At 46.4% G+C, this 144,179-nt stretch overlaps 1 protein-coding gene across 1 annotated transcript; it reads left to right on the top strand.

The window, feature by feature from the left end:
- Positions 1–43,739: 43,739 nt before the first annotated feature.
- Positions 43,740–44,445, top strand: LOC112877795 (dirigent protein 21-like). Its single transcript, XM_025942163.1, has one exon. It carries the CDS (start codon positions 43,740–43,742, stop codon positions 44,238–44,240), a length of 501 nt encoding a protein of 166 aa, XP_025797948.1. The 3' UTR covers positions 44,241–44,445.
- Positions 44,446–144,179: the final 99,734 nt, after the last annotated feature.

Genomic DNA, 144,179 nt, shown 5'->3' with positions numbered 1-144,179 from the left:
CTCTAACCAAATGGTTAAAAGTGTGCCAATTCGGTTAGGTAGCCAAGTGATTAAAACTGATTTGGTATTGCTAAACCTAGAGGGTATTGACGTTATATTTGGGACGAATTGGATGACTGAACATAGAGTACTGCTACACATTTCTTCCCGAGTTATTGAGACTGATTCACCATATCAAGGAGCCATTACCCTCTATCTACCTCAGCAGGAGTATCTATATCCTTGTACTTATGCCATCCCCAATATTAAAGTAAAAGATATTACTATAGTGTGTGAGTTTCCTGATGTCTTTCCAGACGTCTTGCCTGGAATGCCACCAGACAGAGATATCGAGTTCATTATTGAACTTCAACCTGGCACTGCTCCTATTTCAAAGAGGCCATATCGTATGCCTCCGAATGAATTGGCTGAACTAAAAATCCAACTTCAAGATCTTATTGATAAAGGTTTCATACGCCCAAGTGCTTCACCTTGGGGTTGTCCCGCTCTCTTCGTTAAGAAGAAGGACAGTAGCCTAAGGTTATGTGTTGATTATCGTCCACTCAATGCGGTTACTATCAAGAATAAGTATCCTCTTCCCCGCATTGATATCCTGTTCGATTAGTTAGCTGGAGCTAAAGTCTTTTCCAAGATTGACTTACGCTCTAGTTATCACCAGATCAAAATCAAGCCTTGCGATATTCCAAAAACAGCCTTCTCAACCAGATATGGACTATATGAATATCTGGTTATGTCATTTGGGCTTACTAACGCCCCGGCATATTTCATGTATCTCATGAACTCAGTCTTTATGCCGAAACTTGATAAATTCGTCGTGGTCTTCATCGACGATATCCTAATATATTCCAAGACTAATGAAGACTATGCCAATCACATACGTATCGTTCTTCAACGACTACGTGAACATCACCTCTACGCCAAATTCTCGAAATGTGAATTTTGGCTGGATAGTGTGAAATTTCTAGGACACACTATCTCTAGTGAAGGCATATCAGTTGACCCAACTAAATTGGAAGCCTCCAACTTCAGTCCATCAAATTTGAAGTTTTCTTGGATTGGCGGGATACTATCGCCGATTCATTCCAGACTTCTCCAAGATAGCTAAACCTATGACTGAGCTACTTAAGAAAGAAGTGAAATATCGTTGGGACGAAAGTGTGACGAAGCGTTCCATACTTTGAGAAAACTTCTAACAACCGCTCCGGTGCTAGCTCAGCCAGATAACACCCAACCTTTTGATGTTTACTGCGATGCTTCTGGAACTGGCCTTGGTTGCGTTTTAATGCAAAACAACCATGTCATTACTTATGCATCCAGAGCGCTCCGGAACCATGAGCAAAACTATCCAACTCATGATCTTGAATTGCAGCAGTTGTTCACGCTCTTAAAATCTGGAGACATCATCTTATGGGTGCTAAGTGTAATATTTACACTGACCATAAGAGCCTCAAATATATCTTTACCCAAGCTGACCTGAATATGAGGCAAAAGCGTTGGTTGGAATTAATCAAAGATTATGACCTTGAGGTATATTACCATCCTGGCAAAGCCAATGTAGTTGCAGATGCACTTAGCCGCAAAGCACATTGCCATTGCTTGTCCATAGCAGCTTTCAGTGACACTCTCTGTAATCAGATGAGAAAACTCAATCTAGAGATTATTCCTCAAGGTAGTCTAAATCTTTTATCTATCGAGTCTACTCTTCGAGATAAAATCATCATGTCACAACTACATGATGAGGGTATTAGAATTATCAAGCTAAGACTATCTCAAGGAGAAGCTAAATACTAGTGTTTTCGTACTGATCCTCAAGGAGTCTTGTGGTTCAACAATCGTATCATTATACCTAAAGACCATCAACTTCGTAAACAAATCCTTGATGAAGCACATTTGTCCAAATTCTCTATTCATCCTGGTAGCACCAAAATGTACCAAGATCTACGACAACATTTTTGGTGGACCAGAATGAAAAGAGAAATTGCTAAGTATGCATCTGAGTGTGATACGTGTCAGAGAGTCAAAGCCAGCCATCTAAAGGCCTCTGGTACACTCCAACCATTAACCATTCCATCATGGAAGTGGGAAGACATTAGTATGGATTTCATTGTTGGCCTTCCCAACACATCTCAAAAGCATGACTCCATATGGTTAATCATTGATAGACTTACTAAAATGGCTCATTTTCTTCCCGTGCATACCACTTACTCAGCTAAGAAGTATGCCGAAGTCTATCTTGATCAAATTATTCGATTACACGGTGTCCCCAAGACAATCATCTCTGATCGAGGGACCCAATTTATTGCGCGCTTCTAAGAACAATTGCAGTCTGCTCTTGGAACCAAACTGATTCGAAGCTCTGCATACCATCCCCAGACTAGTGGGCAGACTGAGTGAGTAAACCAAATTCTTGAAGACATGCTCCGGGCTTGTATTATTCACTATGGTACAAGCTGGGACAAATGTCTTGCCTTAGCTGAATTCTCTTACAACAACAGTTACCAATCCAGTCTTCAGATGTCACCTTTTGAAGCGTTATACGATCGCAGATGTCGAACTCCCTTGATTTGGTCTGAGACTGGTGAACGCAAAATCTTTGGACCAGATCTAGTTATTGAAGCCGAAGATAAGGTCAAGATTATTCAAGCCAACCTTAAGACAGCCCAGTCTAGACAAAAGAGTTATGCGGATCGAAGAAGGAAACCTTTGCAGTTCCAAATAGGAGATTTGGTCTATCTTCGGATATCTCCTATCAAAGGTGTTCAGCGTTTCGGCATAAAAGGAAAATTAGCACCCCGGTATGTCGGACCCTTTGAGATCCTTAAAGTTTGCGGCCCAGTGGCTTACAAACTTTGCCTTCCATCTTAAATGGCTGCCATCCAAGATGTGTTCCATGTTTCTCAACTTAAAAAGTGTATCAAAGTACCCACAGAAATCGTTGAGACCCGTACTATTGAGATCGAACCCGATCTATCTTACACCGAGCAACCTATCCGGATCTTGGACACTAAGGAAAGGGTCACCAGGAGGAAGAAGGTTAAAATGTGCAAGATGTTATCGGAAGAGGAAGCAACTTGGGAAACAGAATCCTATCTTCAACGGAATTTCCCAACTTTTCTTCCAACCAATTCCCAAATCTCATCATCCGATCCTATTCTGCTTTCGAATCTCGGGATGAGATTCTTTTCAGGGGGGAAGGCTTTGACATTCAGGTAATAAGAGATATAGACAGTAGGCTCTAGTGTGAAATAGGCATGCTTGTTATGGATAGTACAAAAGGCTAGGGGTATATCTGTAATTTCTATAAAATATAGGTCCTTGAATGTAAATAGGGTGAAGTGGAAGATAGCATTAAAACCTAGAGGAAATATAATGCTAGGTGTTAAAATTATGTTACCATAAGGAAGGAAATGTAAAAGGTAGATTAGATTCTCAGGAAAATAAGCCTTTGAGTAAAAACAGGGACCTAAGTGTAAATACAACATAAGTCATAGGGTCTTTTATGCAAAATAGTTGATGTGTGAAGTGACTTTCATGTTTACTTAAGCGCTAACATGTAAGAGTACTAGTCATCATGACATTCCATGAACATTTGCAAATATATCAAAAATTTGATCAAATCCCCTTTGGTGAGGACAAGGGTAATTCAAAATTCTACCTTGTTCAAAATTCAATATGTAATGCTGCAAACTTTGAGTTTTTGAATTTGAACCCTAAAGCTATATTGTAGAGCTTTAAAAACTCTACAACTTTCATTTTGGGCTTTCCTTCATTTGATCTCTATATCAGTGGGAATTTTTAGTTTACCGAGAGGCCCTTGAACTTTTTGAAAATTTTAAATCAGTCCTCCAGACCTTTTCCCTCTCTTCTTCTTCCTCTGAGCCCATTCTACACCTCTACTCCCCTGTCCTGCCACCGGCGCAGAGCTTCCCTCCCCCTGGCTGCCGCTCTGCCATCGTCACCGCCATTCATCTCCTGCTCCCCTCCTCCCCACGCGTCACCCTAACCTTGCCCGCCGCTGTAGCTCCTCCTCGCTGTCCTGCTCCGCGCGCGCCACGGCTTCCTCGAGCACCCGTCGGCCGCCACCTCACCGCCACCGTGGAGAGCTCACAAGCGAAGCCCCGGACTTCTATCTCTCGCGCGCACCAACACCACATGAGTCCCTACATCCCGTTCCTCCGATTTATTTGTCAATTCTCGAGCGCCCGACCCAAACCCCACAGCCGCCCCTCTCCTTCCACTCCGGCAACGCTCGGCATTGCCGTGGGCAGCCGCCACCAGGCACCCCTCGCCCCCATTGACCCCCGTGCGAGCTTCCCCGTTCCCTACTGGTGCTCACCGACCCCTTGGTGCTCTCCAATTTCAGTCGGAGCCCTGTTACCGATGAGCGCCGCCGCCGCCGCCTTGGGCCTCGCCGTGGGACCTCCCTTTCTGGTCTCCCCCAACTCCAATTGACCCTGCACCGAGCCTCCTCACACCGCCAGGACGCTTTTCGACCACTCCTTCGCCACCCAAGGGCACCGGAGTACGGTCCCCGACATTTCTTCCCTACCGCCGGCTGCCGGTCTCTGCAGCACTGCCACGACAGGCCGTCCTCTTCTGATCCAGTGCAGCTAAAGGCGTGCAAGCACCCCGTGGTACCTCTCCCTCCCCTCAGACCTCACCGCCGGCGACCTTCCTCGCCGGAGATGGCCGCCCAACCACTGCCCCCTTTCACCTCTGGCCAAGGACCTCGGGTTAGAAGGAGCAAAAGCCCAGGGGGCTGTTTGCAAACCATTGGACTCAGAGAAACAGTACTAATAGGGTCCCCTGTGTAAACATTTCTGTTAATTCATGTGAGCCATGCAGTTAACTTGTAAAATTGATAGAAAATTGTAGGAAATTCCAAAAATCATCAAACCAATTTTGTTAGAAACTAGATTTCAAACCCTACAACTTTTATTAAATAAGTCTGGTTTGAAACTAAGTATTTTTGAATCTATTTTAAATCTAAGGTAAAAGAGTTTAATATGCATAGCTTCTACATACTAACTTTGCTACTTATGATTTTTGGTATGTAATTTCTATAGATTATGTATGAACTGGTGTAAAATTTTCAAACCTAGTATTATTTTGTAGCTTGAGTTCTTTAAAATTTGGGCAATTCAAATTTGAATTGAAATGGAATTAGTTAAGCATGTCTATTAAAGCTTAATTAATTAGATCTTTTTGTCATAATCTAATAGGTGGATAATTAATCTATGATTAAATTTTCAAGACTTTATAATTTTATTTACCTAAGATTTGAATTTAAATTGGGATTTGAATCTAAACTTAAATATTTTAATTCCTATTTTCAGTAAATTCAATGTTATAGTCATAAGTTAAATATAAAGGAGGATTCAAGGCTAAAACCCCCTTTTGTTTCATGAGTTCTTGTGTGTTAGCTTTTTGGATTACAACTTTATCATCAAATAAAATAAAAGAATATGCATCCCTTAATTTAAATCTTTGCATATCATGTAGATCCGATTACTCTTGCCGACGATGATTACGAACTGATCTCAGATCAAACTATAGAAGTTTCTGAAGACCCCGGACATAACCCCTACTTTATCTACACTGCAACTTATATTATTTATATCTATCTATGCATTACGTTCATAGGAATTGTATGAAAAACCCTTGTTACATCTTCCTAGGAACCAATGTATTGAATACTAGCATTTGAGTCCGAATAGCCGCTCTGCTAATAGGACCGGTAGAAGTCAGGTGATTTCCTGTCACTCGCGCGATATACGAGTTGTAATGTTTACATTCCTGTAATCACTATAAGGATGACGGATGGGATTTATGTGAGGTATCATGATTGAGGTGATGCCCCGTCTGTGTTGTTGAACTTGATAAGTCGCAGTGTGTGGTAGCGGTGGTTAAGTGTTTGAAAGTACTAGCCACATGCCGCGAAATATGGTAAGCGGTAAGCCTAGTAACCAATCGGCCCGAGGAGTGGACATACCTCCCACCACTCGTATTTTGGTTCTTCCTGTTACTCGATTCGATGTGTGGGAATACGTGTTGCTGGGCAACCAGGAGTACGGACATGTAGTCGCGCTATACGTCCTGCACTTTGGAAGTGCGTATGGTCCTACAGTCGCTTGTGGTGGATCTGACCCACGAATCGGAATGAAAGGCAAACGGTTGCTTCGGAACTATCGTTGGATGTTCCAAGTGTGTGAGTTAGGTTTACCCTTGCAAGGCTGAAATTCGATTAAGGAATCGTCCGTTTCTCACGGAGATTGAGACTGCTTGATCCCTTTACCACATAGAGTAACAAGAGCAACTTTGTGCTTATCAAAGATGATGTTTGTTGAGAAAGTTCTACCATGTTTGAGTAATTATAGTTGCTTACTTAGAATGAGTAATCAACTAGAACCTGAAAGCTAAAATTTGAAATTAAGGATCTACTTTTTGTTGCTTTTCAGCTGAAAACACTACCCAAAATCTGAAAAGCCTTCATAAGTCTAGTTACATGGCTATGTATACTATGAACGGGTAAGCCTTGCTGAGTACTAGAATACTCAGTCTTGCCTTGTAACTTTTATTCAGGTAATCTCCCTGATGACCCAGCTCTGCCTGTACCATGGCCCGACCCTCTGCCTGATGGTTGGTCCGTGGAGTGGGACCCATCCCCGGCCAACGCAGACCCCTCCGAGTTATATTATGCCAGGGCTAGCATGATATCCGTACCGACGACGTGTACAGTTCCTGTGTTTTAAAACTCCGCTACCATGACTTGGAATTTAAGACAGTTTTGTAATAATTTCCATCAGTTGGGAAACTGATGTCACTTTTGAACACTCATGTAATATACCTGCCCGTGATGTAAAGTGTGATGGCATTTATATCTCTGGACTCGCTTTCGTGTGAGGTACCTTGTTTGATACTGTATTCGGTGGTTTATCGGGACGTTACCCGACAGGCCAAGGGATTATACCGTTTGAAGCATGTTGGAGCCCTCAAGAGTGGACTCACGTACTTGAGCCGGTGTAATTCAGGTTGGTACTGCCACATACACCTTCAAGCCGGATCCAAAAAGGACTCAGAGATGAGGGAGCCACTGCTCGTCGGGCAGCACCCAACCTTGAAAACCACTTGCAACCCAACGGCCACACTAAATCTTTTTCGGGAAGCTTTCTAGGTTTAACCATCACTTCAATGCCGCAAGGATGTTTCATGTACTGGAAGGGCTTTGAGCCCTCCGAACTACTTGATTACGAGTCTCGCCTTGTGGCCTTCACATAGGAACTATCCTTCCAAGAGGGTAGACCTCTCTCCTATCGCTGAGTACAGCCTCAGGGCTAACCACTCACCGGATTGACAAGTCTGCATGGCCTCCCTTTGCAATGTGGAAGAAGATGAGCTGGGCACCCAGTACGACAACGAACAACTCGCAGATGTCTCAGCCAATGAGCCCATAGCATATGCTCTCCAAGATGAAGACGAGAAGCACCGAAGGATCCGACGGGCAAAGAACGCCAAGCACGCTCAATGCAGGCACAACACGCAGAACCGCGCCCACGAACCAAGGGATCTCAACAATGCCTTTGCAGCAGTCGCGGATCGAGTACCATACGCCGATTGGCGCCATCGCAGAAGCAGCACTCTTAGCTCAACAACTCCCATCCAATCCTTAGATACAAAGTCTGCAGTACTTGACCCAGCGCGCGCTCATGCAACTCAATGGGCAACATCAAGTGTTTCCCCTCGGAATCAGCTCTCGAGTTCTGAGCAACATGGTGATACTACGCTGGTATGTCACACCCCTAGAGGAGGCCACGGGAGTCAAAGGAACGACAACCGCCAGCACAATGAGGGCCACCCATCCACGCGTGACAATAATGAACAAGAAGTACAACAACCCCCCGCAACAAGAAGGCACCACGGCCAAGATCCACTCTAGGCCAACCTCCATGATGCTCCCACGGTCGACCTCAGCAAAAAAATCAATGAGGGCCGCGACGCGCGGCTTGTTATTGAAGCAAGGAGAAGGAACCATCCCGGCAGGTGCACGACGACGACGACAGTGATTGTTTTCCCACCTTTTTCACCAGCATCACCGACAAGTCCTACCGCAAGGACTTCAAACCAGTCGGAATCCCCAAGTATGATGGTAAGCAGGACCCGCACTAGTGGCTTCGTTGCTACTCCATCGCCATTGAAGTTTCTAGGGGATCCAACTCTACAAAAGCTCTCTACTTCCTAGTGGCTCTAGAGCCCACACCCCTCATGTGGCTTGAAAGCCTCAAGCCAAACTCCATCGACTCGTGGGAGGACCTCAAGTGGGCCTTCATCGACAACTTCCAGGGATCCATGATTAGGGCGAGCACTCGCCACGACTTGTCCCAGGTGAAGCCGGAGATGAACGAGACCCTCAGGTCTTACACACGGCATTTCTTTGAGACGCCCGCCACCATCACTAACATCACCGATGAGGACGTCATCCGTTGTTCCCAACACAGCCTCTTCTCGAAGAACACGTACCACGACTTCGGGCACAACCGCCCGACTACTACCATGGAGCTGCGTGACATGATGGCCAGGTGGGCTGACCAGGAGGATGAGGAAAACGACCACTTTCCCAAGTGCAACCATGACAAACAAGGCAATGGCAATAGCCACTTCGACAAAAACCAGCGGAACCACTCGGGGAACCCTCAAAAGCGCAAGCCAGACTATGAAGTCGCGGCTGTTGAGCGAAACCCGCATGGCAAGAAGTCGAGGAACAACCACTCGGACTATGAGCAAGTCATGCATAAACAATGCCCAATACACCCGAAGTCGCGACATGTGGCAGTACCAACCTGAATTACACCGGCTCAAATACGCAAGTCCTCTCTCAAGGGCTCCAACGTACTTCAAACGGTGCAACCCCTTTGCCTGTCGGGTAGAGTCCTGATGAAACCACCTAACTTCCGGGATCGAATAAGGTTACCTCACACGAAGGTGAGTCCAGAGATACAGTCACCATCATATTTTACATCACAGGGAATTACATTACCAGAGTTTCCAAAAGTAGTACTAAGTTTCACATTTAGTAAAATTATTACAAACCGTTAAAATTAAGGTTCTTGGCAGCGGAAAACAAACGCGACGATTTACAACACGTCGTCAAGATGGATGTCATGCTAAGCCCAGGCACGACATCACTCGGTATCATCAGTGTTGGTCGGGGACGGATCCTATTCCACGGACCAACCATCTGGAAGAGCACAGGGCCAAGATAGGGGAAGAGTAGGGTCTTCAAAGTTGTTACCTGAAAAACATATAACTAGCAAGGCTGAGTATACTAATACTCAGCAAGGCTTACTCGTCTCATGGTATACTTAGCCATGTAACTAGACTTATGAAGGCTTGAAATGGTTCTGGGTTTAATTGCAGCGGAAAATGCAACAAGGAGTGTGAACTAGTTTTCACATTTTAGCTTTCAGATTCTAGTTTCATTAACCATTCTAAGTAAGCATCTATACTAGACAAACAAGGTAGAGATTGGCATCCATCAAGATTGTTCCAAGAATAGTTACAGTTCTTACTCTATGTGGCAGAAGGAATAAACAGTCTCAATTTCTGCGACAGACGGACGATTCTGAATCGAGTTTCAACCTTGCAAGGGTAAACCTAACTCACACGCTTGGAACATCCAAAGATCGTTCCGAAGCAACCGTTTGTCTTCATTCCAGGTCGTGGAACAGGGCCACCACAAGCGACTGTAGGACCGTCCGCACACCAATTGTGCAGGACATACGTCTGTAGCGCGACTACATGACCGTACTCCTGTCCGCTGTGCGGAACGTACTCCCGCATGTCGGTGCGTGAGAAAAACCAAATTACAAGTGGTGGGAGGTATGTCCACTTGCCGGGCCGATTGGTTACTAGGCTTACCGCTTTACCATATTTCGCGGCATGTGGCTAGTACTTTTAAACGCTTAGCCACCACTACCACACACTACGACCTTAACAACTTTTGCGAAAACAGACAGGGTAGACTTACAGGTCATGGTACTGCACATGACCCTGTCCATTATCCTTATAGTGATTCCAAAATAGCAAACATGCAACTTCTATATCGCGCGAGTGACAGGAAATCACCCGACTTCTATCGGTCCTATTAGTGGAGCATCTATCCGATAAGGACTCGGGTACAATACATTGGATTCCTAGTATCCATGCATCTAGGGTTTCATTTCGACTCCTAGACTTAATGCAAGATATAATATATAAGTATAGAATTGCATAATGTAGTAATTTTAAATACTGGGTTATGTACCGGGGCTTGCCTTTGCTGGTGGGGCTGGGGTCAGGGATGTTAGTATTATTATCGTCCGAACTTTGGTTCGGGGCTTCAGATAATCCCTTGGTGACGTTCATTTGGTCTTCAGAAATATCCTCCGCAGACTCCTGGGAGATCTTGTAGGTACCGTTTGTGGAAGTAGTCTTATCTACATGCAACATTACATTCAAGTGTGCACATAAAACTATCTTAATTCACGATAAAGTTGCAATCCAACACTCGTTTAACATATTACTCATATAACAACCAAAAAGATCTGAAACTAAACTTAGATAGAGCTTTAGGTGGACAACTAATTAAAATCGGCTATTTGTTGAAGATTACAATAGAGCCGATTGGAAACAGCAGGGGTTCAGCTAATAGAATTGGCAAAGGAGGGAGCTATCTACACTGTTTTAGGAAATCTGCTAATTTCGGTTTGGAAGAGAAATCGGCAGGAGCGGTCTCTGCATATGAGCAGAAAAGATTAGCCGATTTGGGTTCACCTGAGGTTAACTCGGTTGATATGGATAGGAACGCTAAAGGTACAGTACTCCAAGGATAGAACAAGGAAGGATCTTGCCGATTGGATTATCACCATGTTTCTGGTCTATCTACTTGGTTGGTGCATTGGTCTTGGCCTTAACCGATTCATGTGCATCAGGTCTAGTCGATTGAAGGTCTACTGGTGCTCGCCGATTGGCCAAAGCTGTATCGGCCGCGCATAACAGAGACTCTTACTGTGTTAACTTGCCGATCTGTGGTGGTGCGTTTCAGCAGGTGCAGCCGACATGCCATCTACATCGGATGTCTAGCTAATCACTGTGCGCATCGGCATAGCCGATTTGTATACGTGCACTAGTCGAGCGGTGAATCAGCATATTAGCCGATTTACACATCGGGTAGAACTAGTCGAGTGATGTATCGGCATAGCTAGTTGACTAGTGCGGGTAACTAGCCGATGGTATATGGGTAGACTAGTCGAACTATTTTATCCGTACGGTTTGTGTCTCAGCGTATTTAGCCGATTGGTGGGTCGGCTGTGTAGCTGGTTTTCACCTTTAATGTTCTCCTATATTTACTGGGTCATATCAGCCGTGTAGCTGATTGTCCTACTCTGTAATAACTGTACCTAACTAAGATGTGCTTAAGTGTTATTCTTGGTAACTAGGTGTGGATGTATTGACTTGATTATGTTAGTACAACAATCAATTGACGTACAGCCAATGGGGTCATCTAAACCGAACTTGCTACAAGAACTAGGTGGAACAGAACACTAAACTTGGTCTAGGCTGATGGAACCACAAGTGCGGAACTAGAGTGAAGAGGATGTGGTTGATAGGCTTGTGCCGATAGATGTGCAGCTAAAGAAGGCACGTGGTGGGTAGGCATATAGCCGATGGGTGCCTTACAGACGCGTAGCCAAAAGGCATATGGCCGATAGGGTCATGCTTAACAAAAATCGGCTGAGTTAGTAGCCGATTGCGGAAGCATAGCTACAAAGGTGTATCGACTAAGCAGTCGATACACAAGGTATAACTAGGATCTTTATATAGAAAGGGGCTCTAACAAGATTGCAATCAAGACAAGGGCAAAGGCATGAGTACTCGTGTGAAAGGGGTTACACATGCGAAAAGGAAGTTAGAGTATAAATTTCAGATATAAATATTAATAGAAACATCATTAATAAAATCTAAGCATTGCATCACATACAACAAAAGTTCTCAAATTTCTAAGTAATTGAACAGTAAAGAACTTGAGGTTTTTACACAGAGCTACACATGGGACATACAACCTAAGTTCCAAAAATTCAGCTATAACACATGTACATAACATGAGATACAAATAAAAACTCATTTCCTAGTATTTAACCTAGACCACAATTCAAAGACTTTTAGCTCAATATCACAACATAAAACCTGTAGATTTTGACCTAAGGCAAACAAAATTGGTTTTGTATTTTTATGAATTTCTTATGAATTTATATGGAATTTAGAAGTTCACTGATTTGAAATAAAGAAAGCTCTGGAAATTTTACAGAGAACGCCCCAGAACTTTCTAAATCGAAGCAATTAAGTCCCTGGTCGAGGAAAACAGAGGATAGGAAGAAGACGACGACGTTCCAGCGAAGGGGGTCGCCGATGCTAGGAAGATTTAGTGGGTCATGGCGAACCTTGGGGTGGCCTTGGTTGGGGAGGGAAACGGGCGGAGGGTGGTTTCCCACGGCGAACAAGAACGGAGGTGAAAGGAGCTCGACGGTGGCGAGGTTCCGTGGGTGACGAAGAAGCTTGCCAGGGGGTTGTAGTGCGTGGAGGATGGCTGGAGGAATACTCCCTGCGGTGACCCGTGGCGGCGGTGATCGGTTTTGCCATGGCGGCGATGTTCCGGCATACGGGGGGGTCGAAGAGGCTCGATGAGGGGGTCCAAGAGCTTCCTCGAGGTGTTGTGGTCTTGCTTGAGCGATCGGCAAGGGGTAGGAGATGATGGAGCCGGGTTTGTTCGCTATGCCGGCTCCTACGCGAACTGCAGGGTCCTCCTGCTCATGGGCTGAGCCTCCTCTGCTCACGCGCGCGTGCTCCAGAAGCACAGCTGGCATGCCGGAGCAGCCACCCGCAGGGCCGCCGCGCCAGGCCGCAGCCCCTGTGCGCCACTCCCACTCTGCTCCCGCACCACTGGCCCCCAGCCTGCTTGCGCGGGGCCTGTTACCTTGCCTACGCACGCGCCTACAGAAACAAACCGAGCCGGCCGCCGGCAGAACGTTCCCGCACGCACTTGCGGACGCGCCAGTCCAGTTCCGCCCTGACCTCCGGGTCCTGCAGCTCCGCCGTCCTCTCCACCTGCTCCGATGCCATCTGAGCCGAGGTCCGCCCACACCGGGGCCGCACCCTCCACGGCCGCCCGTCGGTCCTGCGCCGCGCGTCGGAACCGCGCCGCGCCACATCCGCCCCTCCGCCTCCGCGAGGGCCGAGGTCCGGCCGCACCGGGGCCGCGCCCTCCACGGTGTGACAGTTCATGTGTTTGTAAACTAGGCATATAAATTGTTAGTGTGAAATATATGTTTGTTTGTATAAAGCTTGTGTGTGTTTATGTGAGGCTTTTGAAAATTTAAAGTGCAAGTAAAAAGGGGTATTTTTATAATTATAGAAAAACCTAGGGTTGTTTTTGCAAAATGTATTTGGATTAGGGTAATTTCAAAAGAAGTGAAAGGTGGTTTTGTAAACATGATTTCCTTATTTTATCCCTTGTAAAAATATATATTTATTTATCCAAAAGTTTCATTGGAAATGTGTATGTTGAAGTGTGTAAAAATTTTGGGTAAGATGGTGAAAATAAGGGTATTTATGTAATTTTATAAAAGTATAAGTCCTTTTGTGCAAGTATTTGATTTACAAAAGTAACTTTCAAATTTTACTCAGGACTAAAGTGTAAAAGTGCAAGTCATCATGACATGTCTATCCAATCATAATGACGAGTCTATCCCGTCATCATGACGTGTCATAAATGTTTGCATTTAGATCCTGAATTTTATAAAGTTTCATTCTTTAGGACAAAAGCAATTCAAATCCGACTTTTGTTCAAAGATTCACGTGTAAAAATATAAGTTTTGAGTTTTTGAACTTGAGCCCTAAAGCAATGTTGTAGAGTTTGAAAAACTCTCCAACTTTCATTTTGGGCATTTCTTCATTTGGGTTTTAAATCAACGGGAAATTTTGTTTTACAGTCAGGCCCTTGTAGTTTTCTATATTTACGCAAAGGTCCTTAGGGAAATCTTTTCATCCTTCTCCTCTATTTCTTTTCTCCCCTGGCGTCTCTATCTTATCCGTTCCCACCAGCAGCAGCTCTATCAAAGTTCCTCTTTTCCTCCTTCTATCCCTGCTGTTTTTCCTCCCGAGCAAGCAGTACAGGCGCAGGGGGAGTGGCTCGGCTAGGTCCGAGCGGCGGCCAGGGTCCAAGCGCGCAGGCATCGCGGGCTGTGGCGGCTCGGCGCATGGGAGCTGGCGTGGCGCCAGCGCGAGCGAGAGCCGGAGCAGCGGCGTGCAGGGGCGAGCACAGGGCGGCTCAAGCGCGCGGCTGGAGGCAGGCCCAGGCGGAGCGCGTGCAGAGGGCAGGGGGGGCGAGCGGCGCGGACTGACGGTGGCCCAAGCGGGCTGGTGGCGCAGCAGGAGCAAGCGCAGCGCGCGGGGGTGGCCCGGCTGGTGTGGGCCGAGCGCAGGCGACAGCACGCAGGCGCCAGCAGAGCCAAGCAACGGCGCATGGTGGCATTGGAGCACGGAGACAGTACCAGTGGACGGCGCCGGGCTTGGACGGAGGAAAATGGCAAAGGACTGGCGGCACAGGGGCTCGCTGCGGTTGGCGTGAGCGCTGCGCGGGCGTGTGGGAGGCGTAGAGCAAATGCGTGGGCGGCACGCGAACCAAGCGGCGCTGGGGCGAAGCTCGCGGCGTGGCGGCACGCGAGCAGAAGAGAACCGGTGTGGCAGCGTGCGGTTGTGGCACGGATGCGCTGGATGCGAGCGGCCCCGAGCAAGCAATGGCGTGCAAGACGCGTGCGAGCGCAGCAGGTGCGAAACCCGGGCGGAGGCAAGCAGCCCGGAGTGAGCAGTGACGCGCGGAGTGGCCCAGGCGCGGGTGAGGCAGCAGGCGTGCGCGGCGGCGGCACAAGAGCGGTTCGTGGGCGGTGCCGAGCGAGTGGCGCAAGCATGCGCGTGGAGGCGTAGTAGCGCGCAGCGCTGGTAGCGCGGAGGTGTGCGGATGGAGCTGAAGCGTGGCGGCTCGGGACCGACTCGCACGAAGGACAACGAGGTCGCGCACGGCAGTACCTTGGCAAGGACGGTCGTGGAGGGACCGGCGACGCGGCAAGGCCGAGGCGAGTGCAGGCTCGGCAACAGGAGGAAGAAGAATAACCATGCAGGGCGACGACGTGCAGAGGGATGATGTGTGGAGGTGACGACCGGATGTGGTGAGCTCAGAGGAGCCACGCACGGTGAACTCCCTCGAACCTCATGGAAGCAGAGAGGCGTTTATGGCGCGGCGAGTCGAAAGGAGGAGTTACGGAGCGAAGGCAGTGGTCGGGCGTGACGAGCTCGGAGGAGATGCGGTGCAGCCAGGCACGACGAGCTCCCTTCATCTATATGGAAGTCGAGGCGGGAGCAACGCGACACGAGGTTGACGTGCTACGCATGACCGGCAAACTTCTTCGTCAACCACGGAATCTCGTCATCGTCGAGATCATCTTATCGCCGATCCTGTTCATCGCAGAAATTCACTTTCCGCGTGTTCTCCTTCATAACCACGGCTACCCCAAGGTTTGCCCTGATTCACTAAATCTTCCTAATGCCGGCGACTCCTTTGCCGGAATATCGTCGTTAACTCCCTGTTATCTGTTTTCCCGGACCTAGGACTTGATTGCTATGTTTTGGAAAAGTTCTAGGGTGTTCTTTGTAAAATTTCCAAAGCTTTCTGTATTTCAAATCGATGAACTTCTACATTTCATAGATTTTCGTAGGAAGTTCATAAAAATGTAAAATCAGTTTTGTTTGAAATCCTAAGTCAAACCCTACAAGTTTTAAGTTGTGCTCGTGAGTTGAAAATCTCTGATGTGTGGTTTAGGTCAAATATTAGGGAATGAATGTTTTATTGTGCTTATATTGTATGCATGTGTTATAGCTGGAAGATAAATTGTAGGGTGTATGTTTTAAGTGGAGAAGTGTGACAGTTAGTTAATCCTATCACCCTAGTGCTCATACCCCTATCATCAAGACATTGTCCTTGTCTTGATTGCTATTTCTTTAGGTTCCTTGTCGTATAAGGATCCCCGTTAGTTCTTGTGTGTCTGCTGCTTAGCTAATATGTCTCGACAGCTATACTTCAGTGGCAGGTTATCAACCCAGCCACTTAACATCTATTTTCTTTAAGTCTATGATGTTTCTGCGTAACCGCTGTCAGCCGATGCATTTCTTGTGAGATGTTTCTACCATCGGCTGGTTAGCTGAAACGGTTGTTATCTTTCTAGTATCGGCTACTGCCGGTAACATTCTGTTATTCCGTCCTACATCAGCTATCACATAGCCGATCAATTTGAGGTGCACACACGATCTTAGGGTTCTTGCCATCGGCCGACCCAAGCCAATTTTGGTTGCTTTTCCATATCGGTCAAACACGGCCGATCGATCCTTAGTTTCCGCTTCCTTATCCACATACTTCTGTTAGTCGATTTATCGACTGAAAGATCGGCTATCTACATCTATCGGTCATGTATCCTCAACCACACTCCATTCGGCTATACGTCACTCAATTGTTGTGCTGACGTAATCGAGTCGATATAACCACACTTAGTTACCTAGAATAACACTTAAGCACATCTCAGTTAAGACAACTGCTTTAGGAATCATCCTTCTGCCAAAGTAATCGATGCTTTCATCAATCAATTAGGGAACCGATGCACCTTTCTATCGGCTAAACCCCTGTTGTTTCCAATCGGCTCTGTTGTAATCTTCAACAAGTAGCCGATTCTAATTAGATGTCCTCTTAAAGCTCTATCTAAGTTTAGTCTCAGATCTTTTAGTTGTTATGTGAGTAGTATGTTAAATGAGTGTTGGATTGCAACTTTATTGTGAAGTAAGATAGTTTTATGTGCACACTTTGAATGTAATATTGCATTGCATGTAGATACGACTACTTCCGCAACGGTACCTACGAGATCTCCCAGAAGTCTGCGGAGGATGTTCCTGAAAACCAAGTGAACGTCACCAAAGGATTATTGGAAGCCCCGAACCAAAGTTCGGAAGACAACAATACTAACATCCCTGACTTCAGCCCCACCAGTAAAGGCAAGCCCCAGTGCATATCCCAGTATTTCAATCTATTACAATTTCATTATTATATTATATATCTTGCATTACGTCTAAGAGTTGAAATGAAACCCTAGTTGCATAAGATCATAGGAATCCAATGTATTGTACCTGAGTCCTTATCGCTTAGACGCTCTGCTAAATAGAGCCGGTAAAAGTCGGGTGATTTCCTGTCACTTGCGCGATATAGGAGTTGCATGTTTACTATTCTGCAACCACTATAAGGATGACGGACAGGGTCATGTGTTGTATCATGACCTGGAAGTTTATCCTGTCTGTTTCGTTAAAAGTTGATAAGGTCGATATGTGTGGTAGTGGTGGCTAAGCGTTTGAACAGTACTAGCCACATGCCGCGAAATATGGTAAAGCGGTAAACCTAGTAACCAATCGGCCCGGTAAGTGGACATACCTCCCACCACTCGATCTTTATGTTATGTTCACACGCACCGACCTGTGGGAGTACGTTCTGCATGGCAGACAGGAATACGGGTTTTGTAGTCGCGCTACAGACGTATGTCCTGCACGAGTGATGTGCGTACGGTCCTACAAGTTGCTTGTGGTGGCCTGTCCACGAGTCGGAATAAAAGGCAAACGGTTGCTTCAGAACGATCTTTGGATGTTCCAAGTGTGTGTGTTAGGTTTACCTTGCAAGGTTGAATTTCGATTCAGGAATCGTCCGCCTCTCACGATGAATGAGATTGCTTATCCCTTTTACCACATAGAGTAAGAAGTGTAACTAATGATGGAACAATCTTGATGGATGATAATCTCTACCTTGCTTGCTTAGTGTAGGTGCTAACCTAGAATGGATAATCAACTAGAATCTGAAAGCTAAAACCTGAAAGTAAGTTATACTCTTTGTTGCTTTTCAGCTGAAAATAAACCCAGAACCTTTACAATGCCTTCATGAGTCTAGTTACGGGCTAAAGTATACCCAATCCCGGGTAAGCCTTGCTGAGTATTAGTATACTCAGCCTTGCTAGTTATATGTTTTACAGGTAATGTCTTGAAGACCCTACTCTTCCCTTGCCTTGGCCCTGTGCTCTTCCAGAAGGTTGGTCCGTGGAATGGGATCCATTCCCGACCAACATTGGTGATACCGAGTGATGTCGTGCCCGGGCTTGGCATGACATCCGTCTTGACGACATGCTGTAAATCATCGCGTATGTTTTCCATTGCTAAAAACCATAACTCTAACAGTTTGTAATGTTTTCTCTAAATTTGAAACTTCGTACTGCTTTTTGAAACTTTTGTAATGTAATTCCCTGTGATGTAAAATATGATGGTAACTGTATCTCTGGACTCACCTTCGTGTGAGGTAACCTTATTGATCCTGTGTTCGGTGGTTTATCGGGACGTTACCCGACAGGCCAAGGGATTATACCGTTTGAAGCACGTTGGAGCCCTCGGGAATGGACTCGCGTACTTGAGCCGGTATAATTCAGGTTGGTTCTGCCACACACAGCCGCCCGCGCCAGGCCACCTCCGCGGCCCGCGCTGGGCCACCTCCTGTGCTTGACCTCACCGCCACCGCCACCCCTAGCCCGCAGGGGAGGAGACCCCTGGTGTCGTTGCCGCTTGCCCGCGAGGGAGAAGGCCCTAGGCGCCACCGCCGCTCGCCCACGGGCGAGGAGCGCCCCGGACGTTGCCGCCTCCGCCCAAGCTCAGCGCACCCGACCGCCTCGTGCCGCTTCGCGGCTTCTCCATCCGAGCTCGCCGCGCTCGGCTGCCCCGCTCCGCGCCGCCGGTCCTTGCGCAGGAGCTCGGCGCCGCCCGGATCCACGCCGGCTTGAAGCCGCGCAGAGGGAGGGAGGCAGGGAGGAAGCCCCCCCAGGAAGAGGCCCTGCCAGTGGAACGATAGGGACGCCGGAGAGAGGAAAAACAGAGAGGAAGGAGAAATAGGATTTCCCAAGGACTTGTGCGTAAATTTAGAAAATACAGGGACCTCTCGGTAAAGTATAATTTCTCATTAATCTAAAACCCTAATGAGGAAATGCCCAAAATGAAAGTTGCAGAGTTTTTCAAACTCTACAACATTGCTTTAGGGCTTAAGTTCAAAAACCCAAAGTTTATATCTTTACATGTTAAATTTTGAACAAAGGTTGGATTTGAATTACTTTTGTCCTTACTGAAGTGTATTTCTTGTAGTTTTGAACATGTTTGCAAGTTTTCATGGAAGGTCATGATGACTTACATTCTTACATTTTGGCCCTAAGTAAACTTTAGAAGTTACTTTTTTACTTCAATTATTTTGCATAAAAGAACCTATATCTTAATTTTAATCACATTTAGGTCCCTCTTTTTACATAAGGACCCATTTTTCCTATAATTTAACCTATATTTTGCAATATCTTTCCTATGGTGATACAAATTTAACACCTAGTGTCACACTTTTCCTAGGTTTTGATGCTACCTCCCAACCTTACCCAATTAACTCTAAAGGACCTATACTTTTCAGAATTTACATAAATGCCCTTTTTCCCTTATCCAAATACATTTTGCAAAAACAACCCTAGGTTTTTTCTGTAATTATAAAAATACCCTTTTTATGTGCATTTAAATTTTTTAAAAGCTTTACTTAAACACACACAAGCTTTACACTAACAAGCACATACTTCACACTAACAAATAATGTGCCTAGCTTACAAGTACATGAACTATCACAGCCTTCCCCACTAAAAAGAATCTCGTCCCGAGATTCAGGACGAAAGACTCTTAATGGAAGAGAAGCAAATTATCCATCAAAAGTTGCAAGAAGCAATCAGAGAAGATTGATGTTGATGGTAAAAGCCGTTGGAGTATGACGAGATAAGTATGACAAGGGCATGGATAGATTGTATATGGATGAGTATGATGAGAGAAGAGAGAGAAAGGTGATCAAGTTTTCATAGAGCTAAGATCACAACATGAGGACGATAAATGTCGGCGACATTCATCACAAAACTTATGGATAGCAAATAAGGATAGTACGAGAGATTGAGTTACGAGTGATGTTTGAAACACCCCTGCTTAGAGTTTATTACCTGAATGATTTGGATGATGTTGATTGCAAAACATGCCTATTTATACCGATGCAATCAAGGGATAATGTCAAAATGCTCCAACTCAGAGTGCAATGCTCAATATATAACCATAAACGTGATGCACTATTGAGATGTATGATTGCAATGATGGTGCAACACGAGGATGGAGGATTCCATGCACGATTGAAATGGTGCATATGACACAATGCAATTACTATGATGCTGGCCAAATGATGCATACACCATGATGCAAGGATGACGATGCTTGCAATGTATGCACGTAAGAAATACATAAAGTATGATATATACCGTCATGAGCTGATAACGCACATGACTCGCACCCTGCAACCGTTCTCTCGTGACTAACACCTGGGTAGTTCTATATCTTTGAGCGAGGATCAAAAGTTAGGACACTAGTAAGGTTGCATAAAAAGAGATTGCAGTGAGTTACGTCACATATACCTAGGCACCAGTGCGCTCCTAATGGCTCAATCATGTGGCTGCAGCGCACATGAGGCCTTAGGTTCCGACACGGCATCATGGTCATGTGATTATACACCACCACAAAAGAGGAATAACAACCCTGTAGTGCCAAAAGCAACAAGATAGATTTAGGAAACCGAAGACAATCCGAAGTTGTACCGGATGCACACCCGTTAGTCAGTCTACGGATTTTCAATGACGATGCAACACCATGCACTGACCAAAGATGGTATATGTTATGATGCATGACTTTTGCCGAGAGAATTGTATTCAAAAAGTAATTATTGTCATAAATCTTTTTAATTTATCCAAAATCATCTGAGCAAAAATCGAAGGCGCAACTTTCAGATGTTGTAACCAGAATAGCCAACAATATAAGGTACAACATCAAGAGAGGATAGATGAATCACTAAATGATGGATTGAAGGGTTCGCTGACAATTATCAAGGTTTAACCATCAAAGGAAAAGCTCAGTGCTTCTGTCGAAACAGATTCAAAGCAAGATCAAGGGTTTGATTTGGCTGTCAATCTAAGATCGGCGATAAGGTCCAAACATGACCCAACCCACTTGATTCACAAAAGACCTTCTCAACTCCAGGTTAGCCTAGCATATTACGTTGGCTCCTACAACACAAAGTCTAGGTGGGCATTCAGATACAAGCAACATATTTTAGTATAACAACGTAACAAGCAAGGCAATCAAATCAATCCAAGATGACATGATGCATGCACGTTCTATCGTCCTTACAATAAAAAATAACTGCCAAGTAATCTTGGTCTTACGTGGTTAGTTACGGTGGCACAATATAAATACATCTCTCCCTGTAATAGCTAGTCGATAAATCCTATTCGTCTTAACCTATTTTAACCGTGGTTAGCGTACCTACAGAAAACCACAAGATATATATACCGAACCTTTCATGCCAGCATATCATGAAAGTGTCCCCAAACATTACTGTTCACTATAGAAACAGCATCTGTACAATTACCGCTGTACAGACGACGTTAACATACGTTATTGAAACAACGTATTCACGGGGGTACCGCAAAATGCGGGGGTATTGCTGTTCATACCCTGTACCTAACTATATACTCCCAATATAGTCAACCGAAGTTGGTACATTGGCAGCATCTCAAGTAGGCCACTGCTTGAGAAACAGCGTTCGGTTCGCATCACCGACGGGAAGGCTAACTCCCCAGTTAGCTGAGGATCCTTACCTCCTTACCTCACCATCGAAGATGTCGTTACAGAAAGTAAAATTGGGTTGTGCATGAATTTAAGTTTTGACAGAAAAATAATGCTGGTAGTTAGGGTTATATATATACATACTATAGCCACCTCTAATTCCCTCATAAGCATTACCCTAGGGCTTTACATACTAAGCACAACCCTTAACGAAACCAACGTAGTTTTGCCAATACTTTGTTGGTCAAATTTTATACTAAAAGAATTTTTAAGGTAAAATATATCTCCAGAGTAACCTTATAGCTCTGATACCAGCTGTGGCAGTACCAATCTGAATTACACCGGCTCAAATATGCAAGTCCTCTCTCAAGGGCTCCAACATACTTCAAACGGTGTAACCCCTTGGCCTGTCGGGTAGAGTCCCGACGAAACCACCTAACTTCCGGGATCGAATAAGGTTACCTCACACGAAGGTGAGTCCAGAGATACAGTCACCATCATATTTTATATCACAGGGAATTACATTACCAGAGTTTTCAAAAGTAGTACTAAGTTTCACATTTAGTAAAATTATTACAAACCGTTAAAATTAAGGTTCTTGGCAGTGGAAAACAAACGCGATGATTTACAACAAGTCGTCAAGATGGATGTCATGCTAAGCCCAGGCACGACATCACTCGGTATCATCAGTGTTGGACGGGGACGGATCCCATTCGACGAACCAACCATCTGGAAGAGTGCAGGGCCAAGACAGGGGAAGAGTAGGGTCTTCAAAGACGTTATCTGAAAAACATATAACTAGCAAGGCTGAGTATACTAATACTCAGCAAGGCTTACCCATCTTATGGTATACTTAGCCCTGTAACTAGACTTATGAAGGCTTGAAATGGTTCTGGGTTTAATTGCGGCGGAAAATGCAACACGGAGTGTGAACTAGTTTTCACATTTTAGCTTTCAGATTCTAGTTTCATTAACCATTATAGGTAAGCATCTATACTAGACAAACAAGATAGAGATTGGCATCCATCAAGATTGTTCCAAGAATAGTTACAGTTCTTACTCTATGTGGCAGAAGGAATAAACAGTCTCAATTTCCGCGACAGACGGACGATTCTGAATCGAGTTTCAACCTTGCAAGGGTAAACATAACTCACACGCTTGGAACATCCAAAGATCGTTCCGAAGCAACCGTTTGCCTTTCATTCCGGGTCGTGGAACAGGGCCACCACAAGCAACTGTAGGACCGTACGCACACCAATTGCGCAGGACATACATCTGTAGCGCGACTACATGACCGTACTCCTATCCACAGTGCGGAACATACTTCCGCATGTTGGTGCGTGAGAAAAACTAAATTACGAGTTGTGGGAGGTATGTCCTCTTGCCGGGCCGATTGGTTACTAGGCTTACCGCTTTACCATATTTCGCGGCATGTGGCTAGTACTTTCAAACGCTTAGCCACCACTACCACACACTACGACCTTAACAACTTTTGCCAAAACAGACAGGGTAGACTTCCAGGTCATGATACCGCACATGACCCTATCCATTATCCTTATAGTGATTGCAAAATAGTAAACATGCAACTCCTATATCGCACGAGTGACAGGAAATCACCCGACTTCTACCAGTCCTATTAGCGGAGCATCTATCCGATAAGGACTCGGGTACAATACATTGGATTCCTAGTTTCCGTGCATCTAGGATTTCATTTCAACTCCTAGACTTAATGCAAGATATAATATATAAGTATAGAATTGCATAATGTAGTAATTTGAAATATTGGGTTATGCACCGGGGCTTGCCTTTGCTGGTGGGGCTGGGGTCAGGGATGTTAGTATTATTATCGTCCGAACTTTGGTTTGGGGCTTCAGATAATCCTTTGGTGACGTTCACTTGGTCTTCAGAAATATCCTCCGCAGACTCCTGGGAGATCTTGTAGGTACCGTTTGCGGAAATAGTCGTATCTACATGCAATGCTACATTACAATCAAGTGTGCACATAAAACTATCTTAACTCACGATAAAGTTGCAATCCAACACTCAATTAACATATTACTCATATAACAACCGAAAAGATCTGAAACTAAACTTAGATAGAGCTTTAGGTGGACAACTAATTAAAATCGGCTATTTGTTGAAGATTACAATAGAGCCGATTGGAAACAATAGGGTTTCAGCTAATAGAATTGGCAAAGGAGGGAGCTATCTACACAGTTTTAGGAAATCTGCTGATTTCGGTTTGGAAGAGAAATCGGCAGGTGCGGTCTCTGCATATGAGCAGAAAAGATTAGCCGATTTGGGTTCACCTGAGGTTAACTCGGTTGATATGGATAGGAACGCTAAAGGTACAGTACTCCAAGGATAGAACAAGGAAGGATCTTGCCGATTGGATTATCAGCATGTTTCTGGTCTATCTACTTGGTTGGTGCATTGGTCTTGGCCTTAACCGATTCATGTGCATCAGGTCTAGTCGATTGAAGGTCTACTGGTGCTCGCCGATTGGCCAAAGCTGTATCGGCTGTGCCTAACAGAGACTCTTACTGTGTTAACTTGCCGATCTGTGGTGGTGCGTTTCGGCAGGTGCAGCCGACATGCCATCTACATCGGATGTCTAGCTGATCACTGTGCGCATCGGCATAGCCAATTTGTGTACGTGCACTAGTCGAGCGGTGAATCGGCATATTAGACGATTTACACATCGAGTAGAACTAGTCGAGTGATGTATCGGCATAGCTAGTTGACTAGTGCGGGTAACAAGCCGATGGTATATGGGTAGACTAGTCGAACTATATATCCGTACGGTCTGTGTCTCAGCGTATTTAGCCGATTGGTGGGTCAGCTGTGTAGCTGGTTTTCACCTTTAATGTTCTTCTATATTTACTGGGTCATATCCGCCGTGTAGCTGATTGTCCTACTCTATAATAACTGTACCTAACTAAGATGTGCTTAAGTGTTATTCTAGGTAACTAGGTGTGGTTGTATCGACTTGATTACGTTAGTACAACAATCAATTGACGTACAACTGATAGGGTCATCTAAACCGAACTTGCTACAAGAACTTGGTGGAACAGAACACTAAACTTGGTCTAGGCTGATGGAACCACAAGTGCGGAACTAGACTGAAGAGGATGTGGTTGATAGGCTTGTGCCGATAGATGTGCAGCTAAAGAAGGCATGTGGTGGGTAGGCATATAGCCGATGGGTGCCTTACAGACGCGTAGCCAAAAGGCATATGGCCGATAGGGTCATGCTTAACAAAATCGGCTAAGTTAGTAGCTGATTGCTGAAGCATAGCTACAAAGGTGTATCGACTAAGCAGTCGATACACAAGGTATAACTAGGATGTTTATATAGAAAGGGGCTCTAACAAGATTGCAATCAAGACAAGGGCAAAGGCATGAGTACTCGTGTGAAAGGGGTTACACATGCGAAAAGGAAGTTAGAGTATAAATTTCAGATATAAATATTAATAGAAACATCCTTAATAAAATCTAAGCATTGCATCACATAAAACAAAAGTTCTCGAATTTCTAAGTAATTGAACAGTAAAGAACTCGAGGTTTTTACACAGAGCTACACATGGGACATACAACCTAAGTTCCAAAAATTCAGCTATAACACATGTACATAACATGAGATACAAATAAAACACTCATTTCCTAGTATTTAACCTAGACCACAATTCAAAGACTTTCAGCTCAATATCACAACATAAAACCTGTAGATTTTGACCTAAGGCAAACAAAATTGGTTTTGTATTTTTATGAATTTCTTATGAATTTTTATGGAATTTAGAAGTTCACTGATTTGAAATAAAGAAAGCTCTAGAAATTTTACAGAGAACACCCCAGAACTTTCTAAATCGAAGCAATTAAGTCCCTGGTCGGGGAAAACCGAGGATAGGAAGAAGATGACGACGTTCCAGCGAAGGGGGTCGCCGGCATTAGGAAGATTCAGTGGGTCATGGCGAACCTTGGGGTGGCCTTGGTTGGGGAGGGAAACGGGCGGAGGGTGGTTTCCCACGGCGAACAAGATCGGAGGTGAAAGGAGCTCGACGGTGGCGAGGTTCCGTGGGTGACGAAGAAGCTTGCCAGGGGTTGTAGTGGGTGGAGGATGGCCGGAGGAATACTCCCTGCGGTGACCCATGGCGGCGGTGGTCGGCTTTGCCACGGCGGCGATGTTCCGGCATACAGGGGGGGTCGAAGAGGCTCGATGAGGGGGTCCAAGAGCTTCCTCGAGGTGTTGTGGTCTTGCTTGAGCGATCGGCGAGGGGTAGGAGATGATGGAGCAGGGTTGGTTCGCTATGCCGACTCCAACCCAAACTGCACGATCCTCCTGCTCACGGGTTGTGCCTCCTCTGCTCACGCGCGCGTGCTGCAGAAGTACAGCCGGCATGCCTGCGCAGCCACCCGCAAGGCCGCCGCGCCAGGCCGCAGCCCCTATGCGCCGCTCCCGCTCTGCTCCCGCACCACTGGCCCCCAGCCTGCTCGCGCGTGGCCTGTTGCCTTGCATACGCACGCGCCTGCGGAAACGAACCGAGCCGGCAGAACGCTCCCGCATGCACTTGCGGACGCGCCAGTCCAGTTCCGCCTGAACCTCCGGGTCCTGCAGCTCCGCCGTCCTCTCCACCTGCTCCGATGCCATCTGGGCCGAGGTCTGCCCACAACAGGGCCGCACCCTCCGTGGCCGCCCGCCGGTCCTGCGCCGCGCGTCGGAACCGCGCCGCGCCACATCCGCCCCTCCGCCTCCGCGAGGGCCGAGGTCCGGCCGCACCGGGGCCGCGCCCTCCACGACTGCCCGCGCCAGGCCACCTTCGCGGCTTGCGCCAGGCCACCTCCACGGTCCGCGCCGGGCCACCTCCTGTGCTTGACCTCACCGCCACCGCCACCCCAAGCCCGCAGGGGAGGAGACCCCTGGTGCCGTTGCCGCTTGCCCGCGAGGGAGAAGGCCGTAGGCACCACCGCCACTCGCCCATGGGGGAGGAGCGCCCCGGATGTCGCCGCCTCCGCCCAAGCTCGGCGCACCCGACCGCCTCGTGCCGCTTCGCGGCTTCTCCATCCGAGCTCGCCGTGCCCGGCTGCCCCGCTCCGCGCCGCCGGTCCTTGCGCAGGAGCTCGGCGCCGCCCGGATCCACGCCGGCTTGAAGCCGCGCAGAGGGAGGGAGGCAGGGAGGAAGCCCCCCCCCCCCAGGAAGAGGCGCCGCCAGTGGAACGATAGGGACGCCGGAGGGAGGAAAAACAGAGAGGAAGGAGAAATAGGATTTCCCAAGGACTTGTGCGTAAATTTAGAAAATACAGGGACCTCTCGGTAAAGTATAATTTCTCATTAATCTAAAACCCTAATGAGGAAATGCCCAAAATGAAAGTTGGAGAGTTTTTCAAACTCTACAACATTACTTTAGGGCTCAAGTTCAAAAAACCAAAGCTTATAACTTTACATGTTAAATTTTGAACAAAGGTTGGATTTGAATTACTTTTGTCCTTACTGAAGTGTATTTCTTGTAGTTTTGAACATGTTTGCAAGTTTTCATGGAAGGTCATGATGACTTACATTCTTACATTTTGGCTCTAAGTAAACTTTAGAAGTTATTTTTGTACTTCAATTATTTTGCATAAAAGAACCTATATCTTAATTTGAATCACATTTAGGTCCCTCTTTTTACATAAGGACCCATTTTTCCTATAATTTAACCTATATTTTGCAATATCTTTCCTATGGTGATACAAATTTAACACCTAGTGTCACATTTTTCCTAGGTTTTAATGCTACCTCCCAACCTTACCCAATTAACTCTAAAGGACCTATACTTTTCAGAATTTACATAAATGCCCTTTTCCCCTTATCCAAATACATTTTGCAAAAACAACCCTAGTTTTTTCTGTAATTATAAAAATACCCTTTTTATGTGCATTTAAATTTTTTAAAAGCTTTACTTAAACACACACAAGCTTTACACTAACAAGCACATACTTCACACTAACAAATAATGTGCCTAGCTTACAAGTACATGAACTGTCACACGACATATGCTCTTCGAGTGCGTCACCATCTTAAAATCACTCAATGCTCCACCCCTTCCCCAACCAGGAAAGCGAAAGCAAAAGGAGGATGACAAAGATGGAGGTGACAAGTCGGGGGCTCAAGACTTCCAAGATCAAAAGAACGTCGACAACGTCATCTCAGCGGAGACGGCGGATTCCCCTCCAAGCACGCGCAGAAGCTAACCCTGCACGAAATACTCTCTGTGAAGCCAGCCACGACAAGGCACTTGAGATACAGCGAGGTCCTGATCTCTTTTTCTAGTGATGACCAATGGAACAGCTTCTCCGAGCTGGGTAATTCCCACTTGTCCTAGACCCTGTCGTGGTGGGCTCATAGCTTACCCGAGTACTCATTGACAGTGGAAGCAGACTCAATCTACTCTTCGCGAGTACTCTCAAGAAGATGGGACTGGACATCTCCAAGATGCTTACTCCCATTTGGCTCCTTGGTTCAGGGGCTCGATGGGACAAGTCACTCCGCGTGCTTCAAGGGACAGCTCTCATGCTTAAACACTGGATGCTGTGAAACTACTCCACAGTAACCGATCCAGAGGCCTTTTTAGATTTATCTTGGGTACATGTTTGTTAATGATTATTTCAGAGATTTTATTCCGAAATAAGGGGTTTGTTCAGATTATTACCTAGAGGTCTTATTTAGTCATTTATTCAGGGAACAAAGATTGATTTGAGGGGTAATTTCGGGTGTTTGTTGGAGATGTTATTTGTTTAACCATTTTTTGAGGTTATTCATCCCGAAAAAAGAGGTTTTCAAATTTACTAAACTGATTTGCCCATGTTCACTATCACATCTTTACCGTCATATATTGCATGTCACGATTCTTTGGATCCTTTATTCCAAACTTTAGGGATTTGGATTCAAGGCTCGGGGGCTGCGGTGTCACACCCGGGCACACGAGACTACCCACGTGGCACACTTCACCTAGGATACGGGATGGGACATGGCCCACGCCCTACATCTGTTATAACTACTCATAATGTAGTAGGATTACTCATGCAGTAGTTAGACTAGTCGGACACGGTAGGAGACGACCCAAGAAGTACTCGGGTAGGACTCCTTGGCTCGTATCCGACTAGGACTTCCATGTAAACCTGTCCCCCCCAGACTAGATAAGGGCGGACAAGGACCCCCTTGGGGACAATCATCGTCAAAGGCAATCCAAATCACACAAGACGTAGGGTATTACACTCTCAGCGGCCTGAACCTGTCTAAAACCTTGCATTCCTTTTCACCTTTGAGTTCCTGATCTCGGCGACACTCTACCTACAAACTCACCACCTCGGAGGTATCCCTCAGCGGGCGTGGCTATAAAACACCGACACAGGAGCAGTCTGCGCTAAAACTAGTCTCACGGATACATACAAGCTCGGATTTGGGTGTTCTTTATATGTATGGAAACTTAAGAAAATGACAGTTCCAATGGCTCTGGTCTCAAGCCCAAATTCATCCAGAATTGTCAGGAATCATCAAAGGAAATTGATGTCCAGAATCTGATTCGGTGCTGCCACGCCGTATTTTGGCCTTTGGGCCTTGTACCGTGTTAGAACCCATTAGGGTTGCATCCAGGGGGTTTTGCACCACCCTAGAGTCCATAAATCAGTAGCCACTGCCCAAGATTAGGTTTTGGGTGTTGCTTTAGATTAATCTATCTTCGAACAGTCATCGTTCTTTGGTTTGTGAAACCCCAACTTTGTGTGCTTAATCATTCATCTGCAGTTTGTCACTTTTAATTGAGAGCTGCATTCTTTCGAGTTCTTGCTTGTGTTCTTTGTTTTGTAGGCAGGGATAAGCCTTCTTGGTGAGGTCAACTCTGGATTGCGACATAGTTGATAACCACAGGAGTCGTGGTGCTAAGATTGCAGGGTTCAAGTCTGCTGACTTGAAGCCGGATCGGTGTGTCGTGCTCCACCAAAATAAGAGTTATCCTTCACCTCACGGAAGATCGGGTGCCCTAGTTCCCATCAAGTGGTAATCAGAGACTCAGGCATTACAGTCAGGCTTACCCTAGTTTATTTTATTTCGTTCCTCCCACAGTCCACGAAAAAGCCAAAAACAATACACGTAGTCATAGTTTTCCCTTGTCACACAACCTTGTGCTTAGCCATTGCACAATTTGGATTCGGAGTTCGTAGTTCTGAGTTCATGTCCTAGGTATGAGTCTAGTTGCTGGTTTCTAATGTTCATGTTTCCCTTTTGTTTCATCAATCCATCCGCTGCCATTCCCCATCCACAATTCCCTGCCACAAATCCACTCAAAACCCTAATCCGGACACTCTTCACAGAAACAGGCATAACTTTTCGCTCGAAACTCCATTTGAGCTGAATTTTTTTGTGCAAGTAAACGACTTAAAGTTCCATCTGAAACTCATCTGCTTTTCAAGATTGAACCAAAATTATTTTTCAAAATTCCAATAAGAAGGTGGTGTTTTCGAGCCGACAAAGTTGATAGAGTTTTCCTATGCACCTTGCTGATTTTCTCCTGTGGACATCTTGGTTCCGTTTGAGCTCAAACTTTTTGTGTTTCCTTCCTTTGTGCACCTGATTGAAAAAATATAGAAGAAAACAAAAACAGAAGAAAAAATAGAAAAAAATATATAGTGCACATTGAGCAGAGACCGTTGAAGTAGTGTTGTTTGGGCTATTTTGCTGGTGCTGAAGTTGTCTTTTCATACTTGGTGCTATCCTTGTGATCTCCCTTACTTCACATACCCCTTCTTGGGAATTTATATAGGCTAGCAAGTAGGACTAGTGCCTTTAGACTTTTATTCAGCATTGCTATCTGTCTCTACATTGTGTGCCACTTACATATATATTTTTGACCTCCCAAGCTCCACATATGTTTTCTTCATATCAGAATAACAAAGGACCTTGTAATCTTAGTACCACTTCCTCACAGATATCACGAACTAGCCACCGGTTGTACCATCCACTGCTTGCGTTGGTAAGAACTTGGTAAGACGTGTGTGAGGGTGTGATTCCACCAACCACTCCAATTAGCTCATAGGGCCTTTGTCGATAATTAACCATGCCAGATGACGTGCCTATTTTGTCTAGTTAGTTGCAGGAACTGAAGGACTTCATGATTGATGAGATGGGAAAGTTAACGAAGGAAATTAGGGACATCAATGTTACGATTGAGCGTGTGGACAAGTGAGTGTCCACCCTAACCGGATGGGTAGAAAAGCTTGAGTCTGGCCCCGCCAAGACCGAAGATGCGGAGACCGATGAGGAGGTTGCCCACGGGTCTGATGGCTTGCCCGATCACAAGCAGACCAGCGAGAAGAAGTTGCGTAGAAGACTTGAAAAAAATAAAATGTGACATTTTAGGTATTTGGGAGCAAGACACACTAGGTTTGGTGTAAAGTTGTGTTTGTTTTTGTGAATGTGTTTAAAACCTAAATGCAAGTTAAAGGGTGTTTTTGTAATTATGGAAAAATTAGGGTTCTCTTGCTAAATGTGTTTGAAGGTAGGGTAATTTCAAATTGTATGAAGGTTAGTTTTGTAAAGGCAAGTATTTACTTTTAAACCACTATAAGAAGTCGAATTACGTTAAGGTTTCAATTGGAATGTGAATTTGAAATAGGTTTTATGTGAAATTTGATAGTTTGTCGGATTTTGAAATAGTTTCAAAACCCTAACTTTTTGAAGCTGACCCTTAAAGCAAAGTTGTAGTTCTTCTTAAACTCTACACTTTTGCTTTTGGACATATTTTCATTTGGGATATGGTTCGAAAGAAAATCTTACTTTACAGTGAAACCCTTGCACTTTTGAAAAATTGCGAACAAGTCCCCGTCATCTTCCTCTCTCCCCTCCCTCTCTGTTGTTCTGTTGCGCCACCTGCCGCCCCTCGCCGGCAATCTCCCGGGCTGCCAGCTACCCCTCGCCGCTCTACCCGCTCCACCTGGCCCTCCAGCTCGTCCACCCTCCGCTCGCCCGACCCCGCTGGCTTTTCCCCGCCCTGCCACGTCGCGCCGTCGCCTGCAGCCGCCACGCGTGCCGCCGGCCGCCAGTAGCTACTCCAGCTCGCCCGTGCCTCTTCTTGGTTCCGCAGCACGTCCAGGAGCCCTCCTCAACTTCTTTTATCCTCTCACGTGCCCGCATTTCGCCCCTCTTCTTCTTCTCTGCTCAGCACCGCGGCCAAACCTCCGCCGCAGTTCTGCTCGCCGCCGTTAGCCACCTCTGCCGCCCCACGTCCGCAACCCAGTGCTCCCCTGGCACCGCCTCATCCCATCGAAACTTCCTAGCCAGCTCTTCTTCATCCTTTCGCGTTTACGCCGCACAGAACGCTGCGCCGGCGATCCTCTCCACCGCTGGCGCTCGGTCTTGCTGTCGTCCCGACGCTTCGCCCCCTCTTGGCCCTCACCGAGCTCACCATCAGCACCACATCTACGCGTAGAAGCTTCTTAGCCACTTTCCCGTCGCCCTTCTGCACTCCGATCGCCGGAACGCCGCTGCCGCCTCTGGACCTCGCCGCGCCGGCTCGGTCCTCCATCGCATCGTCGTCTTTGCACCTTCCTTCTTCGGTCCCTGCCACCCCGAGTCCGCCGTGAGCTCTTAAACCTTTTCCCCCACTTCCCCCTCGCCGCCGATGAGCCTCCTTGCCGAAATTTGATCGCCGTCGTGCTGTCCCTCTGTTCAAATCGACCAGGGACCCAATTGCAAGTATTCTTTTCTTTCTAGGGTCTTTTCTGCAAAAATATCAGTACCCCCTCAATTCAAATCAGCCAGCTTCAAAAATTGATAGAAATTTGTAGAAAAATTCAAAAATTGTCAAACCAGTTCTGTTATACTCTGGGAGTCTAGTTCTACAACTTTTGTTACTATCAAACCAGTTCTGTCAAACTAGTTCTATTTTAAATTCTATCAAAAGTGAATCTTTTAGGTATCTTTTACATGTTAGCTTTATTTCATGTAATTTTTGATATGCAACTTGTATGTGATATGAGTGAACTTGTGTGCAAATTTCACCATCAGTACTAGACTCTAACTTGAACTCATGTAAATTTGTGCAAAGAAGTAAGCTTGAAATGAAGTAAATTTATTCAAGCATGTTACTAATGCTTTCACACTTAGATCTTTTTACCATGTGTTGTTCTGACGTTGAGTAATTCATAGTAAATTTTGAATAATTTTATAGCACTGTTTTGCCTTAGGTTTTGACTTAAACTTGAATTTTGAATTTAATTCAAATAACTTAGTTTTTGTCTTCAAAAATTTATGAATAATTTCTTGCAAGCTTATCTGATAGAGGTAAACACACTTATCAAAATTCAAAGCCAGAGCCTCTGTAGATTTCAAACTAAAAATAAAACTTGTTATCTTAAGTTTGAATTTGTTCATTTTTATATCACTATTCTGTTAGGTTTAAAAATATGAAAAATTAACAAAGTCTTGTATGAATTTCAAGTGTGTAAATTCCTAACCTCAGTACTTCTATGCTTGAAGCTATAGAAATTAATTAGGATGCTAGTAAAGTTAATTGGTTTAAGTTATAATAAGTAAATTTGAATTCTTAGAATTCAAATCCATTGTTTTCTGTTGTATTGAATGTGAGTGTTTGGATTGCAACTTTATCGTGAAGGAAAATTATTGACTTAATAACCACTTAATTCAAATCATTGCATATCATGTAGAATCAACGACACTTGAAGGCGGAACCTACAAACTAGTCCCGGAACCCGAAGAGGGTATTTCTGAAAATCTAGTGAACGTCGCCGAGGATCTTACTGAAGCCCCGAACCCAGGTTCGGAAGATATTGACATTCCTGACCCCAGCCTCACCCAAGAAGGCAAGCCCTGGTGCATAACCCAGTTTTTCAAATTATGCACTCATTATGTTATATATCTATATTGTGCATTAAGTTTTAGGAGTTGTAATGAAACCCTAGATGCATGAAACTTAGGAACCTATGTAATTGTGTTTTCCAAGTCTTTACCGAATAGATGCTCTGCTAATAGGACTGGCAGAAGTCGAGTGATTTCCTGTCACTCGCGTGATATAGGAGTTGATTGTTTATCTTCAGCAATCACTATAAGGATAACGGACGGGGTTGTGTACGATATCATGACTTGAAAGAATACCCCATCTGTGTTGATTCAAGTTTGATAAGGTCGCAGTGTGTGGTAGTGGTGGTCAAGTGTTTGAAAGTACTAGCCACATACCGTAAATATGGTACGCGGTAAGCCTATTACCTGATTGGCCCGGCAAGTGGACTTATCCCACCACTAGAATTTTTGTTTTTGTCACACATGCACACCGATGTGTGGGAATACGTTCCGTGTAGTGGACAGGAGTACAGCCATACAGCCGTGTTGTAGATGTACATCCCGCACATTGTATGTGCGTATGGTCCTACAGTTGCTTGTGGTGGCCCTATTCCACGTCCCGAAATAAGATGGGAACGGTTGCCCGGAAAGTTAAGTTTCTGAGCGTGTGAGTTAGGATCCCTTGCAAGGTTATGAAATTCGATTCAGAATCGTTCGTTTCTCACGGAGATTGAGACTGCTTGATACTTCTACCACATAGAGTAATAACAGTAACAGTTAATGGAATAATTTTTATGGATGCTTAATATCTACCTTGCTTGACTAGTATAGGTGCTTACCTAGAATGGTTAAAAGAAACTAGAAACTAAAAGCTAAAATTTGAAAGTAAGGACATACTCTTTGTTGCTTTTCAGCAAAAGAAAACTAGAGCTGTTCAACCTATCATGGTCTAGTTATGGGCTAAGTATACCCAATGTCGGGTAAGCCTTGCTGAGTATTAGTATACTCAACCTTGCTAGTAATATGGTTTTCAGGTATGTCGTTCGTGACTCAAGAGGATAGCAATGACCCTTCGGAGTAATGCCATGCTTTGGGCTAATTATGGTGCCTACCTCTGCGACGTATGTAGTCGCGTTGTTATTTTCGCTGCTAACTCTGAACTCTACCTGATAAACTTGAATTTTTAAATAATGCTTGTATAAATTTGTATTAGCTAGGGTGAAACAAAACCCCTGTGTAATAATATTTAATTATCCTGTGGTGTAAAAGTTGTGAGCTGTTGTAAGGCTGGACTCGTCTTCGTATGAGGTAAACCTACATCGATCCTGTGTAACCGTAGTTGAATCAGGCGGTGACCGAGAGACCAATGAGTTGTTCCGTTTGAAGTGCGCTGAGCTTCTGTCGCCTGCCTAAGCGATGTCTAGCACGCTTGAGCCGAAATAATTCAAGCGGTTCTGCCACATAAAACAAGTATGGGCGGTAACATAAATCACCACCATCAAGGTAATGATGATCCTTATGCCAAAATTAAATTTACCATACCATCCTTTCATGGAAGATATGATGCGGAGCAATATCTAGATTGGGAGGTGACACTAGAACAAAAATTTGCTTCCCACCTTATCCCTGATCGCCATAAGGTTAGACAAACCACCAGTGAATTTAAAGATTTTGCTATTATCTAGTGGCAAGAATGTGCAACTTTAAACATGCAACCCAATTCATGGGATGGGCTTAAACAAGCAATGCATGATAGATTTGTTCCTGCCTCTTATATGTGTGATTTGTGTAAGAAATTACAACGTTTAGAGCAGGGAGATATGTCTGTTCAAGAATATTATGCCGAGCTTCAAAAGGGCATGGTTCATTGCAGGGTAGTAGAGGACGCAGAGGACAAAGTGTGTCGCTTTTATGGTGGTTTGCAGCATAAATCCAGGATATTGTTGACTATAAAGAATTTACTACTACTAATCAATTGTTCCAACTTGCTATGCTTGCAGAAAAAGAATTGCAGGGATGACAGCAGCAACAACAACGGAGCATGGGCACCGACAACAACTCTTCCACGCCCAAATCCTTCCTGCTGCCACCATCTAGGTTGCCGGGTGCCTCTCCTTCGACGCCACCAATGAGTACACGTTCAGCACCGCCAGTGACTTTGCCTTCGGCTGGTAAGACTCCTTTGCAGGAACCGACCAAGAGTACCACGTCGGAGGCTCCTACAGGGCGCTCTTCCACCATACAGTGCCATCGCAGTCAAGGACTTGGTCATGTGGCAAAAGAATGTCCAAGCAAACGGGCATACATTGTCACGGACGATGGAGATTACATTAGCACATCTGATATAGAGGAAGACAACATTGATAATACACCCGTTGACAAGGATGCCCTTTCTTTGAGCTCAGACGATGTTGGGAAACAGCACATTTGCATTGTACACCGAGTACTCAGTACACAGATGGAACAAGCAGAGAGGATGCAGCGCCATAATTTGTTCCAGACTTTATTTGTGATTAAAGATTGCCGTGCGCGAGTCATCATTGATGGAGGAAGCAGCAACAACTTGGTTAGTTCTGACTTGGTCAAGAAGCTTGGCTTGCCCACGCGGCCTCACAAACATTCGTACCATGTTTGGTGGCTTAAGGACTCAAGTAAGGTCAAGGTAACTCAGACATCCCGGGTGCATTTTTCCCTTGGTCCATATTTTGATTTTGTAGATTGTGATGTGGTACCCATGGAAGCTTGCTCTCTTTTGTTGGGTCGTCCATGGGAATTTAATAATGATGCTATCCACCATGGTAGAAGTAATACATATACTCTTAAGGCCAAAAAATTATTTTACAACCCATGACCCCTGCTCAAATTGTACAAGCTGATAAAGAGAGACTTGCTAAACAAGATGATGTTGCCAAACTTGAAAACCAACAGGAAATTCAATTGAAAAATTCTGCTTTGCTTGCATTCAATTGAAAATCAAATGATGCTATGCTTTGATATTTAAGGCTGTTTTATTTTCCATTCATGATATAGCTAGTACTTTGCCTCCTACTATCACTAACATTTTGTAGGAGTATGAGGATGTAACACACGAGCTGCCACCGGGGCTGCCACCTTTGAGGGGCATTGAACATCAAATTGACTTAATTCCGGGAGCGTCTTTTCCCAACCGAGCAGCATATAGGGCCAAACCCGAGGAGACTAAAGAAATTCAGTGCCAAGTCCAACAACTTCTTGACTGTGGTTATGTACGTGAAAGCCTTAGTCCTTGTTCTGTACCTGTGCTTTTGGTTCCTAAGAAAGATGGTACTTGGTGCATGTGTGTAGATTTTAGAGCCATTAACAACATAACTATAAGATACCGTCACCCTATACCTAGGTTGGATGATATGCTTGATGAGTTAAGTGGCGCTATAATTTTTACAAAGATTGACTTGCGTAGTGGCTACCACCAAATTAGAATAAAATTGGAAGATGAATGGAAAACTGCTTTTAAAATAAAATTTAGCTTATATGAGTGGTTAGTCATGCCTTTTGGCTTGACTAATGCGGCTAGCACTTTCATGCTCTTGATGAATGAGGTCTTACGTGCTTTCATTGGCAAATTAGTGGTGGTTTATTTTAATGATATCTTGATATATAGCAAGTCACATGAGGAACATCTTGATCATCTACGTGCTGTTTTTGATATTTTGAGAGCGGCACGTTTGTATGCTAATCTTGAGAAGCACATCTTTTGCACCGATCGAGTTGCTTTTCTTGGCTATATTGTGACTCCACAGGGCATTGAAGTGGATGGAGCGAAGATTGATGCCATTAGGAGCTGGCCTATCCCTGAGACTATTACACAGGTGAGAAGTTTTCTGGGTCTTGCAGGGTTCTATCTGCATTTTGTGAGAGATTTCAGCACCATTGCTGCCCCGTTACATGAGTTGACAAAGAAGGGTGTTCTATTCCATTAGGGTCCAGGACAAGGCCAGGCTTTTGATGCTTTGAAAGAAAGGCTTACTTCGGCACCTTTGCTGCAACTTCCTGATTTTGGTAAGACTTTTGAGCTGAAATGTGATGCTAGTGGAGTTGGCATTGGTGGCTTATTGATGCAAGAAGGTAAACCTATTGCTTATTTTAGCGAGAAATTGAATGGGTCTACTCAGAATTATTCCACGTATGATAGAGTTTTATGCTCTTGTTCGTTCACTGGAGACATGGCAACACTATTTATGGCCTAAGGAATTCATTATTCATTCTGATCATGAATCGCTTAAGTACCTTCGTATGCAAAATAAACTGAACCGTAGACATGCTAAGTGGGTTGAGTTTATTGCATCTTTTCCCTACATCATTAAACACAAGAAAGGGAAAGATAATGTTATTGTTGATCCTTTGTCTTGTTGGTATACCATATTGTCTCAACTTGATTGTCGTATCTTTGGACTTGAATCGATTAAGGGACAATATGAATTTGATGCTGATTTCAAAGATGTTCTTTTGAATTGCAAAGAGGGGCGTGCTTGGAATAAATATGTGCTGAATGAGGGATACTTGTTTAGAGCTAACCGTCTATGCATTCCAGTTGGTTCCGTTCACCTTTTATTGTTGCAGGAAGCACATGGTGGAGGTTTGATGGGGCACTTTGGTGCCAAAAAGACGGAGGATATGTTAGCCACCCATTTCTTTTGGACAAAGATTAGGCGAGATGTTGAGAGATTTGTGAGTCATTGCACTACATGTCAAAAAGCTAATCACGCTTGAATCCACATGGTTTGTATATGCCTCTTCCTGTTCCTTCTATTCCTTGGGCAGATATTTCTATGGATTTTGTGTTAGGATTACCTGGAACTAAGAAGGGGAGGGATAGCATTTTTGTTGTGGTGGATCAATTTTCTAAGATGGCGCACTTTATACCATATCATAAATATGATGATGCTGTTCATATTGCTGACCTCTTTTTCAAAGAGATTGTTCGCTTGCATGGTATACCTTCTACTATTATTTTAGATCGTGATGCAAAATTTTTGAGTCACTTTTGGCAAACTCTATGGAATAAATTGGGTACAGAATTATTGTTCTCTACAACATGTCATCCACAAATAGATAGGCAAATGGAGGTGGTCAACCACACTTTGGGCACCATGTTGCGTGCAATTTTGAAGAAAAATTTGAAGATGTGGGAAAAATATTTGCCTCATGTGGAATTTGTATACAATCGGGCAACACATTCTACCACCAAGGTGAGTCCTTTTTAGGTAGTGTATGGTTTCAATCCCCGTGCTCCTATTGATATCTTGCCTTTACACTCTAGTGCGAGAATTCATAATGATGCTAAAGAACGTGCTAATTTTATTTTGCAAATGCATGAGACCACTAAGCACAACATTGAAAAGATGAATGAAAAGTATAGGGTTGCTGGTAGTAAAGGTAGATAAGAACCAGGTGACTTAGTATGGTTGCACCTAAGAAAGGATAGATTTCCAGATTTACGAAAGTCGAAGTTGATGCCTAGAGCTGCTGGTCCTTTTAAAATTATTGAGAAGATTAATGATAATGCATATAAGCTTGCATTGCCTCCAGAGTTTGGGGTTAGTCCCACCTTTAACGTTGCAGATTTGAAGCCCTACTTGGGTGAAGATGATGAGCTTGAGTCAAGGACGACTCCAATTCAAGAAGGGAGGATGATGAGGACATCACTCCTTTAGATGTACACAACAATCCTCCAATGAGCATTCAAGGTACAATTACAAGAGCTCGCGCGCGACAATTGAATTTAGAGATGAGCTAGTTATTAAGCACTTCTTTGTTTTGTTTTGGGAAATAGATTGCTATCTTATTATTATGTTATGATTAGGAACCAAGGGGAGAATCAGTAAATACTTAAGCAAGGGCTTGGAGGCGTGGTGGACCAGCAAAGGAGCCCAAGCCGAGCTGGAGGCCCAAACCAAATCGACTTCGAGGCCGTTTCGGAGTCTAGGAGCGGTCTGCGCTAAAACTGGTCTCACGGTTGCATACGGGCTCGGATTTGAGCGTTCTTTATATGTACAGAAACTTAAGAAGACAACGGTTCCAATGGCTCTGGTCTCAGGCCCAAATTTGTCTAGATTCGTCAGGAATTGTCAAAGGAAATTGACATCCAGAATCTGATTTCGGTGCTGCGATGCCGTATTTTGGCCTTTGGGCCTTGTACCGTGTTGTAATCCATTAGGGTTGTGTCCAGGAGGTTTTGCATGACCCTAGACTCCATAAATCACTAGCCGCTGCCCAAGATTAGGTTTTGGGTTTTGCTTTAGATTAATCTGTCTTCGAACAGTCACTATTCATTGGTTTGTGAAACCCCAACTTCGTGTGCTTAATCATTCATCTGCAGTTTGTCACTTTCAATTGAGAGCTGCATTCTTTCGAGTTCTTGCTTGTGTTCTTCGTTTCGCACGCAGCGATTAGTCTTCTTGGTGAGGTCAACTGGATTGTGACACGGTTGATAACCAGAGGTGGTGCTAAGATTGTAAGGTTGAAGTCTGCTGACTTGAAGCCGGATCGGTGTATCGCGCTCCACCAAAACGAGAGCTATCCTTCACCTGACGGAAGATCGGGCCCCTAGTTCACATCATTGACTTTTCAGCTGTGAGAGAATGTCACGCTTTCAAAAATTATTTTTTATCCTTAAGTCGAAAATATAGTTGTATTCCATTCGAGGTGGGAGAATGTTCACAAAAGGTCCTATTCTAGATAATAGCAAAAATAATGAACAATAACAGATTAATATTTCATTTCAGAAACACCATTCCTATATTCTTCAAGGCGGAAGATGACTAAAAGAAAAGCAGGCTTAAAAGGTTGCCAAATCTGTTGTTGGTTTAGAAACCAAACAGGAAAGACTCCTTATTTTTTCTTGGATTAGGACAGAAGAAATTGCATTGTTTTAATCATTTTGTGGATAGAATATTGCTTCCCTTATCCCCTCTCCAAAATTTCAATAGTGTGCATAGGAATCCATATTGTGTTATCTTAGCATTCCATCAAATAATTTTGGGCATGGAAACAAATGGATTAAGAAGTCGCTTTTATGTTTGATGAAAAGAACCTGCATTTAGTATGCCTTATTATCGCCAATGGAGTTCAGCAGATTACAATATGGAAAATATTAGGAACAAGATTCCAAGTTTAAGGTTCACAAAAATCAACCAAGGCAAAATTACATAGTCTGAACATGGTCTGAGCTGATGGAAAGTCTGCCTACCATCCTCCTCCAAGATATGACAGTATTATCTTTCCTGCCCTATATGGCGTAGAGGCGGAGGGCTGGAGGCGGAGTCAATCACACCGAGAGCTCAATGTTGCACCAGATAGCGGAGGTCTGCATGGATGCTGCCAGCAACTGCGATTGCAGTCGGATTTTCCTATAGATGTTCCTGCTAAGCCGGGAGATGCTGGTGAAGCGAAGTGACGATATCAAGGTGTCGCTGCAGTGTGGGGAGAGTGAACAGCGTGCTATCATAGATTGTCCCCAAAAATTCTCAATAAAAATGCATGGATGTAGAATTGGTAAGCTTCTACGTTGGTGGTATACAACATGGTCGTAGAGCTTACCGTTTTAGAGGCCGAACATTTAGCTGAACACCTTGGAGGCAGCTGAGGCAACGTCGGCTACATCAGCTTCATCCTGGGGGAAGGGGGCGGCGCTGCACAGGGCCAGCAAGCTAGAAGGTGACAGAGCTGTCGTCACAATGATTTCCACCCGCTGTCGTCTGGTGGAGGGAATAGACCACGGGGAGTCGGGGAGGAGAGCAGGGAGGAAAGGGAAGGGGAGAGGGAGGAGTGGAAGAGCCACAAGAGATTGAGGCTACGGCAGGGAGAGCTGGCAGCGGCAACCCGTCGGGCGAGCGCGGATCGGTGGCATGGAGAGCGATGTGAGTGCTGTGCACATCAAAAGGCGCAGGAGAAGCACGAGCTCTCCTCCTGCTTCAGCTTCGAGCAAATGCGACTACTGCGGGAGGCCTGGGTGGCTGCGGGAGTTGACATCAGGCCAACGAAATCGCTGGGCGGCGTGGCAGGCAGGCGGCGATGGGGCGGCGGCCCGTGCTGCAGGCGGAGGGAGGAGCGGGTGGCGCGGCAGCATAAGAGCAGAGGCGGCGGCAGAGAGGCGGAGGGGACAGCGGCTTCGCGCGCGAGGATTGCGAGCGCTCTGGGTTGGTGTATCGGGCGAGAGACCCGCGCGCCGTCGTGCATAGATCGGTCGATATCGCGAGCTCGCTGGATCCAACAGTTAGCGGGCTAACAGGCGACGTGGCGCGATAGGTTAGATCGGGCGAGAGACCCGCGCCGTCGTGTATCCAACGGTCGATATCGCGAGCTCGCTGGATCCAACGGTTAGCGGGCTAACGGACGACGTGACGCGATAGGTTTGCCCGGTTTGGACCCAGGATTCAGGATCATGTTTAGAAAGATAGTTTCATTATATCGTTGCATACCATATGGCTGCTTCCACCTATCAACCACAATCACCAATTTCATTATTGTGTCCATGCGTTACCATCACATCACTGGAACATAAACATTTGTGCTGACACCTTAATATTTTTTTGGCCGGCCGTCGCCATTACCGACCGTAGGCACAAATGTCCCGTATCTTTATAGACGTTCTACACAAGCAACCACCAGCTCAAATCGATTTATACCGGTGGTTGCTTAAACGTCTACCAGCATAAATACGAGATATTTGTTCTGGCGATGGCTTATATCAACCCCAGCACAAAATATCTTTTTCTTAAATAAAACTAAATAATTATTCTTTTATGAAGTCGGATGAAGATATATTTTATATGAAAGCTATAGAGCTCGATGAGATCTAAAACTCTATACTTAACAACATTTTCGTTCAAGACTGTTTACTGGGCCAAATATTCATTACCATTTCTAAAAATAAATTTTAATTCTTATATCCAAGTTATAGACAATCTAAGATGAAAACAAACCTTATATTCAAGTTATATACTTTGCCAAGATCAAAAACTTTGTAGTTAACAAATGTTTCATCAAGGTCATTTATTAGGCTAAATATTCGTTACCATTTCTGAAATATAATTTGAAAAATAAATATTTGAATTTTTTAAACAAACTTGGATGAAGATGAACTTTATATGAAAATTGTAGTGCTCGACGAAATCTAGAGTTTTGTCAACTTTTTAATTTAAGATAATTTAGAGTGTCAAAGATACAATATAAGATTCGAAAAAGTGATATCAAAAGAATAGCATATGTTATAAAGATAAAATGTAATGCGTAGGTGAAATTGTATGGAAGAAACGGGCAAAGGGAGACGTCTCGGTTCGAACTACATACACCACGTGTGCTTGAAAAAATATCAAACAATGCGGGACTTGTGTCACATGGTGGGGTTGGTGTCGATGTCTTAATATGAAAAATATTTTTCATTCTATTTTGCATTTTAAAATTTAAATAATTAAAATTATTTTGTACTGCCGGGCAACCGTCAGCATAAATATATTTGTGCCCGCGTGGTACAACCATCAAAACAAATGTTGATTTATGCTAGCACAAAAGAATGCTGGCAAGTGCCAAAACCACCAGCACAAATACATTTTGACCGTTACTATATACAAATATTTTCTGCAGTAGTATCACTATCACATCCGATAGTGCTCAACCCTCCAGATCTAGCTAGCTGCATCTGATGTAGTACATCGGGACCATATATAAACACCCAAATATGCACATAACAGAGACATCCAAATGCACATATACGTTCCGAAGAGTGATGACGATAGATCACCTTGCTCTTTTATTCGCTTGTCTAGATAGGTAGCAGTACAAGCTGGATAGATCCGGTTCTGTCGCTGCAAGTCGTTCAAATATTCAATGGAAAAAACATGTACGGCGCCCCATCCACCTGCTTCCACATTCGATCGGTTGGTAGGCACAGCACAGCAGGTACAGCTCTCTGTCATTTTGTTTTTTCATCGATTCATTCTCCACCCAATTGCTCTCCGATCTGTATAATCGTGCCCACTGCCATTGCCAGGCTAGAGCACCACACCTGTCTCCCCAGCTCTCTCCTCATGGCTTGCTGGAAGCTCTCCTCCACGCTGATGGCAGCACTCCTGGCCATCGCCGCCGGCCCTGGGACGACGCGGCCAGTGGCGGTTGCGACGTCGGCCCACCTGCACTTCTACATGCACGACGTGACGGGCGGCCCGTCGCCCACGGCGGTGCGGGTGGTCAACGGCCCGCGCGGCTCCTTCGGCAACACGGTGGTGATCGACGATGAGCTGACCGAGGGCACGTCGCAGTCGTCGGCCACGGTGGGCCGCGCGCAGGGTTACTACATGATGGCGTCCGTGTCCAACCTGGAGCTGATGGTGAACATGAACGTCGTGCTCACGTCCGGGCCGTACGCCGGCAGCTCGCTGACGGTGGTGGGGCGCGACGACGTCAGCACGCCGGTGCGGGAGCTCTCAGTGGTCGGCGGCACGGGGCTGTTCAGGATGGCGCGCGGCTACGTGCTCTGGAAGACCGTCACCCCCGAGATCCTCGACCTCGAGATCTTCATCAATCCTTGAGATACCACTACTAGGCAATGCATTGATTCTGCTTTTGGATGTTGAATTCCCAAGGTAAACAGCTGTCTCTTAGTGTGTAGTTGTTTTATTCGGCATTGAAAATTCATTTGACAGCCTTTAATTTGTCATTTGCTACGGTCACGGAATAACTCTGACCCAATATGCTTCGTTTTGTACTTTTATGTATCAACAAAACAAAATTTAAAATAACACGATTTTTGCTCGAATGCCCTCACTAAAATTTCTCTACTTGTTAAGCCAAGTTCCTTTCGCAAAAAAATTAACATATATATGGGGTTTATTCAGCATTACCGTGCTGACATGTTAGATTAAACAAATCTTAATACAAACTGTGGATATTATCTACCAACTATTATCTACCAAAAAAAAGCTTTTAGGACCCGGTAAAATACTATTTGTAAGGGCGGATGCGATACCCGCTCATACTTTTCGTATCTAAAAATAGCTATTTGCATTAGCGGGTAACGCGCCCGCCCCTGTAAATGTATTTCTAGGAAAGGGTCACGCCCTAACCCGTCCCGGAAAATACATTTTCAGAGAGGGATCCCATCCCTAGAAATGGTATTTCCAGAAAAAAATTAGAAAAAATCGAAAACAGCAAAATAAAAAATAATATTCCAGCCAACTAGCCCCTCTACTACATAGGTATAATTTTTTCACAAAATATACACATTTGCATTAACCGAAATTCAAACCGCTTACCTCAAGCTTTGCACGTACTTTCCTTTTCACCACGCTATACAGTCACTTGCGACTCTATGAGGTATACCATACTTTTGTATTATATGAGGTATACCATACTTTTGTATTAACTCTAAAATCGATTTGTAGAAGCGGGTGACCCCATCACCCACCTCTACAAATCCGTTTTCAGGAGCGGACGATGCCACCACCCACTCTTAGAATGTTTGTCTATTTCATTCCGAAAATTCATTTAAATCTTGGAATATAGCAAAATAAATAAAAAAAGTGAAATTTCTAGACTATGGTTATTGTGAACCGTAGATATAGAAAAAAATATGCCAAGCATATATTAGTGTGTACAAAGGTTAAGATTGTGGAAATCTCAAAATATGACTTAACTTGTATGTATGAGATATTATATAGTACAACACAAATACTATAAAGTACAACAATTCAATCGTGGGTATCCTAAACAGTCTTAAATGGATAATTTATAAACTATAATAAAATTTTAGTTCTTCCCACTACAACTTAGATATGGAGCTACTCTACATCCGAGGTTGTATGAAAAAAATCAAAACTTCTATATTTTAAAATTAGAGAACTTATAATATTTTTTTGACTATTAAATGACCCCAAATGAAAATGTTATCAACTACAAAATTTTAGATCCGGTCAACCTCTATAATTTTGATATAAAGTTTAACTTCATCCGAAATCATATAAAAAGTTATGAATTTATTTGTGTTGGGCCATTTGTAGGGGCGGGTCATGCTATCACCCACCCCTGAGTTATGTATTTTTAGAGACGGGTGACGCAATCACCAGCCATGGAAATGGTGGAGCGGTGGTGATGTCACCTGCCCTTGGGAATACATTGATGACTCACACCAGAAACTATGACAAGGAGATCTTTGTCAACCCCTAACCCAACCTCTCGTTGTGCACTCTAGAATAATGTCGGACATGATGCCAGCGGATTCATCTATGAACTTAAGAAATACCAACATCTAGCAGCAGGGTCTTCGAGTTGACTAATCCATCCTGAGAAGGGTCCACCATATTGACAGCAACCTTTGCCGCATCCTCGAGCTCTTCAATCCCCTTCGGTTGGCGCTCATTGTCGCAGTTCAGAACCTTGATCTGGTCCATGCAACTGAAAAGTTGCTTGTCGGCGTCTTCAAGCTTCCTAGTGACAACCTTGTGTTCTTCAAACATATCTGCATGATTCATCCGAAAGTACTCAATCTCTTATTTGAGGAGCTCGTTTGCCTCTGAAAGGCCGTAAACAACATTCTTGCCGTCAATCAGTAAGTCCTCTTTCTACAATAACATATTATTGAGTTATGCGGAAAACGAAGGAAGAAGTACCTGTGCTATTCAGAGAAAACTACCCAACCACTGAAAACCTGACAAAGCAGTCGAGGGAAGATTACCTTTCTGCTTCTGGATCAAGGCTTTGTTTTTTTGGAGATTTCATCATATTTGGTCTGGATGCCCTGAAGCTGTTTCTGGTTCTCCACCTTGATGGTGTCGAGTTGCTTTTGAAGCTTGGAGCTCTTGATTTTTTTCTAAAGGGAGTTGATTCTCCAAGGTTTGTACTCACCGGAGACCATCATCAGCGGCATGTAACTTCTGGGATTTCTCCCCCAAGCATGTGATCAGGGCCTAGATATATCAAAAAGTGAAATTCAAGGCAAATTCAGCAAAAATATCCAAATCCACCATACAAGAGCATCTCTTGCAGATGGAACAGGATACATACCTTTGTGTAGTTGTATATGCGACGGTGCATATCCAACATGGTGCTCACTTGGTCTATATCCAATAGCGGATCCTCGACTAGGTCCGTGTTGAGAACGTGACCTGTTGCCAAACGAAGTAGCAGGCCTCCGGAAGTACCCGCAGCGCTGGTATCTTCAATATTCTGCTGCTGCTTATGGGTACTCGCCACCTCGCCCTCACGAATCAAGCGTGCCTTGGGAAGTGAGGTACCGGCGGGTGGGGGTGGCTCCATTGGCTTAGCTACGTCAAGCCTGTGGGCTGGCTCGGCCACCTTGGGCTCCTTTTCCTTGTCTCATCCTGCACCCGCCTCACCCTCCTGGACCTCATTAGCGGCGGGCGCAGGGGACTCCGTATGCGCGCGGAGCCAGCAGTGTGACATCAGCAGCTGCCGCCGCCGGTTCCGCCCGTAACGCTGCAGCATCGGATGATTTCTCCTGCTCGGGGCTGAAGTAGTTGAGGGCCTACAAATATACTACTCGAGATAACTTGGGTACCTACAGTGTGGATTTCTTCAAAACAACCTTCTTCGGCACCTTGAGCGCTTTTGGCACCAGAGGGGTACATCCAATACTCACGGACGCCAAGTCGCGGGCCGCAGAGACTGTACGCTCTGGCGTGGCTTCTTGTGTCGTTAAAGACGGGTCAACTTATTAACATCGGCCCGCCCCGATGCAGTGTCATCCCCGACTACTTGATTATCTTTACCTTGCCTCGAAGGCTCGGGGTTGTCATCAGCAGTACTGTAAGAACCAAAGTCAGTAATTGAGCAAGGATGAAATAAAGGCAGAGTTATCAGCAAGCATGCATACCTCAAATTTCCAGTTGAAGGGATTGGGCGGCGAATCTGCACGCTACTCCTTGGCTTGCGTGGGGGGCATGGGGATGCTACGCGCCTCTAAGACTATGAGGACGAACCCTCAGCGCCTTTGGCAGTAGCCTTCCTCTTACCCTTGCTTTGAAGTCGCTCGGCCAGAGTTGTATCATCATCTCCCGATGAACTCCAGCTTCTTCATCGGTTGGAGCTAGTCGACGCTGCGCAGCTTGAGGCATCAAATGTATCTGCACTCACGTTGTGCAAGCTTGATGTTTTCTAGCAGTAGTGGTGAACTCCTGTATATGTTTACATCATCCTCCAAAGAAGAAGGATAGCATCCGTCTTTATTTATCAGATCTGGGATCACTGAACTGCCCACGTGCTATAAAATATTCTGAAATAAGGGATGGAAACGTCTCGTACCTTATATCTGTTTTAGGACTCCTAAGCTAGTGTCGAGTTAGGATTCATGTAACTCTATCCCCCAGAGTATATAAGAGCGGGCAGTAACCCCCTCCAAAGCATAACGAATGGAAATCAATACAAATCAGCACACAGGATGTAGAGTATTACGCACATCGCAGCCCGAGCCGGTCTAAAGTTTCGTGTTCTTTGCATCTTCGAGTTTCTGATCTTGACAAGACGCTACCTACAACCTACCACCTTAGAGTATTTCTTGGTGGGTTTGGCGGTAAAATTTCGACAGTTGGCGTGTCGGGTAGGAAGATTCAGCGAGAATCCTCTAGTGAATTCGATGGACCCAATCAATTTCAGCTCTGAGCTCGCGTTTGAAGAAGGCGTGGTGATCATCTTCAACTCATGCATAATTGTTGCTCCAACAATGAGCAACAATTTTCTCCAGCATTGGAAGACGTGGTGCGAGATGCGCGTATACGTACACGTCGGACAAAAGGCTGGCCGTGATCAATACGCCATCCGTCGGCATCGAGCTGTACACGAACTCATCTACAACACGGCAACGTTCTCCAATATACTCCGTGCATGGAAGCACGGTCTTTCCTTTTTTTATATTCATATCCTTATCAACTATTTTATTTCCCTGATCATTTTAACTTTTAACGTGATGAGCACGTACTGCTACTAGTCTCCTTGTTTGCAGTAATTGGCTAGTGGGCATGGCACGCACGTGCAGCTTGTATACAAGCATCTACGCTGACTAACTATGCAGGATGCTAGCACGTGCAGCTTCTAACCGTGCATGCAGGACGGATACCATACATGCAATTTCCATTGCCATACATACCCATGCATACAAGAGGCCGGAGAAGTACGCACGCACGGACCGTCCTCTGATCAGGCGCCGCCCGTGCCGTCAGTCAAGCCAACACAGCGGAGATGCGGCCACCGTCTCCCTACCTCACTGATTCACCGACCTCGACTAACCAGTTCGACTCCAGCTCGCGCCACCGTTGCCAACATTGACTACTCGGCCCGACTTCAGCTCATGCCACAATGTCGACACGCCGCCGCCGACCTCTCGGGGATGGATCCTAAACTACTCGGTGATGAATTCTACACGATCAATAACTAGTTGAATAGACTCCAACTAGTCGGCTTCACCGACAAGTCATCCATAAATCAAGCTAAGTGACTTGTACCTTTCTCCAACTTATTCTCAACAAGATTCGTCATGCACCAACCACTGTTTTGTGAATGCTCTTCGACAGGAATTACCCTCGAGGGCTACACCATGATTGACTACTTTATGCACACCGCGCTCTCGCCGACTACTTTATACCAACGAGCATTCTTTTTGTCGCAACGACAACTACTTATTTCTACGCTCGTTTTCTTCTCTTAACGGTCGCTAATCTACTCGGATAGCAAATACCTTAATCCATGAAACCTCAGATCTTTAGTCATGCCTAAGCGACTCTATGCGCATACGGGATAAAGATCTCATGCATGCTATAAGTGAAGGTTAGAACGGGACTACGTGATTAAACGTAGCAGGTGGACTACCTTGGAGTTTTAGATGGCCTAAACAAGCTCGATACAGCATGTTTATTTTTACACCAAACAAATTTTGGTATCTTTGCATTATGCTAAATAATGTGTATATCTCCTATTTCAGGTCAACCTTCAGCGACGACTCTCCAGGACGCTCAGCATACCCTCCAGTGACTCCGCTAGCTCCCATGCCCGTGGGCTGCACGCCAATTACTACTCGATGCATCTCTAATGACTCCGCTAGCTTGCAAGCTCAGGGGCTGGGCACTAGTAACTAATCGACATGGCTACTACGACTCACCTGGCTCATAACATCGGGGGACGGACACCGCAAAAACTACTTGGAAGACTCGTAGAAGAACCTAAGAGGCTTTTGAGAATTTATCTCTGGAAGATAATTATTTAACCATTATTTCAAAGATTTTATCCTGAAATAAGGGGTTTTTCAAATTCTAACCCAAAGGTCTTATCTAGCCATTAAATTAGGGGTAAGATTTGTTTTGAGCGCTAATTTAGGGTTTGTTTGGGAAAGTTATTTGTTTAACCATTTTTTCAGAGATCTGATCCCAAAAAAGAGGTTTTCAAGTTTCAAATTAATCACTCTATTTTAACCATCAATTCAATTCCTTAAAAACATTCTACAACGCATGCCACGTTCTTTTGGATCCTTTTTCCAAATCTTGGGATTTGAATTCAAGACTCGGCGGCTACGGGACACATGTCATCATCGACTTGTTTTTGAAACTTATTTGGAAGACAAAGAAGATTCAAGATTCAAATTGGACCCTCAGCGTGATTCTTCGATTCAACCTAAGACTCGGTGGGCTACTCCATATAGAGTTTGATTTTCATCGCACCCCATACAGAAGATTATTTTTGAAGACTTAAAGCTACTCGGGGCATGAGCACCTAAGCCTCGAAACAACCAAGAAAGTACCGGGAAGACATCTCCAAGATGAAGTTTCAGAAGAACTCGAGGATGACTTCGGAAGTACTCAGAAGCCTACAGTACTCGGCTACAAAGAGCTCAGGGGCTTGTCAGACCCAGGACCATAGGACTGCCTTTGTGCTATAGAATATTCTAGAATAAAGGATGGAGCATGTCTCATACCTTATATCTATTGTAATGTACTAGGGTACGAGTAAGACTAGTCGGTACGAAAGAAAACTACTCGAGTAGTACTTGGGTAGGACTCCTAAAGTAATATCGAGCTAGGATTCATGTAATCCTGTCCCCCAAAATATTTAAGGGCGGGAAGGGACCCCCTCCAAAGCATAACCAATCCAAGGCAATACAAACCACCACACAAGACCTAGGGAATTATGCATATCACGGCCCGAACCTGTCTAAAGTTTCGTATTCCTTGCACTTTCGAGTTCCTAATCTCAGCGACACCCTACCTACAACCTACCACTTTAGGAATATCCCTTGGTGGGCTTGGTGGTAAAACACCGACAATCGAAGCCAGCACAATAAAAAAGGCAGTAAAGTACTCGGAGGAACGAAAACTAGCAACTTACTTATACCTGTTTGGGAGGGTTAGCCATGATGAACAATTGCGGGATGTATGGTACAGCATGTACATCCAACAGTACACGCTGCACTCTCTTCAGGGCTTCTCCTCCCAACAGCTCCTCCACAGACAATCGAGATGGATCTTTAATTTCCAGGTACTCAAAATCAAATCGTTCTCTCTTCTGCAGAGGCTGAATCCTCTTGGTGATCCACAAGTACATGACGGAGGCCCCGGTGACTCCCATTTCATTCAAAGCCTTGATTCGATCGACTAGCCCTAGGACTTGGTCCATATCAGTAGCATTGGGATCTTGGCTTCATTCAACTTGAATCTCGGGTGCTGTGTTACTCCTCTTCGGCAGTGCTGGTGTTGATGGCTAGTAAACCACGCATTATCTATCAACTTCTCAGTAATAAATAGAGCTTTGCACTATGCTCCATACATATTTTACTTATTTCTAACAAGTTCCACAAGTTTTGGATGAGTTGTGAATGCAGGGACAGGTGTACCAAAATTGAGGTAAAATGGGGAAAATCCCAGGCCGACCGGCCTCCACTAGGCCGGACTGTCGGTGTTTTAACACCTGCCCACCGAGGTGGTAAGTTTTAGGTAGGGTGACGCCGAGATCAGGAACTCGATGGTGCAAGCAACACAAGGTTTAGACAGGTTCAGGCCGTGATGTGTGTAATACCCTACGTCCTGTATGGTGGTTTGTATTGCCTTGGGTGTTGATTGATGTTTTGAGGGGGTCCCTGCCCACCCTTATATATCCAGGAGGACAGGGTTACATAAATCCTAGTCCAATACTAGCCAAGGAACCGTACTTGAGTATAACTCGAGTAGTTTCCTTCTGTACCGACTAGTCCTACTTCGCATGCGAGTAGAGTACAACACAGATAAGGTATAGGACATGTCCTATCCCCTAATCCTGTATGAACTACGTTATATACACAGTCCTGTAGTCCCGGGTCTGACAAGCCCCCGAGCTGTTTGTAGTTGAGTACTGCAGGCTCCTCGAGTACTTTTGAAGTAGACTTCGGCTTCTTTTGAAGCTCCATCTTGAAGTTCTTATTCGAGTACTTTCTTGGCTGCATCGAAGCTATGAGGTGCTCATGCCCCGAATTACTTCTTTGGTATGGTGTGCGATTGAAAAATCGCGCTCCATATGGAGTAGCCCCCGAGCCTTAGGTTGAATCGGAGAATCAGGCTGAGGATCACATTAGTCTTGAATCTTCCTTTCTTACTTTTCAAATAAATTCAAAAAATAAGTAGTCGATGCCACGTATCCCGCAGCCCCCGAGCCTTGAATCCAAATCTCCCAGGTTTGGAAATAAGGATCCAAAGGTTGTGGCATGCAGTGAAAAAATATTCCCATGATAAATAATTGGTGTGATGGTACAGATGATGGAATTTAGATTTAGAATTCGAAAACCCCTTTTTCGAAACAATTAACCCTGAAAAAATGATTAATCGAATATGTTATCTAAAAAATCCATCAAACGACCCCTCATCTTCCGAATATTCCTTGAGATGACTCTTCAACTTCGAAACAGTTAACCTGTATCCGACCGCTGGTTATTTAACCCCGCGATAACTCTGGGTAAGATCCATGCTTCCAATCTTCAATCCGCCAAGAATTTTCGAATCCCCAATCAGATCCGTGCTTCACCTTCATCCCCTTTGAGAAGCCCCAAACTAGCCAAATCTCTCCGCCCCTTTCTCCGCAGCCCCCGAGCTATTCGTGGCAAACAGATCTGGAAATGGCACCCAAGAGATCCAGCGAGAAGGATGGGAAGGGGAAGGAGTTGCAGCGGCCATCTAGGAAGTGGACTTACAGAAAGTGCTCCAATAATGAACTCATGAATCTTGTTTCCGAGGGTTTGCTTCAGGAGAAAAGTCTTGTCAATTGGCGCCCCTCTTTTTGCGAACCTCTTCCTATGGAAAATGTGGATGAAATCATCTCATTTTACCATTTTTCTGAACAGGGTTTGGCCCTCCCCTCTTGCTCTTTCTTCCGGGGCCTTCTTTACTTCTACGGGCTTGAGCTCCATCACCTCAACCCAAATTCAATTTGCCACATTGCCCTCTTCATCCACTTTTTCGAAGCTTTTCTTGAAATTGAACCCCACTGGGATCTTTTCCGGGTAAAGCCGCAACCCACCTCCAAAAATCCATCCGTTGTAGGAGGTGCCGGCATCCAGCTTAGACAACAAGCCGGCGATAGATACCTTTCCTACAAATTCCCCTCCAACATTCCTGGGTAGAAAAATCATTGGTTCTACATCGAAAACCATGTCCCCAGCTTCCTGAAAAATCCAATAAACCCCCTGTCATGAGGCCAGAGTGGAACATCGAACTCTCCAGAGGGGACATGGATCAAGTCGACGAGTTGCTAGCCATCATAGCAGCCCATAAGGAAATAGGAGTGACTGGTGCGTCCGTAATGTTTTCCTTCTTCAAACGCCGAATCCAGCCAATCCAACAGCGCCATACACTAGGCTTTGAGTACATGGGCACTGAAGATCCATCTAGGATGTGCGCAGAGGAGCTGACTGACGACACCACGCTCATCCGGGTCAAGCCAGTGCTGCTGGACGTGAACGTAGTTCCCTACGTCCCGGAGCTGTTTTCTGCGCAAAATCCTCCAAAACCGGTAAGTATTCGACTACATTTTGGAATAAGTTCTGCTGTTCTGCCACCGCTAACGGAAAATCCTCTGCAGGGACACAAAGAGTTGTACTGGAGCTATCCACCACAACCTGATATCCCCCAACCGGACCACCTTCTCCCCAGCACCGCAGCCGAAGCAAAAAAGGGCTCAAGCAGCCGAAGCTCTGCCCAACGACAAAACGACCGAGAGCGAGAGCCCCCGAGCGGAGAGAGCGGCTGAAGGGAAGGCGAAGAAGAACAACTCCCCCAGATCATCTGTGGAGTTGGCCGAATCCTTGCCATTGGTCCCCCGGGGTCGTCAGGTAGTGCGCAAACGTAAAGTGCATGCAGTCGAACCCCCCAGGTATGATGTTGCTGTTTTGTAGAATTGTCAAATAGCAAAGTTGTTGTAGGCTGACATTGTTTGTTTTGCAGTCCCTCAGCTTCTCCACCCAACCCCAAGTGCCAAAAGGTGACCGGGACCAAATTCGCTGGGATGATGTTCCACCAGGTGGCGCCGTAGAAACTGCTGGGACGGACCCATTGACTACCTCAGCAGGGCTGGTAACCATTGACGTGGCGGGTACCTCGCAACCAGCTGGTGTGACCCCGCCACCGGCAATGAGTACCATGGTTGAAAAACCATGGGCCCTGAGACTAAAGAAAGCTGTCATGAAGAAATCTTCGCTGTAAGTGTAGATCCTTTTTGCATAATGCATATCTTGTTCTTTTTGACTTGTGTAATAATATAACTAATTCTGCTTCATTAGGTCTGTGACTGCCATGAGGTTTAAGCCAAAGCCTGTCTCGGCTACTCCAGCCCCCGAGCCGCCAGCCCCGAGGAGGACACGACACTGCCCGACCCACCACCCCCCGAGCCCCAGCAACCCAAAGCCAGTGCCGGTGGTGAAGAACAAGTTGAGGCCATTAATGCCACTCCTACAAATGGCACAAGTAAGTGTCGGACCTGCCATGGCTAACTGCTTAGACCACAAACATCATGTACTGAATGCGTCTTGACTTGTAGGTACCCCACAACCACCAACTGAAGAAGCTACGGGTACCTCAAGGAACCATGAAGATCTGCTGGTGTCCGGGAGTGGATACCAGAACATCATCACCATAGATCTAGTGGATGATCCACTCCTGACGGTCAACAACATGCGATACTTCCACAAGATCTCCAAAGAGATGTACCAATATACCGTGGTAAGGAAAAATTACTCTTCTGCCATTATGCTTTGTTGAGTCATTTGTCTTAATCTCTCCCTTATGCATGATGTGGCCAAACTCTCACAACAGAAATCCGAAAAGCTGAAAGCAGTCATGAGTGGCATCCAGGAACTCCGAGCAAAGGATCAACGCATATCAGAAGAGAAGAATAAAAACATATATCTTCAAAGAGAGCTCGACAAGCTGAAGCTGGAGCGGACACGAGAAACGTGGCTCCTCAAGAACAATCTCCGCAACCTTGAGAAGGCCAACTCTAAGCTCCAGGAACAACTCAAAGAGTAGAAAAAGGCACCCGAAGGCAAGCCCTTTCTTCCCTCGAGTACTTTCTCTTAACAATTTATCTTGAATTCTAAAAACTATCTTCACTACAGAGCTTAGAAAAATCTTAACATATAAAGAAGAGCTGCTTACTGACGTGAAGAATATGTTGTATCACCGTATAGATGATGTCGAGACGCTGCAGAAGGTGATCACCGATACTAAACAACAGTTCATCGACTACCTTCAGCAGATCAAGACGCTGGGCGAAGAAAAGGAGCAGCAACAGAAGCAGCTGGAGCAGCGCCAGAAGGAGCTGGAGCAGCGCTAGAAGGAGCTGGAGGATCTCAAGGGGGCCGCCCAACAACTTGTTGACATGGTGGACCCACAAGAAGGCGGCGAAGCAGATGGGAGATCCTTGCTGGTGCGACTCCTCGGAGCACCGCAGAAAGTCCTCAGCTTCCTCACCGAAGCCCCCATCACGTGTGTCAGCCATGCGCTTAGATTTGTAAAATCCTTTTGGCCTGAGGCTTGACTAGAAGTATTCGCGCAGGGTGTGGCTGCAGAGTGCTCCGAAGAGCAGTTCAACGAGTACCTCCTAGAAGCCCGACCTGTAGCGGAAAAAATAGTGGAAAGTGTAATACAGGAGTGAGATATTGTAAAAACAAGTACTCTTCTCCTTGTATATATCTATCATTGATGTCTCCACTTGTATTTGCCTTGTGACTTCTGGATTGTCATCCATGTTCATAGGCTAAGTAGTAGACACTACCCCGGGTGCAATGACCCCGAAAGTATTCGAAGTAGCTCCTCATAGGAACCCGTCCAACAAGTTAGATATAACCCGATCGAGCGGATCTAACCAGTTAGGAAAGAACACGAGCATCATCGCGTGACTGTCGTGCCTATGGCAAGAAGTCAAAACTACCCCGAGTGCAATGACTTTGGGTGTAGTCGAAATAGCTCCTCATGTGAGCCCATCCAACAAGTCAGATATAATCTGATCGAGCGGAACTGACCTGTTAGGAAAAATGCGATCATCATCGCAACAACTATCATGCTCATGGCAAGAAGTCGAGTCATATAGAACATGAACGTGGCTGTAGCCTCCGCATTTAACGACCATCAAAGCTCATGGCAAGAAATCGATTCATATAAAACATGAACGCGGCTATAGCCTCCGTATCTTGATAGAAAATTTACATTCTGAATTCTGTGTGTAACATTCAGGTAATTAGAATTCTAAACACTAGATCTTAGTGTTAAGTGTGCATGTTTGATTTTGTTTATGTGTGTTAAAATTGAGGTGCAAAGGGAAAAAAGGGTGTTTATGTAATTTTGAAAAATGTGGGCCCTCTAGTGCTAATTGGGTAAAATGGGAGGTAGCATCAAAACCTAGGAAAAATGTGACACTAGGTATCAAATTTATATCACCATAGGAAAGAAAATGCAATAGATATGTTAAATCCTAAGAAAAATAGGTCTTTATGTGAAAACAGGGACCTAGATGTGATTAATGTAAAAACATGGGTCCTTTTATGCAAAATTATTGAAGTATAAAAGTAATTATTAAAGTTTACTTAGGGCCAAAAGGTAAGAATACAAGTCATCATGACATTACATGAAAACTTGCAAATATGTCCAAAATTACATGAAATCTACCTCAGTAAGGACAAAACCTATTCAAATTCTACCTTTGTTCAAAATTTAACATGTAAAGCTGTATACTTTAGCTTTTTAAACTTGAACCTTAAAGCAATGTTGTAGGGCTTGAAAAACTCTACAACTTTTATTTTGGGCATTTCCTCATTAGACTTTTAGATTAGTGGGAAATTTTTTCTTTACCGAGAGGCCCCTAGAATCTTTTAGTTTTGCACATAGATCCTTCGGACCCCTCCCTCCTTTCTTCTTCCTCTGACCCCCTCTGCGCCCCTGCCGTCTCTGCCGCCGGTGCAGAGCCCCTCGCTGTCACCGCTGTGCAGGCCGCCGCCGCTCCACCTCCTGCTTGGTCGACCTCACGCGTCCCTCTCCCCCTGCCCCGGTCCTATTTTCCCTCTCCACTGTCCTCGTTCGCACGCGCCACGGCTGCCCGAACCCCTGCTCGGCCGCCACCTCGCCGTCGCTGTGGAGAGCCTGCTGCAGAACCCCAGAACCTTATCTCTCGTGCGCATGAACACTACAAGGGCTCCTACATCTCGTTCCCCTAGTTCTTCTGCCAATTCCCGAACTCCAGACCCAAGCTCCACTGCTACCCCCTCTTCTTCCACTCCGACGACTACTGCTCGTTGTGGGCAGCGACGGTCGACCGCCCATTTCTCCCACCGACCCCTTAACCAGCTTCTCCAACCTCTGCTCGAGCTCCCCAGCCCCCAGTAGCTCTCAAATTTCGGCCGGAGCACCGTTGCCGACGCTCGCCGTCCGCCGCCGTCTCCTGCTCGCTGTGGACAGCTCACCTTAGCCATCCCCGCACCACGACAACCCCTCAGCCAGTCCCCTTTCGACCCCGTGAAGCTCTACAACCCCTCGGTTGGTCCCCTAGTGCACCACATCGGTCTCCCGATGCTCGCCGGCATTTGACTCCGCCGCCACCGTCCCTACCTCCGTCGGTTGCCCTAATTCCAAAGCTTATGTCCCCAATTGAGTACATCAGTACCTTCCCCATAGCTCACTGATGCTTACGCGCAGGTCCCTCACCGACATTGGCCGCCGGAGCATCGCCGTCATCGTTGACCCCTCCGCCGCCACTTTGGGCTCCCGTCGAGATCCCCCTTCCCGGCCACCTCTACCCTCGACACGTGGTCCAACCGAAACGCCGTAAGCCCCTAAAGCTTTCCCTCCCCTCGGACCTCGTCGCCGGTGGCCCTCCCCGCCGGAACACGGCCGTCTAATCTCTGTTCCCCTTCCTCTTCCAGCCAAGGGCCTCGGGATTGAAAGAATCAAAAGCCCAGGGGGCTATCTGCAAAGACAAGACTCATAGGAATAGTGCCATGAGGACCCCTTGTGTTATTTCTGCTGTAGAGTTTGAAATTCCATAGCAATTCAAGGAAAAATCATAAAAATGCAAACTAAAATTTGTTGGATTTCTTATTCTAAGATCTACAACTTTCCTTATAGGTTGACTTTCAGTTTCTAAGTAATTTGTGCTCTAATTTAAATGCTAAGTTTAAGTAGTTGTAAGCTAAGAAAATGCATAATAAATAGCAAAAAAATGGTAAAAATGTGAAACCAATTGTGTTAGTCTTGTTTGACATGTAGCACTTAGGAAAAATATTTAACCTACTGTTTGTATAATATTTTCATGATGTGTGAGTTTAATTATGAATAATACCTATTTAACTTGCATATTTAATATCTATGGATTTAAAAGGTCAAAAATTATGAAAATAATTTGAGATGTTGAACTTGAGTAGGATGACCTGAGTACAAAAATTTAGAACAAAATCTTACATAGATATATAGTTTTAAATAATACCTAATGGATTAGTACTAATGTTAATTATTATTATGGCTCCATTTCTGTAGAAATAAAATCTTAATAAATTTACTATGGCTTAGACATAGCCTAAGCTATAGGTATTAAGATTTCAACCCTAGTACTATGATAACTTATTTTGTAACAACAAATTATGTTGCCTAATGTAGCTAACTAGGTTAACTCATACCCGATAAATGACTGCCCAGTAGAAAAGTAAATGATATGTGTGATAAGTAAACTATATTTTCGTTGGATTGCAACTTTATCGTGAAATAAAATAAAAATATATGCATGCCTTAAAATTATAACTTTACATATCATATATACTCAACTACTCTCGCCGACGGGGAGTACGAACTAATCCCGGAACAAGGAGTGGAATCAGCTGAAGACCCCGGGAACGCCGTCGGAGATCTAACTGAAACTCCGAACCAAAGTTCGGAAAACTTTGACGCTCCTGCCCCCAACCCCACTCAAGAAGGCAAGCCCCGGACATAACCCCTACTTATTTACACTGCAATCTATATTTAATTATAACTATCTATGCATTAAGTTCTTAAGAATTGTATGAGAAACCCTAGTTGCATTTTCCTAGGAACCAATGTATTGGATATTAGCACTTGAGTTCGAATAGCCGCTATGCTAATAGGACCGGTAGAAGTCGGGTGATTTCCTGTCACTCGTGCGATATAGGAGTTGCAATGTTTACATTCCTGTAATCACTATAAGGATGACGGACGGGATTTATGTGAAGTATCATGGTTGAGATGATACCCCGACTGTGTTGATGAATTTGATAAGGTCGCGGTGTGTGGTAGCGGTGGTTAAGCGTTTGAAAGTACTAGCCACATACCGCGAAATATGGTAAGCGGTAAGCCTACTAACCAATCAGCCTGAGGAGTGGACATACCTCCCACCACTCCTATTTGGTTTTTCCTGTTACTCGCTTCGACGTGTGGGAATACGTGTTGCAGGGCAACCAGGAGTATGGTCGTGTAGTCGCACTACAGACGTACGTCCTGCACATTGGATGTGCGTATGGTCCTGCAGTCGCTTGTGGTGGATCTAATCCACGAGTCAGAATGAAAGGCAAACGGTTGCTTCGGAACCATCGTTGGATGTTCCAAGCGTGTAAGTTAGGTTTACCCTTGCAAGGCTGAAATTCGATTCAGGAATCGTCCGTTTCTCGCGGAGATTGAGACTGCTTGATCCCTTTGCCACATAGAGTAACAAGAGCAACTTTATGGTTATCAAAGATGATGTTTGGCTAAAGATTCTACCATGCTTGAATAGTTATAGGTGCTTATCTAGAATGATTAATCACCAAGAACTTGAAAGCTAAAATTTGAAATTAAGGATCTACTCTTTGTTGCTTTTCAGCTGAAAACATTACCCATAACCATTAAAGCCTTCATGAGTCTAGTTACATGGCTAAGTATACCATGAAACGGGTAAGCCTTGCTGAGTATTAGAATACTCAGTCTTGCATTGTGACTTTTGTTCAGGTAATCCCTCTGACAATTCTACTCTGCCTATGCAATGGCCTTACCCTCTGCCCGATGGTTGGTCCGTGGAGTGGGACCCATCCCCGACCAACACAGATCCTACCGAGTGATATCATGCCAGGACTAGCATGATACCCGTACCAGCGCCGTATACAATGACCGTGTTTTAAACTCCGCTGCCATGACTTGAAACCTTAAACTGTTTTGTAATAATTTCCATCAGTTGGGCACTGATGTTACTTTTAGACACTCATGTAATATACCTACCTGTGATGTAAAATGTGATGGCAATTATATCTCTGGACTCGCCTTCGTGCGAGGTACCCTGTTTGATCCTGCATTCGGTGGTTTATCGGGACGTTACCCGACAGGCCAAGGGATTATACTGTTAGAAGTACGCTGGAGCCCTCAAGAGTGGACTCGCGCACTTGAGCCGGTGTAATTCAGGTTGGTTCTGCCACAGCTGGCATCAGAGCTGTGGTAGAACCGCCTGAATTATTCCGGCTCAAGTGCGCGAGTCATCGCTATCCAGCCGATACTAACTCAACGCACTTCAAACGGAATAATCCATGGGTTTGTCGGGTCTCCGCCCGATACAACCACGATTCAACAGGATCGAAGCAGGTTTACCTCGCACGAAAGCGAGTTTACAATCACAGCACAGCCCATCAACTTTTTACTTACAGATATGCAAATACTATTACAAACCTTGTTCAAACTTACAATAAAACTTATACAAACAGTGTTTAAACCGACAAGCTAAGCAGCTTGTCCATGCTCACAGTGGAAGGAAAATAAACAAGCGACTACATACGTCGCAAAGGTTGACACCATGCTTAGCCCAAGGCCTGGTGTCACTCAAGAGGGTCACTGCTAGCCGGGGATGGATCCCACTCCATGGACTAGCCAAGTGGAACAGAAGTTGGCCACGCAGAACTATCCGTGGGGTTCTCGAGGGTTATACCTGAAAAAGATACTAGCAAGCCTGAGTATTCTAATACTCAGCAAGGCTTACCCGGGGTGGGGTATATCTTAGCCCGTAACTAGACTCATGAAGTCATTGTAAAGGTTCCGTGTTTATTTTCAGCTGAAAAGTAACAAAGAGTATGATCCACTTCCAAATTTTAGCTTTCACGATTCTAGTTGATTATTCATTCTAGGTTAGCACCTACACTAAGCAAGCAAGGTAGAAATTATCATTCATCATGATTAATCCATCATTAGTTACACTTCTTACTCTATGTGGCAGAAGGAATAAGCAGTCTCAATCTTTGTGAGAAACGGATGATTCTGAATCGAATTCAACCTTGCAAGGGTAAACCTAACTCACACGCTTGGAACATCCAAAGATCGTTCCGAAGCAACCGTTTGCCTTTCATTCCGGGTCGTGGAACAGGGCCACCACAAGCGACTGTAGGACCGTACGCACACCAATTGTGCAGGACATACGTCTGTAGCGCGACTACATGACTGTACTCCTGTCCGCTGTGCGGAACGTACTCCCGCACGTCGGTGCGTGAGAAAAATCAAATTACGAGTGGTGGGAGGTATGTCCACTTGCTGGGCCGATTGGTTAATAGGCTTACCGCTTACCATATTTCGCGGCATGTGGTTAGTACTTTCAAACTGCGACCTTAATAACTTTTATCACAACAGACAGGGTAAACCTCCAGGTCATGATATTGCACATGACCCTGTCCATTACCTTTATAGTGATTGCAGAATTGTAATCATGCAACTCCTATATCGCGCGAGTGACAGGAAATCACCCGACTTTTACCGGCCCTATTTAGCAGAGCGTCTATGCGATAAGGACTCGGGTACAATACATTGGATTCCTAAGATCTTAGGCAACTAGGGTTTCATTTCAACTCTAGACGTAATGCAAGATATATAATATAATAATGAAATTGTAATAAATAGAAATACTGGGGTATGCATCGGGGCTTGCCTTCTTGAGTGGGGTTGGGAGTAGGAGTATCAGAGACTTTCGAACATTGGTTCAGGGCTTCAGTTAGATCCTCGGCGACGTTTGTCGGGTCTTCAAAAAACCCTTGGTCTTGTCCCAAGACTAGCTCGTAGTCTCCGTCGTCGAGCGTCGTCGATTCTACATGATATGCAATGATTTAATCAAGATGGTTTTTGAATTTATGAATTTTATCTCAAAATAAAGTTGCAATCCAACAATTAACACATATGAATTCATGAAATAGGGGGTTTTACCTTTAAATTATTATTTATATTTATGTTATAGTTATAGTACTGGATTTTCTGAAAACAGAAACTAAAATATTTGAATTTGAATTCAAATTTCAAGTTTAAATTCAAATCTTAGGTAAATAGAATTATAAAGTCTTGAAAATTTAATTATAGACTAATTATCAACATATTAGATTATGACAAAAAGATCTAATTAATTAAGTCTAAGGAACATGCTTAATTAATTTCAAATTATCTCAAATTTGACTTACCCAAATTCAAAAGAACTTAAATTACAAAATGGTGCTAAGTTTGAAACTTTTACACCAGCTCACACATGACCTATAGAAGCTACATACCAAAAATCACAATAAACAAAGCTAGTATGTAGAAGTTATGCATATCATACCCTTTTACCTTAAGTTTAAAATAGATTCAAAAATATTTAGTTTCAAACCAAACTTCATTATTAAAAGTTGTAGGGTCCGAAATCTAGTTTCCAACAAAATTGGTTTGATAATTTTTAGATTTTTCTACAATTTCCTATTTATTTTACAAGCCAACAGCTTTACACACATAAAATAACAAAGGGTTTGGCACTGGGGTCCCTGGGTTTTAGTACTTAGGCCCTTAGAAAAGAAAAGAGTATCACAGATAAGCCCTTGCCGGCACTTGACGGCGTCCAGCGTTCCTATCTCCGGCGTTCTCGCCGGCGGCGAGGTCCTGGCCGGAGATGGTCTGGTCCTACGCGACCTACAAGCCCTACGGTGTCCACCAGTGGGTGATGTGCATCAAGGTCAACGACGAAGCACGGTCGGCGGCGAGCAATGGCGGTGACCGCGTCGGGGCGTCGTCGTTCCCGGTGAAGGGCCGGCGAACATGGGAGAATAAGACGCGCGTGAGCACCGGGGGAGTGCGGGGATACTTTCCCCCAACTCAAATTGGACAGAAGCAGGCCGGAGAGTATTGATCGATGACGGGGTGGAGCTCGGGTTCTCACCGGTGGCAATGGCGGCCGACGTTCTGCAGACTAGGGTGATGGAGGGTAGTGAAGGGGTGGCGGGATCACTTTAGGAGGATGATGTGGTGCTGATGGTGTTGTTGATCGGGACGGAGAAGGCATGTATCGGTGGGTCGACGGGAGGCCGAGCGGCGGCGGAGGAAAGAGGCTCGCCGGCGCTGCGGTCCGGTGATTCTAGTGGAAGAACTTGCAATTGGTTTGCTCAGTGAGCTTCAGTGGCTCGTGGGGATGCTGTTCGTGCTTCGGATTGAAAGGGGGAAACAGTGGTGGAGGCTGCCGACGGTGAGCAGGGACGACGGCGGTGATCGGGCAGCGGGAGATGGTCGGAGCAGGAGGGGTCAGGTGAGTTGTGCGTGTGCAAACGCGAGAGCAAGAGTGCTAGAAGCTTTAGGGGGCACTCGAGATCCAGGAGAAGATAGCCTCGCGCGGAAACAGGAGCTGGCGTCGTGGCGGCGTGCGTGGCGATCGCGGCGGCGCTCGGGCAGAAGCTCAGTGACGTGGAGGGCGCACGGGCAGGCCAGCGCGGGGTCAGGAGGGCGGCGGCACGACAGAGGAATGACGCGTGGAACGTCGGAGGGCAGGAGGTGGCGCGGGAGATGCTGCGGCGGCGAGCAGCGGCGACGTGCAGCTCGGGCAGACGGCGGGCGACGTGGCGAGGGCAGGGGTGGCCAGCGCGAGGGCGGGAAGCGGCGGGGCAGAGGCCGGGGTGGCACATGGCAAGGTCTTGAGCAGCGCAGAGTCTGCAGGGGCGGCGCACATGGTCGGGAGAATGGCGGCGCACATGGTCGGGAGAACGGCGGAGGCGCGCGGCAGAGAAGAACAGAGGAGAGGGAGAGAGAGGTAGATGAAGAGGGACCTGGTTGCAAAATTCAGAAAAGACAGGGACTTCACTGTAATGCATAAATAACTTTCAAACCAACGCTCAAATGGAGATGGGCCCAAAAGCAAAAGTGTATAGTTTTTCAAAATGTACAACTTTTCTTTAAGGTTCATCCACAGAAGAGCTAAGGAGTTAGAGTTAAAATAAAATTTAGCAAAGATTCTAAACTCTATACAAACCCTATTTAAAAACTACACTACAAATATATCCAAAGGGTAGTTTCACCTACTTTTGCGATTTAAACACAAGTTTTTGACTTTTGCAAAATAACCCTCATACATTTGAATTCTACCCTCCATGTTTACCCATTTAGCACAATAGGACCTTAATTAAAATATAATTATATAACTAACCCTCTTCCCTTAGCATTTAAATTTTTAAACACACTTTTACCACATTTTGCACATGACTTCACACTTAAATTTAGGGTGTGACAATACTATTTACCTAAGTGTCACAGCCTTCCCCCCTAAAAAGAATCTCGTCCCGAGATTCCGGAACAGGATAGATTGGAATGATTAGGTCCGGAGGTTGGCTTGAAGGAAGTCTGGGAAATTATGTTGAAGATAGGATTCAGTTTCCCACGTTGCTTCTTCTTTCGTATGATGGTTCCACTGGATCTTGAACATTCTAATGGTTTCTCTTCTAGTGCTTCTCTCTTTAGTGTCTAGCACTCTAAGTGGATGTTCTGTATAGGACAGATCAGGTTCGATTTCTATGGTTTGGGAATCGATGATCTCGGTAGGAACCTTGACACACTTTGTAAGTTGGGATATATGAAAGATGTTATGGATGGCTGCTAATTGAGAAGGAAGTTGAAGATGGTACGCTACGGGTCCACAAATTTCAAGGATTTCAAAGGGTCCGATGTATCAAGGTTCAAGTTTCCCTTTTACTCCGAACCTTTGAATACCTCGAGTAGGAGATACTCATAGATATACGAAGTCTCCGACTAGAAACTGTAATGGTCTTCTTCGTATATCAGCGTAGCTTTTCTGCCGAGATTGGGCTGCCTTTAGATTGTTCTGTATAACCTTTACCTTATCCTCTGCTTCGATAACTAGGTCGGGTCCAAAGATTTTACGCTCGCCGGTTTGTGACCAATTCAAGGGAGTTTGGCACCGGCAACCGTAAAATGCTTCGAACGGGGCCATTTTGAGACTAGTTTGATAACTGTTGTTATAAGAAAATTCTGCCAGTGACAAGCATTTATCCCAAATTTTGTCATACTGAAGAACGCAGGCTCTAAGCATATCTTCCAGAATCTGATTTACCCTTTCAGTCTGTCCATCTGTCTGGGGATGATATGCAGAGCTTCAAATTAACTTAGTTCCGAGAGCATCTTGAAGTTGCTCCCAGAACCAAGTGACGAATTGTGCTCCACAATCAGAAATTATCGTCTTAGGTATTCCATGAAGACGAACAATTTGATCCAAGTAAATCTCGGCATACTTCTTGGCATTATATGTAGTATGTACGGGAAGGAAATGTGCAGTTTTGGTTAATCGATTAACGATTACCCAAATGGAGTCATGCCTCACAGAAGTATTGGGCAAACCAACAATAAAGTCCATACTGATATCCTCCCACTTCCAAGAGGGAATAGGTAGAGGTTGAAGAATACCAGCAGTCTTCAGGTGACTAGCTTTGACTCTTTGGCAGATATCACATCCTCGGACATACTTAGCAATTTCCCGTTTCATACGAGTCCACCAAAAGTTTTGTTTCAGATCTTGGTACATCTTCGTACTGCCAGGGTGCATAGAGAATTTGGATAGGTGGGCTTCATCCAATATCTGTTTACGGAGCTTATGGTCCTTGGGTACAACGATACGTTCGTTGAACCATAAAACTCCTTCTGGATCTACTCGGAAGCACTTATACTTCCCTTCTCCTTGTGTTATCTTCTGCTTAATGATTCTGACTCCTTTATTGCGCTGTTGAGCTAGAACAATGCTATCCCTAAGCGGGACTTCAACGGAGAGATGGTTTAAGTCACATTGGGGAATGATTTCTAGATTGAGCTTCCTCATTTCCCAACAGAGTGTCTCATTTAAAACTTCTACAGACAAGCAAGAGCAATATGCCTTGCGACTGAGTGCATCTGCAATGACATTGGCCTTGCCTGGATGATAGTCTACTTCCAAGTCATAGTCTTTGATAAGTTCTAGCCAACGTCTTTGCCTCATATTCAATCTGCCTGTGTAAAGATGTACTTGAGGCTTTTATGGTCAGTATAGATGTGACATTTCGTACCCATCAAATGATGTCTCCAGATCTTCAAGGCATGAATGACTGCTGCAAGTTCAAGATCATGGGTAGGGTAGTTCTATTGATGAACCCTGAGTGCTCATGATGCATATGCAATTACTCGGTTGTCTTGCATAAGCACACAACCAAGTCCGGTTCCTGATGCATCACAATAGATGTCAAAAGGTTTTGACACATCTGGTTGAGGTAAGACTGGAGCAGTTGTAAGATGATCTCGGAGAGTACGAAATGCATCTTCACATTTTTGATCCCAAGAAAATTTGATACCTTTCTTTAGTAGTTCGGTCATAGGTTTGGCTATTCTGGAGAAATCCGGAATCAAGCGACGATAATAGCCCGCTAGACCAAGAAAACTACGGATTTGATGGACTGATGTGGGAGATTTCCAATCCATCACTTCTTGTACTGGGGTCAACGGATATGCCGTCACCAGAAATGGTATGGCCCAGAAATTTCACAGTATCTAACCAAAACTCGCACTTGGAGAATTTGGCATATAAATGGTGGTCTCTTAATCGCTGAAGAATGACATGAAGATGTTTGGCATGATCTTCTGAATTTTTGGAATAGATCAAGATGTCATCAATGAAGACCACAACAAATTTATCGAGTTCTTGCATGAAGACGGAATTCATGAGATACATGAAATATGTTGGGGCATTAGTAAGACCAAACGACATGACCAGGTATTCATATAGACCATATCGAGTGGAGAAAGCTGTTTTTGGAATGTCACTTGGCTGGATCTTAATTTGATGATAGCCGGAACGAAGATCAATTTTGGAAAATACCTTAGCTCCGGCTAACTGATCAAAAAGAATATCAATGCGGGGCAAGGGATATTTGTTTTTGATAGTTACCGCATTGAGAGGACGATAATCAACACATAGCCTTAAGCTATTATCTTTCTTTTTCACAAATAAGGCTGGACAACCCCATGGTGATGCACTGGGATGAATGAAACCCTTGTCAAGAAGGTCTTGGAGTTGGATTTTTAACTCAGCTAACTCGTTAGGAGGCATACGGTAAGATCTCTTAGAGATAGGGGTTGTGCTAGGTTGGAGTTCGATGATAAACTTGATATCTCTATTTGGGGGCATTCCAGGCAAGTCGTCTGGAAAGACATCTGGGTATTCACAAACAATAGGGATATCCTTTAATTTGATCCCCCTTGTAGTATAGGTGCAAGGGTTAAGGTACTGCTGTTGTGGGAGATAGAGAATGGTAGGTTCATACTCAGGTGAATCTATCTCCACAATTCTGGAAGAGATATCTAATGACACTTGATGCTGGGTTATCCAATTCATACCTAAGAGGACATCCATTCCTTCTAGGTCTAGTAGAAGCAAGTCCATTTTTATCAATTGACTACCCAGCTGAAGTGGTACCTTCCTATAGATTTGATTTGATAAGATTTTTCCACCAGGAGTTATTATCTTATAATCTCCATTAGTAGGATAGATATCCAAGCCTATTTTAGTTCCATACTTTGCACTGACAAAGCTATGGGTAGCACCAGAGTCAAAAAGAACAATTACGGGATGATGGTTGATAGAAAAAGTACCCGTCATTATCGGTGTCCCTTCGGGGAGTTCGGAGAGTGTGGTGAGGTTCACCCTTCCTTGGCGGACCTAGACCACTTGCCTCTTGCCTTTGCCCTTACTGGTTGGACCGGAGGTTTGCCCTTGGAAGGATCTCCTAGGTTGAGGGCAATCCTTGATGAAGTGGGATGGGCTTCCGTAGTTGAAACAACGATAGTTGCCTTGATTGACGGGCGGAAAGCTCGGCCGTGGACCTTGTTGTTGTTGCTGCTGAGGTTGAGGTATCGGTGGTCGGTTGAATCGTGCCTGTTGGGGTGGTCTAGCTATCCATCTGCCAGGCAAATTGCTCCGAGGCGGGGGTGGCACGTGGCAAGGTCCTGAGCAGCGCAGAGTCGGCAGGGGCGGCGCACATGGCCGGGAGAACGGCGGCGGTGCGCGGCAGAGAAGAATAGAGGAGAGGGAGAGAGAGGTAGGTGAAGAGGGACCTGGTTGCAAAATTCAGAAAAGACAGGGACTTCACTGTAATGCATAAATAACTTTCAAACCAATGCTCAAATAGAGATGGGCCCAAAAGCAAAAGTGTATGGTTTTTCAAAATGTACAACTTTGCTTTAAGGTTCATCCACAGAAGAGCTAAGGAGTTAGAGCTAAAATAAAATTTAGCAAAGATTCTAAACTCTATACAAACCCTATTTAAAAACTACACTACAAATATATCCAAAGGGTAGTTTCACCTACTTTTGCGATTTAAACACAAGTTTTTGACTTTTGCAAAATAACCCTCATACATTTGAATTCTACCCTCCATGTTTACCCATTTAGCACAATAGGACCTTAATTAAAATATAATTATATAACTAACCCTCTTCCCTTAGCATTTAAATTTTTAAACACACTTTTACCACATTTTGCACATGACTTCACACTTAAATGTGGGGTGTGACAATACTATTTACCTGAGTGTCACAAGAGCTAACAAGTGTACACTGGAGATATGAATGCCTTGAAAATACTTTTAGTATAAAATTTGACCAACAGAGTATTTTGCAAAACTACGTTGGGTTCGTTAAGGATTGTGCTTAGTACGTAAAGCCCTAGGGTGATATTTAAGGGAATTAGAGGTGGTCATAGTATATATATAACTCTAACTACCAGCATTACTATTTTGTCAAAACTTAAATTCATGCACAACCCAATTTTACATTCTGTGACAACACCTTCGATGGTAAGGTAAGAAGGTAAGGATCCTCAGCTAACTGGGGAGTTAGCCTTCCCGTCGGTGATGCGAACCAAACGCTGTTTCTCAAGCAGTGGCCTACTTGAGATGCTGCCAATATATCAACTTAGGTTGGTTATATTGGGAGTATATGGTTCGGCACAGTGTATGGCGATCGCTGTTCATACCCCCGCATGTTGCGGTACCCCCGTGAATACGTTGTTCCGATAACATATGTTAACGTTGTCTGTATGGCGGTAATAGTACAGATGCTATTTCTATAGTGAACAGTAATGATTGGGGACGCTTTTATGATATGCTGGCATGAATGGTTCATTGGATATATATTGTGGTTTTCTGCAGGTACACTAACCACGATTACGAAATTAGGACGGATAGGACTTATCAGCTAGTTATTAGTGAGAGACGTATGTCTTATGCCACTGAAACTAACCACGTAAGTCCGGAGATATTCGGCAATTATTTTGGTTGTGAGGTCGAGTAGTACGTGCATGATATATTAACCAACAAAATGAGTGCTTAAATTTGTTGTTTTTCTAAGATAGGTAACATGTTGTTCATTCTTAGTATGGGTCCAATAGAATCTTTAGTTGAGTACCTTAAGTATCCATCTGATTTCCAGTTTTTGCTGTTATTAGAATCGATTGTCTCGTTCTATTTACCTTGTGAGTTCTCAGTAGGGTAAGTGAATCTCATCATCTGAATTCTTGTTTCAGATGGCCGCTCCTTCGAATGTCTCTTGGGATCATGCAGGGCATCTTCACACTAATGCCTTGCATTGGGAAGGTTTTCCTCGTCTTCTATGGGAATCATTAAGTTTGTTCTTGTATACTGAGCCTCCACAATATGACGGAGTGGAGTATCGAGAAGAAGGTGTCCCTCGATGCCGAGTCAAGATGACAATCCCTCAACATCCTTTCCGCTCCCAGTGGCACCCCATAGAAGTCGATGTGGTGGGGTATCGCCTTGTTGATACCATCGAGACTGCTGCTCTGGAGGCTATCCATATCTTCTGCAATCAGCACCCTATGGAGGTTGCCGGGTATCCCATTAGTCTGTTCCCTGCTATAGACTCCAGTGATCCGGAATGGAACTTTCGGATCGCCCATTATGGACACTTGATGGGAGATTTGGCCGAAGAAACGATTCGTAGTCTCACCAGGTTTATGAATGTTCAGCATCATTATCAGATTTTGCTGTGTTGTAGCATGGGTCAATTAATGGGTGTGGCTCAAGGTCACTATTGGAATGCTGACTGTCAAGTCACCCAAATAGTGGAACTTCAAGCCTTGGTTACCCAGAAGGATGAAATCATCGCAGCACGAGATGAGACCATCCTTCATCGAGAAGATCAGATCAACGAGAGTGATGCTATCATCACTCAGCGCAATACAATCATTGAGTTCCTCTAGGAACAAATCCACGATCTGATCCTTGAGGCTGATGATGCCCAGGCTCACATTGAAGAACTACAGCAGCAACCAGCACCTCCCGCTGCACCCATAGTACCTGAAGGTGGTGAAGAAGACCCGGAGGAAATTGAGGGAGTCTCGGATCTCGACTCCGAACATGGAGACCCGGAGCCCAATCCTCAGCCAGATTACTCTTCTTCTGGCAGTCAGTCTTCTGTAGGCAATCTCGACGATTTCTAGTTTGACAAATCATCGACCCTCTAAATGTAACCCATGTAAAGTGTAGTGACTTAGGTAGTAATTAGCCTACCTAGACCTTGTGCCATTTGTTGTAATATAGATGGCCTATGTATGGATCCTTTGGATATGCGATGTTAAGGACAACCAGAATCTATGATGTAATATAAGTCTTGTGTTTTATCATCTTGCTCAATGTCTTTATCTCTAAAATGAGTTGATTGAATGGAATATGTGAACTACATATCTGAGTGGTGTATCTTCTGAAATTGGGAGTAAGGTTATACGGTTAATAATGGATATCTCCTTTGTTTCAGATGGTTGGAGCCACGCGCGAAACCCCGGAAGGCTTCCGGGCAGATCAGGCCAGCGGTTCCCAACAACCACCACCGCCACCTCCAAATCTAGCCGAGATTATGGCTCGACAAACCGAACTTCTCATTTTGCTGGTACAAGCACAGTAGAACCAACAGCACCAGCAATCACGAGGAGGTCTTGATGAACCTCAGGTGGCAAACTACCAAGATTTCTTCAGTACCTAGCCCCCGCTATTCAGCAAAGTGGAGGAGCCCTTTGATGCCGATGCTTGGCTTCGCACCATTGAATCCAAGTTTGCTCTTCTTACGATTCCATGTGCGGACTCTAGCAAGGCTCACTTCGCTGCCCAACAATTACGCGGAGCTGCCCGTATCTGGTGGGATAGCTATTGTGCCATGCAAGCTGATGGCCATGTTATCTCCTGGGAAGAATTTCGAGATGCTTTCCGGGCATATCATATACCGGAAGGACTGATGGAGCGGAAGCTAAATGAGTTCTTAGCACTTACCCAAGGCACCCGCACCGTACTACAATATGCACAGGCTTTTAATCACCTGTGTCAGTACGTGGGCTATCACGCGGATAGTGACACCAAGAAGCAAGATCATTTCCGTCAGGGTTTGAACTCTAAGCTTAAAGAATGTCTGAATCTTGTAAAGGCAAATACCTTCAGCGAGCTGGTTAACATGGCCCTGGCCCAGGAGGATTACATCACGGCACACCGTGCTGAAAAGAAATGAAGGATTTCCACTGGACCCGCGGGCGTTCAACCCTCGCGGTATCGATTCGTTTAGAATGCACCGCCTAGAGCGCCACAGCGGAATGCTCCATTTGGCAGGTTGGTTTTCAGGCCGCCTCAATAACAAGGAGGGTATAGACCTCCCGTACCTCCGTAACAACCACAACAATCTGGCCTATGGCCAAATGTTCAACAAGTCCAACAGAGAAGCAACACTTATTGCTATTTCAATTGCGGGAGTGTGGATCACTTCATCAGAGATTGTCCGCGGCCCAAGAAACCTAATCAAGGGCAGAGTTCCAATTAGGGTAACCAGAACAAGGGCAAGAGGCCGATGATACAAGTCCGGCAAGGGCGAGTTAACTTCACCACCCTTGCAGAACTTCCGGATGGAGCCCCTGTCATGTCTGGTACATTCTCTATTCATCACAAATCAGTTGTTACATTATTTGATTCAGGAGCAACTCATAGTTTCATTAGTAACAACTGTGGTACCCGACTAGGACTTGATCTTTGCCCTACCCAGGGGTCATATATGATTTCTACCCCCGGAGGAAAGATCACTTCCAATCAAATGGTTAAAAGTGTGCCAATTCAGTTAGGTAGTAAATTAATCAAAACTGACTTGGTACTGCTAAACTTAGAGGGTATTGATGTCATACTTGGGACAAATTGGATGACAGAACATAGAGTACTGCTAGATATCTCTTCCCGAGTTATTGAAATTGATTCACCATATCAAGGAGCCACTACCCTCTATCTGCCTCAGCAAGAATATCTTCATTCTTGTGCCTATGCTATCACAGACAATAAAGTAAAAGATATTCCTGTAGTCTGTGAGTATCCCAATGTCTTTCCAGACGACTTGCCTGGAATGCCACCAGACAGAGACATCGAGTTCATTATTGAACTTCAACCTGGCACCACTCCTATTTCAAAGAGGCCATACCGTATGCCTCCAAATGAGTTGGCTGAGCTAAAAATCCAACTCCAAGGTCTTCTTGACAAAGGTTTCATACGCCCAAGTGCTTCACCTTGGGGCTGTCCTGCTCTTTTTGTAAAGAAAAAGGACAATAGCCTAAGGCTATGTGTCGATTATCGTCCACTCAATGCGGTCACTATCAAAAATAAGTACCCTCTTCCCCGTATTGATATTTTATTCGATCAACTAGCTGGAGCTAAGGTCTTTTTCAAGATTGACTTATGCTCTGGTTATCACCAGATCAAAATCAAGCCTTGTGACATTCCAAAAATGGCTTTCTCGACTAGATATGGGTTATATGAATATCTGGTTATATCCTTTGGGCTTACTAACGCACCGGCAAATTTCATGTATCTCATGAATTCAGTCTTTATGCCGGAACTCGACAAATTCGTCGTGGTCTTCGTCGATGATATTATGATATATTCCAAGACTAAAGAAGACCATGCTAAATATATACTTGTCGTTCTTCAATGACTACGTGATCATCGCCTTTACACCAAATTCTCGAAATGTGAATTCTGGCTGGATAGTGTGAAATTTTTAGGACATACTATCTCCAGTGAAGGCATATCGGTTGATCCAACCAAAGTTCAGGAGGTTATGGATTGGAAACCTCTAACTTCAGTCCATCAAATTTGAAGTTTCCTTGGATTGGCAGGATACTATCGCCGATTCATTCCAGACTTCTCCAAAATAGCCAAACCCATGACTGAGCTACTTAAGAAAGAGGTTAAATTCCGTTGGGACGACAAGTGTGATGAAGCGTTCCACACCTTGAGAAAACTTCTAACAACTGTTCCAGTGTTAGCTCAGCCAGATAATACCCAGCCTTTCGATGTCTATTGTGATGCTTCCGGAACCGGACTTGGTTGTGTTCTTATGCAAAACAACCGAGTCATTGCTTATGTGTCCCGGGCACTCCGAAATCACGAGCAAAACTACCCAACCCATGATCTTGAACTGGCAGCTGTTATCCATGCTCTCAAGATCTGGAGACATCATCTTATGGGCGCCAAGTGTAACATTTACACTGACATAAGAGCCTCAAATATATCTTTACCCAAGCTGACCTAAATATGAGGCAAAGGCATTGGTTACAACTGATCAAAGACTATGATCTTGAGGTACACTACCACCCTGGCAAGGCTAATGTGGTTGCGGATGCACTTAGCCGCAAGGCACATTGTCATTGCTTATCCATAGAAACTTTCAATGACACTCTCTACAATCAGATGAGAAAACTCAATCTAGAAATCATTCCTTAAGGTAGTCTGAATCTATTGTCTATCAAGTCTACTCTTCAAGATAGAATCATCATATCGCAATTACATGAAGAAGGTATCAAAATTATCAAGTTAAAACTATCTCAGGGAGAAGCCAAATATAAGTGTTTTCACACCGATCATCAAGGAGTTCTATGGTTCAACAATCGCATTGTTGTACCTAAGGATAATCAACTTCGTAAACAAATCCTTGATGAAGCACATCTATCTAAATTCTCTATTCATCCTGGTAGTACCAAAATGTATCAAGATCTTCGACAAAATTTTTGGTGGACCAGAATGAAAAGAGAAATTGCTAAATATGTATCCAAGTGTGATACGTGCCAGAGAGTCAAAGCCAGTCATCTAAAAGCATCTGGTACACTCCAACCACTACCCATTCCGTCATGGAAGTGGGAAGACATTAGTATGGATTTCATTGTCAGTCTTCCTAACACATCTCAAAAACATGACTCTATATGGGTAATCATTGATAGACTTACTAAAACTGCTCATTTTCTTCCCGTGCATACCACTTATTCTGCTAAGAAGTATGCCGAAGTCTATCTTGATCAAATTGTTCGATTGCATGGTGTCCCTAAGACCATCATTTCTGATCGAGGGGCCCAATTCATTGCACGCTTCTGGGAACAACTGCGGTATGCTCTTGGAACCAAACTCATTCGAAGTTCTGTGTATCATCCCCAGACTGATGGACAGACTGAGCGAGTCAACCAAATTCTTGAAGACATGCTCTGAACTTGTATTATTCACTATGGTGCAAGCTGGGACAAGTGTCTTGCCTTGGCTGAGTTCTCTTACAACAATAGCTATCAATCTAGTCTTCAAATGGCTCCCTTTGAAGCATTATATGGTCGAAGATGTCGAACCCCTTTGAGTTGGTCTAAAACCGGTGAACGCAAAATCTTTGGACCAGATCTAGTTATCGAAGCTGAGGATAAGGTCAACGTTATTCAAGCTAATCTTAAAACAGCCTAGTCTAGACAAAAAAGTTATGCAGATCGAAGAAGGAAACCTCTGCAATTCCAAGTAGGGGATTTTTTCTATCTCCGAGTATCTCCTACCAAAGGTGTTCAGCGTTTCGGCATAAAATGAAAGTTAGCACCCCGATATGTCGGACCCTTCGAGATTCTTGAAGTCTGTGGCCCAGTGTGTCAGACCCGGGGCTACCGGGCTGGGCATGTAGCGTAGTCTACGGAGGTTTAAGAGATTAAGTTCGTCTTATCTCTTATTCATTTGTTTATCTTTTATTTATCCCGTTTAAATAGGAGATAGAGCTAACCAACGCGGAGAGGATCTATCCGAGACATGTTCTGGTAGGATCCCTCGGCAAAGGTTGGTTAGCATCTTTGTAACCCTGGCCTCTCGGATATATAAGGGAGGTCAGGGACCCCCTCAAAAAAAGAGAGATCATTAGGTCATTCTATACAGAAGGCAATACAAACCATACAGGACGTAGGGTGTTACGCTCCGTGCGGCCCGAACCTGTCTAAGTCTTGTGTTCCTTGCACCTTCGAGTTCCTGATCTCGGCGTCCCTCACCCAAAACTTACCACCTTGGGTATATCCCACGGTGGGCAGCCGGTTAAACACCGACAGCTGGCGCGCCAGGTACGGGAGCGCGTCGAAGATCCGCCGGCGAGCTCGATGGCTTCGTTCAGATTCGTCAGGTCGGTTCCCTCTCAGGGCACGACGTTTGTTTTTGGTTCATGGGTTTGCATCGCAGATGGTGCGGGCAGTTTCCGGCGATTCCTCGTCGACATGAAGCCAAAGACCTCCGCTACGGATTTCCGCAGCGACCTCGACAAGTTTGTCGACGACCTCGACAACTTGCCGCTCCACGCTCCCGCAGCACAGGTCAAGGTGAGTCCGCTTCAGCCTCGACTTCTTCTGGTGTTGCGGCAACTCTCCCTGGTTTGGACTTGTTCCAACCTAGGGATTTGCTTAGCCGATCTCAGCTCGGTTTGTGCGAATTGGCCACTGGTCCTCAGGAGGCCGACGCCTTTGGGTCCCTCTCCATGTTTGAGAAGGACCTGGACTTGTTACTCCAGATTGGAAAACTTGAAGCCACCGCGTGTCGGGGGGCTTCGGGTTGTTCCGGTACCGGTGATCTGGTGGTCACCTCCTTGCTGGGGGGGCACGTGGTGCACTGGAGGGGCGTAACGCTCCCCAAACCACTTGAGGCAGAGGGTTGACTCGTGGCTCACCTCGAGCCCTTGCCTTTTCAGGAAGGCAGGCCGTTGGCCACCGCGGCGGAGGGGACGACTGAACTAGTCGACGAAGGTTCTCATGAGCTTTCCTCCCGCCAGGTGCTGATGGCCGAAGAAGGCGAGGACGGTGGGGATTTTCTCATCGACAATTTTGAAGCGATCTCCGAGGATGAGATCACGGCCAATGTTGGTGACGAGAACGACGCCGATCGTGAAGCGCAGAGGGCCAGAAACAGGGCCCGCACAATCCGGCGGAGGAGGGCCAACGAGCGTATGTGGCAGAACCGCTCGAATTATTCCGGCTCAAGTGCGCTATTGATTGCCGTACAACTGCAATCAGCTTAACGCACTTCAAACGGAACAATCCTTTGGTCTGTCGGGTCTCCGCCCGATTCAACCACGGTTCAGCAGGATCGAAGTAGGTTTATCTCGCACGATGGCGAGTTCACATCACAGAATAGCTCGTCAACTTTAATTTACAGCCATATATATATATATTATTACAAAACGAGTTCAAGAGAAGTAAATTTATACAACCATGTTCAAACTGACAAGCGTAACAGCTTGTCTAAACTCACAGCGGAAGAAAAGAAAAAAAAAGTTTTACGCGACTACACACGTCGCGAAGGCGAACGCCAAGCTTAGCCCAGGGCTTGGTGTCACTCCGGAGGGTCAGTGCCGGCCGGGGACGGGTCCCACTCCACGGACCAGCCAAAAGGAACGGACGTTGGCCACACAAAGTTGTCCGTGGGATTCTCAAAGGTTATACCTGAAAAGACATTAGCAAGGCTGAGTATTCTAATACTCAGCAAGGCTTACCCGGGGCTGGGTATACTTAGCCCGTAACTAGACCCATGCAGGCTTTGTAAGGCTCTGGGTTTATTTTCAGCTGAAAAGTAACAAAGAGTATGTACTATTTTCAAGTTTTAGCTTTCATCTTCTAGTTGAGTAATTATTCTAGATTAACACCTACACTAAGCAAGCAAGGTAGTGTTTATCATTCAACAAGATTATCTACCATTAGTTCCACTTCTTACTCAATGTGGCAGAAGGGATAAGTAGTCTCAATCCTCGTGAGAGGCGGACGATTCGAATCGGATTTAACCTTGCAAGGTAAACCTAACTCACACGCTCGGAGTACCGACAGGGCGTTCCAAGCAACCGTTTCCCTCATATTCCGGGTTGTGGATCAGGGCCACCACAAGCGACTGCAGGACCGTACGCACACCCAATGTGTACAGGACATACGTCTGTAGCGCGACTACAAACCCCGTATTCCTGTCTGCCTTGCAGAACGTACTCCCACACGTCGGTGCGTGTAAACATAAAATAAAAGTCGAGTGGTGGAAGCGCGTCCACTTGCCGGGCCAATCGGGTACTAGGCTTACCGCTTACCATATTTCGCGGCATGTGGCTAGTACTTTCAAAAACTTAGCCACCACTACCACACATTTCGACCTTAAAGCCTTTATCAAACAGACAGGGTAAACTTTCAGGTCATGATACAACACATGACCCTATCCGTCATCCTTATAGTGGTTGCAGAATAGTAAACATGCAACTCCTATATCGCGCGAGTGACAGGAAATCACTCGACTTCTACCGGTCCTATTAGCGAAGCATCTAACCGATAAGGACTCGGGAGCATTACATTGGATTCCTAGGATTCATGCATCTAGGGTTTCATTACAACTCCTAGACTTAATGCAAGATATAATATAATAGACATAGATTGCAGTGTAAATAAAGTAGTGGGATATGTCCGGGGCTTGCCTTCTGGAGTGGGGGTAGGGGCAGGAGAGTCAGAGATTTCCGAACTCGGGTTCGGAGCTTCAGTTAGCCCTTCGACGACTTGTGCAGGATCTTCTGAAAAGCCTTGGTCTTGCCCTAAGACCAGTTCGTAATCTCCGTCGTCGAATGTCGTTGATTCTATATGAAATGCAATAAGTTAATAAGGTGAAAGTTAAATTTAGAAATCCACATTTCAAATATTATAACTCATTCAAGTAACACCCAAACATGCATAAATAAAGAGGGTTTAGATTTGAAATATTATTTATGGTAGAATTTATTGTAATAAGAACTAAAATATTTAAATTAAATTTGAAATGAACCAAAATTTGAATTAAAAACTTTTAAATAAAAGATTATAGAAATTTGATTATAAAATATCACATTAGAGACTAATATTGGTGTTAATTTAGAAGAGGTTATATAATAGGTTTATTTAATATTTCAAATTTGAAAGTTCAAATAAGAGGAGTTAAATTTAAATCAAGTTTAAGTTTGCAACTTTACACAAGTTAACTAGAGTTCATAAAACATTCATGCTATATTTTAGAAAAAAAAACAAAAGAACATGAAATAACAAGGTTGGGTGTATTTTACCCTTTAACTTTAGATTCAAAATACAGGTAGAAATATTTTATTTCAAACTAAACTCTATTAACAAAAGTCATAGAGTTTGAAATCTAGTTTCTAACAAAACTAGTTTTGCTATTTTTGGATTTTTCTGTGATTTGTTATGAATTTTACAAAACAGGGAATCACATTCACATGAAATAATAGAAGCCTAGGGGGGGGGGTCTCGAATATTTGCACTGGGGTCCCTGCAAGATATGTTCTTCTCACAAATAGGCCCTTGCTGAGCCCGACGCCGGCCGGCCTCTCGGCTCCCACGTGTTCTCGCCGACGGCGAGGTCGCCGGCGGGAACAAGCTGCTCAGGCACGGCCTACAGGACCTAAGGAAGAGATTGGGAGGGGTGGTGCCCAACGGGTAGCCACGGGACACTGTCGACGACGATGAGGCGCGGCGGCCGTGGCGGCGCAACGCCGTTCCCGGCGAACGGCCGGCGAACAAGGGGGCATAGCGCGCGCATGAGCACCACTGGGATGTGGGGGAGTGATTCCCTTACATGGATTGGTCGGAGGAGTGGCGAGGCGGGCTGTCGACGGTGGAGCCGAGCTCGGCGGCGCCAATGGAGGGGCGGCTCGGGGTGGAGTAAATCCGGTGGACAGAGGGGTCGGGGCTGGGTTGGATCACGACGTGGAGCAAGGGGAGGGGGTGGGGAAGCTCTGTGTCAACGGAATTTGGGCGAGATGAAGTGTCTGCTGTGTATGCCGGAGAGAAGTGCGGGCGGCTCCGGTGAGGCAGGGAAGAAGAAAGGGGAAGAAACAGGCGACGGCAGGGGTTTGGCCAGTAAACAAGCGAAGGAAACCGGGTGACTGGGAGTTGCTGGTGCCACGAAGCCGTGGAGAGGAAGGGATAAGGCACGCCCACAGGGGTATTGCGGCGGCGGCCGGAATTCCGGCGTGCAGTGCTGGCAGTCGGGGGAAAAATCGTGGCGCTCGGGTGGGGCGCCAGCAGCAGGAGGCTAGGGCGGTGAGGAGCAGGAAGGCGACGCGTGGGCGGGGAGAGCAGAAGGTGACCGGCGGTGAGCAGGGGCGGCGTATTTCACCGGCGGCAGAAGAGCAGGGGAGGCAGAGCAGGGGGAGCAGAGGCGTCTGAGAAAGAAGGGGATGAACTGATTTGTGGACTGATCTGTAATTTCAGAGAAAGGCAGGGACCTTACTGTAAAGGGCTTGCAACTTTTAAACCAATGCTCAAATGGAGATGGTCCAAAAAGCAAAAGTGCATGGTTTTTCAAAATCTACAACTTCTCTTTAAGGTTCATCTACATTTGAGCAATAGTTTTGGAAATAAACTAGACTTAGTAATAATTTCATATTTTATGTAAATCCCTAAGTAAAATTACTTTTGCACATACACCCTGTGGTAATTTCACATATATTTTTGAAATTTAACCACTGATATCACTTTTTGCATACAAACCCTTAAGCCTTTAAACTCTTCCCCCAATTCCATCCATTTTGCATAAAAGGACCTTTAGCTTTTGTTAATTACATAAACATCACTTCTTCCATGATATTGCATACATTAAATACACATTTGCCATATTTTAAACATACAAGCATACCAAGACTTTAATGTGTGACCAAGCTAAATACCTCAGTGTCACAGCCTTCCCCCCTAAAAAGAATCTCGTCCCGAGATTCCGAAGCAGGATAGGATAAGAAGATCAAGCTCGAAGATTGGTTTGGAAGAAATCGGGAAAGTTGCGTTGGAGATAAGATTCGGTTTCCCATGTTGCCTCTTCCTCTGTGTGATGGTTCCATTGAATCTTGTACATTTTGGTGGTCTCTCTTCTAGTACTTCTCTCTTTAGTGTCAAGGATTCTGATGGGATGTTCCGGATAGGTCAGATTTGGTTCGATTTCGATAGCTTGGGAATTGATGATTTCGGTGGGGATCTTAATACACTTTTTAAGTTGGGATACATGAAAGATATTATGGATGGCCGCTAATTGAGGTGGAAGTTGGAGACGGTAAGCTACAGGTCCACAGATTTCAAGGATTTCAAAGGGTCCGATGTATCGAGGAGCAAGTTTCCCTTTTACACCGAATCTTTTAACACCTCGGACAGGAGATACTCGAAGATATACAAAGTCTCCGACTTGAAATTGCAATGGTCTTCTTCATATATCCGCGTAGCTTTTCTGTCGTGATTGGGCGGCCTTTAGATTGTTCTGGATAAGCTTGACTTTATCCTCTGCTTCTATAACCAGATCGGGTCCAAAAATTTTACGCTCGCCGGTTTGTGACCAACTCAGAGGAGTTCGGCATCGGCGACCGTATAATGCTTCAAAGGGGGCCATCTTAATACTTGTCTGATAGCTATTGTTGTAAGAGAATTCTGCTAGTGACAAGTACTTATCCCAATTTTTGTCGAATTGGAGTACACAAGCTCTGAGCATATCTTCCAGAATTTGGTTTATTCGCTCAGTTTGCCCATCCGTCTAGGGATGATAGGCGGAGCTTCGAATTAATTTAGTCCCAAGAGCATCATGGAGCTGCTCCCAGAACCTAGCAACAAATTGTGCTCCACGATCTGAAATGATCGTTTTAGGTACTCCATGGAGTCGAATAATTTGATCTAGATAAATCTCGGCATACCTTTTGGCATTATATGTGGTATGCACGGAAAGGAAATGTGCAGTCTTGGTTAATCGATCAATGATTACCCAAATAGAGTCATGCCTCCGAGAAGTGTTGGGCAAGCCAACAATAAAGTCCATACTGATATCCTCCCACTTCCATAAGGGAATAGTTAGGGGTTGAAGGATACCAGCAGTCTTCAAATGACTGGCTTTGACTCTTTGGCAGATATCACATTCCGACACATATTTGGCAATTTCTCGCCTCATACGAGTCCACCAAAAGTTCTGTTTTAGATCCTGATACATCTTCGTACTGCCAGGGTGGATAGAGAATTTAGATAGATGGGCCTCATCCATTATTTGCCTTCGGAGTTTATGGTTCTTCGGTACAACAATACGTTCGTTGAACCATAAAACTCCTTCAGGATCTACTCGGAAACATTTGTACTTCCCTTCACCTTGGGTTATCTTTTGTTTAATGATTTTGACCCCTTCATTACGTTGTTGTGCTAGAACAATATTATCTCTGAGTGTGGCTTCAACCGAGATATGGTTTAAGTCACCTTGGGAAATGATCTCTAAGTTGAGCTTACTCATTTCCCAACAGAGAGTTTCGTTGAACGCTTCAACGGACAAGCAGGAGCAATGTGCCTTGCGACTGAGGGCGTCGGCAACAACGTTAGCCTTGCCGGGATGATAGTGTACCTCTAAATCATAATCTTTGATTAGTTCTAGCCAGCGTCTTTGCCTCATATTCAGATCTGCCTGGGTAAAGATGTACTTGAGGCTTTTATGATCAGTATAGATGTGGCATTTCGTGCCCATCAAATGATGTCTCCAGATCTTTAAGGCATGAATTACGGCTGCAAGCTCAAGATCATGAGTAGGGTAGTTTTGTTCATGAACCCTAAGTGCTCGTGATGCATATGCAATTACTCGGTTGTCTTGCATAAGTACACAACCAAGTCCAGTTCCTGATGCATCACAGTAGATGTCAAAAGGTTTTGAAACATCTGGTTGAGCTAAGACTGGAGCCGTCGTAAGATGATTTCTAAGAAGATGAAACGCATCTTCGCATTTTTGATCCCAGGAGAATTTCACACCTTTCTTTAGTAGTTCGGTCATAGGTTTGGCTATTCTGGAAAAGTCAGGAATGAAACGGCGATAATAGCCAGCTAGACCGAGAAAACTACGAATTTGATGGACGGAGGTCGGGGGTTTCCAATCCATCACTTCTTGTACTTTACTGGGATCGACGGATATTCCGTCACCAGAAATGGTATGGCCTAGGAATTTGACTGTATCAAGCCAGAACTCACATTTAGAGAATTTGGCATATAGATGGTGGTCTCTTAATCGCTGAAGGATGACATGGAGATGCTTAGCATGATCTTCTGGAGTTTTAGAATAGATCAGGATGTCATCAATGAAGACCACGACAAACTTGTCGAGCTCTTGCATGAAGACAGAATTCATGAGATACATGAAATAGGCTGGAGCATTAGTGAGACCAAACGACATGACAAGATACTCGTATAGACCATACCGAGTGGAGAAAGCTGTTTTTGGAACATCACTAGGCCGAATCTTAATTTGGTGGTAGCCGGAACGAAGATCTATTTTAGAAAACACTTTGGCTCCGGCTAGTTGATCAAAGAGGATATCAATGCGGGGTAAAGGATACTTATTTTTGATAGTCACCGCATTGAGAGGACGGTAATCCACACATAGCCTTAAGCTATTGTCTTTCTTTTTCACAAATAAGGCCGGACAACCCCATGGTGATGCACTGGGACGGATAAAGCCTTTGTCTAAGAGATCTTGGAGTTGGGTTTTTAGTTCAGCCAACTCATTAGGAGGCATACGGTAAGGTCTCTTAGAGATAGGGGCTGTACCAGGTTGGAGTTCTACGATGAATTCAATATCCCTGTCTGGGGGCATTCCAGGTAAGTCATTCGGAAAAACATCTGGATATTCACAGACGACTGGAATATCTTCTAGCTTGACCCCAGATACGGCATAGGTGTAAGAGTTGGACGACTTTGGTGGTGGAAGATAAAGAAGAATAGGTTCGTGCTCCAATGAACCTATTTCCACCATGCGGGAAGGGATATCTATAGATATATGGTATTGGGTCATCCAATTCATTCCTAAAAGAACATCTATTCCTTTTAAATCCAGCAATAATAAATCTGACTTTATCAGGGTATTGCCCATTTGAATTGGCACACCCCTGCAGACATGATTTGAAGAGATGCTACCCCCAGGAGTTGTTATCACATATACCCCATTAACAGGACAGATTTCCAAGCCTATCTTAGTTCCCAACTTTGTATTGATAAAACTATGGGTAGCACCAGTATCAAACAGAATAGTAACGGGGTAATGGTTGATAGAAAATGTACCCGTCAGTATTGGTGCCCCTTCAGGGAGTTCGGAGAGTGTAGTGAGATTCACCCTCCCTTGTCGGACTTGCACCACTTGTCTTTTACCCTTGCCCTTGTAGTTTGGATTAGATGTTTGCCCTTGGAATGATTTCCTAGGTTGAGGGCAATCTTTAATGAAGTGGGACGGGCTTCCGCAATTGAAACAACGATAATTGCTGTTTCCTGGAGTAGCTGGCGGAAAGCTCGGCCGCAGTCCTTGTTGTGGCGGCTGTTGATTTTGCGGCAGCGGTGGTCGGTTAAATTGTGTTTGTTGGGGAGGTCGGGCTACCCATCTGCCAGATAAATTGCCTCGAGGTGGAACTCGAGGGGCATTACTCGGGACCAACCGATACCTTGGCGATTGTGAAGTTGCTAGCCCTGTGGGTGCTTTTCGTTTCTTTTCCGCTCTATGGGCGGCGATGCAATCTTCCTGAGTAATGGCCATGTTGACCAACTCATTGAAATCGTTGGCCTTCACTAAATTCAACCATTCTTTGAGCTTGGTGTTTAGGCCTCAACGGAAGCGATCACATTTGCGGGCATCAGTGTCCGCATGTGATCCCGCATACTGGCACAGGTGATTGAAAACCTGTGCATACTGTGTAACCGTACGGGTACCTTGGGTCAGGCTCAAAAATTCATTGAGCTTCCGCTCAATGAGTCCGGCTGGTATATGGTGTGCTCGGAATGCAGTCCGAAATTCGTCCCAGGTGACGACGTGATCAGCGGTTTGCATAGCATGGAACTGGTCCCACCAAAGACGTGCAGGGCCTCGGAGTTGTTGGGCTGCGAAGAGCACCTTGTTCTCCTCTGAACATGGAGCTGACAGTAAAGCGAACTTAGACTCGATAGTCCGCAACCAGGCATCTGCGTCCAGAGGCTCATCGGCCTTGTGGAATAAAGGAGGTTGGGTGCTGAGGAAGTCCTGATAGTTGGCCGACAGAGGTTCACCTCGGCCTCGAGGTTGCTGCTGGAAATGGCCCATCTGAGCTTGTACAAGTTGATTTAGAAGCTCGGTTTGCCGGGCCATAACCTCGGCCAGGTTTGGAGGTGGCGGTGGTGGTTGCTGGGAACTACCAGGTTGTCCTGCCCGGAATCCTTCCGGGGTTCCTCGAGTAGCTCCAACCATCTGAAATAAAGAAGATATCCATTATCAACCATAATCTTGCTCCAATTTCAGATAATATGCAATTTATCCAGCTGAAATGTAATGCATATGCTCCATTCAATCTACTTATAACGGGTACACAGATGTTGAGCAGGATAACCGAAACTCAGGACTTGGATTACTATAAAGATACTACTATCTTACATCAGTACACTCCCAAGGTTACAAACTTTTACCCAAAAGTACATGCCACATATACAACAAGTGGCTTTATAGCTAGATTTTCTACACACTACTTATATTACATCTTATACATTTATTACATCTAAACCATAACCCTGTCAACCAAAACTAAAAGTCATCAAAATTGCCCACTGATGACTGGCTTCCAGAAGAGGAATGATGGGGACTGACGACAGGGTCCCCATGCTCAGAATCAAGTTCAGAGACTCCTTCGATTTCTTCGGGATCTTCCTCTTCAGCTTCAGGTGCTGCAGGTGCAACGGGAGGAATCGGGGGCTGCTGCAATTCTTCAATCTGAGCTTGAGCATCATCCACTGCAAGGATCAGATCTTGAACTTGTGCCTGTAGAAATTCAATAACAGTATCCCGCTGAGTGATTATGTGATCACTCTCGTTGATCTGATCTTCACGATGATGGATGGTCTCGTTTTGAGTAGCAATTATTCCATTCTTCTCAATTACCACTGCTTGAAGTTGGTCTGCCTGGGTGAAGTATCTGGCAGCGTCCCCGTGGAAACTTCGTGCGGCAGTAATCAGATGGCCTATCTCACGGCGTAGCAGCATGTGATAGTGGTATTGCACGCCCGTATAACGCCTCATTCCTTGCACTACTTCTTCTGGTGGACCTTCCAGCCTATGACTTTCAGGAATTGTTCCGAGGTCTCGCTCCGCTTCACCAGGATCTGTTGTGGCAAACAAACCTATAGGTTGTCCTACAACTTCCTCGGTGTGTTGACTGCAGAAAGCATAAATGGCTTCTAGGGCCGCTGCTTCAATAGCGTCCATAATTCTGTAGCCCGTCGTGCTGATCTCAATAGGCTGCCATCGTGAACGGAAAGGATGCTGAGGTATACTCATCCTGACATAGGCCCTATGGATTCCGTCTTCCACATGTTCAACAGCGTCGTACTGAGGGGGTTCTGTATAATGGAAAGCCTGCAAAGATTCCCATAGTAAGCGGGGGAAACCCTCCCAGTGAAGGGCATTAGTGTGGAGATGCCCTTCCGGATCCCAGAAAACATTGGAAGGTGCTGCCATCTGCGACCAGGATGCAAATGGTAAAACTTGTTATCTTGTTAGGAAAGTACAAGATAAACAGATCAAGATAACCAATTCTGTTAACAGCAAAGGCTGGAAATCAGATGAAGGACTAAGATCCCATATAAGATACCCAACTTAAAGCTGTCCCTAACTCTTCATTACCCCATTCCAAAAACAAACAACATGTCCATGATGTATAAAATTCTTTTATTGGCAAAAGAGGCATGCACGCGCTACTCGCCCTCACAACCAAAACAACTGCCGAATATTTTCGGACTTACGTAGTTAATTTCGGTGGCATAACCATACGTCTCTCACTATATATAACTAGTCGGTAAACCCTACGCATCCTAATAGCGTAAACGTGGTTAGTGTACCTGCAGAAGAATACACAGATATATATATCTCATGAACCTTTCATGGCAGCACGACATGAAAGCGTCCCCAAGCATTACTGTTCACTATAGAAACAGCATCTGTACAATTACCGCCGTACAGACAACGTTAACATACGTCATCGAAACAACGTATTCACGGGGGGTACCGCAAAATGCGGGGGTATGAACAGCGATCGCCATACCCTGCGCCGAACCATATACTCCCAATATAATCAACCTAAGTTGGTATATTGGCAGCATCTCAAGTAGGCCACTGCTTGAGAAACAGCGTTCGGTTCGCATCACCGACGGGAAGGCCAAGCTCCCTCAGTTGGCTGAGGATCCTTACCTTCTTACCTCCGTACGTAGATGTCGTTACAGGAAGTAAGGTTGGATTGTGCAGGAATTTAAGTTTTGACGGAAAGTAGTGCTGCAAGTCAGAACTATCTATACATATATAGATACTATTAGCCACCTGATACTTTCCCATATAAACCCTTAGGGCTTTACGTTCTAATCACCAACCTTAACGGATCCAACGTACTTTGTGATTTCATTTGTTGGCAAACTTTTATCCAGAAAACACCTTTTAAGAGCTATTCTAGATGTAAAGATAAACCTACAGCTCTGATACCAGCTGTGGCAGAACCGCTCGAATTATTCCGGCTCAAGTGCGCTATTGATTGCCGTACAACTGCAATCAGCTTAACGCACTTCAAACGGAACAATCCTTTGGTCTGTCGGGTCTCCGCCCGATTCAACCACGGTTCAGCAGGATCGAAGTAGGTTTATCTCGCACGATGGCGAGTTCACATCACAGAATAGCTCGTCAACTTTAATTTACAGCCATATATATATATTATTACAAAACGAGTTCAAGAGAAGTAAATTTATACAACCATGTTCAAACTGACAAGCGTAACAGCTTGTCTAAACTCACAGCGGAAGAAAAGAAAAAAAAAGTTTTACGCGACTACACACGTCGCGAAGGCGAACGCCAAGCTTAGCCCAGGGCTTGGTGTCACTCCGGAGGGTCAGTGCCGGCCGGGGACGGGTCCCACTCCACGGACCAGCCAAAAGGAACGGACGTTGGCCACACAAAGTTGTCCGTGGGATTCTCAAAGGTTATACCTGAAAAGACATTAGCAAGGCTGAGTATTCTAATACTCAGCAAGGCTTACCCGGGGCTGGGTATACTTAGCCCGTAACTAGACCCATGCAGGCTTTGTAAGGCTCTGGGTTTATTTTCAGCTGAAAAGTAACAAAGAGTATGTACTATTTTCAAGTTTTAGCTTTCATCTTCTAGTTGAGTAATTATTCTAGATTAACACCTACACTAAGCAAGCAAGGTAGTGTTTATCATTCAACAAGATTATCTACCATTAGTTCCACTTCTTACTCAATGTGGCAGAAGGGATAAGTAGTCTCAATCCTCGTGAGAGGCGGACGATTCGAATCGGATTTAACCTTGCAAGGTAAACCTAACTCACACGCTCGGAGTACCGACAGGGCGTTCCAAGCAACCGTTTCCCTCATATTCCGGGTTGTGGATCAGGGCCACCACAAGCGACTGCAGGACCGTACGCACACCCAATGTGTACAGGACATACGTCTGTAGCGCGACTACAAACCCCGTATTCCTGTCTGCCTTGCAGAACGTACTCCCACACGTCGGTGCGTGTAAACATAAAATAAAAGTCGAGTGGTGGAAGCGCGTCCACTTGCCGGGCCAATCGGGTACTAGGCTTACCGCTTACCATATTTCGCGGCATGTGGCTAGTACTTTCAAAAACTTAGCCACCACTACCACACATTTCGACCTTAAAGCCTTTATCAAACAGACAGGGTAAACTTTCAGGTCATGATACAACACATGACCCTGTCCGTCATCCTTATAGTGGTTGCAGAATAGTAAACATGCAACTCCTATATCGCGCGAGTGACAGGAAATCACTCGACTTCTACCGGTCCTATTAGCGAAGCATCTAACCGATAAGGACTCGGGAGCATTACATTGGATTCCTAGGATTCATGCATCTAGGGTTTCATTACAACTTCTAGACTTAATGCAAGATATAATATAATAGACATAGATTGCAGTGTAAATAAAGTAGTGGGATATGTCCGGGGCTTGCCTTCTGGAGTGGGGGTAGGGGCAGGAGAGTCAGAGATTTCCGAACTCGGGTTCGGAGCTTCAGTTAGCCCTTCGACGACTTGTGCAGGATCTTCTGAAAAGCCTTGGTCTTGCCCTAAGACCAGTTCGTAATCTCCGTCGTCGAGTGTCGTTGATTCTATATGAAATGCAATAAGTTAATAAGGTGAAAGTTAAATTTAGAAATCCACATTTCAAATATTATAACTCATTCAAGTAACACCCAAACATGCATAAATAAAGAGGGTTTAGATTTGAAATATTATTTATGGTAGAATTTATTGTAATAAGAACTAAAATATTTAAATTAAATTTGAAATGAACCAAAATTTGAATTAAAAACTTTTAAATAAAAGATTATAGAAATTTGATTATAAAATATCACATTAGAGACTAATATTGGTGTTAATTTAGAAGAGGTTATATAATAGGTTTATTTAATATTTCAAATTTGAAAGTTCAAATAAGAGGAGTTAAATTTAAATCAAGTTTAAGTTTGCAACTTTACACAAGTTAACTAGAGTTCATAAAACATTCATGCTATATTTTAGAAAAAAAAACAAAAGAACATGAAATAACAAGGTTGGGTGTATTTTACCCTTTAACTTTAGATTCAAAATACAGGTAGAAATATTTTATTTCAAACTAAACTCTATTAACAAAAGTCATAGAGTTTGAAATCTAGTTTCTACCAAAACTAGTTTTGCTATTTTTGGATTTTTCTGTGATTTGTTATGAATTTTACAAAACAGGGAATCACATTCACATGAAATAATAGAAGCCTAGGGGGGGGGGTCTCGAATATTTGCACTGGGGTCCCTGCAAGATATGTTCTTCTCACAAATAGGCCCTTGCTGAGCCCGACGCCGGCCGGCCTCTCGGCTCCCACGTGTTCTCGCCGACGGCGAGGTCGCCGGCGGGAACAAGCTGCTCAGGCACGGCCTACAGGACCTAAGGAAGAGATTGGGAGGGGTGGTGCCCAACGGGTAGCCACGGGACACTGTCGACGACGATGAGGCGCGGCGGCCGTGGCGGCGCAACGCCGTTCCCGGCGAACGGCCGGCGAACAAGGGGGCATAGCGCGCGCATGAGCACCACTGGGATGTGGGGGAGTGATTCCCTTACATGGATTGGTCGGAGGAGTGGCGAGGCGGGCTGTCGACGGTGGAGCCGAGCTCGGCGGCGCCAATGGAGGGGCGGCTCGGGGTGGAGTAAATCCGGTGGACAGAGGGGTCGGGGCTGGGTTGGATCACGACGTGGAGCAAGGGGAGGGGGTGGGGAAGCTCTGTGTCAACGGAATTTGGGCGAGATGAAGTGTCTGCTGTGTATGCCGGAGAGAAGTGCGGGCGGCTCCGGTGAGGCAGGGAAGAAGAAAGGGGAAGAAACAGGCGACGGCAGGGGTTTGGCCAGTAAACAAGCGAAGGAAACCGGGTGATTGGGAGTTGCTGGTGCCACGAAGCCGTGGAGAGGAAGGGATAAGGCACGCCCACAGGGGTATTGCGGCGGCAGCCGGAATTCCAGCGTGCAGTGCTGGCAGTCGGGGGAAAAATCGTGGCGCTCGGGTGGGGCGCCAGCAGCAGGAGGCTAGGGCGGTGAGGAGCAGGAAGGCGACGCGTGGGCGGGGAGAGCAGAAGGTGACCGGCGGTGAGCAGGGGCGGCGTATTTCGCCGGCGGCAGAAGAGCAGGGGAGGCAGAGCAGGGGGAGCAGAGGCGTCTGAGAAAGAAGGGGATGAACTGATTTGTGGACTGATCTGTAATTTCAGAGAAAGGCAGGGACCTTACTGTAAAGGGCTTGCAACTTTTAAACCAATGCTCAAATGGAGATGGTCCAAAAAGCAAAAGTGCATGGTTTTTCAAAATCTACAACTTCTCTTTAAGGTTCATCTACATTTGAGCAATAGTTTTGGAAATAAACTAGACTTAGTAATAATTTCATATTTTATGTAAATCCCTAAGTAAAATTACTTTTGCACATACACCCTGTGGTAATTTCACATATATTTTTGAAATTTAACCACTGATATCACTTTTTGCATACAAACCCTTAAGCCTTTAAACTCTTCCCCCAATTCCATCCATTTTGCATAAAAGGACCTTTAGCTTTTGTTAATTACATAAACATCACTTCTTCCATGATATTGCATACATTAAATACACATTTGCCATATTTTAAACATACAAGCATACCAAGACTTTAATGTGTGACCAAGCTAAATACCTCAGTGTCACAGCGTAGGCGATCTATGCATCGCGAGCTTGATCCTGAGTTCGCAGCCGTCAGCGAACGGGGGTTTCGGACTCCGGTGGCCAACATCGCCAGGGTTACGGCCATCCTCGAGCGCAGCCATGACCCGGAGGTATGTCAAGCACTCTTGTACGCGCAGAGGGCTTGGATCCAGTTGGATCAACACAACCCGGCGCCTACCATCAGGGAGGAGCGCGTGGGCGAGAGTCGAAGTCAGACCCACAGCCGAACGGCTGGCGGCCGTCCTCGACGTCAACCCAGCAACGACAACGCTTGCGGGAGCCAGACCCCTGGCGGGAGGCAGCAACCACCGCAAGGGGGTCAGCCACGACAAGCCCATCATCGACTCCCTCCGGAGGATCTACGCCAACACATCAATGAAGGCCGCGATGCGCGCACCGTGATTTCTTCCAGGCGCAAGACCCGTGAAGAAGTCGAGAATGAAGGTACTGACTGTAGCGATCGATTTCCTGCTTTTTCTGCTCGTTTCAGCAGCTACAAGTACTCGGAGGGCTTCAAGCCGATCGGCATCACCAAGTACGACGGCAAGCAGGCTCCCCAGCAGTGGCTTCGTTGCTACTCCACGGCCATTGACGTCGCGGGGGGCTCAAATATCACCAAAGTCGTCTACTTCCCGATGGCTTTGGACCCTGCGCCGCTCACTTGGCTGGAGAGCCTCGGCAGCAACACAATCGACTCCTGGGAACGACTTAAGAAGGTCTTCATCGATAATTTCCAGGGAGCAATTACCCGTGCAGGTACTCGACACGATCTTGCCCAGTGCAAGCAGGAACGTAACGAGCTTCTACGGTCCTACACGTGTCGCTTCTTCGACGTCCGCGCCACCATCGCGAACATCTCGGAGGAGGACATCATCGACTGCTTTTACAACGGCATCACCGACCCGAGCATATATAGAGATTTCGGGCGGAACAGGTCGAAGACCGTTGCGGGCCTTCGTGATATGATGCACGATTGGTCCGAGCAGGAGGAGAAGATGCGGGAGCGGTTCCCGCGGCGCCATGATAGCAATCTGCGGCGCCCAAACGACAACCGCAGCGACAAAGGCCAGCGGGACTTTTCCGGGCCACCCCGGAAACGAAAGCCAGATGATGTCATCGCGGCTATCGATCATCCTTCGCGGGGCAAGAAGTCGACGACGCAGGAGGAATTTGAGAAACTCCTGCAGAAGAAGTGCCCATGGCATCCGGGCGCCAGCCATGCCGCCATTGACTGCTACCACCTTTGGAGGACGTTCAGCAACACCGGTGGTGGAAAGAAGAATAAGAAGCCTGCTGACAAAGAACCCGAGGATGACGATCACGATGACCAGGGGCGTAATCCGAAGTTTCAGGATGCCTCGAAGGTCGTCAACGTTATCTTCGGTGGTGATGAGGATTTCGGTTCCAGGAGGGACCAGAAGCTGCTTCTTCGGGAGATCTTGTCCGTCGAGCCGGCGGCACCACGGCCGCTCCGTTGGTCGGAGGTCCCCATCTCATTCTCTCACGACGATCAGTGGACGAGCTTCTCGGAGCCCGGTAAGTTCCCATTGGTCCTGGATCCTGTGGTGGCAGAGGTCAAGCTTACCAAGGTCCTCATCGATGGCGGAAGCGGGCTCAATCTCATCTTCGTCAGTACTTTGAAGAAGATGGGCCTGGATTTCAAGGATATGCTGGTGCCCAGCAAGTCTCCCTTTTACGGGATCATCCCAGGTAATGCGGCGCATCCGCTTGGCACGGTGGTCCTCCCAGTCACCTTTGGCACGCGGGAGAACTATCGTACCGAGTTCATCAAGTTTGAGGTGGCTACTTTTGATTCCTCTTACCATGCAATATTGGGTCGTCCGGCACTGGCTAAGTTCATGGCAGTGCCGCACTATGTTTATCTGCTTCTTAAGATGCCAGGACTCGGTGGAGTGCTCACCCTCCGTGGCGACTTGAAGAAGTCATATGACTGCAACCAGGAGGCGATCCAATATGCTTCGACTACTCGTGTGCCAGATGCTTCGGGAGAAGTACTCGCGACCGCGCAGCAGCTTTCCCAGTCTGGGCTGGAAATTCCCTCCAAGAAGGCCAGCAAGTCGAGCATCCAGTCGACTGATGGCGTGGCCCTCAAGTCAATCCAGCTCCAGGAGGGAGATCCATCTAAGACCGCCGTCATTGGCGCGGGCTTAGGCGACAAATAGGAACTCGCGCTCGTCAGCTTTCTTCGGGCTAACCGAGACATATTCGCATGGAAACCTGCGGACATGCCAAGGGTGCCCAGGGAGTTGATCGAGCATGCTTTGAATGTAGACCCGAAGGCCATGCCCAAAAAGCAACGCCTCCGGAGGTTTGCTCACGACAAGCGTGAGGCCATTAAACGAGAGATCGCTAAACTCCTCGCGGCTGGATTCATTAAAGAAGTAATTCATCCAGAGTGGGTAGCGAATCCCGTGCTTGTAAAGAAAAAGAACAATGAATGGAGAATGTGTGTCGACTACACCGATCTCAACAAGCATTGCCCAAAAGATCATTTTGGGCTGCCGCGCATTGACCAAGTCGTCGATTCGACGGCTGGGTGTGTCCTTCTTTGTTTTCTTGATTGTTACTCAGGGTATCATCAGATTGCGCTCAAGGAGGAGGACCAAATCAAGACTGCATTCATCACCCCATACGGGACTTATGCGTACAAAACAATGTCTTTTGGGTTGAAGAATACAGGAGCAACATACCAACGCGCGATCCAGATGTGTTTCGCGGATCAGCTGCACCGGAATGTTGAGGCTTATGTGGATGATGTGGTCATCAAGACCAGGGATCCCGATAGCCTGATCGAAGATTTGGAAGAAACATTTAGTAGTCTACGCAGATATCGGTGGAAATTTAATCCCACCAAGTGCGTCTTTGGAGTACCTTCTGGGAAATTGCTTGGGTTCATCGTTAGCAACCGGGGCATCGAGGCCAACCCTGTCAAGATCACGGCCATCACTGATATGGAGGCTCCGGCCACAATCAAGGATGTGCAGAAGCTGACAGGTTGTATGGCGGCCCTGAACAGGTTCATCTCCCGACTCGGGGAGAGAGGGCTACCTTTCTTCAAGCTCCTAAAGCGCCAAGACAAGTTTCAATGGACGGAGGAGGCCGAGCGAGCTCTACAAGACTTGAAAATTCACCTCCAGTCGCCTCCGATCCTTACCGCTCCGCTACCGGAAGAGGATCTACTACTCTACATTGCGGCAACAACCCATGTTGTCAGCAGCGCTATTGTAGTCGAGCGAGGCGAAGAAGGCCATGCGTTCGGAGTGCAGAGGCCCGTCTATTTCGTCAGCGAGGTCCTCTCTGAGTCAAAAGTACGGTACCCAGCTGTTCAAAAGCTCTTATATGCAATTTTGATCACATCAAGAAAGTTGCGCCATTACTTCGACGAGTACAAGATCACTGTGATTACGGACTTCCCGCTGGCGGATATTCTCCATAATCAAGATGCCACGGGACGCATATCTAAGTGGGCAGTGGAACTGGAGGCTTTGTCAATCGACTTCAAGCCACGCACTGCCATCAAGTCACAGGCTCTAGTCGACTTCATGGCTGAATGGAGGGAGAATCAAGTCCCAACCCCAGTGGACAAGCCAGAGCACTGGACCATGTATTTTGATGGGTCCCTCAAGCTCGACGGCGGAGGCGCTGGTGTCTTGCTCATCTCCCCACGAGGCGAACAATTGAAGTACGTCCTTCAGATCTTATGGAAGGTATCTAATAATGAAGCCGAGTATGAAGCCTTGCTTCACGGGCTTCGTTTGGCGATATCACTAGGGATCAAGCGATTACTTGTGTATGGCGATTCTCTTCTTGTCGTTCAGCAGGTCAATAAGGAGTGGGACTGCAACAAGGAAACAATGGATGCATACGTCCAGGAAGTGCGCAAGCTGGAAGGCAAGTTTTCTGGCTTGGAGGTTCACCATGTGCTACGGGAGCACAACGTTGGCGCGGATATCCTGTCCAAGTTAGGGTCAACGCGCGCTCAAGTCCCGCCGGGAGTCTTCGTCCAGGAGCTTGATCAGCCATCCATCAAGCCTTCTCCGCAAGTAACCATCGACTCGGGTTCCCAACAACCCGATCGAGAGGTTCTGATGCTGGGGGAGGACTGGCGAGCGGCTTTCATCGACTTCATTCAAGACCAACGGCTACCAGCGGGAATTGACGCTAAGAGTGCGGAAGCGGCGCACGTCTTAAGAAGAAGCAAGGGCTTCGTCCTGGTCAACGGCAAGCTCTACAGGCGTGGCGCTCGGTCAGGAGTTCTTATGAAGTGCGTCACGAAGGAAGATGGGTACGACATACTACGAGAGATCCACGAAGGCGTCTGCGGCAACCATGCGGCGTCAAGAACGCTGGTTGGGAAAGCATACAGGCCGGCTTCTGGTGGCCCACCGCAGTCACCGACGCGAAGGATCTCGTGCGCAGGTGTCAAAACTGCCAATTCTTCGGCAAACAGACCCATGTTCCTGCTCATAGCCTCATCACTATACCACCATCATGGCCTTTTGCTTGTTGGAGTCTCGACATGATCGGGCCCTTCACGACGGCGCCAGGCGGTTTTACTCATGTTCTGGTGGCTATCGACAAGTTTACGAAGTGGATCGAGTACAAGCCAATAGCCAAACTCACGCCAGACCGGGTTGTTGACTTCATCTCAGAAATTTTGCACCGGTTCGGCTTCCCCAACACTATCATCACGGACTTGGGGTCAAATTTCACGGCCAACCATTTCTGGGAATTCTGCGAGAACGCTTGCATCAAAGTCAAATACGTCTCAGTTGCACACCCACGGGCCAATGGACAAGTCGAACGGGCGAACGGCTTGATAATCGACGGTCTCAAGAAGCGACTATACGATGAAAACAGCAAGAAGGGAGGCAAATGGGTACACGAGCTGCCGCATGTAGTCTGGGGGCTTCGGACTCAGCCGTCCAAAGCCACAGGCCAAACACCTTTCTTCCTTGTATATGGATTTGAAGCCATTTTACCAGCCGATATCATGTGGAAGTCCCCAAGGGTTGAAATATACAATGAAGGCGAGGCGGACGAAGTGAGGCAGTTAGAGCTCGATTCTGTGGAAGAAGCTCGTTGCACCGCCCTTGTCCAGTCAGCCAGGTACCTGCAGGGGATCCGCCGATACCATGATCGCAACGTCAAGGAGCGGTCATTCAGCGTCGGCGACCTGGTTTTACGTCGTATCCAGGACGAATCTGGCCTACACAAACTCAATTCAAGGTGGGAGGGCCCGTTCGTCGTCAAGCAGGTCACACGGCCAGGGTCGTATCGACTACAATGCCCCGAGGGCCAGGACATCCCAAATTCCTGGAACGTCCAACACCTGCGTAAGTTCTACCCATAAGCAAATACCTGGCGATATCCGAATTCCTCAGGGGCTTGGAAGATCTCCTTTCTTCGATGCATATTGGAGGCTATGAGCCACAATATTCGGGTTGAACATTCATTCTCCGGTGCACGACAGCCATGGCCACGAACCAACACTCGTGTAGACTGGCCGCTCGTCGTGAATAAAGTTGTGACTACATTCACAACTTATCGACTTTACTTTTTGTCGAACCATCTGCTCCGGCTAAAACTCCTCGATATATCGAGTTCCGCCGCGACCTTGGGTGGTCGCACGCGACCGAAGTCGCACTTTGTCCAACTTAGTTGATCCGCTCGACTGGCTCAAAAACAGCACGTTGGACAGGCTTGCATGAAGAGCTACCTCGACTACATCCTGAGTGGCGGCACTCAGAACAGTCATGTTTTTGCCAAAAGAATGGCCAAAACGCGGCAACGACCGCACCTGCTCCTAACAAGCCCGATCCGTCCGCCCGGGTCTTACACAGCTTACGGAGCACGCTCATAAGCAGGAGCGATTTTCGACTACACTCAGAGTCGCCGCACTCGAGCTAGTCCTAATTTTTTGCCCTACGCACGGCAATCCCGCGACGATGCTCGCGTTCCTTCCTAACGAGTTTAGGCCTACAATTTCGGGTTGTGGGCCACTTGTTAGACGAGTTCCTACACAGAGCTACGGCTACCTTCAGGGTCGTTGCACCCCAGGGTAGTGTCTACTACTTGCGCCTTGTAAGCCTGGACATTCGCTCAGCATAGGCACACACACACACAAGTAGAGACATCGACATAAACATATATACAAGAGAACGAGTACTTGTTCCTCATACCCTAATCCTGCAGTACACTGTGTACAATTTGTTCTGCTACAGGTTGCGCTTCACGCAGGTACTCTTCAGAACGCTCGTCCGAGCAGTCTGCCGCCATCCCCTGCGCAAAAATGCCTAACTGCGCATTGGGCACGAAGGACTTTACATATGCAAGGGCGTTGCTTACGCAAGCGACTGGAGCTTCGGATAAGAACTTGAGCATTTTCTTCGGGGCTTCACGGAGCCGTCCCAGCAGGGGCCGCGGGCCTGCCTCGCCTTCTTCTGGCGGGTCCACCATGTCCACCAGTTCCTGGGCGGCTCCCTGGAGGTCCTCCAGCTCCTTGCGCCGCTGCTCGTCCCTCTCGCCCAGCGCTTTGACTTGCTGAAGGCAGTCGACGAACTGACGTTCAGTGTCGTCGATCACCTTCTGCAGCCTTTTGACTTCATCTGTACGACGATACAGCATATTCTTCACGTCAGTAAGCAGCTCCTCTTTGTGTTTTATTACTTTCCTAAGCTCTGTGGTGAAGATGTTTCAGCAAGCAAGTGAAATCACTAAGGAAAAGTACTCGAGGGAAGCGGGGGCCTACCTTGGTGCGCCTTCTTTTCTGCCTTGAGCTGCTCCTGGTACTCTGCTTGTTGCTCCTTGACCCGTTGTTGGAGCTCGGAGTTGGCCTCTTCAAGGTTCTTCAGGTCATTCTTGAGCAGCCAGGTCTCTCGAGTCCTTTCCTGCTTCAGCATATCAAGCTCGCGCTGCAGATAGCAGTTCTTCGTCTTCTCCTCGGAGATGCGCTTGTGCAGGGCACCTAACTCCCGCGCGTCACTCACAACCGTGCGGAGTTTCTCCGACTTCTTCTAGGATTTGGTAATCACATGCTGCGCCAAAGGAGGAGAATGAGTACTAAACAAATGCACACACCCGGAACTTTACGCGAGTACTACCATGGAGAAGTCGTATAACTCCTTGAAGGTGCTCTTGAAGGTCTTCAGGTTCTCGGCCGTTAGCAGAAGATCATCCACCAGGTCGGTGGTGATGATGTTCTGGTACCCTGGCCCGGTCCTCAGCACCTCACGGGGACTCTCCGAGGGCCCGGCGGCATCCCCGGACGGCGGCGGCTGGACACCTGCAAGCATACGAAGTAGTCACCACATTGTCCCCGGACCCTGGCATCAAGCCGCGGGCGGGTAAGCGCGTACCTGTACCACTGGTAGGAGCGGCACCAGGGGCCGCGACTTGTTCCTCGCCACTGGGCCCGGCTCCCTCTTGCCAGGACCCGGGAGGCGGCAAGTTGGGGAGCCCCGCATCCGCTTCCGGGGCCACGACTTGTTCATCGCCACCGGGTCCGGCTCCTTCTTGTCGGGACTCGGGAGGCGGCAAGTCGGGGAGCCCCGCATCTGCTTCAGGGGCCACCTCTGCGGGTACAGGCCCCCCAGGCGCCGAGGGCTCGGGGGCTGCTGCAGCTGAGGCAGGCGCCGCAGCCCTGCCCGGTTCCAGCTGGAGTTGCACCGCACTTGCAGCCCTGGCGACATCGACAACATGGTTATCCACGCAGGCGCGGTCAAGCTTTTCAAGCGATTGAAGCAAAACTTACAGTGTCGACTTCTTCTTGGCAGCCTTCTTCACCCGCCAGGCCCGCCGAGGAACGCTCGTCGCTGATGGCGAGGCTTGGCCGGCCGATGGAGGGGTTTCCGCCACGGCAATTGTCACCGCCGCGACGTCGGAGGGGCCTGTCCCCACCCTTTCGGGTTCAAATCCGGGTGGTGGAGCAGGAAGACTGCAAGGGGGCGCTGTTAGTGTTCGGCATCATTGGAACTTGGTAACTGGCCAAAACAGCAACTCCGTACCTGGAGGACTCGACTTCTTCGGCCTTGCGTTTGCGCATCTGCCGCTGGCCCTTCGGCACCGGTGGCAAAGCGCCGGCCAACTCCAAGCTCTGGTCGGAGGAGCTCTCCCGGTGCGCTCCCCCCTCGGTTCCTTCACTCGCCGGCGAGTCCACGCACTCGGAGGACTCGCCGCTGCCTCGAACCGTAGCAGGGCGAGTTGTCTTGGTGGCAACGGCGGCGGCCGGGCGCGGTCCTTCTCCGGCTTCTTCCCCCGCCCGCGGGCTCACGCATTCGGCGGACTCGTTGCGGCTTTGAGCCGCAGCAAGGCAAGCCTTCTTGGCGGCTGCGGCCGCAGAGGGGAGGAGGTGATACGCTCGGGGGAGGTCCGACTGCGGCGGGTAGCTGCAGTACAACTCCGAGTGCCCCTGCAGAAAAGTTTTTCAGTACACCATCGGCGCAGTAACAGATTTCTTCAGTAAAAGAAGTCGAACACTCACCGGCGGGGGCGGATTTTGCGCGGAGAATAGAGTGGGCACGTATGGCACGGCGTTCACGTCCAGCAGCACCCGCTGAACACGCTGGAGCGCGACTTCGTCAGGTACCTCTTCTGTGCACATACGAGAAGGGTCAGCGGGGCCGGCGTACTCGAAGCCCAGATTACAGCGCTGCTGGATGGGTTGGACGCGACGCTTGTAAAAGGAGAACATGACGGAGGCGCCGGTCACCCCCTCCTTCTTCAGTGCATCGATGGCCTCCAGCAGCTCCTTGACTTGAATCATTTCCATGCCGGAGGGTTCAAGGTTCCACTCCCCCCTCACCACGGGCGGTTTGCTCGACTTCGTCGGCAGGGGGGAGCATGGTTCTCGATGTAAAACCAGAGGTTTTTCCACCCAGGAAGGTTGGAGGGGAATCTATATGCAAGGTATTTCTCGCCGGCCTGCTGTCGCAGTTGGATGCCGGCGCCCCCTACCACGGCGAGTTTTTTCGTGGTTGGCTAGGGTTTCACGCGGAAGAGGAAGCGGAATAGATCCCAGTGGGGTTCAATTCCGAGAAATGCTTCACAAAAGTGGATGAAAATGGAGATGTGACAGATGGAATTCGGGTTGAGGTGATGGAGCTCAAGCCCGTAGTAGTAAAGAAGGCCGCGGAAGAAAGAACAAGGGAGGGCCAATCCCCGTTCGGCAAAATGGAAGAATGTGACGATTTCGTCGACATTCTCCATGGGGAAAGGTTCACGGAAAGAGGGGCGCCAGTTAATAAGGTTTTTCTCTTGGAGCAACCCCTCGGAAACCAGTTTGCTCAGATTGTTAAGGGAGCACTTACTGTGTGACCATTCCTCGGTTGATGGTTCTTCCACTTTCTTCTTCCCCTCGATCTCCGACTTATTAGGCGCCATCTCCAATGCGCTACGCCACGAGATGCTCGGGGGCTGCAGGGAGAGGGGCGGGGAAGTTGGAGTAGGAGGATCTCCTTGGGCAGTGGCGGCGGCGTTCGGCTCAGATTGGGGTTTTGGTGGTTTTTGGCGGAATGCGGACTGAAAGCACAATTTTCCCTCCTATGGCCGCGGGGTTAAGTAACCTGCGGGATGGGGAAAAGTTACTGTTCAGAAGACCAAGAGTCGTTTTGTGGAATATTCCGAAGGTGAGGGGTCACTTGGTGGTCTGATTAGATTGAATATTTGATTAATCATTTTTTCAGGGCCAATTAGCCCGAAAGAAGGGGTTTTTCGAATCTTTGGTCTAATTGCATCATTTGTACCATCACTTTGGTCTCCCCTTACAGTGGCATTGTTTAGCCTGTATGCCACGATTTTTTGGACCCTTATCTCCAATTTCGTGGGATTTGGATTCAAGGCTCGGGGGCTGCGGGGTATGTGGCATCGACTACTTATTTTTCAAGTTTCTTTGAAGGATAAGGAGGATTACAAATTAATGGGACCCTCAGCCTGATTCTCCGATTCAATCTGAGGCTCGGGGGCTACTCCATATGGAGTGCGATTTATAAGAACATAAATCGAGCAATCATATATGCGCCAGGATCAAGTCACGCATATATACAACAGATTATCAAGATATCACAACACATGTCACGAACAAAAGTGTATAAATTAATATATGAATATCTTTATTACAACTGAATCAAGAATCAGTTCAAGGAATGCGGAAGCGTAAAATGAATACATGAAGAGCTGGGCGCCACAGGGACGTCGACTGGGAGACAAACGCCTAGAAGTCGTCGAAGCCGCTGACGTAGTCCTCCACGTTGCCGGGCACTGAGCAGCAGTCGAAGATATCCGAAATAGAACAGAAGAGTAGAGAGGCAAGTGTGAGTACAAACTCGTACTCAACAAGTATAACACGAGCATGAGGCTCTAAGGTTAGCTGAATCAACTGCATTAGCTTTTAGTCTTGGCAAATTTTATTAAAGCTAATTACTACAAGTGGATGAATTACCATAAACCCAATTGCATAATAAATTAATCAATACTAATTAAGAACTACTGAGAACCATCCAAACCAAAACCACCCGGGGAATCTCCCTCGTCAAAGGTTGATAACCCCACTAATCAGACGGAGGATCTGGGCCGCTCATGACTGTGAGCACAGCTGATATATCAGTTTTACATTCTCGAGAGGTTGCACAACTTTACCCACAAGTCGTGAGCTACGCTAGTTGTTCATCACACTTCCTTAGGTGAGATGGCTAGCAAGCACACTACGAGACCGTTACAAAGGACCACATTGGTAAGGTGTAACCGCTAAGGATTCTGGATCAGCGACGATGGGGCCCACCTCCGGGGGTACAAGACACACAGCACAGACCAAGCCGGAGGAGCAGGGACCATTGAAGCTTACCACCCCTCTTGCCCACGCAGGTAAGTTACTCCCGAACCAAAATGACCTAATTAGTAAGTCAAGACCGTCCCATTCCAGTCTTGTGGTTGCGCGGTTGTCCCAGGTTGTCGCTCTATGAACCGGTCCTTATGGAGAGTGGCCAACCAAGCACTAAGCACCGTGCTGGCCCCCTAACCCATGTTTCTAACAAAAACATCTTTTAAGGACGCACAAACCACTCAAGCACACAGCACAGAGGGTCGGCTCCAGAATTAAGTTGCATAAGACCATTAGTCAAATTAATTAAAAAGGACCAAGTGTGTTATAGCGCAGCAACCTAGCACAACTAACCACAATGCAACCCAAAGGATATATATAAGGATATAAAAGTGGCTAGGAAGTCCTTATAGGTATACAGAATTAAAATGCAGTATGAAATTATATTTAAAAGTGATAGGTGGTTCATGTCATACTTGCCTTCCTCGTACTCTCCCGGCTGCTGCTCGAAGTGCTCGGAAGACGGCTGCTCCTGGTACTGCTCCAAAGGCTCCGCGTCTACTCACGATCGTCAAACATAGTCCACACATACACACATGCACAAACAACAGCAAAATATAAGAAAACAGTACAACATTACATGGAAACAGTACATGAAACTAGCCTAGAACTAATCTACGCGTTACAATGATCGCGTGCATATAAAGAACACTTAAAACGGAGCTAAAACGCGAAAACTGCGCTTAAAACAGGATCTAGGGACCTAATTGTAAGAAAAACAGGACTTCCAGGGCCTTCTGCACAAAAAAAACCGAGGACTAAAACCTAATTAAACCCTAGATACAGGGGCTAGCGCGTGAAAAGGCATGGCTTGGACGGCGGGTTCAAATTCCAGGAAACTCAGGGGGTCAAACGGAAAGAAAAGGACCTATCTGCAATTATTTTTGACTCACGGGTGGACGGCGGGTTGATTCCCCAAAAAGGCAGGGACTCTTTAGCAAAAGAGGCGGCTGAAACGGTATGATCTGTTCTGGGCCCTCGGATCTGATCTGTGCGGCTGGGATTAGATTCTTAAAGCGAAGGGGTACGCGATGATCTCAGCCTTTGGATCGAGATCGGACGGTCGGTATTGGATCTAGGTTTACTACTCGCGCTATCCACCGGATTTGAATTGGACGGCCGAGATTTAAAATCCCGGCGAACCGGTACGCGCTGCTCGGGTCCCTCGGATCTGAATCGCACGGCTCAGATCGAAGGGCTTCACGATCTAATCCTATCCGTGAACGCCAGATCGGACGGCCAGAGGGAACGGGGACTCCGGGGGCGGCGATTTCTCGCCGGCGACCTCCCCCGTGGCGGTGCTTCACCGGAGTTTGCCAAAGTCGGGGCTCCGGGGGTTCTGGATGGTCGGGATCGTGCCGGGGAGAGAGGCTGGACCGCGGGGAATTCGTCTAAGGGCTTGGGTCGGCTGATTAGGGCTCGGGTAGGGGGTCTCCACGACGGGGGCGGCTCGGGCGGCGGTCACGCCGGCGGCGCTCGCGTTCCAGGTGTCACAGGTGGCTAAAGGCTGCCGCAGCTGGTGCAAAAGGACCAGAGCGCGAAGAGGGACTCACCGAGGGGGCTACGGTGCCCGGAGTGTGGCGGAGGAGGTGCAACGACGGCGACTGGCGGCAGCAGGACGACGGCGCTCGCGGGGAACGGTACTGCAGGCGTGGCCAGGGCCCTTAGCTGGGGTAGATCGGCTCCAGGTAGTCCTGTGGAGATGGCAGGGGGGTCAAAGGGCGTGAGGATCGCCGGCGGCGAGCAATTGCGGAGGCGGCCGAACTTACCCGCGGCGGAGGGGAAAGGGACCGGTAGCGCTAGGGTTCTGGGTGGCGGCTAGGGCTTTAGGGTTGGGCGGCCCTTTGTAGGTGGCGCGGCGGTCCCACTGGCTCTTGGGCCCGGGAAGAGAGAGTCACCGGCGAGATCGGAGTTCGTTGGGCGCCGGAAAACAGAGGACGGGGAGGAGAAAAGGAGGTGGGAGACGACGCTGACGTGCGGGACCCGGCTGACAGAGGGAGAGGGCGAGCGGGGATGGGCGAGCGCGCTCGGGCTGAGGGAAACGCGGCGCCGACATGCGGGCCCGAGCGATCAGTCAGAGAGAGGAGGAAAGGGGCCGGCGCTGAGGGGAATTGGGCCGGGACTCGGCCCACGCGGGAAGAAAAGGAAAGGGGGAGAGAGAGAGCCCGCGGGTGAGGGAGAGGAGAGGGAAAAGGGAAATTGGGCTGGGCCAAGGGTTTGGGGTTGGGCTGCGGGCTGCTTTCTTTCATTCCTTTTTCTTTTCTACACTCTACCCATTCAAACAAAACCCTTTGAATTCAAACACCATTTGAATTCAAATCTACACCCTCAACACAAATAAAACAATGCTGCGGCATGAATGCACAAACACTTTAATCCTATGGTATGTTTTAATTACTTACGTTATAAAATTACTTTAAATGCCACGAAATTTAAAGAAAAGCATGGAAAATTTATTTAAGCCCAAATAAATTCATTAAAAATTTGAGGAAATTACCTTAGGGTGTTACATCTACGGAGGTTTAAGAGATTAAGTTCGTCTTATCTCTTATTCATTTGTTTATCTTTTATTTATCCCGTTTAAATAGGAGATAGAGCTAACCAACGCGGAGAGGATCTATCCGAGACATGTTCTGGTAGGATCCCTCGGCAAAGGTTGGTTAGCATCTTTGTAACCCTGGCCTCTCGGATATATAAGGGAGGTCAGGGACCCCCTCGAAAAAAGAGAGATCATTAGGTCATTCTATACAGAAGGCAATACAAACCATACAGGACGTAGGGTGTTACGCTCCGTGCGGCCCGAACCTGTCTAAGTCTTGTGTTCCTTGCACCTTCGAGTTCCTGATCTCGGCGTCCCCTCACCCAAAACTTACCACCTTGGGTATATCCCACGGTGGGCAGCCGGTTAAACACCGACACAGTGGCTTACAGAATCCGTCTTCCATCTCAAATGGCTGCCATTCATGATGTCTTCCATATCTCTCAACTCAAGAAATGTATCAAAGTACCTACGGAGATCGTTGAAGCACCCGCCATTGAGATTGAACCTGATCTAACTTACACTGAACACCCTATCCAAATTCTGGATACCAAAGAAAGAATCACTAGAAGGAAAAAGATTAAGATGTATAGGATCTTAGGGGATCACCACACCGAAGAAGAAGCAACTTGGGAAACGGAATCCTATCTTCAACGAAATATCCCAAACTTCCTTCAAGCCAATTCCCAAATCTAATTGTCCGATTCTATTCTGCTTCAGAATCTCGGGACGAGATTCTTTTTAGGGGGGAAGGCTGTAACATTCAGGTAATTAGAATTCTAAACACTAGATCTTAGTGTTAAGTGTGCATGTTTGATTTTGTTTATGTGTGTTAAAATTGAGGTGCAAAGGGAAAAAAGGGGGTTTATGTAATTTTGAAAAATGTGGGCCCTCTAGTGCTAATTGGGTACAATGGGAGGTAGCATCAAAACCTAGGAAAAATGTGACACTAGGTGTCAAATTTATATCACCATAGGAAAGAAAATGCAATAGATATGTTAAATCCTAAGAAAAATAGGTCTTTATGTGAAAACAGGGACCTAGATGTGATTAATGTAAAAACATGGGTCCTTTTATGCAAAATTATTGAAGTATAAAAGTAATTCTTAAAGTTTACTTAGGGCCAAAAGGTAAGAATACAAGTCATCATGACATTACATGAAAACTTGCAAATGTGTCAAAAATTACATGAAATCTATCTCAGTAAGGACAAAACCTATTCAAATTCTACCTTTGTTCAGAATTTAACATGTAAAGCTATATACTTTGGCTTTTTGAACTTGAACCTTAAAGCAATGTTGTAGGGCTTGAAAAACTCTACAACTTTTATTTTGAGCATTTCCTCATTAGACTTTAAGATTAGTGGGAAATTTTTGCTTTACCAAGAGGCCCCTAGAATCTTTTAGTTTTGCACATAGGTCCTTCGGACCCCTCCCTCCTTTCTTCTTCCTCTGACCCCCTCTGCGCCCTTGCCGTCTCTGCCGCCGGTGCCGAGCCCCTCGCCGTCACCGCTGTGCAGGCCGTCGCCGCTCCACCTCCTGCTTGGCCGACCTCACGCGTCCCTCTCCCCCTGCCCCGGTCCTATTTTCCCTCTCCGCTGTCCTCGTTCGCACGCGCCACGGCTGCCCGGACCCCTGTTCGGCCGCCACGTCACCGTCGCCGTGGAGAGCCTGCTGCAGAACCCCAGAACCTTATCTCTCATGCGCATGAACACTACAAGGGCTCCTACATCTCGTTCCCCTAGTTCTTCTGCCAATTCCCGAACTCCAGACCCATGCTCCACTGCTGCCCCCTCTTCTTCCACTCCGGCGACTACTGCTCATCGTGGGCAGTGACGGTCGACCGCCCATTGCTCCCACCGACCCCTTAACCAGCTTCTCCAACCTCTACTCGAGCTCCCCAGCCCCCATTAGCTCTCAAATTTCGGCCGGAGCACCGTTGCTGACGCTCGCCGTCCGCCGCCGTCTCCTGCTCGCTGAGGACAGCTCACCTCAGCCATCCACGCACCACGACAACCCCTCAGCTAGTCCCCTTTTGACCCCGTGAAGCTCTACAACCCCTCGGTTGGTCCCCTAATGCACCACATCGGTCTCCCGATGCTCGCCGGCATTTGACTCCGCCGCCACCGTCCCTGCCTCCGTCGGTTGCCCTAATTCCGAAACTTATGTCCCCAATTGAGTACATCAGTACCTTCCCCATAGCTCACTGATGCTTATGCGCAGGTCCCTCATCGACATTGGCCACCGGAGCATTGCTGTCGTCGTTGACCCCTCCGCCGCTGCTTCGGGCTCCCATCGAGATCCCCCTTACCGGCCACCTCTACCCTCGACACGTGGTCCAACCGAACCGCCGTAAGCCCCTAAAGCTTTCCCTCCCCTCGGACCTCGCCGCCGGTGGCCCTCCCCGCCGGAACACGGCCGTCTAATCTATGTTCCCCTTCCTCTTCCAGCCAAGGGCCTCGAGATTGAAAGAATCAAAAGCCCAGGGAGCTATCTGCAAAGACAAGAATCATAGGAATAGTGCCATGAGGACCCCTTGTGTTATTTCTGCTGCAGAGTTTGAAATTCCATAGCAATTCAAGGAAAAATCATAAAAATGCAAACTAAAATTTGTTGGATTTCTTATTCTAAGATCTACAACTTTCCTTATAGGTTGACTTTCAGTTTATGAGTAATTTGTGCTCTAATTTAAATGCTAAATTTAAGTAGTTGTAAGCTAAGAAAATGCATAATAAATAGTAGAAAAATGGTAAAAATGTGAAACCAATTGTGTTAGTCTTGTTTTGACATGTAGCACTTAGCAAAAATATTTAACCTACTGTTTGTATAATATTATCATGATGTGTGAGTTTAATTATGAATAATACCTATTTAACTTGCATATTTAATATCTGTGGATTTAAAAGGTCAAAAATTATGAAAATAATTGGAGATGTTGAACTTGAGTAGGATGACCTGAGTACAAAAATTTAGAACAAAATCTGACATAGATATATAGTTTTAAATAATACCTAATGGATTAGTACTAATGTTAATTACTATTATAGCTCCATTTCTGTAGAAATAAAATCTTAATAAATTTACTATGGCTTAGACATAGCCTAAGCTCTAGGTATCAAGATTTCAACCCCAGTACATATTTTGTAACAACAAATTATGTTGCCTAATGTAGCTAACTAGGTTAACTCATACCCGATAAATGACTGCCTAGTAGAAAAGTAAATGATATGTGTGATAAGTAAACTATATTTTTGTTGGATTGCAACTTTATCGTGAAATAAAATAAAAATATATGCATCCCTTAAAATTATAACTTTACATATCATATAGACTCGACTACTCTCGCCGATGGGGACTACAAACTAATCCCGGAACAAGGAGTGGAATTAGCTGAAGACCCCGGGAACGCCGTCGGAGATCTAACTGAAGCTCCAAACCAAAGTTCGGAAAACTTTGACGCTCCTGCCCCAACCCCACTCAAGAAGGCAAGCCCCGGACATAGCCCCTACTTATTTACACTGCAATCTATATTTAATTATAACTATCTATGCATTAAGTTCTTAGGAATTGTATGAGAAACCCTAGTTGCATTTTCCTAGGAACCAATGTATTGGATATTAGCACTTGAGTTCGAATAGCCGCTATGCTAATAGGACCGGTAGAAGTCGGGTGATTTCCTGTCACTCGCGGGATATAGGAGTAGCAATGTTTACATTCCTGTAATCACTATAAGAATGACGGACGGGATTTATGTGAAGTATCATGGTTGAGATGATACCCCGACTGTGTTGATGAATTTGATAAGGTCGCGGTGTGTGGTAGCGGTGGTTAAGCATTTGAAAGTACTAGCCACATACCGCCAAATATGGTAAGCGGTAAGCCTACTAACCAATCGGCCCGAGGAGTGGACATACCTCCCACCACTCCTATTTGGTTTTTCCTGTTACTCGCTTCGACGTGTGGGAATACGTGTTGCAGGGCAACCAGGAGTACGGTCGTGTAGTCGCACTACAGACGTACGTCCTGCACATTGGATGTGCGTATGGTCCTGCAGTCGCTTGTGGTGGATCTGATCCACGAGTCGGAATGAAAGGCAAACGGTTGCTTCGGAACCATCGTTGGATGTTCCAAGCGTGTAAGTTAGGTTTACCCTTGCAAGGCTGAAATTCGATTCAGGAATCGTCCGTTTCTCGCGGAGATTGAGACTGGTTGATCCCTTTGCCACATAGAGTAACAAGAGCAACTTTATGGTTATCAAAGATGATGTTTGGCTAAAGATTCTACCATGCTTGAATAGTTATAGGTGCTTATCTAGAATGATTAATCACCAAGAACTTGAAAGCTAAAATTTGAAATTAAGGATCTACTCTTTGTTGCTTTTCAGCTGAAAACATTACCCATAACCATTAAAGCCTTCATGAGTCTAGTTACATGGCTAAGTATACCATGAAACGGGTAAGCCTTGCTGAGTATTAGAATACTCAGTCTTGCATTGTGACTTTTGTTCAGGTAATCCCTCTGACAATTCTGCTCTGCCTATGCAATGGCCTTACCCTCTGCCCGATGGTTGGTCCGTGGAGTGGGACCCATCCCCGACCAACACAGATCCTACCGAGTGATATCATGCCAGGGCTAGCATGATACCCGTACCAGCGCCGTATACAATGACCGTGTTTTAAACTCCGCTGCCATGACTTGAAACCTTAAACTGTTTTGTAATAATTTCCATCAGTTGGGCACTGACGTTACTTTTAGACACTCATGTAATATACCTACCTATGATGTAAAATGTGATGGCAATTATATCTCTGGACTCGCCTTCGTGCGAGGTACCTTGTTTGATCCTGCATTCGGTGGTTTATCGGGACGTTACCCGACAGGCCAAGGGATTATACCGTTTGAAGTACGCTGGAGCCCTCAAGAGTGGACTCGCGCACTTGAGCCGGTGTAATTCAGGTTGGTTCTGCCACACTGTGGCACATAGCCTCCAAATTGAATCAGAAGAAAAAACATCTGGGCGCTCGGAGAATAGCTATCCCTGCACATCATCTTTATGGGTAAAACTTGCGCAGGTTCTGAACGTTCCAAGAATTTGGGACGTCTTGGCCCTCGGGGTATTGTAGTCGATAAGACCCCGGTCTTGTAATCTGCTTGACGACGAACGGTCCTTCCCATCTCGAGTTGAGCTTGTGTAAGCCGGACTCATCTTGGATGCGGCGTAGGACCAAATCGGCAATACTGAACGACCGTTCTCTGACGTTGCGGTCATGATATTGCCAGATCCCCTGTAGGTATCGTGCTGACTGAATGAGAGTGGTACAGTGAGCCTCTTCAACAGAGTCAATCTCTAGCTGCCTTGCTTCATCCGCCTCGCCTTCATTGTACGTTTCAACCCTTGGGGATTTCCACTTGATGTCGGCCGGTAAGATAGCTTCAGAGCCGTAGACAAGAAAGAACGGTGTTTGTCTTGTGGCTTTGGACGGCTGAGTCCTGAGCCCCCAGACGACGTGTGCAACTCGTGTATCCACTTTCCTCCTTTCTTGCTGTTTTCATCATAGAGTCTTTTCTCGAGGCCCTCGATTATCATGCCGTTCGCCCTCTCGACTTGACCATTGGCCCTTGGGTGTGCAACAAAGACATACTTGACCTCGATGCACGCATTTTCACAGAACTCCCAGAACTGGTTGGCTGTGAAATTTGATCCCAGGTCCATGATGATGGTGTTCGGGAAGACGAAGCGATCCAGGATGTCGGAGATGAAATCCACGACTCTGTCTGGTGTGAGCTTGGCTACCGGCTTGTACTCGATCCACTTGGTAAACTTATCGACAGCCACCAATACATGGGTGAAACCACCTGGTGTCGTTGTAAAGGGCCCAATCATATCAAGGCTCCAGCAAGCAAACGGCTAGGATGGCGGTACGGTGATAAGATTGTGAGCTGGGACGTGAGATTTCTTGCCAAAGAATTGATAGTTTTGGCATCTCTGCACGAGGTCTTCAGCATCGGACACTGCAGTGGGCCACCAGAAACCAGCTCTGTATGCTTTCCCCACCAGCGTTCTTGGAGCTGCGTGGTTGCCACAAATGCCCTCATGAATCTCCCGCAGTATGTCGTAGCCGTCTTCTCCCGTGACGCACTTCATGAGCACCCCTGACCGTGCACCACGCCGGTAGAGTTTATTGTCAACTAGGACAAAACCTTTGCTTCTGCACATGACACGAGCTACCGCTGCACTTCTTGTGTCCATCCCCGCTGGTAGTCTTTGGTCCCGGTTGAAGTTGATATAAGTCTCTCTCCAGTCCTCTCCAAGCATCATAACCTCCCGATCAGGCTGTTGAAGGCCAGCATCGGTGGTTACCTGAGGTGAGGACTTGATGGATGGCTGTTTCAGCTCCTGGACGAAAACTCCCGCTAGAACTTGTGCGCGGGTGGATCCCAGCTTAGATAGTATGTCTGCACCAATATTATGTTCCCGTATCATATGATGAACCTCCAGGCCAGAAAACTTATTTTCTAGCTTGCAAACTTCTTGTACATAGGCGTCCATTGTCTCCTTGTTGCAGTCCCATTCTTTGTTGACTTGCTGAACGACCAGAAGTGAATCACCGTATACAAGTAGTCGCTTGATGCCTAGTGATATTGCCAAACATAGCCCGTGAAGCAAGGCTTCATACTCGGCTTCATTATTGGATACCTCCCAAAGGATCTTGAGGACATACTTCAATTGTTCACCTCTCGGAGAAATAAATAGGACTCCAGCGCCACCACCGTCAAGCTTAAGAGACCCATCGAAATACATGGTCCAGTGCTCTAGCTTGTCTACTGGGGTTGGAATTTGATTCTCTCTCCACTCAGCCATAAAATCGACTAGAGCTTGAGACTTGATTGCAGTGCGTGGCTTGAAGTCGATTGTACAAATCCCCCAGTTCCACTGCCCACTTTGATATACGCCCCGTGGCGTCTTGATTATGAAGAATATCCACCAACGGGAAATCCATAATCACAGTGATCTTGTACTCGTCGAAGTAATGGCGCAACTTTCTCGAAGTAATCAGTATTGCATATAAAAGTTTCTGAACTGCCGGGTATCGTACCTTAGATTCGGAGAGTACCTCGCTGACGAAGTATACAAGTCTCTGCACTCCAAATGCATGGCCCTTCTCGCTGCGCTCGACTACAATGGCACTGCTCACAGCATGAGTTGTCGCTGCAATGTAGATTAGTAGATCTTCTCCCAGCAGTGGTGCTGTAAGGACCGGAGGCGACTGAAGGTGGTGTTTCAGATCTTGCAAGGCCCGCTCGGCCTCCTCCGTCCACTGGAACTTGTCTTGGCATTTCAGGAGCTTGAAGAAGGGTAGTCCTCTCTCCCTGAGTCGGGAGATGAACCTGTTCAGGGCTGCCATACATCTTGTTAGCTTCTGCACATCCTTGACTGTGGCCGGAGCCCCCATGTCACTTATGGCCGTAATCTTCACAGGATTGGCTTCAATTCCCCAGTTACTAATGATGAACCCGAGCAATTTCCCTGATGGTACTGCGAAGACGCATTTAGTTAGGTTGAGCTTCCACCGAAATCTGCTTTACTGAACGTCTCTTCCAAGTCTGCAATCAGGTCGTCGGGATTCCTGGTCTTGATGACCACATCATCCACTTAGGCCTCAATATTCCGATGCAGCTGATCAGCGAAGCACATCTGAATTGCACGTTGATAGGTTGCTCCTGTGTTTTTCAACCCGAAAGACATAGTTTGTAGGTGTATGTCCCAAACAGGGTGATGAACGCGGTTTTTATTTGATCTTCCTCCTTGAGTGCGATCTGGTGATACCCCGAATAGCAATCAAGGAAGCAGAGGAGTACACAACCCGCCGTCAAGTCGACAACTTGATCAATGCGCGGTAGCCCGAAGTGATCCTTTGGGCAATGCTTGTTGAGATCAGTGTAGTCAATGCACATTCTCCATTCATTATTCATTTTCCTTACAAGGACGGGGTTAGCTACCCACTCTAGATGGATTACTTCTTTAATGAAGCCAGCCACGAGGAGTTTAGCTATTTCCCGTTTGATTGCCTCACGTTTGTCGTGAGCAAACCTTCGAAGGCGTTGCTTTTTGGGCACAGCCTGTGGGTGTATATTCAGACTATACTCGATCTGTGATATCCAGGTAGTTAGACAACTAGATACTAAGTTTGAGTGAATTATGTATGCATGTTATAATATATATAAGTTGTACCAGACATCAGGGGTATAATTGTAATTTAGGAATTGTGTAATTACTTGAGTATAAGTGTGTAAAAGTACTTTTAAGTGGTAAACCTACATCATTGTACAGAAGAACAATGCAAAAGTTAAATAAAACATAAGAAAAATGGACTTTATGGGAAACTAGGGATCTATGTGTAATTAACACAAAATATAAGGGGTTTACATGTGAAATGGTTAAAAGGTAAAAGTAAAACTCAGTTTTACTTAAGGACTAAAATGTAAAAAGAACTAGTAATGATGACTGCAGGAAAACTTGCAAAAAAGACCCTAAACATGAAAGCATTATGTTTGAATTACAAGACAAAGTTATAATTTGAATGGTGTTCTAAAGTTTAAAATAAAACTATAATCCTTGAGATTTTGAACTTGAACCTTAAAGCAGTCTGGTAGGATTTGAAATTTTCTACAACTTTGCTTTTGACACTTTTCTCACTAGGCTTTTGTATCAACGGGAATTTTTCCTTTACAGAGGAGTCCCTGGAAGTTTCCAGATTCGCAAATCAGTCCTTCTGACCCTGACTGCCTTCTTCCTCCTCTGTCACGCATGCTTCCTCTCTGTTCCTCTCTGTTCTGTCTCTGCTCCCGCCGCTCATAGCCGGCACAACAGCCCGAGCACCACCTCCTGCTAAATTTGCTCCCACGCGTCGCTCCACAGCCCTACCACCGCTCCTATTCCCGGCGCTGGCATTCCTCCCAAGTGCCACGATGTGCTGTTATTGCCAGCACCACCTGAGCGCCGGCGTCTCTCTGCTCGCCGTCCCGCCGCGTGGAGGCAAGCTTTAGAGACCCCCGGAGCTCTATCTTGTGGGCGCATCAGTACCGCAAGAGTCTCCTCGACCCATTCCTCCCATTAGCTAGTCGTTTCCTTGCTCCTAGACACCGGAACGCCGTCGCCGTTCTTCCCCAATCCCGGCAAGCTCGGCGCCACCGCGGGCCCGCTCCTGCAACCCTCCTCCGCCCGAACCACCACTACTGGAAGCTGTCTCTTAGTCCCCTGAAGCTATTGGACCAGACCCGTGCCGCCCAACTTGCCCGGAGCGCCGCCGTCAAGCTTTTCCCTGCCGCCGGCCATCTGCTTTCCGCGGGCAGACCTCTACACGACCCTAGAAGCCTAATCGAGCCCCTCCCGAGGTAGCCCCCGATCTCCTCTCGCTAATCCCCCTCTTCTCCCCCACTATTGCGACCCGAGCATCACGGATTTGGCCGGTCAAATGCCGCCGCCCCTCTTTGACTACGGCCAGGGACTCCATTGGAGAAGACAGTAAAGTTTCAGGGGGTTTTGTGCTAAAGCTAGGGGCTGTTTTGTAAATCTTATTTGAGATCTCTGCTGTGAACTTTGAAAATGCATAGAAAACAGTAGAAAAATCAGAAAAATGTGAAATTGGTTGGGTTAGAAACCTTATGATAAGCTCTGCAACTTTTATTTTATCACCATACCATGAAAGTACATAGTTTGTTCTGTATTTTAAATGTTAGTAAAAGGATGCATTAATTAAATCCTGAGATCTATAGTTTTGTTGCTGTTAGTTTTTGGAGCATGTGTTGTAGGTAATGTGAATAGTTCTGTGTAAATTTTTGAGGCCAAGATCAGCTCTCTAGCTAGAGTATTTGGTTACTTTTGTTATAAGTTAACGAAAGCTTGGCAATTTAATTTCAGAAGTATCTATGCATATTTAGGGATGAAATTTTTACTGTAGTCTAGTCTTTATGAGTGTAATATAACATAAAAATTTGAGAAACAGAAACCTAATATACATTGAGTTATAAATTTCAAACTTAGATTTCAAGATAAATCATAAATAATAATTAGAATGCATGAAAATTTATGGAACTTTTCTAGAATGCTAGACTTAAGTAGTTTATGATATTCTTAAATTTTGAACCCTAATTTTAGTATAAAATTCTAATCATAATTACACCTTGAAATTTCCAATCTTGATTTTGTTTAATTAGGTAAGTTGTTATTTATTTTATAGAATATCTAGAGTAAGGTTATTTCAGTTAAACCCACTTAGGATAATTTTCATAAGTATTAATTTAATCTTACTAAATTACCATTTGCCTAAAATTAATTCAAGGTTAACCGTAATTAAATAATAACCTAAAGTTAATTACAAAGTTTAACTAATAAAATAAATAGGAATGCTAAGTGTGTGTAGTGTTACTTAGGGTAATTAGATACACTACCTAATAAAATTAAATTGGATGTTTAGGGTAACCCCCCCCGGTTGCCTAACGAGACTAGTTAGTTCAATTAGTACTCGATAAATGACTGCCCAGTATAGGGTAGTTAGATTATCATCATAATGTGATCTTTCTTAAGTTGGATTGCAACTTTATTGTGAATTAATATAAAAATATATGCAGTTTTATAACTTATAATCTTGCATCTCATATAGACTCGACCACTCTCGCTGACGGGGATTATCAGCTAATCCCGGAACAAGAAGGAGGTTTTTCTGAAGACCCCGGGACTCTCATCGCGGATTTCTCTGAAGCCCCGAACCAAGGTTCGGAAGATAATAGTTTGACTAACCCCAACCCTGCTAGCGAAGGCAAGCTCCGGACATAACCCCTATTTTACTACACTGCAACCTATATTATTTGCATATATCTGTATGCATTAAGTTCTTAGGAGTTGTTTGTAACCCTTAGTTGCATAATTCCAGGAACCTATGTATTGAACACTAGAACTTGAGTCCGAATAGCTGCTCTGCTTATAGGATCGGTAGAAGTCGAGTGATTTCCTGTCACTCGCGCGATATATAGGAGTTGTAATGTTTACATTCCTGTTATCACTATAAGGATGACGGACGGAAGTTTTATGAGGTATCATGGTCAAGATGATACCCCGTCTGTTTTGATGAAGTTTGATAAGGTCGCAGTGTGTGGTAGCGGTGGTTAAGCGTTTGAAAGTACTAGCCACATGCCGTGAAATATGGTAAGCGGTAAGCCTAGTAACCGATCGGCCCGAGGAGTGGACATACCCCCACCACATGTATTTGCTTCTTTTGGTTACTTTGTTCGACGTGTAGGCATATGTGTTGCTGGGCAACCAGGAGTACGGGTTTTGTAGTCGCGCTACAGACGTACTTCCTGCACTTTGGATGTGCATATGACCTGCAGTCGCTTGTGGTGGCACTGATCCACGAGTCGGAATGAAAGGCAAACGGTTGCTTCGGAATAACCCTGTGGTGTTCCAAGCGTGTGTGTTAGGTTTACCTTGCAAGGGTTGAATCTCGATTCAGAATCGTCCGCCTCTCACGATGTATGAGACTGCTTATTCCCTTTACCACATAGAGTAACAAGAGCAACTTTATGATTATCAAAGATGGTGCTTGATTAAAGATTTTACCATGCTTGATTAGTTATAGGTGCTTACCTAGAATGGTTAATTCACTAGAACCTGAAAGCTAAAAGTTGGAAATAAGGATCTACTCTTTGTTGCTTTTCAGCTGAAAACTCTACCTAAATCTAAAAGCCTTCATGAGTCTAGTTATGGGCTAAGGTATACCCAATTCCGGGTAAGTCTTGCTGAGTATTAGTATACTCAGCCTTGCTTTTGTTGATTTAATTCAGGTAATCCATCTGATGAGCCAGCATTCATTACACCGTGGCCTTACCCTTTGCCTGATGGTTGGTCCGTGGAATGGGATCCGTCCCCGGCCAACACAGACTCCGCCGAGTGATATTATGCCAGGGCTAGCATAATATCTGTAATGACATCGTGTATATTAACTACGCTTTTCAAACTCCGCTGCTTTAACCAGAAACTTGAACTTGTGTTGTAATAAACTCTCCTCAGTGAGAACAAATGTTATTTTGTATATTTTTGTAATATAACTGCCTGTGGTGTAAATTATTTTGGCATTGTATCTCTGGACTCACCTTCGTGTGAGGTACCTTGTTGGATCCTGCGTTCGGTGGTTCATCGGGACGTTACCCGACAGACCAATAGTTTTATACCGTTTGAAGTGCGAGGTAGCCCTTCATTGAGGACTCGCGTACTTGAGCCAGTATAATTCAGGTTGGTTCTGCCACACGATCAGTTCCCTGGGCACCCCTAACATATCCACTGGTTTCCACGCGAATATGTCTCGGTTGGCCCGAAGGAAACTGACGAGCGCTAATTCCTATTTCTCATCTAAGCCTGCACTGATAACGGCGGTCTTGGATGAGTCACCCTACTGGAGCTGGATTGTGACAGTTCGTGTACTTGTAATGCTAGGCAAATATTTTGTTAGTGTGAAATATGTGTTTGTTTGTATATGTGAAACATTTGAAAATTTAAAGTGCAAGTGAAAAAGGGGTATTTTTGTAATTACAGAAAAATCTAGGGTTGTTTTTGCAAAATGTATTTGGATAAAGGTAATTTCAAAATGAGTAAAAGATGGTTTTGTAAACATGTTTTTCTTATTTTATTCCCCATAAAAATATATATTTATCTAAAAGTTGCATTAGAAATGCATGTGTTAAATTGTGTAAAAAAATTTTTGGTAAAGTGGTAAAAATTAAGGGTGTTTATGTGATTTTATAAAAGTACAAGTCCTTCTACGCAAGTATTAGATTTACAAAAGTAACTCTCAAAATTACTTAGGACTAAAGTGTAAAAGATGCAAGTCATCATGACATGTCTATCCAATCATTATGACGAGTCTATCCCGTCATTATGACATGTCATAAATGCTTGCATTTAGGTCCTGAAATTTTATAAATTACATTTCCAGGACAAAAGCAATTCAAATCCGATTTTTGTTCAAAGATTTACGTGTAAAAATATAAATTTTGAGTTTTTGAACTTGGGCCCTAAAGCAATGTTGTAGAGTTTGAAAAACTCTCCAACTTTCGTTTTGGGCATTTCTTCATTAAGGTTTTACATCAATGGGAAATTTCGCTTTACAAACAAGTCCCTGCAGTTTTCTGTATTTGCGTATAAGTCCTTGGGAAATCTCTTTTTCCCTTCTCCTCTGTCTCCTTATCCCTGGCGCCTCCTGTGGTCTCCACAAATCCACTGTTGGCATTTTTCAATTGGCCTCCATTCCTATCTCCTTTAGCCCCCTCTCTCTCACCTCTACCGGCCGAGCAGGCAGTGGATGAGCAGCGGCGCAGGGGGCAGCGGGCCCGAGCGGCAGGCGGGCTAGCGCGCGCAGGGGGGGCCGAGCGGTGAGCGACTCCAGACGCGCGCGGGTGAGCGGAGGCGGCCTGGGCGAGCGCGCGCGCGGATGCAGGCGGACGCGGAGCGGGCGCGGAGGCTGGCGGCGCTAGCTGCGGCAGGCGCCATGCAGCGGGCGTTGGCGGCGGCCTGGGCGGCTGGCGGCCCGAGCGGCTAGGGCAGAGGCGCGCTGGGCGAGCGCCCGAGGCGGGGCGACGCCAGCGCGGAAGCTGGACCGGCGGTGCGCAGGCGGGGCCGGCCTAGGCGAGCGGGCGCTGGGCGCGGCACGCGCGCGGGAGCTGGAGGCGAGCGCGGGCCGGTGCGACGGCTAGCGAGTGGCGACGGCTCGGCACGGATTTGGGCGAGGGCTAGCGCAGCGCGGTGCGGGCCACGGCGCAGCTGGAGGAGCAGCGTGCACGGGCGAGCGGTGCACAGTGGAGTGCCCGAGCGGGCTGACGGCCGCGGCTCGCGGGCGACAGCATGAGCAGGCGTGGAGCAGGCAGCAGGCACGCTGGAGCGTGCGGGTAGCGGCCTGGCGCGCGGTCACCGGGAGACAGAAGGAATGGGAGGACGCGGCGACATTGGGGCCTCAGCAACGATGGCAAAGCTAAAGCATTTGTGCTGAGTGCAGCGCGCCTGATTCCAAATAGGCGTCAGCTAACATTAGGCGGGAACACGCGCAAAGGAACAGAGGAGCGGAACGGCGGTTTGGCGTGGGCTAGCACGAGGATGCAGTTAAGGTGTTCGACGAATTGCCAGCCGCGGGAGAAGAGACGCCAAGCCTGCAGATGGTCTCTCATCGAACTTGTGACTTCAAAAAATATGCAGGCGGTGCTTCTCGTTCCGGTGATTCCAAGAGTGCAATAGACATGGTCGAATTCATCGGAATATGGAACGTCAAGGTGACAAAAGGCCAGCGGCACACGCTAGATGCAGAGGATGGGCGGTGGCCGAGAAGGGTGGATACACAAAGAGCGGCGAGCCGAAAAGAAAGACGACGAAGCGGGGGTGGCGACCGGATGCAGCGAGCTCGGAGGAGCCACGCACGGCGAGCTCTCTTTATCACTGCGGAGGTCGAAGCAGGAACAACGCGACGCGGGTCTGACGCGCGACGCAGGACTGACGGCCGACTCAGTTTGTTTCCGCAGGCGCATGTATTAAGGCAACCGATCACGCGCAAGTGAATTGGAGGCCGTTAGTGTGGGAGCAAAGCAGAAGCGGCGCACCAGAGATGCAACCAAGCGCGACGATACTGCCGGAGGCTTAGCTGTGAGCAGGAAAACCCTGAGGTTCGCGGCAAAGTTGTCCCAGCGAACCAATTCGACTCTGTCATCTCGTCCCAGGGGTCCACGACACCCAGCAACTCCTATCTCTCGTCGATCATCCGAGCAAGACCACAACACCTCAAGAAAGCTCGTGAACCCTTTCATCGAGCTTTTCTCTTCGCCAATCCTGTTCGCCACGGGACTTTACTTTCCGTCTGTTCTTCTCCACAACCAAGGCTACCCCAAGGTTTGCCCTAATTCACTGAATCTTCTTAATGCCGGCGATTCCTTTGCCGGAATATCGTCGTTAACTTCCTGTTATCTGTTTTCCCGGACCAGGGACTTGATTGCTTCGTTTTAGAAAGTTCTAGGGTGTTCTTTATAAAATTTCCAAAGCTTTTTGTATTTCAAATCGATGAACTTCTACATTTCATAGATTTTCATAGGAAGTTCATAAAAATGTAAAATCAATTTTGTTGAAACCCTAGGTCGAAATCTACAAGTTGTATGTTATGATCATGAGTTAAAAGTCTTTGATGGTGGTCTAGGTCAAGTGTTAGGGAATGAATGTTTTATTGTGCTTTATATTGTATGCCTGTGTTATAGCTAAACAGTAAGTCATAGGATGTATGTCTCCAGAAGGGATGTGTGATGTCTAGTAAATCTTTTCACACGAGTGTTCATGTCCCTGCCATCAAGACGTTATCCTCGTCTTGATTGCTGTTTCCTTAAGTTCCTCGTCGTATATAGATCCTTGTTAGTCCGTGTGCATCTATTGCTTAGCTAATACGTCTCAACAGTTATGCTTCGGTGTCAGGTTATCAACCCAACCACTTAGCATCCGTTTTCTTTAAGCCTATGATGTTTCTGCGTAACAGCTGTCAGTCGATACTTCTACCGTCGGCTGGTTAGCTGATATGATTGTTATCTTTCTAGTATCAGCTACTGCCGATACAATCCTTTTGTTCTGTCCTACATTGACTGCACAGAGTCGATGTATCGGAGATGCACACACGATCTTAAGGTTCTTGCCATCGGCCGACCTAAGCCGATTTTAGTTGCTTTTCCATATCGGTCAAACCCGACCGATCGATCCTTAGTTTCCCCATCCTTATCCACACACTTCTATCAGTCGATTTATCGACTGAGAGGTCAGCTTTATACTTATCGGTCACATACCCTTAACCACACTCCAATCGGCTATACGTCACTCAATTGTTGTGCTAACGTAATCGAGTCGATACAACCACACCTAGTTACCTAGGATAACACTTAAGCACATCTCAGTTAAGACACGACTGCTTTAGGAATCACCCCTCTGCTGAAGTAATCGATGTTTTCATCGAACGTCTAGGAACCCGATGCACTCATCAATCAGCTAAACCCTCGTTGTTTCTGTGACAGTTCGTGTACTTGTAATGCTAGACCTATATTTTGTTAGTGTGAAATATGTGTTTGTTCGTATAAAGCTTATGTGTGTTTTTGTGAAGTTTTTGAAAATTTAAAGTGCAAGTAAAAAGGGTATTTTTGTAATTACAGAAAAACCTAGGGTTGTTTTTGCAAAATGTAACTAGATAAGGGTAATTTAAAAATAAGTAAAGGGTGATTTTGCAAACATGTTTTTCTTATTTTATTCCTTGTAAAAATATATATATTTATCCAAAAGTTTCATTTGAAATGTGTATGTTGAAGTACGTAAAAATTTTGGGTAAAATGGTAAAAACAAGGGTGTTTGTGTAATTTTATAAAAGTACAAGTCCTTTTATGCAAATGTTTGATTTACAAAAGTAACTTTCAAATTTACTAAGGACTAAAGTGTAAAAGTGCAAGTCTTCCTGACATGTCTAATGACGAGTCTATCCCGTCATCATGACGTGTCATAAATGCTTGCATTTAGGTCCTGAAATTTTATAAATTACATTTCTAGGACAAAAGCAATTCAAATCCAACTTTTACTCAAAACTTCACGCGTAAAAATATAAATTTTAAGTTTTTGAACTTGGGCCCTAAAGAAATGTTGTAGAGATTGAAAAACTCTCCAACTTTCGTTTTGGGCATTTCTTCATTTGGGTTTTAAATCAACAGGAAATTTTGTATTACAGATAGGCCCTTACGGTTTTTTGTATTTACGCGTAGGTCCTTGGGGAAATCCATTCCCCTTTCTCCTCTGTTTTCTTATCACTGGCACCTTATCTTCTTCCTGCCGTCTCCTTCTTTCCTCCTCTCACTGGCAGCACCATCCCTATCCTCATCCACTCCCTCTCCCTCTCCTCCTTCACTCGGATCAGCACAGGCGGCACAGGAAGCGGCGCGGGCGGCGTGCTGCGCTAGGCGGGGCTGGGCGCATGCGGCAGTGCGCAGGCGGCGGAGCGCTGGCGGCCCCAGGCGGGGGCGCGCGGCCGGCGCCGAGCCAGGCGCGGCGCGGTCAAGGGCGCGCGGCCCAGGCGCGCGCGGACGGCGTCACGCAGCGCGGGGCGCGAGCCAGTGCGGCGGCTCGGGCGCAGCTAGGACGGGGCGTGGCAGGCAGTGGCTGGTGCAGGGCGTCCGGGCGGCTCCGGGGGCAGCGGCCCGGGGGCGCGCGCGTGCGGGCCCATGCGCGGCAGGCGCGCGGGCCGCGCTGGGCGAGGGGAGCCCGAGCGGCGGCAGGTGGGCGAGCAGCAGGCCCAGGCGGCGCGGCCCAGGTGGAGCGAGCGGCGCGCGGGTGAAGTGCGCGCGGGAGCCAAGGCGGCGAGTGCAGGCGTGGACCCCGAGCGGTGTGTGGCTAGGCGAGTGAGCAGGTAGTGGGAGGAGCGGAGCATGAGGGTGCAGACTGCGCTGGCGTGCGGCCTAGAGTATGCACAGGCGGCCGGGCGAGCTAACGCAGGCAGGACGGCTCGCGAACGCGGAGGGCGCTGGAGACGCGGTTGGCGGCGCGCGCGTGAATGGCTCGGCCGGAATAGGAGCAGCATGCGCACGGCCGGAGGTGCGCGCGAACAGGAGCGCGCAGGCGCGGGTGTGGACGCTGCTCGTGCGGGAGGCGTGACGCTGATGCATGAGTGGCACACGAGCCAAGCGGCGCTGGAGCGGTTCGCGGGCGGTGCAGGAGCGAACCTGAGCGACGCTGAACGGGTGACGCGAGCGTACGCGCGATGACGCGTGAAAGCTGGCGGTGTGTGCAAGTGTTGGGCGGCCGGAACAGAGCGGGCCCATGAGCGCGAGCAGGCGATGCTGGAGTGCGACGTGCCGAGCAACGGCACGCGCAGAAGGAGATGCGGTGCAGTCAGATCAAGAAGGGTTTCTTCTTGAGCGAGCAAAGGTGTTCGGTCGACCATGCTTTGGCATCGCATGTGCGTGGGCAGAGAAAGTTCAACCGTGAGCAGGAAAACCCTGAGGTTCGCGGAGGAGTCAACATAGCGGACCAATTCGGCTATCTTCCACCCACGGCAACCATGCTCGGCAAACCCCTTCGTCATCCACGAAATCTCATCATCGTCGAGCTTTCTCTTCGCCGATCCTATCGCCACGGGACTTCACTTTCCGTCTGTTCTTCTCCACAACTAAAGCTACCCCAAGGTTTGCCCTGATTTACTAAATCTTCTTAATGCCGACGATTCCTTTGCCGGAATATCGTCGTTATCTTCCTGTTATCTGTTTTCCCGAACCAGGGACTTGATTGCTTCATTTTAGAAAGTTCTAGGGTGTTCTTTGTAAAATTTCCAAAGCTTTCTATATTTCAAATCGATGAACTTCTACATTTCAAAGATTTTCGTAGGAAGTTCATAAAAAGGTAAAATCAGTTTTGTTTGAAATCCTAAGTCAAACCCTACAAGTTTTATGTTGTAATCTTGAGTGAAAGTCTTTGATGTGTGGTCTAGGTCAAGTGTTAGGAAATGAATGCTTTATTGTATCTTATATTGTATGCGTATGTTATAGCTGAAAAGTAAATCATACAATGTATGTCTTAAGTAGAGATGTGTGATATCTAGTTAATCCTTTCCCACGAGTGCTTATATCTCTGCCACTGAGACTTTAACCTTGTCTTGATTGCCGTTTCCTTAAGATCCTTTTCGTAAAAGGATCCCTATTAGTTTATGTGTTTTTGCTGCTTAGCTTTTACCCCTCTGCGGTTATGCTTCAGCGTTGGTTATCAGTTCAGCTGCTAAGCATCCATTTTCCTTAAGTCTATGATGTTCCTATGTAACAGCTGTCAGTCGATACTTCAACCATCGGCTGGTTAGCTGATACGATTGTTACCTTTCTAGTATCGGCTACTGCCGATACAGTTCTCTTGTTCTGTCCTACATCGGCTGCACATAGTCGATGCATCGAAGATGCACCCACAATCTTAGGGTTCTTGCCATCGGCCGACCCAAACCAATTTTGGTTGCTTTTCCATATCGGTCAAACACGGCCGATCGATCCTTAGTTTCCCCATCCTTATCCACACACTTCTATCAGCCGATTTATCAACTGAGAGATCGGCTATATACCTATCGATTATATACCCTTAACCACACTCCTTTCGGCTATACGTCACTCAATTGTTGTGCTGACGTAATCGAGTCGATATAACCGCACTTAGTTACCTAGAATAACACTTAAGCACATCTCAGTTAAGACACAACTGATTTAGGAATCACCCCTCTGCTGAAGTACTCGATGCTTTCATCGATCGTCTAGAAACCCGATGCACCTTTCTATCGGCTATACCTCTGTTGTATCCAATCGACTCTGTTATAGTCTTCAACATATAGTCCTTCTTAATTAGTTGTCCCCCTAAAGCTCTGTCTAAGTTTAATTCAGATCTTTCTGGTTGTTGTGTGAGTAGTCTGTTAGATGAGTGCTAGATTGTAACTTTATTGTGAAGTAGAATAGTTTTGTGTGCACACTTGAATGTAATGTTGCATTACATGTAGATACGACTACTTCGGCAACGGTACCTACGAGATCTCCCCAGAGTCTACAGAGGAGGTTCCTGAAGATCAAGTGAACGTCACCAAGGGATTAACTGAAGCCCCGAACCAAAGTTCGGAAGATATTGACTTACTGACTTCAGACCCACCAGTAAAGGCAAGCCCCGGACATAACCCTCTATTTTAATTATACTGCAATCTATATCTACTTACGTATTCTATGCATTAAGTTCTTAGGAGTTGCTTGAAACTCTAGTTGCATTCTCCTAGGAACCAATGTGATGAATACTAGCACAGGAGTCCGACTAGCTGCTATGCCAATAAGGCCTGTAGAAGTCGGGTGATTTCCTGTCACTCGCGCGATGTAGGAGTTGCTTGTTTACAATTCTGCAACCACTATAAGGATGACGGATAGGGTCATGTACTGTATCATGACCTGAAGTTTTACCCTGTCTGTTTTGTTAAAAGTTGATAAGGCCGATCCATGTGGTAGTGGTGGCTAAGCGTTTGAAAGTACTAACCACATGCCGCGAAATATGGTAAGCGGTAAGCCTAGTAGCCAATCGGCCCGGCAAGTGGACATACTGACCACCACTCGTCTTGCTTCTTCTGGGTACTTATGTTCGATGTGTGGGAATACGTGTTGCAAGGGCAACCAGGAGTACGGGTTTTGTAGTCGCGCTACAGACGTACGTTCTGCACATATAGGGTGTGCGTATGGTCCTGCAGTCGCTTATGGCGGCCCTGTCCACAACCCGGAATGAAAGGCAAACGGTTGCTTCGGAACGCCCTGTTGGTATTCCAAGCGTGTGTGTTAGGTTTACCTTGCGCGGGTCTGACGCGCGATGCAGGACTGACGGCCGACTCAGTTTGTTTCCGCAGGCACGTGTATTAAGGCAACTGATCACGCGCAAGTGAATTGGAGGCCGTTAGTGTGGGAGCAGAGCAAAAGCGGCGCACCAGAGATGCAACCAAGCGCGACGATACTGCCGGAGGCTTAGCTGTGAGCAGGAAAACCCTAAGGTTCGCGGCAAAGTTGTCCCAGCGAACCAATTCGACTCTGTCGTCTCGTCCCAGGGGTCCACGACACCCAGCAACTCCTATCTCTCGTCGATCATCCGAGCAAGACCACAACACCTCAAGAAAGCTCGTGAACCCTTTCATCGAGCTTTTCTCTTCGCCAATCCTGTTCGCCACGGGACTTTACTTTCCGTCTGTTCTTCTCCACAACCAAGGCTACCCCAAGGTTTGCCCTAATTCACTGAATCTTCTTAATGCCGGCGATTCCTTTGCCGGAATATCGTCGTTAACTTCCTGTTATCTGTTTTCCTGGACCAGGGACTTGATTGCTTCGTTTTAGAAAGTTCTAGGGTGTTCTTTATAAAATTTCCAAAGCTTTTTGTATTTCAAATCGATGAACTTCTACATTTCATAGATTTTCATAGGAAGTTCATAAAAATGTAAAATCAATTTTGTTGAAACCCTAGGTCGAAATCTACAAGTTGTATGTTATGATCATGAGTTAAAAGTCTTTGATGGTGGTCTAGGTCAAGTGTTAGGGAATGAATGTTTTATTGTGCTTTATATTGTATGCCTGTGTTATAGCTAAACAGTAAGTCATAGGATGTATGTCTCCAGAAGGGATGTGTGATGTCTAGTAAATCTTTTCACACGAGTGTTTATGTCCCTGCCATCAAGACGTTATCCTCGTCTTGATTGCTGTTTCCTTAAGTTCCTTGTCGTATATAGATCCTTGTTAGTCCGTGTGCATCTATTGCTTAGCTAATACGTCTCAACAGTTATGCTTCGGTGTCAGGTTATCAACCCAACCACTTAGCATCCATTTTCTTTAAGCCTATGATCTTTCTGCGTAATAGCTGTCAGTCGATACTTCTACCGTCGGCTGGTTAGCTGATACGATTGTTATCTTTCTAGTATCGGCTACTGCCGATACAATCCTTTTGTTCTGTCCTACATTGACTGCACAGAGTCGATGTATCGGAGATGCACACACGATCTTAAGGTTCTTGCCATCGGCCGACCCAAGCCGATTTTAGTTGCTTTTCCATATCGGTCAAACCCGACCGATCGATCCTTAGTTTCCCCATCCTTATCCACACACTTCTATCAGTTGATTTATCGACTGAGAGGTCAGCTTTATACTTATCGGTCACATACCCTTAACCACACTCCAATCGGCTATACGTCACTCAATTGTTGCGCTAACGTAATCGAGTCGATACAACCACACCTAGTTACCTAGGATAACACTTAAGCACATCTCAGTTAAGACACGACTGCTTTAGGAATCACCCCTCTGCTGAAGTAATCGATGTTTTCATCGAACGTCTAGGAACCCGATGCACTCATCAATCAGCTAAACCCTCGTTGTTTCCAATCAGCTCTGTTGTAACCCTCAACAAGTAGTCGACTCTAATTAGTTGTCCACCTAAAACTCTGTTTAAGTTTAGCTTCAGATCTTTTTGGTTGATATGTGAATAGTGTGTTATATGAATGCTAGGTTGCAATTGTATTGTGAAGTAAGGTAATGTTATGTGCACACTTTGAATGAAATATTGCATTGCATGTAGATACGTCTACTTTTGCAAACGGTAACTACGAGATCTCCCAGGAGCCTACGGCGAATGTTCCTGAAGACCAAATGAACGTCACCAAGGGATTAACTGAAGCCCCGAACCAAAGTTCGGAAGATGTTGATTTACTGACTTCAGACCCACTAGTAAAGGCAAGCCCCGGACATATCCCACTACTTTATTTACACTGCAATCTATGACTACTTGTATATACTTATGCATTACGTCTAGGAGTTGTAATGAAACCCTAGAAGCATGAATACTAGGAATCCAATGTATTGAACCGAGTCCTTATCGCATAGATGCTCCGCTAATAGGGCCGGTAGAAGTCGGGTGATTTCCTGTCACTCGCGCGATATAGGAGTTGCTTGTTTACAATTCTGCAACCACTATAAGGATGACGGACAGGGTCATGTGCTGTATCATGACCTGGAACTTTACCCTGTCTGTTTTGATAAAAGCTTTAAGGTCGAAATGTGTGGTAGTGGTGGCTAAGCGTTTGAAAGTACTAGCCACATGCCGCGAAATATGGTAAGCGGTAAGCCTAGTAACCAATCGGCCCGGCAAGTGGACATACCTCCCACCACTCGATCTTTGTTTTATGTTCACACGCACCGACGTGTGGGAGTACATTCTGCAAGGCAGACAGGAATACGGGTTTTGTAGTCGCGCTACAGACGTATGTCCTGTACACATTGGGTGTGCGTATGGTCCTGCAATCGCTTGTGGTGGCCTGTCCACGACCCAGAATGAAAGGCAAACGGTTGCTTCGGAACTATCGTTGGATGTTCCAAGCGTGTGTGTTAGGTTTACCTTGCAAGGTTGAATCTCGATTCAGGAATCGTCCGCCTCTCACGATGCATGAGACTGCTTATCCCTTCTGCCACATCGAGTAAAAAGTGTAATGTTCAATGGAATAATTTTGATGGATGGGAATATCTACATTGCTTGCTTAGTATAGGTGCTTACCTAGAGGACTAATCAAACTAGAATCTGAAAGCTAAAACTTGAAAGTAGACTATACTCTTAGTTGCTTTTCAGCTGAAAATAAACCCAGAGCCTTTACAATGCCTTCATGAGTCTAGTTATGGGCTAAAGTATACCCAAACCCGGGTAAGCCTTGCTGAGTATTAGTATACTCAGCCTTGCTAGTTTTATGTTTTTCAGGTAAAGCCCTTGAAGACCCTACTCTTTCCCTGTCTTAGCCCTGTGCTCTTCCAGAAGATTGGTCCGTGGAATGGGATCCGTCCACGACCAACATTGGTGATACCGAGTGATGTCATGCCTGGGCTTAGCATGACATCCGTCTTAACGACGTGTTGTAATCGTCGCGTATGTTTTCCACTGCCAAAAACCATAGCTTTAATGGTTTGTAATCTTTTCTCTAGATTTGAAACTTCATACTTCTTTTGGAAGCTCTTGTAATGTAATTCTCTGTGATGTAAAATGTGATGGTGATTGTATCTCTGGACTCACCTTCGTGTGAGGTAACCTTATTTGATCCTGTGTATCGGTGGTTTATCGGGACGTTACCCGACAGGCCAAGGGATTATACCGTTTGAAGCACGTTGGAGCCCTCGGGAGTGGACTCGCGTACTTGAGCCGGTATAATTCAGGTTGGTTCTGCCACATGGATCGTCTTGAGGGCCACGTCGCTGGTCGACTGGATGCTCGACTTGCTGGCCTTTCTCGTAGGGATTTCCAGCCCGGCTTGGGAGAGTTGTTGCGCGGTCATGAGTACTTCCCTAGAAGCATCTGGCACACGCGCAGTTGAAGCATACTAGATCGCCTCCTGGTTGCAGTCATACGACTTCTTCAAGTCACCCCGGAGAGTGAGTACTCCACTTCATCCTGGCATCTTGAGAAGCAAATAAACATAATGCGGCACTGCCATGAATTTGGCCAGTGCCGGTCTGCCCAGTATGGCATGATAAGAAGATTCAAAGTTGGCAACTTCAAATTTGATGAACTCGGTGCGGTAGTTCTCCCTCGTGCCGAAGGCGACTGGAAGAACCACCGTGCCAAGTGGGTGCGCCGCATTACCTGAGACAATGCCGTAGAAAGGAGACTTGCTTGGAACAAGCATGTCCGTTAAGTCAAGGCCCATCTTTCTCAAAGTGCTGGCGAAGATGAGGTTGAGACCGCTTCCGCCGTCGATGAGTACTTTGGTGAGCCCGACTTCTGCCACCACCGGGTCCAGGACCAGGGGGAACTTGCCGGGCTACGAGAAGCTTGTCCACTGATCATTGCATGAGAATGAGATGGGGACCTCCAACCAACGGAGTGGTCGTGGTACTGCCGGCTCGACATATATGATCTCTCGGAGGAGCAGTTTCTGTTCCCGCCTGGAACTGAAGTCCGCATCTCCCCCGAAGATGACGTTGATGGTTTTCAAGGCATCCTAGAACTTCGCGCTGTGCGATTTGTCCCCTTGGTCGTCCTCTTCGGGTTCTTTGTCCATTGGCTTGTTCTTTTAGCCACCACCAGGATTGCTGAATGTCCTCCGGAGGTGGTAGCAATCAATTGCCATATGATTGGCACCTGGATGCCATGGGCATTTCTTCTGCAGGAACTTTTCGAACTCCTCCTGCGTCATAGTCTTCTTGCCCCGCGAAGGACAATCCACAGCCGCGATGAGGTCATCTGGCTTGCGCTTTCAGGATGGACCCGAGTAGTCCCGCTGGCTCTTGTCGGTACGACTGTCGTTTGTGTGCCTCAGGTTGCTATCATTGCGTCTCGGGAACCGCTCCCGCATCTTTTCCTCCTACTCAGACCAGTCGTGCATCATGTCATGAAGCCCTGCAATAGTTTTCGGTCTGTTCCACCCAAAGTGTCTGTAGATGTCTGGGTCGGTGATGCCGTTGTAGAAGCAGTCGATGATGTCTTCCTCTGAGATATTGGTAATGGTGGTGCACACATCTAATGGTGGGCGTGTATAGGATCGTAGGAGCTCGTTACATTCCTATTTACATTGAGCAAGATCGTGATGAGTACTTGCACGAGTGATCGCCCCTTGGAAGTTGTCGATGAAGACCTTCTTGAGCCGCTCCCAGGAGTCGATCGAGTTGTTGCTGAGGCTCTCCAAACAAGAGAGTGGCGCAGGGTCCAAAGCCATCGGGAAGTAGATGACCTTGGTGATGTTGGAGCCTCTTGCGACTTCAATGGCGGTGGAGTAGCAATGTCGCCATTGCTGAGGAGCTTGCTTGCCATCATACCTGGTGATCCCAATCAGCTTGAAGCCCTCAGGGTACTTGTAACTACTGAACCTTGTGGAGAACGCTGGAAAATGATCGCTGCAGTTAGTACCCTCTGTTTCGGCTACTTCACGCTCTCTACGCCAGGAATCAATTATGGATCGCACATCATGACCTTCATTGATTCGCTGGCGTAGGTCTTCTGGGGGTTCCGATGATTGGCCTGTCACGGGTTGCCTCCTGGAGGTGCCTGCTGCCTCCCGCCAGTGGCCTGACTCCCGCGAACATTGTCGTTGTTGTTGCTACGCTAAGGTTGAGGACGGCCGCCTGCCATTCGACTGTGAGCCTAGCTACAGCTTTGGCCCACGCGCTATTCCCTGATGGTGGATGCCGGGTTTTGTTGATCGAGCTGAATCCAAGCCCTCTGCGAGTAGCGAAGTGCTTGACGTAGGTTTGGATCGTTACTGCGCTCGAGTATAGCAGTTACCCTGGCGATGTTGGCCACCGGAGTCCTGAAGCCCCGCTCGCTTAGGGCAGCGAATTCGGCATCCAGCTCGCGATGCATAGATCGCATGCACTCGTTGACCCTCCTTTGCCGGACTGCGTGAGCTCTGTTCCTGGCCCTCCGTCATCACGATCGGCATCATTTTCGTCGCCGGTGTTGGCTATGCCCTCATCTTCAGATATCGCATCAAATTCAATGATGGACAAGCCGCCATCATCCTTGCCCTCTTCCACCATCAGCACCTGGCATGAGATGAGCTCATCAGAGCTCGCTTCGACTAGCTCGGTCGACTCCTCTGCTATGGTGGCTAATGGCTTGCCCTCCTGAAAAGGCAAAGGCTCAAGGTGTGCCACAAGTCGGTATTCATCCTCGAGTAGATTAGAGAGTTTCATGCCCTTCCAATGCATGAAACAGCCCTCTAAAGTAGAGGTGATTGTCAGACCGTTGTGATCAAAACAACCCGTGGCCCCCTGACGTGCGGTGGCTTCGGGCTTTCCGATTCGGAGTAAAGAGTCCAAGTCCTTTTCCAATGTGGAGAGGGACTTGGAGTTGTTGGCCTCCTGAAGATTAGTGGCTGAATTGCGTAGATCGAGCCGCGATCGGTTACGCAAGTCCTCAGATTGGAACGAGTCCAACCCGAGCAAGGTTGTTGCAACACTGGATGGAGTCGCCTCGAAAGCAGACTCCTCCTCGGTCCTCATAGCGGAGCCATGGGTTGACAAATCATCGAGATTATCGATGAACTCGTCGAGGTCGCTATGAAAACTCACCGCAAGAGTTTTCAGCTTCATGTCGATGATGAATCGACAAAAACTACCCACACCATCTGCGACGCAAACCCACGAGCTGAAAACGAACGTCGTGCCTTGAGGGGGCACAACACTAGTGAACTTGAATGATGCCATCAAGTTCACCGGTGGATCTTCGATGCGCACCCCTACCTGGCGCGCCAGCTATCGGTGTTTTACCACCTGCCCACCGAGGGGTATACCCGAGGTGGTATGTTTTAGGTAGGGTGACGCCGAGATCAGGAATTCGAAGGTACAAGCAACACAAGGTTTAGACAGGTTTGGGCCGCGATGTGCGTAATACCCAACGTCCTGTATGGTGGTTTGTATTGCCTTGGGTGTTGATTGATGTTTTGAGGGAGTCCCTACCCGCCCTTATATATCCGGGAGGACAGGTTACGTGAATTCTAGTCCAATACTAGCCAAGGAACCATACTCGAGTACAACTCAAGTAGTTTCCTTTTGTACCGACTAATCCTACTTCGCATGCGAGTAAAGTACAACACAGATAAGGTATAGGACATGTCCTATCCCCTAATGCTATATGAACTACGTTATGTACAAAGTCCCGTAGTCCCGGGTCTGACACGGACGGCCAGGCACTAGACCCAATCACCACATCACCGATCCAGGGGCAAGGAAACACACTTACCTTGATTTTGAGTTGTGCACGAAGTTGGTTTGATCAGATGACCCGAAAGGCTTCACCCATGGATTGAAGGGCCCACCTGCATGCAAGACTTGGGCAAACTCCTGAGAACCACCTCCCAAGGTGTCATGCAAGCGTTGATCATCATGTGGGTGCAATGGAGGGATGAGACACGCCAGAGTCAGGCCGACCGGCCTCCAACTGCCAAGCCTCGGACAAACGCTACCACAACCATCACCAAGAGAACATCAAAGCCATCCAGGAGAAGGGTGGTGCCACGCGGCCACCGTCTCAGGCCGGCCAGCTTGGATGAGGCCAGCCAGCCCCTAACTGTCACACCACGCAACCGACTTTGGCTGGCAATTACTCCATCCGACGTAGTGGCATCCAAACTAAGCACTTACCCCAAGCACCAACCTGAAGAAGCTATAAAAGGGAGCCTCCACCTCCATCCAAGATACATCAAGGAGTTCTCTACTCATTTCACTCTCTAGAGTTAGGTTTAGTGCTCTAGGAGTTAGAGTCGAGTCGAGCTTGTCTCGGGATTCCAAAGTCATCATCGGAAGTCTGGTATAACCTCTTATATCTTTCCCTTCGATATTTATCAATATAATTTATCTTTTTTATCTTTTTGAGTCAGCTTTACTTCCCACATTTTTTTATCTTTCCAAGTTATTCAGTTATGCACGGAAGTTCTCTCCTTTAGCTTAGGCTTTGTTCTCTTTCAAATTTTATCGGGATCTTACCTTACGGGTTTTCTCGCCCGGAATAGGGAGCTCAAGTTAGGTCCCTAGGTTAAGGGGGAGGCCTCAAGAGAAATCCTAACACCGAGTGCAAACGTGGTGTCTAACTTAGTGTTAGCTATGAAGTGTGTTCCACCCCACCGAACAGTGTGGTAGGCGGCAGGTGGAGACAACCCTGTCCGTCCCTTGTAGTCCATCACGTTCAGGTGCTTTCATAGCAGTAGTTGCAGGTTGCCGTTGGACTCCCCTCTCACCCCTTGTGCAGTCCTTCCAGTTCCAGCCACCGAAGTAAGTTCTTGGTTCCCGATAACTAGCTAGAAGCAAAATTTAGTCAAGAAAGACTAACTCGTTAGTCTAGAAGTGTTCTAGGAGTCTCTCTCGCTTATTGTCCTCCCAGCTATTCTGTTGGGCATAAGAAACGCCAACAAGCATTTCTAGCACCGTTGCCGGGGAAGCAATTGGTGCTAAAGTTATCGTTGACTAGTTTGATAAATTTACTGATTTATCGCCGCTAATTTTAGCGGGCTTACCATTGCTCTCTTGTCTTTGTGATATATGCAGAACAGTGTAAGACCGGTTTTGATCTACCATACAACTTCAACCCAAATCCAAAAAGAATTGGTCGAATTGTCTAACACAGAATCATCCCACCTCAGAAAAGGCTTTCTTTAGGGCAAGGTTCGACAACATCAACTTCATCACCCATGGCTCAGAAGACACTCCGTCAATTCTCAGCCCCATCCAGTAGCCATATCCCTACTGGACTGAACACCGACCAAGGCAATGAAGGCTTTGAGCTGAAGACTGGGCTTGTCAACATGGTCCAAGCAAGTCCCTTCTGTGGTAAGGCATCCGAGGATGCCAACGCTCATCTCCAGATCTTCCTGGAAGTGAGCAGCACAATCAACCCCAGAGGCAATACAATAGAAAACATTCGTCTTCGGCTGTTCCCATTCTCTTTGCTTGGGAAAGCAAGATCTGGTTCTACACCAACAAGGATGCATTCACCACATGGGATGCCTGCTCTAATGCATTCCTGGCCAAGTACTTTCTGGTGGGCAAAACCAATGCCTTTCGGAACAGGATTTCCAGTTTTCAACAACTCCAGGAATAAACCATCCTAGAAGCCCGGAACGTCTCAAGGAATACATCACAGCATGCCCACACCACGGCATCGAAGAGTGGCTGATCATCCAGAACTTCTTCCATGGCCTGAGTCAGCGAGCGCAAGACCAAATAGATGCAGCAACCGGAGGAGCATTTCTCTCCCTCGACGTTGCAAGAGCTAAGGTGCTCATCGACAAGATTGCCTCCAACCAGAGTTGGAAGGGAGATAGGCAACCAGCCCATGCTAAAGGAGTACACCAAATTGATGGTGTAAATATGCTAGCAGCCAAGATGGATCTTCTCATGAAAAAGCTGGAATGTCCGCACCAAGAGGTCAACCAGATCATGGAGTCTCGGATCACATGTGAGACATGTGGCAATACTAAGCACTCGGGCAATAGTTGACTGATGACTGAAGAGTACGTGAACTTCATTGGGAATAATAATCTCAATAACTTAGGCTACCATCCTCAACAAGGTTGGAACTCCAAGCCCAACCTCCCCTTCGGCCAACAACAAGGTAACAATTTTCAGCCTTCATTAAAAGACCTAGTGTACGGCCAAAAACAAATCAATGATAATATTAGCAAGAAATTTCAATCTAATAATAAAATTTTGGAGTCTTTTGCCGCACAACTAGAGGGGTTTAACTCTATTATTAAAAATTAGCTAAGCTTTAATAAAATGATAGAAACCCAAGTAGCTCAGCTGGCCTCATCTTGCCCTAACCATAACTCGGGAAAGCTATCCGAGCAACTGAAAGTGAACCCCAAGGAAAGTGTGAATGCGGTGACTATGCGGACTGGAAAGTCCATGCAGGATGCACCCCATCCGCATGATGAAGATACACGATGGAAGACCGTAACCATCAGGGATGCCAATGCTGAAGATGAAGTGTAGGAGGAGGCTGACGAATCCAACACCATTGCTACCCAAGGAGAAACCAAGGAAGTCCCAAGGTCTTCCCGATAGTACCAAGATACAACTGCCTTACCGTTTCCGGAATGGAGAAGGAGGCCGGTGGCCGGCGAGCAATTCGGCAAGTTCATCGAGGTAATTAAGAAGCTCTATATCAACATACCGCTTCTTGATGCTATGCAGGTTCCCACGTATGCCAAGTATATCAAGTATATCCTTGGAAACAAGAAGACCCTACCAACCACTGAGGTTGTGCAACTTACGGAGGAGTGTAGCGCAGCTATACTCGATCCTCTCCTAGAGAAGAAGAAAGACCTAGGATGCCCCACCATCGCATGTTCAATTGGAGCCCAACACTTTAAGTACGCTCTTTGTGATCTGGAAGCAAGTGTCAGCGTCATGCCAAACATAGTTTATGATAAACTTAACCATCATACGCTTGCTCCTACTACCATTTGCTTCCAGCTAGCGGACCAATTGATTCATTATCCCACGGGGATCGCTGAAAATATTCTGGTAAAAATTCGGAACTTTTTCGTCCCCATTGATTTCATCGTCCTCGACATGGAAGTCAACACCAAGACCCCTCTCATCCTTGGAAGGCCGTTCTTGAGCACGGCGAATGCACACATTGATGTAGAAGCCGGAGAAATCCAGCTCAACATTAATGGGCAGAAGGAGAGATTCGCCTTCAGACCAAAGGTTGAACAATGCTCACAGGTCAAAACATTCAGTCGGAAGAAGAAATCCAATAAAGAGCCAGAGAAGCCATCAACCCCATCCATCAAAGTACTGATCGAATTTGTGGAAAGTCTTCATATTCGAGCGGAGATCAAGGTGCATAACCAGCGGAACGCGAAATGAAGAATCCAACATAAGAAATTTCTGGAGCTCGAGAAGAAAGAGATCGAAACAAGCAAGCCCACAAAGAAAGAGTGGCAAAGGAAAGTGTCATCACTGATGACAACTCCATCCGGTGACAACAATCGAACCCAAGGTATGGAGAGTCCTGCTCCGAACTCAAAAACCCAAGCTCTCGCCATGAGGTAACATGGTAGTTATCCACTCTTTGCATTTGCATATAGGATAGTTTATTTCCATGCATAATTTATTTCGACTTCATCATAGCATGTTTAAATTTCTGCAAAGTGCATATTTATTTTTCAAACTTTTGTTTCAAGTGCACTACATAGAAAGATCAAAAATTTTCGGCCAGTTTGCAGGCCGGCCGGCCCACATGTTATCCTCTGGCTAGTGTGCAGCTATAGGGAAGAAAAAGCATGGCAAGGACTTCAATCAGAAGAGCAAACAATAATGACCATGCATGTGCAGGCCATTTAACCCCATCATGGATGGTTCGCCTCTCTTTGCACCGTTCACGTCCCATCGTGCAACATTTTCGCTTGAGTGCTCGTGCAGGAGTGAGACATGATGAGCAAATAGTGCGCAGGAGAAAGCATAGCGCAAGGGAGTGCAGCACCAGGCTGACCAGCCCCATCATGGTCGGTTGGCCTCTCCTTCACCGCTACCATCCCATCGCCGCCTACCAAGGCACGTTCACCTACAAGTCTACGAGTAGGAGGTTGAAGTGGAGCTCCCGGCGTCGTCCATGAGCTGACCGGCCAGGCCCAAACCGGCCGGCCTACCCCCTGCGTGCTTCTATAAAATCCGATGCCCACGACGCTCATCCTTGCACCCTCAGCTTAGGTACGCAGGCATCTCTCTGAGTTCGAGTTTCTCTTCTCCCTTCCTAAGTATCCTTGCTCAATTAAGCTCTTGGAGCTAATTAGGCAAAGGTGCTCAGTGCTAGCTCACCCACCAAAATGGAATAAACTAGTCGCAAATAACCAAAAAAAATTAGTGCTAACTTCTGTTTAGCCAAGAAAAATACCAAAAATATTTTCCCTCTTTGAATAAAGCTTTGGCACGCTTGAACGATGAATGTCTATAGTGGTTAATTGCCCACAAGGACGACTAACGACTAACAACTAATGAATTTTTGTTTAGTCCTTCGGGTATTTTGTGTGCACACTAATCTTTTATAGGCACCATGTGGACTGGTATGAAGAACAAGCTCAAGAAGCTCAGCCCCTCCAGTTCCAGACGTTTGCAGAGTTCGGCGTCCTCTCGGGACAAAATGTCCATGGACTCAGGTTGCTAAGATAGTGTTTCCCAGGAGGACACAACTCCCGTGGTGCCTAGGAACCGTGTCCGCATTTGCATTCATGTCCTGACTATGGTCAATCAGATTGTAGCTCGGAATGAATACGAGCGGGAAGTGCTGGAGCTCCTCAAGAAGTAGAGTTTCTGCCACACAAAGATTTTCGAGCCCCTCTTCATCATCAAAATGGGCCTGAAACAAGACATGATCCGCGCCTTCAGCTACGCCGGTTGGTACGACTTTGCTGACATCATAGAGACAGGTTCGCAACTCTTAACCATGGAATTCCTTATGTCTCTTGGCATTGAAGAAACGGCTAAAACAACTAAAATCTATTTCCGTTTCTTTGATTAGCAATATGAGCTAACGGCAAGAGAGCTTAGCATTGCGCTTGGCTTTAGTAAAAAGTGCTTGCTAGATCCTGATGCTCTCGTAAAAGACTATCAATATGATTGCACAACCTGGTGGAATGAAATTTCTGAAGAGCCTGTAAAAATAGTATAGTGTCAATTCATAATCCTACTCTTAGATTGCTAGTAAAATGGCTCTACATGGTTGTCCACTCGTGCTCCAACTTGCGCCTCTGCAGTCTCCCCGAGCTATAGTGTCTTTTTTGCTATGGCTAAAAAGATAAAGTTTTCTCCTGTTATGAGCATGTTGGCTCATTGGCAAAAGATGATTGCGGGTAGAGGTCCCATCGACATAACCTCCTTAGTTACACACATTGTTGCGCATGTCGGTGCATTGGATAATGCCCAGGTCACTTACCTGCCTTTGACGGAACCATACCAGTATCGAGTAGGCCTAGAGCATTTTGTGCAGGGACATATGATATGCGAGGCGCCAGGTAACTCTCTCTTCATGTGTTACCCTAGGTATGATAGAGAAATCAAGCTCCCATGCCTGAAACTCTCTCTTTACTTGGTCAAGCGACTACGCTTACAGATGGAGAACAAGGAGCCATCACATCGCAGTGTTGCTGGTCCGGCGACACAAGGACGGGTTCGGCTCAGTACCCAGCAGGAGCAGGCAGGACCATCACACTAGGCAGATACTTCCCAGATGAACTTTGAGGAAACCTACGAGCATTACACTCAGGGTGGCGCGACCATTGCCGGAAGCAGCACTGAGTACGGTGAAGATCAAGGACCCTACTACGCCCCAGGTATGCAGAGTTCTTATGGTCCGCAGGTGGGTCCGTCGAGCTTGGCGCGATACAGTTATGAGTACCCGATCATGCGGGGAATCATGAACCTCACGATTCAGGTCAACACCCTGGGACAGCAGTAGGACCAGATCAGCCAGGACCTCGCGCACAACACCGACCTCACCTAGCAAAGCTGGGGGATGAACATTTCCATGCTCCATGACATCTCCAGCGTCTTCAACCATAGCAGCACTCACAACCATAGCAGCACCCAACCAGAAGCACCAACAGCCCCAGCTGCAGCAGCTGCCACCATAGCAGCACTACCCGCAGCAGTACTACCTATATCCGCCGCCGCACTACCCGTACCAGCAGCAGCACCACGACCCCAACCAGCAGAACTGAGCTTCATCTAAGCTTGGGGGTGTATCCAGGTAAGTCGTGTGACCTGTCCGTTCATTCCAAGAATTGCCATGCCTTAATAAAAAAACAAAAAACATATATAATAGTAATAATAATAATAATAATAATAAAATCTGAAAAAAATGTTTCATGCTTTGAATAAATGGAATTCCCAACTTATATGTGTGGAAATCCATGTGAGCTCTACTTTTGGAAATGATGAATAGTTGCTCTATTCATGGTCTGCAAGTGCCTCGTTTATAACTTTTTACTCTCCTAGTACTTGATTTTTTTGGCACTTAGTAATGTTTTCATTGAAAATTCATGGTTTGTGGGAGCATGAGCTTGACTTCCAAATCTAAGTTGTTGGGAAATTTGAGATAGTGAAGTTGGAGTAAAACTGCATGCTCTACTAAGGAACCTCTCAGCTATATTATGCTAAAGAGATAAAGAGATCCCCTTTAGTTTACATGTCCTATCCGGAGCTATAATGTTTTACTACTTCAGCTATATTATGCTATCTTGAGTTGCTTTGAGTTTTGCCGAATGGTGAGTGCGTTCGAGGAAAGGTGCTTGTCATCTACCAATCTTTCTCCTTTGCGTATCCATTGTTCTGCTAGCCTCAAAATTATCTGGCTTGTCAATCACCTACTTCGGGTATTGATATCCACCTTCGCCAAATAATCTCCATTCATACCACAGCGCAAAATCTCCACAGTGAACCTATCCATCCAAAATATCCACACTCCCTTTCAATATCTATTGGCTGTCATGAGAATATGAGTTATCTTCCTTAAAAAAAGAGAAACAAGGTAAATAGGAGATAGGACCCATATCTCTCCACAATCTCTAAGAATCAAGGAGTGCAAATAAAAGACAAAAATTTCCCAAGTGTGAGTCCATTCGCTCCCTCCCTCATGAATCCACAAGATCAGGATTTGATCGAGTAACAACCCTTTGCAAACCACTCTTCGGCTCGGCAACAAAGGTAAATAGGTATGTAATACTCTTCCTACCTATAAACTCCAATATCAGCCTTAGAAGTAGGAAGAAGATGGTCAATCTCCGACAATGGTGAGGACTATACACCTTGAGTGACTTTGAGAGCACCATTGGGGAATCTCAAACTATCCTTTTGAAACTTTCAAACAATCCGAGAAAGGAACCTGAATAGGAAGCAGGAAGACTCCGGTGGAAAATGTTCAGTCTCTCAACCACTCAAGATGAGGGATGAAATCAGAATAAGCCCCACACTCCGAACCAAGGTACGGGCCAACATCCTCAAGGTACATACAGGTTAGAGTAATATGTTATGCACAAGGTACCTACAGGGGGTGAACATGGACACAACTCCTGATCCGCCGAGCCTAAGTTTTAGCCTTGCTCAAGGACAAGCAACAGTTTAAGCTTGGGGTGTGTTGCCGGCCAGTAAATCACACATTGTCTATCAACTTCTCGGGAATAAATAGAGCTTTACACTATGCTCCATACATATTTTACATATTTGTAATAGGTTCCACAAGTTTTTGATGAGTTTTGAATGCAGGGATAGGTGTACCAAAATTGAGGCAAAATGGGGAAAATCCGAGGCCGACCGGCATCCCCTAGGCCGGCCGGCCTGGCACTGGACCCAATCGCCACATCATCGATCCAGGGGCAAGAAAACACACTTACCTTGATCTATGCACTTGAAGTTGGTTTGATCAGATGACCCGAAAGGTTTCACCCATGGATTGAAGGGCCCACTTGCATGCAAGACTTGAGCAAACTCCTGAGAACCACCTCCCAGGACGACATGCGAGCGTTGATCATCATGTGGGTGCAACGGGGGGATGAGACACGCCAGAGTCAGGCCGACCGGCCTTGACTAGGCCGGCCGGCCTCCAACTACCAAACCTCGGACAAACGCTACCACAACCATCACCAGGAGAACATCAGAGCCATCCAGGAGAAGGGCGGTGCCATGCGGCCACCATCCTAAGTCGGGCGGCCTGGATGAGGCCGGGTGGCCCCTAACTATTACGCCACGCAACCGTCTTTGGCTGGCAGTTACTCCAACTGACGTAGTGGCATCCAAGCTAAGCACTTACCCCAAGCACCGACTTGAAGAAGCTATAAAAGGGAGCCTCCACCTCCATCCAAGATACACCAAGGAGTTTCCAACTCGTTTCACTTTCTAGAGTTAGTTTTAGTAGTCTGGGAGTTAGAGTCGAGTCGAGCTTGTCTCAGGATTCCGGAGTCATCATCGGAAGTCTGGTATAAGCTCTTGTATCTTTCCCTTTGACATTTATCAATATAATTAATCTTCTTTATCTTTTTGAGTCAGCTTTATGTTCCGCATTTATTCATCTTTCCAAGTTATTCAGCTTGTGCATGAAATTTATGTCCTCTAGCTTAGTCTTTGTTCTCTTTCTTATTTTATCGGGATCTTACCTTACGGTTTTCTCGCCTGGACTAGGGAGCTCAAGTTAGGTCCCTAGGTTGAGGGGAATTTCTCTTCAAGGTCTCAAGAGAAATCCTAACACCAAGTGCAGACGTGGTGTCTAGAGTAGTGTTAGCTAGGAAGTGTGTTCCACCCCACGGAATAGTATGGTAGGCGGCAGGTGGTGACAGCCCTGTCTATCCCTTGTAGTGCACCACGTTCGGGTGCTTTCATAGCAGTAGTTGTAGGTTGCCTTTGAACTCCCCTCTCACCCATTTCTGCAGTCCTTCCTCTTCCAGCCGCCGAAGTAAGTTCTTGATTCCCAATAAGTAGTTAGAAGCAAGGTTTAGTCTAGAGAGGCTAACTCGTTAGTCTAGAAGTGTCAAGCAATCTTTCTCGCTCATTGTCCTCCCAGCTGCTTACCGCTCTAAGGTTTAGTCTCCTATGTCAAACGGTCATTGCCTGGCCATTTATCTTATCATATCTTACCTGGCTTCCCCCACTAAGTTAGTCGGTGGATATCTCTAGTAAAGTTTATCACTCGTTGATTCGATACTCTTTAGACCATAGTGCTTCCCCATGGAAATTTATGATACCCTAGAATACTCCAAGGTGAAGTGCTACAGTGGTGGATTCTGTATGCTTGCGGAATACATATTCTATTAGGCATGAGAAACGCCAATAGCTGGTTGGTGATTTCCAATATAAAACCAATAGCCTTTCCAACCTGAAAAACTACTCAGGAACTTGTACTCGATAAAGTTCTGATCCATGTTCTGCTTCAACTAGAATCCGGCCCCTCCGACTACACTTATATTTTCCTTACTAGGTTGCGGTTTTACTCAAAAGTGATAGCGGAAAAGCTGCAAGTGGGGCTCGATTCCAAGGAAGGCTTCACAAAGAGAAAAAAATTGCGTCATGGGCAATGGAATTTGGATTTAGATGGTGGAGTTGGAGGCTGTAGAAATAAAGGAGGCCCCGGAAGAAGTCACAAGTAGGGATGAATCTGTGTAGAAATAGCACAGATTCCTCCGTGTTCTCAAAAGGCCCTCGGCATCCAAACGCAGCAAATTAGAGTTGGGGCACTTACTTTTCTTCCATTCAGATTCTGCAGCTTTGGACTTCTCCTCCCTTTCCTGTTTTTCTCCCTAATTGGCGGTCTTCCTATTGCCCATCTCCTTTGTCATGAGATCCTTCACTCGCATGCGCTCGGGGGCTTGGAGAGGGGTGCACAAGCGTGCGATGGGTGGAGACGGGTGGAGACGGCGGCGAGTACAAATTGAGCAGGGGAGAAGGAGGAGGTGGAGCAGATCCAGAAATGACTACGGTGGCTAGGTTTTCATTGAGGAAGGTGAAAGGCTAGAAAGTAAAAGGCTGAAGGCATGAGTGATAGGAGGATGAGTCCCGATTAAATCTAAGCAAAATTCAAACCCTAAAGTGGTGACGGCTACTGAATAAAAGGGAGTTAGAGGCATGCAAGCCCCCTGGATGCAACCCTAACGGGCTTCAACACCGTACACGGGCCAACAGCCCAACAGACGGTAACACAACACCCTGACAGATTCTGGATGCCCACTTGTATTGATGATTCCTGTCGACTCAGAAGGCATTTTAAGGTGGGACTAGTGCCATTGGAAGCTCTATGAAATTCTGGTTCCAACCATTTATGAAACGTCCAAATCTGACTCCGTATGTGCCCAGGGTGTCAGTTTTGGTGAAGTCAGGTTCTGGAATCCGAGGTGGAGTCGAAGTCGAGTTGGACATGGACTCCTCCTTGGTGTGGACGTCCTAACTCCTCCTCCTTGACTCCTTGGCCTTCTCCAAGTCCTTGCTGATCCTCTCCATTATTCCTAATCAATAACACATGCATGGAACCAAGCATAAGTTCTGAAAAATAATTGACAAGGTTAGAACGTACCTAGAAATCCAACTGTCGTGCACGTGCTCTAGTGATCGGTCCTTGCATTGTATGCAAAGGAGAGATGTCCTCATCAATGAGGATAACGCAAAGTTACCGCGCGGTTAAATAACCAACGGCCACTACAGTAGAAGATCAAGACTCGCCTGTGAAAGGACCGTGACACCCTAAGAGCAGGGGGGTGCGGGGCATTAGGTGTTCTAAAAACTAAGGCTCATATATAAAAATCTATTCCAAAATCTATCTAGATGTGCACTAGATTTTTCTATATGTTGCTATCTCTACCGTACAAAAGTTTTGCACCCTAGGTCCCTAGGTTCCAATCCTACAAACTACACATGGCAATTCTAGGAAAGGTAAATGCATAATGTAACTTCAAGAAGTAGTGCTAAATGTAAATGGGGTAGAGAATGCAAACTCCTAGCATGACTACTTTTTACCGAGGTATCGGAAAGCTCTCGCTTTCCACTAATCCTCATTGGAGCCCCTCGTGAGGCAATGCCCTCGCATGGGCCAAGCTCCCGGTCGAGTAACTCTATGGATAGCCGATGGGCCTTCCCCTCCCGCAACTGGTTCTCCGCCTCGCCTCTCCCAGACTCTCCCTGCCATCTTCACTAGGTAGAGCTTTGGCAAACTGCCGAGGGTCTCTCCTCCCTCTTACAAGCACCGACAGCCACTCTGTTGACGCTCGTTACGGACCATTTTCAACCATCAACTTGATCAGAAAATTGGGAGAACTAACATTTCTTGCACACATATTTTTTCAAAATAATATCAATTCCACATGTCCCATGGAAAATAGTGCTATGCAGGAATTTGAGCAGAAATGGAGGGAAAATACACCCTTGAATCCAAGTCAAAAACCACAATTAGAATGTGTTGTTCAGCCCCCCCATGGATCAAAGGGCCCACCAGAGCATGCAACCGACTTAGGACAACGCCAATGCACGCACACCTACATGTGGGACCCACTTACCAGTCACCCAGCCAAGGGGTAGGTCGGCCGAACCACTAGTTCGGCCGAACCAGGTCTGGTTCCACTGTCAGATCCGGGCACACGAGACTACCCACGTGGCACACTTCACCTAGGATACGGGATGGGACATGGCCCACACCCTACATCTGTTGTCACTACCCGTAATGTAGTAGGATTACTCATGCAGTAGTTAGACTAGTCGGACACGGTAGGAGACGACCCAAGAGGTACTCGGGTAGGACTCTTAGGCTCGTATCCAACTAGGACTTCCATGTAAACCTGTCCCCCCAGACTACATAAGGGTGAACAGGGACCCCCTTGGGGGCAATCATCATCAAAGGCAATCCAAACCACACAGGATGTAGAGTATTACGCTCTCAGCGGCTTGAACCTATCTAAAACCTTGCGCTCCTTTGCACCTTCGAGTTCCTGATCTCCACGACCTTCATCTTCGGCTCCTGGATTTGCGTCGCCAATGGTTTGGGTGGCTTCAACAGCCACCTAGCCAACTCCAAGGAGCCGGAGGCTTCTTCATCAACTTCAAGCAGCAATCTAGATGACTTCATCGATA

This window comes from Panicum hallii, chromosome 9, assembly GCF_002211085.1.
Source record: "Panicum hallii strain FIL2 chromosome 9, PHallii_v3.1, whole genome shotgun sequence".
In the NCBI taxonomy this organism is placed as follows: Eukaryota; Viridiplantae; Streptophyta; class Magnoliopsida; order Poales; family Poaceae; genus Panicum; species Panicum hallii.
Note: the sequence above shows the minus strand (reverse complement) of the source record. Positions and strands in the feature narration are given on the sequence as shown.

Bases quoted from the DNA above. Each gene is read 5' to 3' on its own strand.
- LOC112877795 (XM_025942163.1), top strand. From the start codon at position 43,740: ATGGCTTGCTGGAAGCTCTCCTCCACGCTGATGGCAGCACTCCTGGCC.